The sequence below is a fragment of the Magnolia sinica genome, chromosome 1 (assembly GCF_029962835.1).
Source record: "Magnolia sinica isolate HGM2019 chromosome 1, MsV1, whole genome shotgun sequence".
NCBI lineage: Eukaryota > Viridiplantae > Streptophyta > Magnoliopsida > Magnoliales > Magnoliaceae > Magnolia > Magnolia sinica.
In genome coordinates, this window is record NC_080573.1 from 17,144,948 (window position 1) to 17,289,126 (window position 144,179).

Here is a 144,179-nt window from a genome sequence, read left to right on the forward strand (position 1 = left end):
ATGTTTATATGCCATCCAAACTGTTTATAAGGTCATTCCTACTAGGAAACTGAAAAAACAAATATTAGCATTACAAAATCTTCTGGGCCCCAAATGGTGGCGCATTTGCATCACCACTTGTATTCTTGTCATATGCCCCACTTTTGAGCCTTGGATCTGTCTCATTTTTGGGGTCATGTATTAACGTGAGCTGGTGAAATGGATGGATGGGGTGGATTTCTCATGAACTTAGGCGAGAATACATGTACGAACCAACCTTGAGATTGATTTCCTTGTGATCAATCAACACCTGCACCATGGGTGTGGCCCACCTGATTTGCGGATTGGCTTACTTTTTGTGCTGGGGACGCATCGTGCAGGGTTGTGCAAGTCGGGCCAGCTGAATCTCATGCACACACCATATGGGACACAGTAGCTAGGCAACATCCCTGGTTGTCATGGCACGGAAACCGTGTGGAAGCTTCCTAAATTAATAAACCTAATTAGTCATGTGTGGTCCCACCATCATGGTTATTGAAACCAGACCAACTCTTTGGCTCATTAACAAATCCTCAGACATTAATGGTGATTTTTTTACCTGACTACTTACACCTTGTAGGGCCCACAAAATCGCATGCTTTCACACTTGTGGGAACTATAATGGGCAGATTGGGTTGATTTCATGATCAGGCCCGAGCCCAAACCATGTTCTCATTAACCAAGCTCACTCCTGACTCTTGTCGGGCCTAGTCTGAAAGTCAGATCATCTGGCTCAGTCCCTTGGCATTCCTAAATGTGTGGAGGTTGCAATAGGTACATAGAAGTATAGTAGGTCGGGCTTTTAATAATGGACCCACTTGGCACATCACCCTACGATGCACACCACCTTGTTCTACCATATTCCAGTTATTCTGTCTCTACAATGAAAAGAAAATTCTGGTTTTTTGTGGACTAGAACGATCTATGTTTAATGAACAGTTGAAATGTGAAATAGACATTGACCTGAATTGACCAAACAACCGTCCAATAACTAGAAGTTGGGAATGTTCAACCAATCTGGCTTTTGGTTTATTTTATAATTTGGGACCACAATTTCCTGTTTAACTAGAGTTAACACATGCCATGTGTTCAACTTTCTATTGCCTGTATATTGACCAACACATGCCGACGTATGAAATAACTCCCTTAGAGAGAGAGAGAGAGAGAGAGAGAGAGAGAGAGAGAGAGAGAGAGAGAGAGAGAGAGAGAGAGCACATATCTTGCAACTTGTCCTCAACCAATCTGGACCTAAGTTCATTTGGATTGGATATAGGTTGAGTTGAGCTTGAAGTCTAGCAAATCAGTTTTAGGCTATTAATATAAGCAGTTCCTCTACTGATGGTCCACAGGTGAAAATTTTCATCTGTTAGATATCTTATTGGTCACACCAAGTTACATAAAACCCATCATTCTAACAGAGCATTCTCTACTTCATGTTCACACAGACACTAGGAATCTTTTATCATAATTAACAAATACTTGGATACTATGAATATTATACATGTATCCACCATAATTTACATAAGTCCGGACAGACATACAATTCAAAAAAATCATTTTAATGTATATTTTTAATGCTTTGTGAATAAAACGCGTTCTATACTTATTCCTTGTAATAACTGTGTTTATGATGCAATTGGTTATGTGGTTAAGTTAGACCGTCATTTCAAATTCTATATTAAACCTTTAAAACATGTGTTTTAAAGTTGCAAATTTTTTTTTTTGGTCAAGTTTATATTGCCTCTCAACCTTTTATATAAAACTTTATTAGGGTCATCAATGATCTCAGTCCTAACCTAGCAAAATCAAAATTTTGAATACGCCTTACCTATATGATCAAAACTCCTAGTCTAAGCCAATCTCACGTCTTTCCCGTTGACAACCTAACCCTATATAATCTCCACTCTTTTCAGTAAAAGAACCCAAAATCTACCTTCTCCTATTCTTCCTACCATGTCCTACCTATTAGCTGAAAAACAACGAACAGGGACCAGCCTTGCTGGCAAACCTCTCTTATCTTTGATTTCTATCCATTGAATGTGGATGAAACTTTTATCATCAATTGCTTGGGCAACTGGGCATATATAGCAGAATTTCTGCTTCAGGTCCTGTTCAACAGCTACATGGTTACCCGAGTGTGCATTTGGGAATACCTATTGTTGATCAATTAGGATTAAAAAAGATTCAAGCATATGTAGAAGAAGTGGCCTAAAATTTTTTTTAATTTTTAATTTTTTTGTTGAACATTGACCCATGATGTTTGCTTTTTAGCCACCCATTTGATGGCCGTCAATCAGACGATGGAACACGTACTCTCTCACTAGATGGACGGTTGGATCATCTGCCAATATAACCACATGGTCTCTTCCATGACTTTGAGAAGCATTGGACCTACTAGCCTAGATGAACTAGAGTCACTCATTTTCTTTGTGCATCCCACGTATTAAAGCCTGTGTGTTGTGGGTTGAATGTTTCCAAACACGTGTGCGAGTTCACACTTGGTTTAAGAGTCTGAAAAAATGTTATAATAATTTGGGTAATACACTTGGTTTAAGAGTATTAAAAAAGACAGAGATACACTTGATTTCTGTCCATTGAATGTAGATAACCCCTTGTCGTAAAACCTAGACTCAGTGATATTTGAATCCAACACGCAAAGCAAATGTAGTAGTAGGAGCCACCCTCGACATGTCCTGGCCTAAAAATCAGCCTGCTTCACTCATTAGACGGACCACGTCTGTATGATAAAAGTGACCAGTTAAAAATAAAATGATCCCACATACAGTGCACTTGATGAATGGACCACCCTGATTTTATGCCACCAGTAGGGAGCTGACGCAGGGATGAATGTGATGAGGGAATTCAAGGAGCTTCTTTAGACTCCTGGTAGAAAATTCTTGAATCCACGAGGAAAAAGCAAGGAAAATAGAAAATAAATTCTATAAAATTTGTAATTTAATTGATGAATGAAATAAACGACTTTACAACCCTTTAAACAAGGTGAGAGAAATTTCAGAATCATACTACAACTAAAACTCTTAGAATTCGTAACTTACTATAAATAGTAAACTTATTATTTGTAGATGGTCATGATGTCTACTAGTGGTTAAAAATACCAAGTGTTCTATTTGGCTTCACCAAGCTACTCTCTTGGATCAAGAGTTATTATAAAACCAAAACTTACTATTTGTAGTAAAAATAGAATTAAAATAGGAAAATGACCATCGATCTGATGATATTTCACAAATCTGGCTTGCGCAACCCGGTATAGCGGGGTTGGGTAGTTAAAGTAGCTCATTCTACCCAAAATCATATATTTTACTGTGGATAACTCATTCCGGACTAGGAGATACACTCGATTTAAGGTCCAATGGCCCCGGATCACTTCTGTTGTCGACTGGGCTTTTTCTTATCCATCTTCTCCATGAAACTATCGGTGACCCGCTCTACATCATGAACCCACATTGGGAATTCACGATTTCACACAGGTTCCGGAGAATTCATAGGAAACGGTCCAAACGTACATGGACTAGGTCGTAGCCCGATTAAGGATATGGATCCATCAAAGTATTTTCATTGTGTATGAATCAATTGTAAGAACTCTGTTTAGTGGGCCTTACTAATCAACGGTCTGGATTGTCATTCAGTTGGACTGGATGATTGAGTAGAACAGTGGGCCCCACTTCAGGTGATGCGCTGCGCAGTCTATCTGCGCAGCTTTGCGTACTAGGGCTGGAATGCTATAACTGTCTTACGCAGACAGTAATTTGAGTTGTACTAGGATGCTACAATGTGGAGCATGGGAAAGAGAGTTGTGATGGGTTTCAAACTCCCTCTCCACAGACTCTATAAAAGAGAGTCGGGTCTTCGATCCTACACCACGGAAGAAATTCGAGTCCCATCTTGTGTATTGCAGAAAGGAGAGGAAGATCCTAAGCTCTACAGAAATTCTGGTATTCTGGTATTCTTATCCGGCTTCCATGGCGGCATCCCATCTAGGTAAGCCATCTGAACCCCTGATCGCCATGTCCCTTACACAGACAGATCCGTGGGCCTATTCCGTATATAGATTAAGTCCCACCATTGGTATCAAAGCCACTATGCAAAGGCATGGATGATCAGATTATCTATTTCACAATCAGATTCATCCTCTAGGGATTCTAATCCAAGATCAGATTTCGAATTCCCAAATCAGCTAAATTGGGATTTGGATTTTCGAATCCGATTAGGGATTTTCATCCTCAATACCATAATTAGGGGCTTCGAATTCAAATCTCAAATCTAGATATTAGTTAGGGATTATTCGAAACCCAAATCTAGTTAATTTGGGGATTTCAGTCCTAAACCCCAAATCCAGCCATCCATATTATGGATTTCAGATTCGAATCTCAAATCCAAATTAGGGATTTCAATTCCCAAAATAGCTACGGGGAATTTCAGATCCCCAACCCATATTTCAGATTCTAATTAGGGATTTTCTGAACCCAGATCCCTAAATCCACTCGATTAGGGATTTCAGATTCTAATCCCCAAATCTAGGTGGTGATTAGGGATTTTGAAATCCCTGAATCAAGTAATCTGATTACGGATTCAGCATCCAGAACCAGCAATTAGGAATTCTGAAATCCCTGAGTTGAGGTCTTTCGATACCCTTACTAGCAGTTTGTGGAAGACAGCCATGGATACTTGGATTATCTCACGGATGCTGTCTATAACCCTCGATTCAACTGGATCTAAACCCACCACCTCCATTCATGGCAGATGAATCCTGATGATTGCCACATCGTCTACTAGCGACCATCATCATCGTGTTGACGAACTCCTCATACGGATTCGAGGAAGATTTCATGGTTGTCGGCATCGAGGATGATGGAGGCGTAGAGATTTTCGTCTGGCTGGAGATTCATCTCAGGAAGGGGAGATTTTTCACTCGCACTCTCCTTCGCTGCTGCCCTTAGTCGGTCGAAGACGACTGCTGCTCAGTCGTATACAGTGGCTATTAGGTCGAAATCGACCATAATAGGTTTCGGGTCTTTGGACCTGACTACATGTACTCAGGTCCGACCTCAGTAACCGTGAACGGGACGTATTCATACTCTCTTATGGGCCTGTTGCTGGTAGTGGGCCTGGTATGCTGTTTTGATGGTGGGCCATGATTTCCATCTAGTACATTTAATGCCAAGTTTTGGACCGTTCAAATAATGTTCCATGTTTATTAGATCTGAACTGTCTCATGAGCATATTAACTAACTCATGCACTGGGCATTTGTGAAAACTTTATATGCTAAGTATTAAGCATTAAGACTAATCTATTCATATTATGAACACTTGTGCAAGAACCTACCCATCTAATTATATATAACTCCATGCTATTCAGGGACTGATTCAGTCATGCTCATTAGACACGTTCTGATCATACAGAATTCAGATTTGGCCCTATCGTTGGCCCATCACCCATCCTTAGGAGTTGATATGGACCATTGGAATATATGGTGTGAAACCTTTCAGTTTGTTTCACATTAAGGTTACTATTTTTCCAATGATCAATACCAACCATCTTGTGGGCCGTATCAAATTGATTAAGATATAATCCATTGAAAGGCAGGATTATAATTGTTATCCTAAGTCTGTATTAGTAATATTGGATTTGGTTGTGTTAGCCACCATAGTGACCTCGATCAATGAAAATTCTACAAGTACAGACTTGTAACATTTGGATAAGGAGGATAACATACAGTTGCGTTCACATTTTCATGCTTACGATAACGAAAACGTAGACAATTATCGTTTGCAGACACGTGAACGGGTGAAGTAAATGGTGCTGGTGATGTAAAGCTGAAAGACTCATCTCACCCACAGGTATTGAGTGTCTCAGATTTACATGACTGACATCACTTAGCTTCATGTTCAGGAGAATCACTAGCATATTATTATTACCACCCACAAGAGGAATGATGATGATGTAACAGATTCTCACCAGGATGAAATGGTTGGGCTCATCGTCATCCTGGATGATTCAGTTGATGCCTCCCTTAGCAACTGAATTGATTAACTTTGCCCGATATTTGTTTACATTCACTAAATTGCTTTATGAAATTATGAACTAATGTGAGTATAAATGCATCTCTTTTATTTCAGTCTCAATTCCAACTAACTAGAATCAAGTCCCTGCCCTTAATGGATCTAATTACGCTCAATGGAAGAACGCCATTAAAGTTGTACTGGGCTGTCTTCAATTAGATCTTACCCTGATAACACCAGAACCGCCAAAGCCATATGATAATGCCACTGAAGCTGAATATAATCGATGGGTTGTATGATTTAGATCAAATGATACATGCCTGAAAGTCATTAAGTATTCAATTTCTGAATCGATGAAGGGTGCCATGCCTGAAACAGATAAGGCCAAAGTTTTTCTGACTGAAATGGGAAAACGATTCAAGAAATCTGATAAATCTGAAGTTGGCATTCTTCTGAATAAATTAACTCACTCGTCCTATGATGGAAAAGACAACATCTGTGAATACATTTTAGAGCAGATCGAAGTTATTTCTAAGATCCGTGCTTTAGGGCTTGTACTCACTGATAATCAACTGGTTCATTTGATCATGAACAACCTACCTCCCCAATTCGGCATGTTCCTAGTAAACTATAACACTCTGAAGGACATGTGGACATTGGATGATCTCATCACTCAGTGCGTCCAAGAAGAAGATAGGATCAGGCAGATGGTAAAAGTTCAAAATGTTAATATGGTGACCTTAGGTCAAGGGCATGGGTAAGGGAATAAAGGCAAAAGAAAAAGGAAACAAGGTTCGAATAATGGATTCTCTGGTCCTCCATTTGGAAACTATGAGAATCAATTTGGAAATGGATCAAAACACAAACGGGTTAAAGACAAGCCGTGCTTCTTTTGTAAAAAGATGGGTCATCTAAAGAAAGACTGCGAAGGTTTTCAAAATTGGCTCATAAAGAAAGGTAATCATTCTGTTCTTGTCTGTTTTGAATCTAATCTAACCGATGTGTCAGCGGATTCCTGGTGGATAGATTCAAGGACTACTATTCACATATGCACTTCTATGCAGGAATTACTACAGGCCAGGCCACCAACTGATGCGGAGCGCTCAGTATACGTAGGCAATGGTGTCAAAGTTGACGTGGAGGCAATAGGAGTCTATAGGCTTAAGTTGAAGACTGGTCATTTTTTGAATTTAGTAAATACATTCTGTGTACCGTCTATAAGGCACAATTTAGTTTTAATTTCCTGTTTGGATAAGTTGGGATATTTGTTCCACTTTGAAAATAAAAGTTTTAGTATTTACTTTAATTCGATTAAAGTTGGAACCGACTCTTTAGTAAACAACTTATACCAGTTAGACTTGATTGCCTCTCACGTCTATAATATTAATACCTTGCATGGAAATGTAGTGGGATCCAAGCGAAGATTAGACTATGAGAATTCCTCCATGTTGTGGCACAGGCGGCTATGCCATATATCTCGTGAGAGATTAGACAGGCTTATGCGAGAAGAAATTTTGCATTCTCTATACTTCTCTGACTATAAAGTATGCATTAATTGCATAAAAGGGAAACAGACTAGAATGAGTGCAACCAGGAGTGTAGATCTATTAGAGGTTATACATACAGATATCTGTGGACCATTCCCTACAGCCTCATGGAGTGGCCACAAATATTTCATTACCTTTATAGATGACTACTCTCGCTTTGGGTACCTATACCTTATTAGTGAGAAATCAGATGCCCTGGATGCTTTTAAAATCTATAAAGTCGAGGTTGAAAATCAACTCGATGAGAGAATTAAAGTTGTCAGATTTGACCGTGGTGGTGAATACTATGGCAGATATGACGAATCAGGACGCAATCCAGGGCCATTCGCTAAATACCTGCAGGATTGTGGCATTGTTGCTCAATACACTATGCCTGGTACTCCAGAGCAGAATGGAGTTGCTGAGAGACGTAATCGCACCCTTATGGATATTGTGCGCAGTATGGTCAGCAATTCAACATTACCAGAATCTCTGTGGGGTGATGCGATCAAAACCGCAGTTCATATATTAAACAGAGTTCCCAGCAAAGCAGTAAGCAAAACTCCTTTTGAGTTGTGGAATGGGAGAAAACCAAGTCTCCGATATCTACATGTTTAGGGTTATTCTGCTGAGGCCAAAATTTATAACCCGCATGAAAAGAAGCTTGATCTTAGAACCATAAGTTGTTTCTTCATTGGATACCTAGAAAGATCAAAAGGCTATCGATTCTACTGTCCTTCCACTCCATCAGGATTGTTGAGACTAGGAATGCCAGATTCATTGAGGACACCGAAAACAGTGGGAGCACGAACATAAGAAATTTTGTATTTGAGGAACAAAGGACTGTGACTCCTGTCATAGTCAATCCAGATCATGTAGACATTAATGATGCAGTCGATTTTGTAGTCACTACAGAGCACCACGTAGAACCTCATATACAAACCACTGATGAGAAAAATCAAGATCAAACCCAACAAGCTGAACCATTAAGAAGATCTGAAAGAGAGAGAAGGTCTGTAAATTGAGACGATTACATCGTATACTTACAGGAACATGACTTTAACATTGGGGTGGAAAAGGATCCTGAATCCTTTATACAAGTCAAACAAAGTGATGATCCTTCTCGCTGGTTTAATGCCATGAAAGATAAGTTGAAATCCATGCAAGACAATAAAGTATGGGATCTTGTAGAGTTACCCACTGGAATAAGGCCAATTGGTTGTAAATGGATATTTAAAACCAAACGGGACTCCAAAGGTAATGTCGAACGATATAAAGCCAGACTTGTTGCCAAGGGTTTTAACCAACGTGAGGGCATTGACTTTAAGGAGACTTTCTCACCAGTATCCAAGAAAGACTCATTAAGGATCATAATGGCTCTTGTAGCTCATATGGATTTAGAGTTACATCAGATGGATGTAAAGACTCCATCTCTCAATGGGGATTTGAATGAGAATGTGTACATGTTGCAACCCGAAGGTTTTGTAGCTACTGGCTCAGAACATTTAGTTTGCAAACTTAAGAAATCCATCTATGGGTGAAACAGGCATCACGGCAGTGGTACCTTAAGTTTCATGAAGTAATTTCTTCATATGGCTTTGTAGAAAACACTACAGATGAATGCATCTACATTAAAACCAGTGGGAGTAAGTTCATTATGATGATTTTGTATGTTGATGACATTCTGTTAGCTAGCAGTGATACCAGGATGTTGAGCGACACCAAGAAATTTTTTTCTCAAAGGTTTGAAATGAAAGACCTTAGTGAAGCTTCTTACGTCATTGGCATTGAGATTCGCCGTGACAGAACACTTGGACTGCTCAGCTTGTCATAGAGGGCTTATATTACTAGGGTACTCGAAAGGTATAGCATGCAAAATTGTGCTTCAGGAAAGTCGCTCATTGTGAAGGGCGACAAATTTGGTTTATTTAAGTGTCCAAAGAATGATTTAGAAAAGAATCGAATGAAAGAATTTTCGTACGCATCAGTAGTAGGGAGCATGTATGCTCAAGTCTATACGCGACCGGTGGGAAGATATCTATCTAACCCAGGAATGCAACATTGAATAGCTGCAAAGAAAGTATTACGGTATCTTCAGAGAACGAAAGACTTCGGACTCACATACCGAAGATCTAATCAATTGGAGTTGATCGGATATTCAGACACAGACTTCGCAGGCTGCGTTGACACTAAGAAGTCTACTTCAGGATACATCTTCATGATGGTGGGAGGAGCTGTGTCGTGGAAAAGCGTGAAATAATCTACCATAGCCTCATCCACTATGGAAGCTGAATTTATTGCCTGCCATGAGGCATCTAATCAGGCACTATGGTTATAGAGTTTCTTCTCAGGTTTGCAGGTACTGGAGCATATCCTAAAACCATTGAGAATATTTTGCGATAATTCGGCTGCTATTTCATTCTCTAGTAACAACAAGCATTCGTCAAGATCGAGGCATATCGACATCAAGTACCTTGTTATAAAGGAAAGAGTTCAAAATCATCAAGCGTCCATGGAATTCATCAGCACTAAGCAAATGATTACAGATCCGCTCACTAAAGGCCTCCCTATCACGCCATTTCAGGAGCATGTAACATCCATGGGAGTCATTGATCCCACAGATGTTTTCAGTTAGTAGGAGTTGAGCGTACTTTGATTTTCACAGACACTTAGAGATCTCATTTTATTCAATTTGTTTAGATGATTTTGATATAAAGATTTATTTCTGCTTATTTATATATATGCGCAAATTTTAAGTAAGTAGAACTACAGTTATGTCTCGTTGGAGACATGAAAAAGCTTCAGGACCTCTTAAGGATAGGCACATATTGTCACACTAAAGTGTGTAATCCTTATACCACATTTCTTAGTTCGTGATCTATGTCGTTAAGATTGAAAGTATTTGTGATCGCGCTTAGACTCACTTCGCCTAAATTAAATGTTGTGATGACTACCGCATTTCGATACTGACTGTATTAATGGACCAGATTGAATAACATTACTCATACTGTCCAACTGTTTCATTGGTTAACCATTTAGATATATATTTTTTTTAATGATCAAAACTTATTTTCAAAATTATTTTATATGACTATCATTGACGTTGCTCAATGAGGCCCAAGTGGGAGAATGTAAGAACTCTGTTTAGTGGGCCTTACTGATCAACGGTCTGGATTGTCATTCAGTTGGACTGGATGATTGAGTAGAACAGTGGGCCCCACTTCAGGTGATACGCTGTGCAGTCTATCTGCGCAGCTTTGCGTACTAGGGCTGGAATGCTATAACTGTCTTACCCAGACAATAATTTGAGTTGTACTAGGATGCTACAATGTGGAGCATGGGAGAGAGAGTTGTGATGGGTTTCAAACTTCCTCTCCACAGACTCTATAAAAGAGAGCTGGGTCCCCGATCCTACACCACGGCAGAAATTCGAGTCCCATCTTGTGAATTGCAGAAAGGGTGTGAAGGAAAGGAAGATCCTAAGCTCTACAGGAATTCTGGTATTCTGGTATTCTTATCCGGCTTCCATGGCGGCGTCCCATCTAGGTAAGCCATCTGAACCCCTGATCGCCATGTCCCTTTCACAGACAGATCCGTGGGCCATTCCGCATATAGATCAAGTCCCACATCAATTGCCGTGGCCCGAGTCGACCGTTTGTTTATTGTCTGTTTGTAGGTTACCGATCATATAGCCACGTGTCTTGTGCAGATGCGAATATCCTGGCAGCCACCAAAGTTGAATTGTAAAATGGAATGTTTTTGGATTAACCATATTAATTAAGGATGTTCTCCAGTCCAACTGGTTGACCACTGCTACAATCCACCCAGCCTATAAATTCCAATTTATTAATTGCATTTGACATCCATCCATCCCAATAGGTTGGCCCCACCCTTAAGATCACCTGGTTAAAAAACTAGCCCTGTATACTCATCAGATGGGCTACACCATTAATAAATAGAAAAATTAAAAAAATGGTCCACTGGATAAGTGATATTATTAATTTTTGTGCCAGATGATATTATTCATGATAGGACTAACCTACTGAATGAGTTGGATGTGGCACAAACATAAAAGGTTGAGGTTTATCTGCTGGTGGACATAACTTATAGTCCAACTGGTTAGATTTGACACCTTCTATTATTTAAGTAGAATGTCAGTTTTGTCAGGTCAAGTGGTTCTTATTTAAGTAGAAAGTCCCCAGTCCAACTTGGCTGGATAAACTCCCATCTATCAAGCACAGTAAGATGGGTAGATTACCTGCGTACACCTCACGCGGAATCCCAGCCGATCATCTGGGGTCCCTTTAAAAAGTGCTTTATACATTGGATTGGCTATTTCCAAACTATTTGTGTCTCTGACTGTTGCAAAAGCCATCTTTCTTCTGCCTCTTTTTACAAGATTTCCATTGATTTAGGTACGCTTCTTTCTACGGACGCGGATTGCGTCCTACCCCCGCCCGGACGGTAATGCGTCCGGGCAGGGCTCTGTGGGGCCCACCCTGATGTAAATTTTTTTATCCACTCCGTTCACCGCTCTTATCAGATCATTTTAAGATATGATACTTAAAAATGAGGAAGGTACATAGCTCCATACCGCACTAAAGGAAGCTGCACTGCTGTTGAAACCTTTCTAAGGGCCAAAGTAATATTTTTTTACCATCCAAACTACTCATAAGGTCATGTAGACGTAGATGAAGTGAAAAAACAAATATCATCTTGATCCGAAACTTCTCCGGCTCACAAGAAGTTTTTAATGGTGGACGTTCAATCTCCACTTTGTGGTCCACTTAAGCCTTATAGCTACTTCGTTTTTTGGTTCATACCTTGAAATTATATGAGAAAAATCGTTTAACGGCGTTGATAAAACACTTACGTCACGGTGGGTCCCACAGAGCCCTGCCCGGACGGATTACTGTCCGGGCGGGGGCAGGACGCAATCCGGGTCCTCTTTCTACTGCTTTATTATTACCTGTCAAGGGAAGGGATGGACGCGGATTGCGTCCCGTCCGGGCAGGGATATGTGGGGCCCACCGTGATGTAAGTGTTTTATCCACGCCGTTCATCGAAGGGATATCTCGTACGGGTAACATCTCACGGAAACGGATTGGCTACTCATCCGCCAACACCATGATGTATGTGTTTCATCCATGCCGTCCATCTATTTGTATAGATCATTTTATGAATTAACGAAAAAATGAGGTATATCTCAGTCTCAAATCGACCACATTACAGGAACAGTGTTGAATGAACGTTGACCATTAGAAACGTTCTGGAGGCTATAAAAGTTTTGGATAAAGCTGATATTTATTTTTTTCCTTCATCTGTGTCTTTATGACCTGATCAACCGATTGGATGTCAAATAAACAGTAAAGTAGGCCTTAGGAGGATTTAATGGTGGATATCCCATCATTATTGTTTTCCTGTGGCGTGGTCTACCTAAGATTTATATCCCTGTACATTTTTGTTTCAATCCCTAAAATGATCCGTAAAAATGGATGAACGGAATGGATGAAACACATACATCATGGTGGGGGCCACAGAGCACCGACACATCTCACACGCAACTAGCTGTGTACGAAAATACCGTACAATTAGATGCCTGCGGGGGCTGCCCTGCAGTGCTTAAGGAAATCCAACCCCCACAGAGTTGTCCCACTGTGGAAACGGGATGATTCTAAAATCAGTCAGTCCATTCATCAGGTGGTCCACACCCTGCACTAAAGAAAACAACGGGTACGCTGACCTCTGAGGTGTGTTGACGTGACAAAGTTCCGTAGGCTCCACGGTGATGTATGTGTTATATCCATACCGTCCATCCATTTTCCAGGATCATTTCAAGGCACAAGCTCAAAAAAATGTGGCAGATCCGAATATGGGGTTTGGCTCCATGGCTTAGAGGTAAACATACCCTCTTTCAATACTAAAATGATGGGATCCGGTGGTGTGGGTGTAGGTAGGCGGGTGGGTGTGAGTATGTGGTCGTGTACGAGTGAAAAAGATTTTTTATTTTATTATTATTATTATTATTTTTAAGATCTTGAGCTAATGCGGATCCCGCCCATTGCTCAAACATTCCCAGTGTCCAGTTTGATGTTTATTTCCCTTCCAACCTATTCACAAGGCGACACAAATTGTTATTTTTTAACACACTCACCCACCCTCCCACATCACATGGACCATCGAGCTTTGGTCTCGTTGTTGAAACAAAGTCTATCTACCAATGAGCCATGGAACTGGACTCAGTTCTATGGTCATGTAGACTTAGACAGAAAAAAAAATAAAAAGTTTGATATTGAGTAGTACTCGGGTAAAAATAATTTTAAGTTATAGAAGGTTAAGATGATTAGTCAATTAACTAAGCAAAGCGAAGATAAGGCTCCTGAGGAGTGCTAAGCCATCTATGGATGACAATGATTGGAAGACCCTTGATAAGAAAGTCAAATCTTCTATCTAATTGTGTCAAACGGATAAGGTTCTCTATAATATTTTGAGGGAGAAAACGGTAACAAGTTTGTGGGTGAAGTTAAAGGATATTTATGCGAAAAAGTCTATTGAGAATCGCCTACACTTAAAGCTGCAGTTGTTCAACTTCAGGATGAAAGAGAGTGGAGATGTGGAAACCCACATCAGTAATTTTAATAAGTTAATTTGCAAATTGCTAGACATGGAAAAAGTGGTCAAAGATGAAGATCAGACATGTATTTTGTTAAATTCTCTTCCAACGTCATATGAGTCATTGAAGGACTCATTGTGCACTGGTACATCATCCCTGAGTGTGGACACCCTTATCTCATCCCTTCAGTGGAAGGCTATGAGAAAAATAAACAATAATAGCGTAGGGACTTCTTCTGGTGCACTGCTTACGAGAGGTATGAATACTAAGCAAGATACATGATCTTCAAAGTTTATATTCAAATCCAAGGGTAAGGGCAAAGGCGAGTTAAAGTGCTGGACTTGTGGGATGACATGACATAGAAAGAAGGATTGTACAAATCATAAGTCGAAGAAACAAAGCTCAAAGGCTTCTTCCAAGGAGGCCAATATTGTCACATTTGATGAAGAGACAAATGGAGGTGATGTGTTGTCAGTGTTTATGATCGAACACTTGTATAATGATCGTAGATATGAATAGATCCTTGACATAAGAGCCTCATATCACATGACTTCTCAGCGGAGTTAGTTCGTCAGTTACGAAGAGTGCAATGGTGGACATGTCTTTATGGGCAGTGACAATGCCTGTAATGTTGTGGCTATTGGTAAGGTACGCATCAAGATATTTGATGGGATGAAGCATACCTTGACTGAGTCAGGCACGTTCATGATATGAAGAAGAGTTTAATTTCTCTTGGTGCACTCAAGGTTATAGGATGCAAGTTTACCGGTCTTAATGATGTCCTTAAAGTTTCAAAAGGGGTACTCATAATTATGAGAGCACAGAGGCACGAAAACCTTTATAAATTGATCAGGAACACTTAGTAGGTGGAGCGGCATCGACTGTTATGGATTCCATGCCTACACGTATGTGGCATGCTCGTTTGAGCCACATGAGCAGCGAGGCATAAATGTACTCTTTGACCATTATTTGATTCTAGGTTTTAAGAATTCTAATTTATATATATGCGAGCATTGTATATATAGTAAACAATTTAGATTATCTTTTAAATCTGAAAAACATAAACATAAGGGGGTACTTGATTATGTGTGCTATGATATATAGGGGCCATTGCTAGAGGTTTCCGTTGGAGTGGTTTGTCTCATTCATTGACGACTACTCTTGAAAAGTATGGGTTTTACTTTATGAAAATTTTCACCATATTCAGACAATGGAAGGCAATGATGGAAAAACAGTCAGGCGAAAAATAAATTAAGGTTTTAAGGACTGACAATGGTGATGAGTTTACTTCCACTGAATTTAATGAATATTGTAAAGATAAAGGGATCATCAGGCACAATATAATTCGCCACACGCCCGAACAAAACAATGTAGCTAAACAGATGAATCAGACTCTCTTGGAGAAGGCATGATGCATGCTAAATAATGCTACATTGGGCAAGCACGTATAAACTGAGGCCGTTAACATGACATGCTATTTGATGAACCAGTCCCCTTCTACGACAATTAATTATAAGATCTTAAAGGAAGTATGGAGTGGTCATAAGATGGACTACTCAGATTTGCTCATATTTGATTGTGAGGCTTACTCTCATGTACCGTCCGTTGAGAGAGATAAGCTTAACTAAAGAGTCAAAAAGTACATCTTTGTTGTCTATAGTGTTGGTATGAAAGGTTACAGGTTGTATGACAAAGTCACACACAAGGTCGTCACTAGCCGTGGTGTCAGGTTCATTGAAAGCTCTCTATTCCACAAGAATGTTCAAGAAGAGCAAGAGGAACCAGAGATTGTTAATGTCCAAATTGATACAGATGATACTCAGGTAGGGACAGATGTGCATAAAGAGGTATGGGAGTAGGTGGAGCAGCCACCTATGAGAAGAAACCCACTACGAGATCGCAAGTTACCAGCTAGATACAGAGATGATTCTAATATCGCATATACCCTCATTACAAATTAGGGGGACTCATCTACTATTCGGGAGACTCTTGATGAGCCTGATATAGAAAGATGGCTATAAATGATGAGATGTACTCGTTGCACAAAAACAACACATGAGAGTTGGCAGTGAAGGGTTATGCTCAGAAAGAAGGCATCAACTTCACAAGATATTTGTGCCAGTTATAAAAAAATTATTTATCAAATTCATATTGGTTCTAGTTGCCCAATATGATCTTGAGCTGGAACAGATGAATGCGAAGACTGCATTCCTGCATGTGGAATTGGAAGAACAGATCTATATAAAGCAATCAGATGGCACGAAGTTAAAAGGGCAGAAAATAAAGTTTGCAGGTTAATGAAGTTGTTATACAACTTGAAACAGTCGCCTAGGTAGTGATATAAAAAAAATTAATTCTTTTATGTTGAGTTAGAAATTTACTAGAAGTGAATGCGATTATTGTGTTTATTACAAAACATTGAGTGATTGAATCCTCATACTGTATGTTGATGATATGTTGATCGCCAATCATAACATGTCTGAAATCGATGTACTAAAGACTTACTTATCAAGGACATTCAAGATGAAAGATCTGGGGGCTATAAAGAGAGTTCTCGACATAAATATTCATAAAGACAAGAAGAGGAGTAGACTTTAGTTACTTCGGGAAGAATACCTTGAAAATATGTCGATCAAGTATGGGATGGACCAGTTAAAGCCAGTGAGCATTCCCCATGTGGCTCACTTCAAGCTTTCATTAGAACAATGTCCTAAATCAAATGAGGAAAAGTGAAAAAGCAGGTTGTTGCATATGCCTTATTCGAATGTCATTGACAATTTAATGTATGTTATGGTCAGCACGAGACCAGATATTTTATAGGCAATTGATTTTGTGAGCAGATATATGTTAAACCTCGACAAGCAACATTGGAAAGTGGTGAAATATCTATTTCGAAACATTCGAGGTATAAAAGACTACGTCTTAACTTTTGACAAGACGGGAGCAAAGTTGGTTGGGTATCTGGATTCAGACTATGCTGGTAGTGTGGGTTCCAGAAAGTCAACTTTAGGTTATTCGTTTGTAATAGCGGGTGGAGCAATTAGTTAGATGTCGAAGCTTTAGTCCATGGTGGTTCTTTTCACGATCGAAGCAGAGAATACGGTATTAAAGGAAGCATTTAAGGAATGTGTTTAGTTGAGAGGCATGACAAATCAGTTAAGGTTTCAACAGAAGGCCATGTCGGTTAATTGTGACAGCTAGAGAGATATTAATTTGGCTAAAAATTTTGCACTTTCATACTAAACACGTTGATATTCGTTACCACTTTATTTAACAGGTGCTTGAAGAAAGAGTCATGACTCTGGAGAAGATTCACACTAGCGTAAATCCGGCGGACATGCTCACCAAGGTGGTTCCTACAGAGAAGTTCAAGTTTTGTGTGACTTCTCTGGGCTTGACGATATCGTAAAATGATGATGGAGTGTGCACGAGAAGCGTTGATGGAGCTATGATGCAAAGAAGTAATAATAGAAGAGGACAATAAGCTGCATGATTGAAGATTGAAGACATTGTGAATATTGTTGTAATAGATGTCTTAAATCGAGTCTGTTACATGGTCTATCGATGCTATCGACAGTCTGTTTGATGTCACCTTTGATGGCATTAAACAATGCTCGATCATATCGAGATTTTCTAGATTTTCTTCAGTTGGTCACTGGACTAACTAGGTACTTTTTCGATGTCATTAATAAGTGTTTGATGCCAAAAAAAATATCTGAAAAATCGTGTTTTATCTCTAGACAGTTAAGGTGTTAGTTTGATGCCATCGATGAGTGTTCGATGCCATCGAAGGATTAGTTTTGATGCCATCTATAGTGTTCAATGTCATTAACAGATTCTGAGCAAATTTTTTGCAAAGCTGCGAATTTGCGAGATTTGTTTCCGATTTCATTTGGAATTCTTTCCAAGGCTATATATATGGGTGTAAACGGGATTGGAAGGTATTCTGAGGGGGTGTTTGGCGCATGGCATTGGGAAGGATTAGGTGGGATGGGATTCAAAAAACATAATTATTACACATGGTAGGGATTGTCCCCTATTACCATGGGATAAGCTTAATTCTATGCTATGTTTGTAATACGGTGGTACATTGAATGGATATACCCACCATCATTTGAAACTGTTGAGAATAACACATATGTGTTATATCTAAACTATTCATTTGTTTTATAAACTCATTTTATGGCATGGGCCTAAAAATGAGGCAGATCCAAAACTTATGTGGCCCCAAAGAAGTTTTCAACGGTATGTATTCAATCCTTACTACTTTTTATGGTGGGGTTCACTTGAGCTTTAGATCTACCTGATTTTTTGGCCCATGCTCTAAAATGATCTCGAAAAATGGGTGGACGGTGTGGATATAGCCCACACATCATGGTGGGACCTACACAACTTGCTAACATTGAGTGGAATTGGCACGGGACCCAATGCAATTCCATCTAATCTAATTCAAGGCTTTTCCATTCTTCCCAAACATGGAGTGGAATTGGCATGGGACCAAATGCAATTCCATCACACCTAATCCCATCTAATACCATGCACTAAACGCCCCCTAAGGGTTTCTAATTTGTCCAAGGGTTTCAAAGAGTGTAGCAAGGGTGAGATTTGAGGTTGTTCGAATCAAGTAATCTCTTTCTCTTTGTAATTTTTGTTTTCATAGTGTTCATCTGTCGCTTTGTGCCGTGGTTTTTTCCTACAAGGGTTTTTCCATGTTAAAATCACTGTGTTCTTTTCCGTGTTTATTTAGTGCTATTGGATAGTTATCCTTGATTCATTTCTATGTGCTTCCACGGTCCCCAACATTTCTTCACCGGTGTTCCCTCTCTTGTGGCTCACTTGAATTTTGGATCCACCTCATTTTGTCAATACCTAAAATGAACCTGTAAAAGGGATGGATAGGGCAGATTTATCACAAATATACCTATGGGAGATAAGTAGCTTCCAGCCGAGAACATCCTGCCAAAGCCTTGCTATAGGTAATCCGGGTCCCTAGCTAAGCATTGTATGTTTGCATACTACGTATCATGGGGGAGAATTAGTTGCACCCAATGTTACCGATAGATGGTACAACTCTTTGCGTGGGACCTACCTTGATGTATCTATTTTACATTCATGTCATCCATCTATTTTACCGTATCGTTTTAGGGCATGAGCCAAAAAATCTAGTAGCTCTAAATCTTATTTGGACCATGCTATAAGAAATAATGTTGATTAAATGCCCCATCATTAAGAAATTCCTAGGCCCACCTTATTGTTTCTATAATGCTTATTTGCCTTCCAACCTATTGATAAGGTGACACAAAACTGGATGAAGGAAAAAAAAAAAAACAAAAACAAATGTAAGCCTGATCCAAAACCATTATGGTGAATAGAGCTATACACTAGTTGAGTTAGCTCATTAGCTCACTCAAATCGACTCAAAAAAACTCGACTTGACTCAAATCGAAACTGTGTTTGAGCCGAGTCGAGCAGATTTTTTGAGCTCGAAAAAATTTCTAACTGAGTTTGAGCTTGCCCAAGCTCAACTTGACTCGAATCGAACCCAACTTGAATCGAACTTAGATCAAACCAGTTCGGTGACTGAGTTACTTTGATATTGTTGTTGCTCACGAAGTGTTTGATGAAATTACTCAACCAAGTATGGCTGGTGGCAACTTACAGTTCAGTCTATTATTTTCTAACATTTCCTCTAGTTGTCATCTTTTATAGATAATGTTCATGATGTATTTCTTTTTGTGCTTCTATTGAGTTTGATAGGATATCTGTCTTTTCAGTGAAATCCGAAAATATCAGGAGAGCACTGAACTGCTAATCAGGAAGCTGCCATTCCAGAGGTTGGTCCATGAGATTGCAAAGGACTTCAAGGTAAGTTGGAGATGAAATTATAACGTTGGTCCCTTTTTCCAATGTAAGGTAACGAGCTAACTTGACTCGTGTACATCCCTAATAGCAAGGAAGGTACATATATGAAATCAAATACCCTTTTTCTTTTCTTAATTTTATGTTATTTATAAGGTATTTGATGAAATACCTGTAAATCCATTGCTCCTGTTTTACATATAACAATATTTTGAAAGTGCAGTTCATGTGTTTGTGAAAATGCTGCACAGGCGAACTCGGCTCGATCTTGGCTCGGACTTAGCTCGAACTGGCCCGAGCTGCTAACCGAAATGAGCTGAGCTGGCCAGTTAGGCTCAAGGACCAAGCTGAGCCAAGTCTGAGCTGGGGTCAGTAAGTGGCCGAGCCGAGTCAAGATGTATACACCTCTAGCGGTGAGTAAGAAGTTTTTAATTGTCAATCACTGTTATTTCATATGGTATTGTCCACAGAGATTTGGATTTGCTTCATTTTTAAGTTAATGCCCTAAAGTAATAGGAAAAAATAGATGGATGGCACGGATGTAGAATACATATGTTATGGGAAATTCTAGAGCATGTCCTATCTGGGAGAAACCTCTTAGTAGCGAGACCAGGCTGGATTATACTCAGCTCGACCGCATTCCATCAACTTGAAGTCAGCTTGGACTTAGTTCCGTTGCAAGGTATAAATAGCCATTGAATACAAAGAAATAGGTATGCAAGATCTCACACCCTACACCCAGCTACACTACTTAGACCCAGATTCCTAGCCTAACTTTGGCATCGGAGGGTCCCCTGCTCTAGCCAGGTTCTCCTTTGTCCTTCTCTTGTGCAGGCTTACAGAGCTTGGAGTGAGTGTTCGGAGCTCGGCAAGGGTGAACCAGATTTTTACATCAACATTTTGGCATCGTTTGTGGGAAAGCGAGATGAAAGAGCCTTTATACCTTTACTAGAAAATGGCTAAGGGAAAACGGAGAGCACTTCCAGCACCAATGACGGAGACCGTGCACTGAGCAACGGCACTCGTCCTCGATACTCCATGATGAGTCGACCCCAACCGGACCGTCTCAACGCAATCGGAGCCGCAGAGGCAAGTATCGAGCATTACAAAATCAAGTGCAGGCATTTGTCGATGAGATCAATCAGATGAAGTGGCAACAGGTGGCGGGTCAATATTTGCCCCTCGACTAAGGAGAGGCCGCTCCGCCTGTAGTAGAGTGACCCATCCTCGTAGGTTACCAAGTGGGAGTATCTCAGAGCATGTCGGCCCGGGCTCCGACTCACGTATGAGATGTAGCTGCCTGGGTTCCGACTTATGTGTCTGAGACCTCGGCCTTAGCCCCAAATAACCTCCACCATGAATTAGAAAGGAGAAGAAGGGATAGGATGCTTAAGGTCTATGCTCTTCACGAAGTGGTTGCTAAGAACAGGGATTCGTGGGAAGCTCAAATTGATGAGCTCCGAAACCAGATCAAGAGCATGCAACAAGATCAACAGGTGTAGGCTCCAACTATGGTAGAATTGATGATGGAGGAGACCGAGCCTGCATTTACTAGTGAAATTATGGGCGCAACAATGCCTCTGAGGTTCAGGATGCCCCTTGTCATCCAATACTCAGGTTCTAGGGACCCAACCGAACACATGTAGTCTTATTGCTCCTGGATGCAGATCCAATCATCATCGGAAGCAATGATGTGCAGAGCATTCTCTATAACCCTCAAGGGGGCTATAAGAAACTGGTACCGGCAGTTCAAGCCAAAGTCGATTAGTAGATTCGTCGAACTCAACAAAGCCTTCTTGACGCAATTCATTGTCAAAAAGAAAAGTTGGAAGTCGTCGACTCCCCTGCTTACCCTCAAGCAAAAAAGCAGAGAACCACTTAAGGATTAAATTTCTTGGTTCAACAAGAAGACTTTGCAAGTGGACGATTACTCTGATAAGATGGATTTGACTGCAATGATTAGTGGGCTCAGAGACGGGAGATTCCTCTTCTCGATAGGGAAGAATCCCCTAACCACCCTGAGTGAGCTCATAATCGAGCTTAGAAATATACCAATGCCAAAGAATTCTTTAGCTCACGAAAAAAATGCATAAAGCTCGGAGCACCCTTCCAAGGACAAGAGGCGTAAGGATGTCCCACCTCAACCTAGTAGGAGTAGGAAGAGAGCAGATGAGGATTTGTCTTGCAGCCAAAGGCTAAGGAGAAAGCCTGAAAGTCGATTGAGTTTATGTACTCCTCTCAACACGTCCTTAGAGCAGATCCTTTTGGAGATTTGAGATAGAAGGCTTTTGCATTGGCTTAGTTGCATGAAGACGGAAGCAAGTCAGCGAGACAAACACAAATATTGTCGCTTTCATCGCGAACATGGGCATAATACTAGCGATTGCATCGACTTGAAGGAAGAAATCGAGACCCTCATCTGCAAGGGTCACTTACGTCAGTACATAAAGGAAGAGAAACAAATATAAAGGAAGAAAAGCAGACTCGGAAGACAAACAATTTGGCAGGGCTACGGATGATGGTACTGAAATCCGGATGATATACAGTGGTCTGTCTAGAGGCGGCGACTCGATCTAGGCCCGTAAAGCCCATCCTCGGAGTACCGACCCAGAACACCACAGTCACTTGGCTGACAGGCCGAGAAAGGAGCTCCAGGTAAACCCATGTAGTCTTACATTTATAGAGGATGACGTACGTGGGATTCAGCATCCTCATGATGATGCTTTGTAAGTCGCAATGACGATAGCCAATTATATAAAGTATACCGCATCTTGGTCAATATTGGGAGCTTAGCCGACATTCTATACTCCGATACATTCGATAAAATGGGTATCAATAGGTCATGCCTCTGACCTGTAAAAACCCCATTGCATGGCTTCGTAGGTGACAAAGTTATCTCGGAGGGAGCAATTTCTCTCCCGGTCACTACATGAGAAGGTCAGAACCAAGTTACTCTACTGGTAGACTTCTTGGTTGTAAATGCACCATCGACTCATAACGTTATCATTGGGCAACCATCTCTTAACGCCATGAGGGCGGTAATATCCACGTACCACCTGATGATGAAGTTCCTTGCTATCGAGGGAGTTGGTTATGTCAGAGGTAATCAGCGAGAGGCTCGACGATGATATTCCATAGTAGTTAGAAAGGGCTCAGCAAAGCAAGCCTTTATAATCAATATGCTCGACCCCAGAGAGAGTCCCCCCATGGAGGACCTTTTGACCCTCTCGCTCGATGGCGTCGATCTGACCAGAACAGTCTAGCTCGGATCATCATTGAGTGTCCAACAACAAGACCAGATGCTGAATTTTCTGCGATAGCATAAAGATATCTTCACATGGTCCCACTAGGACATGCCGGGCATCGCCTCAGAAGTCATGGTCCATAGACTGAATGTAGATCTGGACCATAAACCAATCAAGCAAAAAGGAAGGCTTTTGAGCCCGAAAGGTATGCAGCGATTGCTAAGGAGGTTCCAAACTCCTCGACGTTGGCTTCATAGAAGAGGTCCACTACCCTGATTAGATCGCCAACGTTGTACTTGGAAAAAAACTAATATGAAATGGCAAGTCTGCATAGATTATTCCAACCTTTAAAAGGCTTGCCTTAAGGATAGCTTCCCCCTCCTGTGGATCAACCAACCGATTGATAGCACAACCAGGCACGAGCTCCTAACGTTTATGGATACATATTCCAGCTATAATCAGATAACTATGCACTCCTCGGATAAGCAAAAAATGACTTTCATCATGGACAAAGGACTCTACTGCCACTAAGTCATGTCATTCAGGTTGAAGAATGCAGGGGCTACCTATTAGCGACTGGTAAATAAGATGTTCGCTTAGCAAATCGGCAAGACCATGGAGGTTTATGTTGATGACATGTTAATGAGAAGTGTCAGGTTAGCTGACCATATCTCGGATCTGGCCGAGGTTTTCTCCATACTTTGGAAGTATCGGATGAAGCTAAACCCGACCAAATGCATGTTCGGTGTAGGTTAGGGTAAGTTCCTCAGTTTTTAAGTCAGTCAGAGGGGAATTGATGCCAATCCGGAAAAGATAAGACCTCTCCTAGATATGAGCTCGCCCCAGAATTTGAAAGAAATTAAATGCCTTATAGGAAAGTGCTTCCCCTTTTTCCAGTAATTGAAGGGTGATAAGAAGGCAGAGTGGACTCTTAAGTGCGAGCAAGCATTCCAACAACTAAAATAATATTTGGGATCACCCCTGTTGCTATCTAAGTAAGAGAAAGGAGAACCATTGTTCCTTTACTTAGCCGTGTCTTCCACGGCCGTCAGCTCAACGCTCATTGAAGAGTCTGGGAAAAAGCAATACTCGGTCTACTACGTCAATAAGGCGTTGATCCCAGCAGAAACGAGATATCTAGATATGGAAAAACTTGCCTTAGCTCTAATCATTTCGGCTCGACAGCTATGTCCATACTTCTAGACACACCCCATAATTGTCCTCATGGATCAACCCTCCAGCAAGTGCTATAAAAGCCCGAAGTGTCTGAACGGTTGACCAAGTGGACAATTGAGCTCAGCGAGTTCGATATCAAATATCGGCCGAGGACAACCATCAAAGGTTAGGTAGTGGCCAACTTCATAGCAAAATTCACCGCTCAGAATAGTGAGGTAGAGGCATCTAGGTCAGACACACCGGTGAGCTTAGTAGGGAATCTTACGATCACTCTCACTCCTGTCCCTCAGTATGCCGAGGAGATCAAGGCAGAGGACAAGTGGGCATTGTTTATGGATGGTTCATTAAACTCGAAGTGAGGGGGAGCAGCAATCATTCTAGTCGCTCTCGACACAACAAGTTTAGTATGCGATAAGGCTCAGATTCCGAGTCTCCAACAGTGAAGCAGAATATGAAGCCTTAGTGGTCGGACTTAGACTAGTAGCTGCCCTAGGAATCCAAGCTCTGAACGTCAAGTGCGACTCACAACTCGTCGTAAATCAGGTATCATCGGAGTATGAGGCAAAAGAAGCTAGAATGGTAGCTTACTTGAACGAAGCTTGGAGCCTAATGGGGTAATTCCAAGAGTGCTACATCAACCAAATACTGAGGGCTAAGAATTATTGGGTAGACACGCTTACCAAACTTGCTTTGGCGACTGAGGGGAGAATTCCAAGGTTCATCCTGGTGGAGTTCTTGAGTAGGCCAAGTATCGACAATTACAAAGTCATCCAATCCGTGTAAGTAATTCCGAGTTGGATGGACCCGATAGTCGAGTTCCTCGAGGACGGGAAGGTTCCTGAGGACAGGTTAGAGGTCCGATGCCTGAAGGTTAGATCGGCACGATACATTATCATCGGAGATATCTTATAAAAGAAGGAATTTTTCGAACCATATCTGAGGTGCTTGCGACCGGACAAGGCCGAGTATATAATTAGAGAGATTCATGAAGGAATATGCAGAAACTATTCTGGTGCTAGAGCTTTGTCACAGAAGATCATTCGTCAGGGATACTTTTGGTCGATGATTCAGGCTGTCTCCAGAGATTTTACCCAGAAGTGTGACGAGTACCAAAGATTCACAGCCATCCCTAGGTAGCCAATGGAAGAGTTGACCCTCATGAGTGGACCTCGGCCCTTTGCTTAGTGGGGAATCAATATCATCGGCCTCCTACCCCATGATAAGGGTCAGACTAAGTATGCGATCGTGGCAGTAGACTATTTTACTAAGTAGGCCGAAGCTGAGCCTGTTGCTAAGATCACCGAGCAGAAATTAACCAATTTCATCTGGAAGAATATTGTATGCCAATTTGGTATCCTGCATACCATTATCTCAGACAACGGGAAACAGTTCGATAACGATAGGTTCAGGACCATGTGTCAAGGGCTCGGCATCAAGAACGTCTACTCTTCACCTCGGCATTCCCAATCAAATGGCTAGGTGGAGGCAATGAATAAAATAATAAAAGGTCATCTTAAAACGAAGTTGGAAAAGGCGAAAGGCACGTGGGCCGATGTGCTCCCACTCGTGTTGTGGGCATACAGGACCACAACTAGGATGACGATAGGGGAAACACTATTCTTTCATTCCTATGGTGCCGAAATAGTCATTCCAGTCGAGATAGGACTCCTTACCGCCCGAGTACAGTCATATCGCTACAAGGAGAATGTCGACCAAATGGCGATGAGCCTTGACCTAATCGAAGAATTGAGGGATAATGCCAGATTATGGATAGTAGCTTGGCATCAGCAGGTCGCCCGCTTCATAATTCCAAGACCAAAACAAGGCATTTCTGACCAGGTGACCTAGTCTTACATTGCGTGTTCCAAAACACGTTGGAACCTGGGGTAGGGTCTTTAGGACCTAATTGGGAAGGTCCCTACTGAGTTGTCAGTTCAGCTAAACCCGATTCTTACCAACTCGAGAGCTTGGAAGGGCGCCCCCTGCCGCACCCATGGAATGCTGAGCACTTGAAAATCTACTACTCCTAAAGGGAATAATGTAAGGCTCGGCTCACCTTTTCATAAGTCTACTATTTCAATAAAAGTTGCAGCTTTCTATGAAAAACTGTCCAGTTCTACGTAATCTAATTAAAGGGGACTCCCATAAGGAATAAGGTCCTGCAGAAGGGTCATCCGTCTGACCAAACCGGTTGACTTGGATTCCAAATACGCTACGAGGGACTGTCTCTCATGTGCAGAGACGGAATCCTTTGGCGGGCAGATTCTTATAGAAGAGGGTCGCTCATCATTCGATAAATTAATATTCGATAGATCGACAATCATCAATCACCATTCAACTGACTATTTAAAAACATCATTCAATCACAAACATTAAAAAAAATATATCATCCAAAAGCACCCTAAATAACGCCAAGGTATCACAATATCCTTTGAAATTGACCATAAAAAAGAGGGTTAAAAGCTACTTAGCGAGAGGAAGGTCAGTGCCAAGGGGCTAGGAGGCAGGAGGAGCCTCAAAGTCAGGAATCCAGCTAGAAGGAGTGCCTTTAGCTAGTTCCTCCCTGGCATTAATAGCGGTGAGGGCGTCAAGGCCGAGGTCCGGATACATCTCCCGGACGTCGTCTATGCAAGCATTGTAGCCGCAGTAGTAGAACTTGTTAGCCTCAGCGGTTCTTTCCGCTGAAGAGTTGTACTCTTCAGTGGCAGCAGCGATCATTAAGGCAACCGACGCCTCAAACTCAGCGTGTTGGGCCGCCTTAGCTTTTCAAACCTCGAGCTCCAGCTCCGCAGCAGCATTAGTCTTGGCTTGCCTCAACTCGGCCACTAGCCAAGCGTTACCCTCCTCCATCGAGCCGAGATGAGCCTTGATCTTCTCGAGCTCAGACTCGGTAGCATCACAACGGGCTTGGAGCTCGTTGATGTCCCATTGGTATAACAACTCTGTAATGCCCCGTGTTTTCAAGACCCGAGTATATAACCCGTTTTCCAAAAACCCGAGTATTAGCTTATAAAATCCAGTGTAAATTTGAACCGTTCATCATTAATCAGAGTTAATAGCAACAAAACTAGAATAAATCATGCATTAAATAAAAACATTTTGATCATCACCAAATTTCCAAATGTAGCGCCTATGCAGGACTTATACAATTTCAAATACAAAGTTCGTTAAACAAGAAAAAAAATGTATCATTTAACGATGGAGCTCTATATGGGCCGCATGGACCCCTTCTAGCTCCCCAGCTACCCGATCTGCTCTAGCACGCACTGAACAACATCGGCTCGCTCTACACCTACATCAATTGTTACAGTTTGATAGCGTCAATGGTTATCGCAGTGAGAAACACCCTCTAAGATTGCACACTCATAATTCATAATCCAATATAGACCACAAGTCATGAAAATGGATATATTAAATAGGGCACTTCATAAGCACGAAGATATACTTAAAAATTAAGCCAATCAACAGAATCTCATCATAAGCAGAATATAATAGCAATCATGATATAAAGGAATACATCTAGAAAATCAAATAATCAATCATACGACTTTCTATTGCACCTGAAATCACATTATAGGTGAACTCCGTAAGATGGATAGAAAATAAATAAGCGAACTTCAGCTCCACCCAAAAATCATGGTACAAGTGAAATTCTAAAGGTGAATAGAAAATTAACCTTTAAACTTCTACTTCATCCGAGAAGCCTATCGTACATGAACTCCGAAACATGGCTAGAAAATCGATAAGCGAACTTCAGCTCCACCTGAAAATCATGGTACGACTAAATTCCACAAGATGAAGAGACAATCAACATATAAACTCTAGACCACCCAGAAATTATATCGTACATGAATACCGCAAGATGGTTAAGGAATCACTAAGCGAACACCCGCTTCACCCAAAAATCATGGTACGACTGAATATCACAAGATGGCTAGGAAAGCAATAAGATATGCGAATATAACCATCAAGCCACAAAAGGGCACCAACGACCCATCAAACCCACGAAGGGCAAGTAACAATCCAAATCATGTAGGGTGAGTATGTGGTCCAAGCCACAAAGGGAAAGTGTGATATATGGACTGTAAGCTGGTGAGTTTGGGATGGGTTCATTCATTACATCACTCAATCACAACCGACCAACATATAATTAATTAACAATGTACAACTAAAGATAACATATTATCACCAAATCGTTTATGCTTGTTATAATTAAAGAAATATGTTCATTATCTACCATAGAAATTAGGTGTGCAAACGTTATCATATTCACGTATTCACGTAATAGGTTAAGTAACGAAATCAAGTAATTTAGGAGATGCTAAATGAAAAGGATTAAGGCAACATCTATAATTAGATCAATGAATTTAAGAGGGAAGCTCAAAGGGTGAGTCCTCACCTTATGTTTGAACCGCCTGCACCATTGCTAAGAATTGAATGCTTCCTTAGGAATCAATTCCTACCATCAATTGCAAAGTTATACAATTAGACCCAAGCTTACACACCATTTAGGGTTAGGGTCTTAACCTAGCGGTCGGACTACCTAGGTTTAGGGTTTTGTGTAGGGCTTAGGGTTTTCATCATAGGGTTTAGTTATAGGAGTAGAACTAGGATATATGAGCAGCTTAAATACAGTATAATAATAATATGGTTAGTTATACCCTAACGTTAATGATATAACTAATATTTGTGACCATGGTAATAATTAGTATTATAATCGTAATAAATAGTATAACCTATTATTAAAGATAATATTCTCAAGTGATGGACGCCATGCTAATATCATTAATGGCTAATGTTAGCATTACATGTTAATAGTAATCATCCTGATTCATAATTAATAATAGAATTATAATTGCTGATAACAATAACACTAATTGAGACAGTGTAGTATTTATTTATATTTCTAACAACGATATTAATAACAAAAGTATATGACAAGTTTGATTGATGAAAAGAGGTGGAAATCCTCACCAGGCTGACTCGGTTCAAGGTGAGTTGACTCGTCTCAACACACCACCCACCGGTTCTTTCTCCCTCCTTCTTTCTCTCTAGTTCTCTTTCCTTCTTCTCACCCATCTTTTCCCTTTCCTTTGCTGGAATGTCCAGCCATACCTGGACAGGACCCAAGCCCAGCTGGACTCAGTCCCAGCCGAGTCGACTCAGCCTTCTCCCCCCAGTTTCTTTTCTTCCCTCTCTTCTTCTTTTCTCTCTTGTTTTTCTTCATTTACTTCCATGCTTTCCCTCTCCCTTTCCCACCTTCAACATATCCAGCGAGATTGTTGGACCCGAACCCGACCAACCAGCGAGTCAATGGCAAGTTGGCTCATCAACTCGGTTTCCCACCAATGGAAACTTCCCTCTTCTTCTCTTCTCTTTCTCTCTCTTCTCCTTCTATTTTTTTCTTTCTTTCCTGCTGGAGCTCCAACAAGACTCTAGCCCGGACCAAAGTTCAATCAGCAAATCAAGCAGTCGTACTAAGTCACAACAGTGACTCAATTTGGGCTGAGTTGAGGCCGCACACCCGCACGCTCTCCCATTCCTTTTCTGTTTCTTCCTTCTCTCTCACTTCTCCTCTTCCTTTCTCTTTTCCTTATTCTCCCCTCCTGCTACTGGAAACACCCAGCAAAGGCTGGCAACCCGGCCTGACTTAGGCTCGACCCGCTTTGAGTGGGTGCGATGCAACAGCCGCACCTCCTCATTCCCTTATTCTTTCTTCCTCTCTTTTCTCTCCTACTTCTCATCTCTCTCTTTTCTTTCTTCACCTGTTGCAGGAACAACAGAATAGCAATCGAACGTCTGGAACGATCCAACTCATACAGCTCAACTCGGCAGACTCGTCGGAGAAGAAGACGAGCTTCAATGGTGGATTTCGAATGGGGGCTTCTCTTCTCAAAACGAAGCCATAGATCTGCTCTAAGGGGTCTCGCAGTGCTTCCAGACCTTTAATTTCGAAGCTCCATGGAAGTTTAACGGGTGGGTTCAAATGTTGAAGGTGGTGGCTGGTTTTTTAAGGTGCCGCTGCCAGGGATGGAGTAGCGAATCCTTTGCTATTTACTCTCCTTCATTTGAAGCCCTAGACCTTCCAGTACCGTCGGTTGAGGGATGGATGGTCTGGATTGAATCTGTGGCAGGGAGAAACCGTTGGCGCCACGAAATAGGCGTCGGTTTCCACTGACAGCCCTAATCCGTGTGAATGGGAACAGATGGTTGAGATTGCCTGTACCGGACGGTCAGGATTGAAGGAGAAAATCCTCACACGGATCGCCAGTGTGGAGGAAAACTGGATTTTTCAATTTTGGAAAGAAAAGAAACACAAGCGGCTCTCTTGCGCTAGCATTTGTGGTCTCATAAGTGCGACCCATGGCATGATCCAAACATGTTTTGGTCAGATCCCTTCTATATATGCACCAGATGGACGGATCAGATCACCCATTCATGCCATGATGGTGGGCCACAATTAGGGTTGTTCACGAGTCAAGCTAGCTTGAAAAGCTCGCTTGACTCGGCTCGAGTCAGCTCGGATTGACTTAGCTTGAATGGCCAATTTGAGTCGAGCCAAGCTAATTATTTGAAGCTCGAGTTGAGTTCAAGCCAAGTTCAACCAGGGGGCATTTTAACTCGACTCGACTCGAAGCTCGAACTCGAGCTCGACTCGGCTCGATTAATAAATATATTAAATATTATATATTATATTATGTGTGTGTGTGTGTGTATAAAATATAAGTTTTAAGTTTAAACTTAAAAATAAAAAAATAAAAAACAAACCCTAGAGTCTCTACCCGACCGCACGCACCCCCTTCCCTTTCCCTTTCTTCTCTTTCTCTGCCCACTGCCAGCCGCACGCCCGCCCCAACTACCACCATCAGTTTTCATTTCAGCTCCAATAATAGTATGATTTTAATCTCTTGATATCTACTTCTTAGGCGAGAAACCTAAGAAAATCGAGATGGGTTCTTCTCAGATTTGTTAGAGCTTCAAGGGAATCCAATGATCTGATTGGCTAGAGCTCTTTACTTGGATTTCTGATCTGTGTTCTACTCTATTTCTTTTCTAGTACTTGGATTTCTGCTGGTAGAAGAAGATCAAGAACATATCGATTCCTACAGGTTTCCTCATCCGATTTGAAGTTTTGTTTAGTTTTTTCATCGGGTTTTGCTTTGATTCTCTTAAGATTTTTGAATTTTTCATCAATGGAAGAGGATCAAGAACACAATCCATTACTCTCTCACCCAACAAGCTCGAGCTCGACTCGAGGTAAACTCGACTCGACTCGAACCACTAGCTCGACTCGAACTCGACTTGACAGCTTTGGCAAACAAGCCAAGCTTCAATGTTGAGCTTGAGGCCAAGCTCAAGCTCGAACTCGAGTACATCATGGACAAGCCAAGCCAAGCTTGGCCCACCTCGACTCGACTCGGCTCGATGCCCACCTCTAGCCCCAATTGGAATAGAGGGACGGTCCTGCGTCCGTTCAAAAATGCGCCAGGCGCGGGAGAAAGGAAAGAAGGAATTTCCTTCTTTCTTTCCTTCTTTCGGAAGAAATATCGGTCAGACCTGATTTGACTGGACACCTAGGTCCAGTGCACGGCGGGTGCACGACCATGGTGTACACACACCACTAGTGTGGGGCCTTCAGTGAGGATTAGTGAGATCCATACTGTCTCTCATGCTTTATGGGTCCTATTTAGGCCATCAGACTATGAGTAGTGCAAGATCAAAACTCAAGTTGCCCATGCTAATGGGGTACACCCCAAATCTAAAATACAGATAGTTACACGGACGGTTTTCACAGGCAATGCTATAGCGTGCGAGAGAGTTTCTTTTCCAAATCGGTTCTTGAGTTAGCAGGGTCCAATGATGGTAGGGATCATCCCATATGGTGTGGTGAGATCTGTTGATGCTAATCCTAGTTGGGACATGCTTGTTTTAGGAGGAAGAAAGGGAGGTAGTTTGTTTTGAATTTAAACACAAGACTTGTTACGGAAGGGTTGCTAACTTGGAGTATCGTGACTTATTGTATCATTAAGTGTGGTCCACTTTTGATGAGTTATTGGGAAATCCATTCCATTCACCACTTTCTACATGTCGTTCTGGACCATAGCCCCAAGTTTGAGTCAGATCCAATTTTCAGGTGGGCCACACGATCCTTAGATACATGAGGTGTCATTCACCATTTAACCCAATCCTCCTTAGTACGTGGTTGCCATGCACTTGCTATTTACAAATTGGCCCTTTCCCCTTGTCATACCTTCTATCATCCGTTCCTCCCTACTGTGATATTCAAAAGAAGTGAAAATTTACCAATCATCCTTATTTCTTAAGATCTCCCAACTGGTTAAATTTGGGCCCCGATCTGTCAAGGATGGCCGAGATGCTCTTTTATTGGCTAACACTCTCCACACTTAGAAATAGTCTTTATACACCTTTAATTGACAAGTTACCGGGTAGTTTCGACCTATGTCCTAAGATCTTTATGATGGTCTGTTCACCGTGATATTCATGTGGCCCGTTTGGCGGATCCAAACATGATGGATGGTCAGATGACTAGCTAAAAATAGGGGACTTGGTGGTTAGCACTCTGACCATGTATGTAGGTGGATGTATGGTCAATTTCATACACGGATGGTCATAAAGTGTGTTTCTGGAGTAATTAGGGGTAGGACATGTATATCCCTAGGTTCAAGTGACTTTCTCACACATGTAGGTTTCTCATATTATAATTCTAATGGTGGATTAAGCATATTCATATGGTGTGAACAAGATGAACGGATCAGATTCTTGATCTAATAAGTGCACGGACAGATGTAGAGATCAGGTAGCTAATTCAATGTGATCTAAGGGTTGAAATTTGATGTGTACGGTTAATTTATGATAAATAGGCCTGATATAAAATTTCACATGAAATAGATCATGAGAACCATGTGAATTGGAATTCAGGGTATAGGTTGATGGCATTTTCATAATTATTCCTGGTCTAAGAGTTTTATGAAATCTAATGATTTTACTTGGTTTTATGTCCATTTCTAAATAATTCTTAGAAAAGAACTTGCATCTAAATCATTATGGTTAAAGAGTTATTCACTAATTTAATTAAAGGAAGGTATATATATCAGACCACATGATCAATGGTCAAATTACTTGATTTATGGATGGAGATCATTCTTAATTAGTTTGATTCATTTTGGAGGATAGATGTAGGGTTAGGTTGGCTACATAGGTACCGTATATATGTACATAATAGGTTAAATTCATGGTAACACTCAAGTACTGAAAGTGTGGGGTGTTACAAGATCCCTCACCTTCTCCTCAGCCAGTAAGCCGCGAAGTTCTTCCTGCTCTCCCCAAAGTGCTCCGACTTCGCCCTGGAGAGTCTCTATCTTCTTGTCCTTCTAGTAACTTCCTTCAGTCTCTCCCGAGTCGACAGGAACATGGGCAGTGACTGAATCAAGAGCACAAGTTAGGGACAATTCAAAATCAAACAAGAGGGAAATCTCATATGAGAGTTACCTTGTATTAGATAAAGGCAATGTCATTGATGAAAGACTCGTGTCGGTGGGTGAGAAGTTCAACGATCTCTTCTTCAAGGGCGTGCTTCGCCGTCCAATTGACTAAGCTGGACATGTGATAGCCCAGAAGAAGCCTTCCAGCTTCAAGGAGAGGAGCAAACCCTGCCGCCTCTCCAATGCCACTGGCAGTCGAGACTTGAGCTTCGACCATCGTAGCACCTCCATCCCCGAGGGGGGAGCATCCCACTGACAGCTTGAACAACCCCCTCGTGTTGGAGGAAGAAGGGATCACAATGGGAGGATGTTTAGAAGTAGTTGGGGGCACCTCAGGGGCTTGAGGGGAGGTAGCGTTGGGTTGGATGGCTGGGGTAAGAGCGACCTCAACCCCAGATGCAACTGCAGTTTCGACCTCTATAGCGACGTTAGGAACTGCAGTGACAGAAACCTCGGCCGAAGGAGTCTCCTTCCTCTTCCGAGTGGTGATCTTCACTCGGGGCTTGGTAAGCAACATCTCCTTAAGGGGTGGGGGCTTCCTCTTTCTGGATCCAGAAGCTTCGGCCATACCTGCGCAGGCAGCAGAAGATAAGAAAACCTCTGACTATATAAAACTTTAATGTGATGAAGTGATACTGACTTAGAGCAGAATGGAGGGGCTTGAGTTTATAGAGCCCGGATTGGTGAAGATTATCCGGGGTGATTACGTAGTGCTAGATGGGTTGCTCTTCCGTCCACAATGTCGCTCTGGCAACCTGAGCCTTGAGAAGGGAAGAAAGCTGGGGGGGGGGGGCGCTTCGTTTGAGTATTCTACAAAAAAGAATAATGATCAGTCAGAATGGTTCAGGTTAGAAAATTAAGGAAGAGACAAGCATCTATCGGGATTCGACCTATGGTGAAGAATCTGGTGGGCACTCGGACCCACAGAATTCTAAGGTTAGCCATGGGCACTTCCTATTCCTTCGAAGCCCAGAACCACCTGTTCTTCCAATCTTTGTTGGAAGAAGGAAGTTTGAGAACGAGGCCAGAACCTTGATGGCCCTAGGTAGCGAAATAGTACCAACACGACTCGGTACGGTCGTGTTTGGCATGGTAGAGCGACATGAACTCGTCAGGCATTAGCTCCTGCTTCTTAGCTTGGTGCCATATTATATACGACGTCATTAAGATTCTCCAGGCGTTGGGGACGAGTTGACCCGGGGCTAACTTTAGGCGTACTGTCAAGGCATGCAAGAAGGGGTGCAACAGAAGCTGAAGCCTACATTGCAGAGCGCAGATGAAGATGATGATGTCACCCTTAGCAGGGTCGCCAGGGGCATCGTGGGGGGTAGGGGCTTGTATGTGAACGGAGTTAGGGATCAAAAATTCCTCGCGGACCCAAGCCATTTAGGACTCAGCGAGCACTGAGTCCTCAGGGAAGAGCTCCACAGCTCGGCCACCTGAAGGCTTGGCGATAGCCCTCCCTACGAGGTCTCAGGGTATTCTTTTTGTGCCCTTGGGATGAGCACTGGCCTTGGGGCCCTTACCCTTTTTGGGCTGGGGATGGAGAGGTATCGCTTCCAAAGGACCCTCAGAGCTCTCCTGCCCGGAGTCACCTTCATACATGTATCCCTCCTGAATCTCACCCATCCGTTCCACATTGTAGATTGAAAGTAAAAAAGAAAAACTGAAAGAAGGCCGAGAGGAGGAAAGACTTACCGGAAATCACCTGCCCGGGGGAACTTTCACAGCAAGCACCTTAGTAGAAAATTGGGTGAGTGGTGCACCAAATCCGATCTGCTCCCTCCAATCATTACGTGTGAATCCAATCATTTTGAATAGTCAAAATTCATTGATGGCCACAGATTCTAATCCGGTAGTGACCCATTAGTGCTGTGGACCCTACCATGATTGATGTGTTCTATGGACTCAGTTCATCTATTATACCAGCGCATTACACGGCATCAACCTAAAAATGAGGTAGATCAAGTCTCAGGTGGACCACATTACAGGAATAAGAGTAATTGAACGTCTACCATTAAAACTTCTTAAGTCCACGGTAATGTTTATTTTCCATCTAACCTGTGGATTAGGTCACACGGTCCTAAATGAAGAGAAATAAAAAATTATCACTTGATCCAAAACTTTCCGTGGCCTCCAAGAGGTTTTCAACGGTGAACACTGTTTCCTATGGTGTTGACCACCTGAGACGTGGATCTACCTCATTTTTTGTATCGGGTCCTAAAATGAACTGAAAATATGGATGGACGGCATGGATGAAACACATACATTATGGTGGGCTTACAAATCCTTTCAAACACTAACCACCACCTACGTTGTCTGGAGGGGACGCGGATTTGCGTACTACCCCCGCCCGTCCCAAGCTCCGAACGGGCAGTTCTGTGGAAGGGTCCACCGTGATGTATCTGTACATCTAAGCCGTCAATCCCTTTTCTCCGATTATTTTACGGAATGACCACAAAAATGAGACAGATCCAACGCTGAATTGGACCACACCAAATAATAAGCTTAGTTGCATTAAATGCAAGAGTCATCTGTGGTGTGGTCCATTTGACTGTTGGATCTTCTTCATTTTTATTTAGATGGCTTAAAATACTCTGAAAAAATTTATTGACGGCTTGGATGTAAGATAAATCATGATGGTCCCACCCACAGAACTGCCCGTTCGGAGCTAGGGACGGGCGGGGGTAGTACGCAATCCGCGTCCGTCCGGAGGGTAACTACTGAATGCGAATCCAATAGGAGATGCCGACATATCTCAGCCGCCAAAGTTGAATGGGAATAGTAAATGAAGTGGATTGCGTCCGACCTCTCTCGGACAGCAAGCCGTCCGACTAGATCTGTATGTGGGCACGACGATCTATCTGTTTATCTACGCCATCCATCTCTTTACACGGATAATGTTAAGGTATGGACCAGAAAAATGAGGCAGATCCAACGGTCTAGTAGACCACACCAAATAGTGGGCTTGTTTCCATTAAATGCACAAACATTAATTCAAGTTGCATTAAATGCAAGAGTGCTATGTAGCACTGAAGCGTTGGATCGGACTCATTTTTGAGCCCGTATCTTAACATGATGTAAGAGAAAGAGATGGACGGCACGATTAAACGGATACATCACTTTGGCTCACACAGATCTGCTTAGACGGTTTATTGTACGAGCTGGGGTCGGACACAATCAGCTTTCAATAATAAAAGGAAAGCTCCTACCTGTGATCCACTTGAAATATAATATCCAACCCTCGTCCGCAGACCATATCCAACCCTCAGCTTGCGTTTTGCTCATTTCCATTTCTGTCTCCCGATTGATTTCAGAAGCCATTTTCTTTCCCTTGTCTCTCCATTCGTTACGGTACACTTCTTTCTCCCATTTTATTATACAACTGAATAGGGGTGCACATCAAACTAGTAGAACCGTGGAACCAGATCGGAACTGACCAAATGGTCTAGTTTGATCCCGTTCTAGAGGGAATCGGTTCCAAAAATTAAAGAACCATTTAGTTCGGTTCAATTCCAGTTTGGGGGTATGTAGAACCGAACCGAACCATGGAACCAAACTTAGAACCGAACTGTGAATCGAATTTGGAACAGTGAGTTTATAATATATTTTAGTTGTATATTTGACTCATGATTTATGGTTTATAATGAACCATTTGATTGTTTTCATAAATTTATTTTTTCATGCCATATATATTATCTAAATCATTCATCAAACGGATCACAACATGAATGGACATGGGCTAAATTATAAAATTGAACATGCAATTGGACTAGATTATAAATAGGCCAGAATCGTAGAACTGATTCAGAACTGAACTGGTTTTCACGGTCCGATTCTGGTTCAGTTCTAGGGTACTAACGGTTTGATTCCAGTAACGAATATATAACTGATTGAAGTTTCAGGAGAAGCAATGCCATGATTTCTAGATTTATCATTGCATTTACAACTATATATATATATATATATATATATATATATATATATATATATATATATATATATATATATATATATCACAAGTATATTTGAGCTAGCTAGTAAAATAGATGGACTGTGTGGATCAAACACATACATCATGACAAGGCACACGTAGCATCATCAACTACTAGCCAAGTGGCTAGAACAGCCTGTTCCAAGCTTGGGACGGGGGGATGCTCCGAGGGCCACTGAGGGGCAAACGTGATGTATGATTTTTATCCACACTGTCTAATCATGTTTTCATATAATTTCAAAATACGGAACAGAAAATAAAATCGATCCAAGGTTCAAGTGGACCACACCACCGGAAGAAGTGGTGCTAAGGATGCCCACCCTTGAAACATTATTAGGGTCCACTTATTTTCCATCCAACCTGTTAATACGGTCATATAGACCTGTATGAAGTGATATATATATATATATATATATATATATATATATCATCTTGATCCAAAACTTCTGTAGTCCGTACGATTTTTCAATGGTAAGAATTTAATCCCACTGTGTGGTCCATTTTAGCTTTGAATCTGACTTATTTTTAGTCTAATATTTTAAAATTATCTGAAAAAATGGACCGACAGTGTGAATAAAATTAACACATCACTTGGCCCCTTAGTGGCCCTCCGAGCCTCCCCCTTGTCCCCAGCTCGGAAGAGGCGCGGCCAGTACTTAACCCACGCCCCGGATGAGAGCGGATTAGGAAGCGGACTCACTAGGCTCAGCGTACTGAGCGAGCTCTTTGAGGGCTACCATGATTTATGTATTTTATCTGGTCCATTCATCCATTTTCCCAGATAATTTTAGGGCTTCGTGACAAAAACGAAGTATATACAGTGTTCAAATGGACCACACTACAGGAAGCAGTTGAATTGAATTTCTACCGTTGAAAATTTCTTAGGCGCCACAGAAGTTTTGGATCAAGATTATATTTGTTCTTTCCATTCATCCATGTCTGTATGATCTTATGAACAGGTTGAATGACAAATAAACATCACTGCGGGGCCTAGAAAGGTTTCAGCAGTAGAAATCATTATCCCCACCGTTTCTTTTGGTATGATCCCCTTTATCTTTGGATATGCTTTAATTTTGGGCTGAACCCCTTAAATTATATGGAAAACTGGATGGACGGCATGGATAAACCACATGTATTCAAGGTGGGCCCAACTGAGTTTACTTGGTACCATAAGAGCGTACTGATTAGCTCAGTACGCAATCAGATTTTAGCGGATCAGGTGAGACCCGGCATCACGCAAGACGGTCCACCTTAATATATTTATTATGCATCCACCCCGTCCATCCATTTTTTTGATATCATTTTAGGGCAATATCCCAAAAATGAGGCAGATCCAATTATTAGGTAGGCCTTATCATAAGAAACAGGGGTGGTTTGGCGGGAAATCAGGATGCCGGTTTGCGAGAGTGCTTTTTAAAGGAGCTTACCACCACCGGAAATTTGGTGGGTCTCGCTACGATGTTTGTGAGAAATCCAACCGTTCAACAGTTTCGCCCGATCATGTTAGGACAAGGCACAAACATGTTCAAAACTCAGGTGAGCTGCATACAGGAAGAAATGATTTCTGATGTTTATATACCATCCACACCGTTCATAAATTCATTCCTGCCAGGATGAACTTGAAAAATAAAATAAATTTTATTAGCTTTACCCAAAACTTATATGGTCCCAAATGTTTCAATGTGGACGCTCAATACTCACTATTTCCTGTCACGCGGCTTGCTTGAGTTTTGGATCTGGCGTATTTTTTAGCCCTCGTCCTAATATGATCCAGAAAATTAGATAGATGGGGTGGATTTCTCACCTGATGGATATCTCACAAACATCATGGTGGACCCACCTAGCTTGCATTCACAGGGGAAGCTCCCGCAAAAAGATTTTGCAAGCAATCGTGTGGGTCACACAGAAATCCGACCTAGGCAAAACATGGGTGCTTGTTGTGCAGTAGACCAGGCATTCCATACCGGATATATATAAGAAAACAGATTTTGGATGTGGGGAACATCCCTGGGCCCTATATCATAATGCATGTGTTATACCTGTACCATCCATCAACTAACTTTGAGATATGATTTTAGAGCGTGGCACCAAAAAAGGTGCATATCCAAAGCTGAAGTGGACCACACCTAAGGAAATAATGGGAATTGGGAGCCAACTTGTGAACACTTTTCTTGAGCCACAGAAGGCCCAAATCAAGCTGATATTTGTGTTTTCCCATCATGTATCCAAGTTTGTGTGAAATAAACTTTATGGCGGGCCCTAGCTAGGAAGGTTTCAATAGTAGTCATTTAGTTCCCACTGCTTTCTGCGGTGTAGTTCACTTGAGCTTTGGATGTGCCTCATTTTTAGGCTATTGCCTTAAACTAATATGGAAAAAATGAATGGATTGCGTGGATCTGCCGTACGATGATTGCTGTGTATGAAAAAGAAAATAGATATGTTACCACATATATATATATATATATATATCTATATATATATATATATATATATATATATATATATATATATATATATATATATAAATTCTTTATCTTCCATGAGAAGCTTCCACACATGACATATGATCCGCACTCATAAATGGTACATGTGACATTAACTTGGCATTAATCTCAAAATTAAATTGATTAAATTGTGGACAATTGTCTGTAAGCTATAGCGCAAAATCAGATTGGTCCAATAATCCTAACCTCTAATTGGTAATACTTGTTTGTTGAAATAAGACCATTTGAATTTAGTGTTGTTGATGTCTCAAATCATTCATCAATAGGGTCTGTTGATGCCATCGAGAGACCATTCGATGCCATTGAGAGTTGTTCGATGTCGTCGAGAAAATTCGAAATTTCATTGATTGGTTGCTGGGCACTTTAAGTGTCCTGCTCAATGCCATCGAAGTGGGTTTGATGCCATCGATAGGTCGTTGATGCCATTAAAGTGCCATCAATAAAATTCAGAAAATACATGTTTAGTCGTTGGAACGTTTTGGTGTTTGGTTCAATGGCATTGAAGGGGTTTGATGACATCGGTAGTCTGTCGATGCCATCAAAGTCCCATCAGATGATAACGTAGAGTTACGCAGAATTGCGTAAGTGCAGGATTTGTTTCTTATTTCGATTGTGATTCTCATAGAAGCTATATATATGAGTGTAATCAGGAATAGGGTATATCTTAGAGATTTCTAATTCCTTCTAAAGAGTTTCAAGTGCTTGTAAGGGAGATTCGAGGTTTGTTCGGATCAGGTAATCTCTATCTCTTGTAATTTTCTGCTTTCATAGTGCATCACTGTTGCCTGGTGCTGTGGTTTTTTCCCTCAAGGGTTTTTTCACGTTAAATTCAATTTATTTGTGCTTGAATTTGGTTGTTGCGATTGGAGTACTTTGCTTGATTTATTTATGTGTGCTTCCGCGGTCTCCCAACATTTATTTATTTTTATTTTTATTCCTCTAATGAATTCTACCAATCTAATACTCAAATAATCAAATAAGCTTAATATTTTGTTTATCATAATCTAACTAGTACACCTAATTTGGAGGGTAAAGGCAAAAAGCACAACCAATATCAAGTTGGTTCTCAATGGTGGAGATCTTCCATCCTGACTTAAGTAGAACCCTCACATATAATGACCATACATCCCTAAGATCAATGTTCATAGATGTGTTCTAGGCATTTGTGGTGGTCATGACACGTATGGGCATTGACATCCATAAAACACAACTCTCTCCGATCAGTGATCACTTTGTCCAATCTTAAGTTCTAAAGGACAAAAAAAAAAATGTATTGTGTGCTCATACAACTCAATGATATAAGATAAATGTAAAAATAATGTAAAATTAAATATATGGGCATCAGCATCTATAGAACACAACTCTCTTCTTGTCGAACAATCCAAATAGTCGCTTGCATCTGGCCTTTTTCCCCCTCAGGCGCGTTCTCAGTCCATTTAGCTTGGGAGCTCAACAGGGAGCACAAACCACGTAGGGAATAGTCTAAGTGGGTTTGGCAAGCCAAGCTACCCCCTAGGATCTCCCTTTTCATCTGGAGGGTGCTGTAGAAAGCGGTTCTTGTTGACGATGCAATCCAAGGATGCGGAGTTTTGCTTCCTTCCAAATGTGAGTGTTGCTCATTGGATCCATCCAGAGGTCACTTAGTCGAGTCCCTACAGCACCTTCTAATTAACAACTTTATAGCTTTAACCTAGTAGACACACTTTGGCAGAATTTTTGAGATTCCATATAGCGTTAATCAATCGATTGAAACTATGCTGACCTCCTGGTGGAACTCCTCCCTCTTGCATGGTTGTTCCTTCCCCCTCCTTGAGCTCTCTCCCTGTTTTATAATGTGGGAAATCTGGAAAGCAAGAAACTCCACTAGATTTGATGGAAAGTCTGTTCAGGTGGCTAAAATTCTGGCCAATGTTAAAAGGTGGCTCTCCTATCTATCTAATCACTCTCTAAAACTTCTTTTCCCTCTGCCAAGCCCATCGATCGAGTCCAAGCTGGGGCTAATTGCAACAACTCATTTCTGGAATCCTCCCACATTCGTCAAGTGGCAGAAACCTTAGCTAAGTTGGGCTAAAATTAACGTTAACAGCTCGGCTAGAGGTAATCCGGGCCCATCAGGTGGAGGGGGAGTCTGTAGGGGTGATAATGGTGAATTCATTTTTGCATTTGTGGAAGGATATGGAACAACTTCCAACATTTATAAAGAACTACGTGCTATTCATGACGGGCTCTCTATTTGCTTCAATTTTGGCTTAACTAGAGTTGTGGTGGAATCCGACTCCCTGCTCGCGATGAAATTTTTGAACGAGATTTCCAGTCCAAGCTGGAAATGGGCCTATTGGGTTGCTCGAATTAAAAGATTTGGTTCTTTTATGCAGCTGAAATTTGTCCACATCTTCAGAGAAGGAAATGAACCTGTAGATGGTATGGCCCGAATGGGCAGCGACTCTCAAGACTCTGCCTTAATTCGCCAGATTTCTTTGCTCCCTCGACATGTCAGAGGAAGCCTTTTCCTAGATAAGGTGGGCCTGAGGGCGCATAGGATTAGCCCACATAGAGTTGTTCAGCCCCTTCAGTAAACCATATGCTCCTCGGTCTGACAGTTGCTTCTGAGGAGTTGCGGTCCTCTGCTCTCTCCCTCTTATCAGGCTCTGTGTTCGCTCCGACTCAAGGTGTCAGTCTGGAGTCAAGTGTTGCTTCCGGGTGCCGCAGCTTCGCATTGGCTGGGTCTTTTTTGTAGTGGAATAGCCATCTGGGCTTAGGTTCATGCTGTTTCTGCGGGTGCTACTACTATGTTCGAGGTGTCCCAGTCTCATGCATATATCAGATTTGTTTTTCTCTAGTGTTTCCACTCTGTATATGATCTTTCATGGGCTAAAAGATAGGCGAGGTAGCTGATCCTTTTGTAATGCTCACTTAAAATACTTGTATCTTCCCCTTTTTCATCAACAAAGTTGGGTGGTGAGCATTTCTGATCCCACTTATTATTATTATTATTATTATTTAAATGTAACATTAAATATATCTCTAAGGTATGTTGTAAACAAATGTCTTCATATCTGGTTGCATGATTTGATGACATCGAAGTCAGTTCGATGACATCAAAGCTGGTTGATGCCATCGAATTTTTCCGCATTTTTCAGCCTCGGTTGTTGGACTGTTTTCGTCGTTTTTCGATGACATCGACCTAGTTCGACGTCATCGAAGGTTTTACGTAGATTTTCTGTGAAAACGCAGATTTTGCGATTTTTATTTCCTATTCTGATTCTACTTCTTTCTAAACCTATATAAAGGGGTGTATGCAGGATTGAGAGGTATTCTAGGGTTTTCTAAAAGGGTACTAGGGTTTCTAAAAAAGGCTTTAGGGTTTTAGGGGGTGAAAAGAAGGGGAGGTTTGAGGATTGATCAAGCTGTAAGTCCCCCATCTTTGTAATATGTGCTTTCATAGTGAAATTTTCTGTCGCTTTATGTTGTGGTTTTTTCCCGTAAGGGTTTTCCATATTAAATCTTTGTGTACTTTTATACTTGCTTGGTGCTCTTAGATTGCCATCCTAGATCTAGATTTGTGTGATTCCGTAGACCAAATCCCAATAAGTGGTATCAGAGCTATCGTTCAGGCACAAATCTGAATTTGCAAGATTTGCAATAATGGGAAGCACTAGGTATAATATTGAAAAGTACTCAGGAAAAAATAACTTTGAGTTATGGAAGATCAAGATGATCAGTTCCTTAACTAAGCAAGACGGGGATAGTACTCTTAAGGCAAAAAAGTCTACCATGACTAATGATGAATGTGATACTCTAAATAAGAAGGACTTATCTCCAATCTGTTTTGTCTCATGGACGAGGTTCTTTATAATGTTTTGAGGGAGAAAACTGCGGCTAGTTTACAGGCGAAGTTAGAGGATTTCTATGCGAAAAAATTCTCTAAAAATTACCTACACTTGAAGCGACAATGGTATAACTTCAAGATGGCTGAGGGTAAAGATCTGGAAGCTCACGTCAACAACTTTAATAAATTAGTTTGCAAGTTGCTGGATATGGAGAAAGTGATCAAAGATGAAGAACAAGCATGTATGTTCCTGAATTCTCTTCCGGCATTATATAACTCATTCAAGGACACAACGTGCACCATAAATAAAACCCTGAGTATCGACGCTGTTATCTCAGCCCTTCAAAGGAAGGCTATGAGAAAGCTAAAGGGTGACATGGGGATATATTCGGATGCACTGATTACGAGAGGCATGAATTCTAAACGAGATACAGGATCTTCAAGACCTAGATCTAAATCTAAGGGCAAGGGTAAAAAAAAACTAAAGTGCTGGAACTGTGGGATGTCTAAGCACATGAAGAAGGATTGTACCAATCCTAAAGCGAAGAAAGAAAATTCAGCGACTTCCTCCAAGGAGGCCAATGTTGTCACATTTGATGAAAAGGCAAGTGGGGGTGATGTACTGTCTATGTCCATGATCAGACACTTGCATGACAATCGTGGAGATGAGTGGATCCTTGACATAAGAGCGTCATATCACATGATTCCTCATCGGAATTGGTTCACCAATTACAAGGAATGCGACGATGGATAGGTTTTTATGGGCAATGACAATGCCTGTAATGTTGTGGCTATTGGTATGGTGAGCATCAAGATGTTTGATAGGATGGAGCATACCCTGACTAATGTCAGGCATGTTCCTGATATGAAAAAAAGTCTGATTTCTCTTGGTGCACTCGAGGCTATAGGGTGTAAGTTCACTGGTCTTAATGGTGTCCTTAAAGCTTCAAAGGGGCCACTCATGGTTATGAGAGCGTGAATGCACAGAAACCTTTATAGGTTGATTGAAAGCACTTCAGCAGGTGGAGCGGCGGCAGCTATTGCAAATTCCACATCTCTGCATATGTGACATGCTCGTATGAGCCACATGAGCGAGCGGGGCATGAAGGCACTATCTGATCGTTATTTGATTCTAACTTTTCAATATTTTGATTTAGATATTTGTGAGCATTGTATATATGGTAAACAATCTAGAATATTTTTTAATTCTGAAAAACATGTATGTAAGGAAGTGCTTGATTATATGTACTCTGACGTATGGAGGCCATTGCTTGAAATTTCTATTGGAGGGTTGTCATGGTTTGTTTCATTCATTGATAACTACTCCAGGAAAGTTTAGGTTTACTTTATAAAACGTAAATCTAAAGATTTTATCATATTCAAACAATGGAAGGCAATGATAGAAAAATAATTAGGGTGAAAAATAAAGGTTTTAAGGACTAACGGTGGTGGAGAATTTACTTCCACTGAGTTTAATGATTATTGCAAGGATGAAGGGATCATCAGACACAACACAGTGCGCCACACGCTCGAACAAAATGGTGTGGCTGACCGAATGAATCAGACTCTCCTGGAGAGAACCCGATGCATGTTAAGCAATATTACGTTAGACAAGGACTTATGGACCGAGACCGTTAACTTGACTTACTATTTGGTGAACCGATCTCCTTCAATGGTAATTAAATGTAAAATTCCAGAGGAAGTATGGAGTGGTCATAAGATCGACTACTCAGATTTGTGCATATTTGGTTGTGAGGCTAAATCTTATGTACCGTCAGTTGAGAGAGATAATGTAACACCCCGAAAATCGAGGGTCGAGCAGGCGCTCAACTCCTGAGTTTCAATGCATCACTTATGCAACATAGATAATAAGGTTTAAATGTTGTCCATATTAGTGCATTAAACATGAGTGGGATTATACTAAAATAGCATATCATACTCCGGAGATAATTAAGTTAACCAAGTGAAAGACTGAGATATGTATATAATGTATAGAAATGTTTCTCAATCCCCAGAGTATGAACATGTCACCAGGTTAAATAATTACATGTATAGATCCAAAATTTACAAAATGATACAATGTAATAGCATGTAATCCGTATCTCACTAACCCCATCGACGCAACTCCAGGTTTACATAGACCCACCGGAGAGTTGCATGTAGGAGAACTCTTCCTTGTCCTCATAAAAGTCAGGCTCCATTTCGTAAGCCTCGCCATCATCTGCAGCTAAAATAAAGTCTGGTTGGTGTTTTAAAACACCGTCCCAGAGTGGGAGTGTGAGTGATAAACTCAGTGGAGCTATAAGGCAAAGGTTAACATGTTATCAACTCAATCAAGCAGTAATGATAAAGCAGTATAACAATCATGTCCTAAGTACTCTTGTTAATGCAAGAATGGTATGTGATCATAATGCATGCCCTCACTTGTACTCCCACAGCGACATCATCTCACGATCGCGGCATAATGTCACCCCTAACTTAAAATAGTGGACAGGCAAGTTCAGGTCGTTACGTGTTCACTCCCCAAGTATAAGGTTGTGATGTAGTAATAAACTCGGTGAGACCGAGGTCGAATCCCAAGGGACTGATACTTGTACGTAATCTAAAACTAAATAGAACTAGAACTAAATTAAGATGTAATCTAAATCAAATAGAATTTAAGGAATAATTGTGGAATAATTATCTAAAACTTAAACAATTCAGGGAAGGAAAACTGGGGATTCAGAGGATCCACTTGTAGAGATCAGGGAGATCTTATGCCATCACCATGAAAATTAAACTAAACTTATTTTAATATAGTTTTAAAGAGATGAAAGGTATATGAATTAGAATAGATTCCATCATCAAACCATGCCCAGGAGGCAAAGCAACCAACAGAATTAAACTAAATACCAATCAACCAACAATGCATGAAAGTTAGGAAGGGTAACATCATCCGACCATGCCCAGGAGACGATAATGAACAACAGGGCTTCCTGACGTCATAAACATCAAACGGGAAAAGGAGATATTTAAGGCCATTGCAGATCCATTGTAATTTCAGTCACAACAGACCATTAAAGATAAAAAAATATTCCTTTAATAATCAATCAAAATCAAATTCAGTTCATGAATTTAAATTAAAAGCATGAAATAGTATCTCCCATCTCGCTACAGGCTTCACCTCTTAGCCCTAGCTAAGAGGTTTAGCCACACATGAATGGGCTAAACCTTTTAAATAAAGTAAATAAGAAGAAAAAAGAAATATAAAAGAGGAAAACAGCACTCTTGTCTTTTTTTCTCTCTCACGTTCCAATAGCCCACCTCGGTTCCTCCTCCCCCACTTTCTCTCTCTCTTTTTTATAGAACTGTAGTTGGAGCAGAGCAGGAGAAGCCTGGCTGGAGTCAACCTTCCTGGAGTTTACGCACTCAAAAACGCAGCAGAAACAGCCGATCTGCATTTGAAGTTGAAGTTCTGGCAACAGGAGCTCCCTGTACAAAATCCGATCCATCTAGCCTTCATATCTTTGGTCGGTTGGCCCGGGGAAGACTTTTGAACGGCCAGGATCGTCAGACCGATCTTAGCCACGTCTACAAAATGGCCTCCGGCGTCCGGGTCTCGGACGCGCTGTGAACAGAGCATGCGCAAGCCTTGCGCTGTGCCGACGGTGGGACCTACTTCTTTGTCATTTGAGAAATCCAAGCCGTCCATTGGATTCAGGACGAAGAACCGTTCAGGAAGGGATAGTTTCGGTTTGATTTCAGTGTGGCCCACAAGTTGGTTCAGTCCACCGTCCATCTTCCGTTTGGTCGGCTGGATTGTGACCCTTACTGTCATCTGTATTCATGCCACCTAGGTAAGGGTAAAACCCCCTCCCTGAACACCTTGGACAGTCCAGATGGATGATCTGGATGATGAATGGGCCTCACTGCACGAAACCGGCGGACCTCGTGCGTCTGCTGGTCGTCCGTGCTGGAGAAGGAGAAGGAGACGGGTCTCCTTTGTTGACTGGGGGATCCTGGTCCAGTGCACGTCAAGTGCACTTGTGCACTGTGCACTGGCGGTGGGAGTGGGGTCCACTCATGTTGTATATATAAAATTCGCTCCATTCATCCGTTCTGTTACGCGGTTTAAGGGGTTGAGACCAAAATTGAAGTATATCCAGATATCAGGCGGGCTCCACATAACGATTCAAGGGGCTGATCTGTCCGTTGGGCCACTTCCAAAGGGATTTGAGGATTGAAATTTGACATGTACGGTTAATTTATAGTCCTCAGGCCATGTATGAAGTTTTGAGCTGAATGGACGGTGGGAACCCCGTGATCTTGCATTCTGGCCGACTTTTAAGCCACTTGAGTTTCAGTTTCTTGATTTTCGCGGATCCCTGGCGTGTAATTCCGTCGATCTTGGTCCCCTGGAGTCCGTCCCTTGCCTTGGTGCATTCTGAATGTTAAATCCATGCTTTTAGCATCATTTCCCATTCAAGCTCATAAACATACCCTGCATTACAAACACAATTAATTTAGGCCGTTAAGCAATATCATAATCGTAAATCCATGCAAACAATAGGGTCTAATATGCAATATTTGACCCTCAACACAACCCTTAACCAGTATTTTGCTAGTCCCGAGCAAACTATGCGAAAATAAGTTGAGAATTCCAAGACAATTCGTATGAACTCGAATGACTTTTTTAAAATAATTCAGATACGAGACTGTTACGTTGCATGAATGTTGGGCCTTACTCTCTCCTAGACTCAAACACACGGTAAATTTCATAATCAATTTCAAAGTATTAGCCCCTCAATTAGAACAACCCTAAACACTGAGTTCCACAGGTATATAGTGTAATCTCGGCTTTCAACATTAATACGAAACTCTCTGTTTCAGGATATCATTGGCAACCAGTAAGAGGGTCCATGATAACCAAAACTTGCCCCGAAGATCATCTTTTCATTCCTTCAGCTTTTGATTGAATTTTTTCCTTTTTAAGTAATATCAAAACAAATCCTCACCTATAGGGAGCAAACTTATGGTGAAGACTGCGTACTCAAACATTTTTATGTATTATCCTTAGAGAATGAAATCCACACGTATAGGGAGCAAACTTATAGTGAAGAGTCCTTGCCTAACCTCTTTCAACGGTATTTTTTTTCCTTTCAATTGATCATGACGGGCAATTTTTTCAAGATAGTTCCTTCCATGCTTACTGATCACCAAATTAACCCTTCAGTATCAAACTAAAATCTTAATGTGTAAGCAAAATGTGACATGTGAAATTATGACTCAATCAATGTTTAAAACCTCTAACCATAGACTAACAATTTAAATTTAACTGTGAAATCTAATAGATAACTGAATCTAAGAGTCATAAAGTATCAACATCACGCATCTTGAAATTCTAAGTGCCCTAGATGGCCGTTAAAATCACTTCAAATTCATCAGAAATCCTAGAAATTTTGTTTAAAAGACGACCAAGAAAGGTCACCTAATCTCCCACCCCCAACCTAAAATTTACATTGTCCTCAATGTAAAAGATATGAGCATGCAATACACTTAGGACAACAAAAATATAAGAGGAGTGATGGAAAGATAATACTTGAACGAAAGAATCAAGAGGCTTTCCAAAGATATCTACGTAAGAGCGGGTCAGCACAAGAGAGAAACCAACAAAAGTAAAATAAAATAACAAAAATAAAATCCTACCTATACCACTTTCGCAGGTGCTCTCGATTGCATTTAGCATATGTAACAAGCCTTTAAACCCCTAGGTTGCCCCTAGTGGACGAGCTGTAGTCTCGTGAGGGTTTGCAGCAATGTTACCCACAAACATTGAACTAACTAACTAGGAAAATGAAATAGAATGAAAAGCTGGGTTGGCTCCCAGGAGCGCTAAGTTTACCGTCTATCCTAAAACAGAATAAAGGAAACTACCCTAGTCCTATGAAAATAGGAAACCTACCTATACCTCTATTAGACTAGGAGATCAATCCAGGTAAATAGGATCAGTCAGAGGTATGGACATGTCCTCTGAATCAAATTTCTTGACAAATGACTTTAAGCGATGTCCATTTACTTTAAACTCCTTACCATTGTCAGGATCTCTTATCTCAACGGCCCCATGAGGATATGCAGTAACCACAATGTAAGGGCCAGTCCAACGAGATCGAAGCTTACCTGAGAAGAGATGTAATCGAGAATTATACAAAAGGACTTTTTGACCAGGTGTGAATGATTTCCGTAGAATATGTTGGTCATGAAACGCCTTCATTCTGTCTTTGTCAATTCTCGAGTTCTCGTACGCATCATTCCGGATTTCTTCAAGTTAATTTAATTGAAGTTTACGTAGCGAGCCAGCGCTGTCCAGATTGAAATTCAGATTTTTGATCGCCCAGTATGCTTTATGTTCCAACTCCACAGGCAAGTGACAAGCTTTCCCACATACAAGTCTAAAGGGAGACATTCCAATAGGTGTTTTAAACGCAGTACGGTATGCCCATAAGACATCGGTCAATCGGATTGACCAATCCTTACGATCAGGGTTAACCGTTTTCTCTGGGATATGTTTGATCTCCCTATTGGAAATCTCAGCTTGTCCACTTGTCTGTGGATGGTATGGGGTGCTCACCTTATGAGAGATACCGTATTTCTTCATTAAGCTCTCGAATGGTCTATTACAAAAGTGTGAGCCCCCATCACTAATGATGGCTCGAGGCGTCCCGAACCGCGAAAAGATGTTCTCTTTTAAGAATTTAATGACCGTGCGATGGTCATTATTTCGGCACGGAATTGCTTCGACCCATTTAGTGACATAATCTACGGTGAGCAAAATATATAAGTTTCCAAATGATTGGGAGAATGGTCCCATGAAATCAATGCCCCAGCAGTCAAATGCTTCTATGATAAGGATGGGATTCAAAGGCATCATATTTCGACGGGACAATGCTCCCAATTTCTGACAACGTTCCCAAGCCTTGCAAAACTCATGAGTGTCCTTGAACATAGTGGGCCAATAAAAGCCACACTGTAAAATCTTGGCCGTGGTCTTTTTAGCAGAAAAGTGACCACCACAGGCCTGTGAATGACAGAAGAAAATGACACTCTGATGCTCATCGTCTAACACACATCTCCTTAGGATCTGGTCTGGGAAATATTTAAACAAATATGGATCGTCCCAGAAAAAGTTGCGCACCTTGGTGAAAAATTTCTTCTTATCTTGCGCAGTCCAATGTGTCGGTATGGAACCTGTGGCAAGATAATTAGCAATATCAGCGAACCAAGGTGAATGGGAGACTTTGAACAGTTGTTCATCAGGGAACATATCATTGATATGGGTCGCCTCAAGGGAATCAGAGGTATTAAGGCGAGACAGATGATCGGCCACTACGTTCTCTACTCCCTTTTTATCTTTAATTTTCAAATCAAATTCTTGGAGTAGAAGGATCCATCGTATCAGGCGGGGCTTAGAATCATTCTTAGAAATAAGGTACTTAAGTGCCGCATGATCTGTGCAGATAATGATCTTAGATCCGATCAAGTAGGACCTAAATTTGTCCAAAGCGAACACTATGGCTAGGAGTTCCTTTTCCGTAGTCGAGTAGTTCACTTAGGCAGAATTTAAAGTTCTACTTACGTAATGAATGACGTATGGCCTCTTATCTTTTCTCTGACCTAGAACAGTTCCAAGAGTCTAATCAGAAGCGTCGCACATAAGCTCAAAAGGAAGGCTCCAATCGGGTGGTTGCATGATAGGTGCAGTGGTTAACATGCCCTTAAGCTTGGTGAAAGCTTCCTGACATTGCTCAGTCCACTCGTATAGTGCATCCTTTTAGAGAAGATTACATAAGGGACGAGAGAGGAGACTAAAGTCCTTTATGAATCGTCTATAAAATCCTGCATGTCCTAAGAAGGATCACACGTCTCTGATGTTCTTGGGTGGAGGTAGGTTAGAGATAAGATCGATTTTTGCCTTATCTACCTCGATTCCCTTGGATGAGATGATATGCCTAAGGACAATTCCCTTCTGAACCATGAAATAACACTTCTCCCAATTAAGTACCAAGTTCTTCTCTTCACATCTTTTCAGCATACATTTAAGACTCTCTAAGCACTTGCTGAAAGATGGACCGTAAACAGAGAAATCGTCCATGAAGACCTCTAGATATTGCCCCACCATATCAGAAAAGATACTAAGCATACATCGCTAAAAGGTGGTAGGGGCATTACATAGTCCGAATGGCATCCTTCGGTAGGCAAAGGTGCCGTAGGGACATGTAAATGTGGTCTTTTCCTGGTCTTCAGGGGCTATCTCTATCTGGTTGTAGCCCGAATACCCGTCAAGGAAACTGTAATAGGAATGACTAGCTAACCTTTCCAGGATCTGATCAATAAATGGTAAAGGAAAGTGGTCTTTCCTCGTGAGGGTATTCAACTTCCTATAGTCAATGCACATTCTCCAACCAGTAGTGACTCTAGTTGGCATGAGTTCATTATTAGCATTGGCTACGATGGTGATTCCGGACTTCTTAGGGACCACTTGAGTTGGACTCACCCATTGACTATCAGATATAGGGTATATGATACCCACGTCCAATAGTTTAAGAACCTTGGCCTTAACCATTTCCTTCATGTTTGGATTTAGTCTACGTTGTGGTTGCCGAGCGGTTTTTACATTATCCTTAAGATATATGCGGTGAGTACAAATCGAGGGATCGATTCCCTTGAGGTCCGCTATCGTCCATCCCAGGGCTCCTTTATGCTCAATGAGAGTAGATATGAGCATACTCTCCTGTTCTTTCTCCAGGTGGGTAGAGATCACCACCGGGTATATCTCATCTTGACCTAAATAGGCATATTTCAAATTGTGGCCTCCACCGGTTAACTTCAAGTACCAGTGCATTATCAAGCAAGGCACACGTCTCCCTAATCATGTCATCATCAAAATCATGGGAGTGGGCCATGCACGTCTCTAGAGAGTTAGAGGATAAGGTTAGAGGTGTCGTGTCTTCCACTAAAGAGTCAATCATGTTAATGTCGTAGAAATCGTCGTCCTCCTCTAAGTTTCTGCCGTTATTGAAAAAGATGTTTGACTCAATGTCATATTCCCAAAAGACATAGTCATGACACCATTCTTACAATTGATAATTGCATTTGAAGTGGCAAGGAATGGGCGGCCAAGAATGACGGGGATCTGAGTGCTTATGTTATTGATGGGTTGGTGTCCAGGATGATAAAATCTACAGGGTAGTAAAATCTATCAACTTGGACCAACACATCCTCAATTATCCCTCTTGGTACACGAACAGAGCGATCAGCAAGTTGTAGTGTGGTGAGGGTGGGTTTTAATTCACCCAAACCTAACTGTTTGTATACCGCGTAGGGAATCAGATTGACGCTCGCTCCTAAGTCAAGAAGTGCATGATCAATTCGATGGTCTCCGATTACACATGATATGGTTGGGCTACCGGGATACTTGAATTTCTGTGGCATGTCTTGCTTTAGGATGACACTCACTTTTTCGGTCAAGAAGATCTTCTTTTGAATACTCTGCCATCGTTTGGTCGTGCATAAGTCTTTCAGGAATTTGGCATATGAAGGTATCTGTTTCACGACATCAAGTAGAGGAATGTTGACTTTCACTTGTTTCAACACCTCTAGGATATCCTGAGAGTTAGAGAGAGGTTTTGGTGAAACCAACTGTTGGGGGAACGAAGCAACTGGCTTCTTTAGAAGTTCCGGTTCTAATTTTTGTGGGGCATCACTAGATCCATCATTGTTGTCCTCTTTTAGTTCTTGAGGCTTTTCAGGTCTAACCGGAAGAGTTTTATCAATGATCTTTCCACTCCTAAGAGTGGTGATGGATTTAGTGTGCCCCATCTGATTTGAAGAGCTGGGATCATTAATCTCATACTGCAGTTTAGGATTAGAGAGAGGTTGTGCAGGAAGCATTGTCACGCCCCAAACTCGGAGACCGGGCTCACAAAATTCCCGATCGCCGAATCTGGCGCCGACAGCCTCCGTAGAACCCCATTCTCGGCTCCCAGCGCCCATTCGCCAGATTTCGATCCTGGGATGCTATAAGGAGGATTTTCAACATCAGTTTAATTCGTAATAAGCATAACCAAAGGCATAACCCACACACAACAACCAAAAACTCCATCACATTTTCACTATAATAAAAAACTTTACAAGTATAATGAGCATAAGGGAAATACAATGATGATAGACCAAAAGCTCCACAAAGATTAGCTACGCGCCCAAGCCTCAGCGCTGCTGCGATCCTACGTCACCTGCACGCAACGGTCGTGCATAAGCTTATAGAAAGCTTAGAGGGTGGTGAAAGTGTATGCTCAAGATGGTAATGAAGTTATGCAGTGTCAGAGTAATGCGGAACATACTGATGAATGCCAAGAATACCATTAGCCGTACCAAGGCCATGCGGTGCAGAGAATGATGTCGGCCATACCAAGGCCATGCAATGCAGAATGCAACTCAAGCATGCAAATCCTCATCTAAGTCCACATATCAATATAGCTCAAAATCTGAAATATCACCGGGGTCTAGTACACTCCAAGCCAGATTGCCGCCCCATCGCGTGCAATAAGGTGAGTGGAAAAGACCTCACTATCCGCCTGCCAAAATCGGGCTCGGCTCGTTAATAGCGGACCCATTCCTCGAGCTGGTCAGACTCAGCCTAGCATTGCCCCCTACTCTCGGGCGGGTAAGGCCGCACCCCCTTCCAACAGACCACGACACAATGGAAAGCCCAACCGTCTGGTAATCGGCACTCAGCGCTCATGCATCCACTCGGTCTAGACGTTGGAGCAACCTCCTGGTACCATAAGGGTTTAGGGACTTTCACCCAGGGATATCTATCGCACCCCATGTAGAACAGTATTTCCGGTATCCAATCCGAACCACGATACGCCCATGGAGGCTACGGCCCTGATGTCGCTAGGGCGTATAGTAACCATATCACTCAATGCGAATGCATGAATCACACTATCCAGTCATGCAGCAATCCTGCGCGTATCGTGCGCTCATGTAGGGCAACACCCCTGTACGGGGCCCCTAGACAATCTGTCCGAAGACATATGCTATGATCAGTCATTTCTCATATCAAGCATACGTATGATGCATATGATCATGAATCATGGAACTAAGCATGTTATATAGGATGGATGATAATCCAAAGATGGGCCTAGACGGCCTACACATCAGACGTACGAGCCTAACAATGGGCCCTAGGGAAAGTCATAATGCGGACATTTAACCACACTATATTTGCAATGTGGACGTCAAACCACCATTGCTCCCAAGGCATAGCCCGACGTGAACATCATTACATAAATCATGTTGGGACTGCACATTGCAATGAACTTTAGGTATATCCCATTGGGCCTTCAATACATCAAATGGGCCGTATCATATGGGCCTCATGTTCACCAAGTGAGCCACATCAATGGGCCACACCAATGGGCCTTATGTGCATTGCAATGGGCCATAACCCGTGGGCCTTAGAATGCATCAAATGGGCCTACTTACATGGGCCTTATGTATATCAAATGGGCCTCGCCAATCGGGCCCCCATATGTACATCAAATGGGCCTCAACTCATAGGTCCTAATACATCTTAACGGGCCTTAACCCATGGGCCCCTAACACATCAAATGGGCCTCGACCCATGGGCCCATAACACATCAAATAGACCTCGACCCATGGGCCTATAACACATCAAATGGGCCTCGACCCATGGGCCTTACATGTAAATCAAAGTGGGCCTCAATCACGGGCCAAAAATAATTGAGATGGGCCTCCCTCCATCATTATATTAAATATGATATAATATATAATATATATGTAGTACATATAATATTATATATAATATAATCTTTTATATACATATAAATATACATATATATATATATACACACGCACGCACGCACACAGCACGCACGCACCCAGCACGTACGCACCCACACCCATCACAGTGGGCTCCACCGTCCAGGCGGACGGTGGAGATAAAACACTTACATCACTGTGGGCTCCATGTGGGGCCCACCATAATGTTTAGATGCCATCCAACCCGCTGATAAGGTCACATGGGCCCAGTTGAAGGGTGAGAACAAATCTCACCCTGATCCAAAACTTCTGTGGACCCCAAAAGGGTTTCAAAGGTAGAAGTCTAACCCCACTGTTTCCTATGGTGTGGGCCACCTGAGTCTTGGATCAAGCTGATTTTTGGGGAGTGATCCACTGAAGTTAGGGCCCACTGTATGGATGGATTAGATGACAAATAAACATCAATGTGGGGCCCACAGCTACAGCCGTGATTGGCTGTACGACGGCCAAGCCGTCCGCCCGCTGGAATGCGCAGGCAGCGCTGCTGCGTTACTGACACAGCAGCAGCTGCTGCTGCTGCAGTTTATTTTTTTTTTCTATTTTCTTGCGGTTTTCACAGGTGGGGTCCATATTTTGACGATCCACACCATCCAATAGGCTTCCATGGCTCAACACGAGCAAAACAAGTCCAATATTGGACATATTTCAATGTATAAACAATCGGGAAAAGTTTCAATGGTGAAAACTACCATTTGCTAGGGTATGGCCCGCCCGAAGGTCTGATTGATCCCATCTTTCGGGTCAACGCCTAAAAATGGCTTGGGAAAGGAATGGGTGGTGTGGATTTAATACATACATCAAGGTGGGGCCTACATAAGTGGACCACCCCAAGACTTTGGAAAAAGCTGATATTTGTGTTTTCTTTCCAGCAACGTCCAGCGTCCCTGGACGCTGGACTTTTCATAGACGTAGGAGGTGGGCCCTGCTTAGGTGGGCCACCAGGGGATGGATGGCAGGGTACTACACATATAAAGTGGGCCCCACTTTTAATTGGTTTGGATAAAATACCTACCTCATGGTGGGGTCCATTCAAGTGGGCCACATAACCTCATTATTACAAAAATAAAATAAATAAAATAAATAAGATAAAAGGGAGAGAGATAGAGAGTGAGACCCGCGTAATGGAGGGACCCCGACACTATGGGCCCTCCCTTGCACTAAATCATACATCAAGTGGGTCCCATTACATGTGGGTCCATGAAATCGAAACCAACGGTGGAGATCCCTTCTCCACTAAAAGAGACGGTCCAGATGACCCTAAGCATGCAAAGAAATAAACATCATGATGGGGTCCATGGAGAATGGCCCCATCATGGAATGATCATGATGATCCAAGTGGGCCATTGGCCACATCTTGGGGTCCAAAGTGAGATCCAAACCATTGATCGGTTGGTCTCACTTGGCCCATCATAAAAATATCAAAATCTACCCTATCAAAACACCCACCACTTGATCTTCTTGCTCCCTTGGCTTCCTTAGCTCCTAGTGCTCCTCTTTGATGGAGGAAGATGAGAAATGGATGGTTGAGATGAGAGATGAAGGGGTGGGAAAGGTGGGCCTCACAAATGCAAATTTCTCACCATGGGAGGGCTTGGAGAAGTTCATACGTATGGCATTTTTTTTACTATGGGAGAGTTTGAATGAGAGAGAGACTTGTAAGGGAGAGAGAGAGAGAGGGAGTGATGGGTGATGGAGTGATGGATGGGAGAGAGAGGGATGGGTGTGTAAGAACTTTTGGACTTTTTTGGCTAAAGGTGTAAGAAAAGCATGGGTTGTGTAAGAGCTTTTTGACTTTGGGGGTTGCTTGGGAAAGGGTGAAAGTTGATGTGTACTTGACATGATGGGATTGATGGGATTGACTGATTGATATGATACCTTGTAGAGATTCTCTCAGGATTCGCACGCGCGGCGTTTCCTCGCACTGAACGCTGGCCCACAACTCCCGACCAGAGCATCGCATCAGCGGGCGAGTCGCGGCATCGGAACCGCAGCGACGATGCGGTTGCTAAGGTATAAGTCCTAGGTTGAGTCGACTCGGGTTGACGGCACGAGAATCCAGGTCGCGCACAAATACCGGTTAAGGGTCGAAGGTTGCCGGAATTCGACCGGGAAGACCGCGGAAGCCTATGGAAAGGTACGGTCTAGGATACGGGGCTTACAAGCATCCCCTTTTCTATAACCGTCATACGAGAATCTATCTTTTGCATAAAATCTGTAATTCCCCGCATTGCCTGAGCCAGCTCTTGTATGGAATTTTGAACCGGTTCCTCTTGAGGTTTCACTTGGTTTGGATTTTGATTGAAGAAACCTTGACGGGTAGCCGTTTGTCCATTCCTCCAACTAAAGTTTGGATGATTTTTCTAACCAGGATTGTATGTATTGGAGTTATGTCCAGTAAAAGGTCTTTGATAGTTGTTTACGGCATTAGCTTGTTCATTCAACACTTCTCGAAAGGCAGGTATTGTAGGACAATTTTCAGTTGTATGAATGTTACAATCACAGATGCCACAAACAATTTCATTAACCTTATCCTTCTTTCCTTTCATGGCCACAACTTTCCTTATGAGCGTAGTCACTTTACACTTGAGATCATCCTCTTCTTTCAAGAGATATAATCCACCTTTCTCCTTTAATTGAGTTGGCCTAGACGTGGTGTTCAACTTTGGGTAATAGTCCCATGATTGCGTTTTTTCAGCAAGACTATAGAGGTAATCCCATACCTCGTCAACATTTTTATTAATGAATTCTCCATTACACATTGTCTTGACCATTTGGCGCATGGAAGATGTCAGTCCATTATAGAAAAAATTTGTAATGCGCCACGTTTCAAATCCGTATTGTGGGCATGAACTGACCAAATCTTTGAACCTTTCCCAACATTGGAAGAATATTTCATTTTCCTTTTGGGCAAAGTTCATGATTGCTTTTCTGAGGGTAATCGTTTTACGATGTGGGAAGAATTTTTTTATGAATTCCCTCTGCATGTCGTTCCATGTGCCAATGGATCTAGGACGCAGTGAATGTAACCACGTCTTAGCTTTCTCTTTTAAGGAAAAAAGAAAGAGTTTTAGCCTGATTGTATCCTCAGATACATTAGGAAAATATAATGTAGCTATAATCTCATCGAACTCTTTCAAATGTAAATATGGACTTTCTGATTCAAGTCCATGAAATTTGGGAAGGAGTTGGATAACTCCTGGCTTAATGTCCATTTGTCCTGTGTTTTCAGAAAAAATCATGCATGAGGGCGTACTCTCTCCAGCCGGTTGTAGATAATCTCGTAAAGTACGAGGCGGGGGTGCCTGATGCACCTCATTCTCATCTTGGGTATCCTCCACCCTGAGTGGAAGTAGAGGAGGTTGGTCTTCAGCCATAACTTCAATTAACTCAGGGAATTTCGAGTGGTGTCTAGTCCTGTGATGGATTGTCAACCCCTCAACCAATCCTCCTTCAGTCAAGAGACGTCGAGTGTTGTCACGGGCCCACTTGGGCATGAAACACTCGCAGCCCTTAATCAAATTTGAAACCTAATCCTAAGAAAAGAAAATATAAAAAGAAAGAGAGGGTTGGAAAGAAGTTACCAAATTGGAGTCCCTAAGTTAAAAACCTACAAAATAAAACAAAATAAGTTAGATTCTAAAAATGAGAAGAACAATCCTTTAAAAGAAAGATAGCAGTAAACTGATTTCTAAAAGAAAGAATTCCTAAAAGAAAGTTGAAATTTCTAAAATAAATTAGGAAAGTCCTAAACTAGAAAGTAAATTACTAAAAGAGAACTGAAAAATAGAAAGTAGAGAAGGAGCTTACCGAATTAGAAATTTCTATCTTAAAGGCCTATAAAATAGGAAGGTTAGTTTCTAAACAAAAATTCTACAAGTAGACAATTTCTAAAAATAAATTAGGAAACAAAGTTAGATTCTAAAAGAGTTAAAATTAGAAAGTTACTAAAAACAAAAATAGAAAGTTAATTTCTAAAAAGGGAAATAACTAACCTAGTTTCTAAAAAGAAAAGAGGAAAATTTCTAAAAATAAACTACTTCCTACAAATAGGAAAATACTAGAATTAGAAGATTTCTAAAATTTAAACCCTAATTTTAAAAGTAGAAAAAGTAGAGAAATTAGGAAGGAATTACCAATTTAGGAACTTATGTCAGGATCCTACAAAACATGGAAACAAGTTAGTTCTAGAAATCAAAAAGTCTACAACTAAAGTTAGTCAAATTCTAATCTTAAATTAATTCTAAACCTAATTAATTCCAGAGAATCGCAACCGTCAGTCTCCGGCAACGGCGCCAAAAACTTGTTCACTCCCCAAGTATAGGGTTGTGATGTAGTAATAAACTCGGTAAGACCGAGGTCGAATCCCAAGGGACTGATACTTATACGTAATCTGAAACTAAATAGAACTAGAACTAAATTAAGATGTAATCTAAATCAAATAGAATTTAAGGAATAATTGTGGAATAATTATCTAAAACTTAAACAATTCAGGGAAGGGAAACTGGGGATTCAGAGGATCCACTTGTAGAGATCAGGGAGATCTTTTGCCATCACCATGAAAATTAAACTGAACTATTTTAATATAGTTTTAAAGAGATGAAAGGTATATGACTTAGAATGGATTTCATCATCAAACCATGCCCAGGAGGCAAAGCAACCAACAGAATTAAACTAATTACCAATCAACCAACAATGCATGAAAGTTAGGAAGGGTACCATCATCCGACCATGCCCAGGAGACGATGATGAACAACAGGGCTTCCTGACGTCATAAACATCAAACGGGAAAAGGAGATATTCAAGGCCATTGCAGATCCATTGTAATTTCAGTCACAACAGACCATTAAAGATAAAAGAAACATTCCTTTAATAATCAATCAAAATCAAATTCAGTTCATGAATTTAGATTAAAAGCATGAAATAGTATCTCCCATCTCGCTATAGGCTTCACCTCTTAGCCCTAGCTAAGTGGTTTAGCCACATATGAATGGGCTGAACCTTTTAAACAAAGTAAATAAGAAGAAAAAAAGAAATATAAAAGAGGAAAACAACACTCTTGTCTTTTTCTCTCTCATGTTCTAGCAGCCCACCTCGGTTCCTCCTCCCCCACTTTCTCTCTCTCTTTTTTATAGAACTGTAGTCGGAGCAGAGCAGGAGAGGCCTGGATGGAGTCGACCTTCCTGGAGTTTACGCACTCAAAAACGCAGCAGAAATAGCCGATCAGCGTTTGAAGTTGAAGTTCTAGCAACAGGAACTCCCCGTGCAAAATCCGATCCATCTAGCCTTCATATCTCTGGTCGGTTGGCCCAGGGAAGACTTTTGAACGGCCAGGATCGTCGGACCGATCCTAACCACGTCTGCAAAATGGCCTGCGATGTCCGGGTCTCGGACGCGCTGTGAACAGAGCATGCGCAAGCCTTGCGCTGTGCCGATGGTGGGACCTACTTCTTTGTCATTTGAGAAATCCAAGCCGTCCATTGGATTCAGGATGAAGAACCGTTCGGGAAGGGACAGTTTCGGTTTGATTTCGGTGTAGCCCACAAGCTGGTTCAGTCCACCGTCCATCTTCCATTTGGTCGGCTGGATTGTGACCCTTACTATCATCTGTATTCATGCCACCTAGGCAAGGGTAATACCCCCTCCCTGAACACCTTGGACGGTCCAGATGGATGATCTGGATGATGAATGGGCCCCACTGCACGAAACCGGCAGACCTCGTGCGTCCGCTAGTCATCCGTGCTGGAGAGGGAGAAGGAGACGGGTCTCCTTTGTTGACTAGGGGATCCTGGTCCAGTGCACTGTGCACTGGCGGTGGGAGTGGGGTCCACTCATGTTGTATATATAAAATCCGCTCCGTCCATCTGTTCTGTTACGCGGTTTAAGGGGTTGAGACCAAAATTGAAGTATATCTAGATATCAGGTGGGCTCCACATAACGATTCAAGGGGCTGATCTGTCCATTGGGCCACTTCCAGAGGGATCTGAGGATTGAAATTTGACGTGTACGGTTAATTTATGGTCCTCAGGCCATATATGAAGTTTTGAGTTGAACGGATGGTGGGAACCCCGTGATCTTGCATTCTGGCCGACTTTTAGGCCGCTTGAGTTTCAGTTTCTCGATTTTCGCGGATCCCTGGCGTGTAATTTCGTCGATCTTGGTCCCCTGGAGTCCGTCCCTTGCCTTGGTGCATTCTGAACGTTAAATCCGTACTTTTAGTATCATTTCCCATTCAAGCTCGTAAACACACCCTGCATTACAAACATGATTAATTCAGGCCGTTAAGCAATATTATAATCGTAAATCCATGCAAACAATGGGGTCTAATATGCAATATTTGACCCTCAACATTACGAGAGACTCGTCACTTTGGCGTAGGCCTAGTTTATACTCGAGGTCACTACGGGAAAGGCTCGTCACCTTAGTGTAGGCCGACAGTTCGAATACAATGTCTCATACCACTGTATTCGGCTTACGAATTTGGGTTGCTCAATGGACACAATGGGGAGGCTTGTCACCCTAGCGTAGGCCAATAGCTTAACCACGGTGTCCCTACCACCATACCCGGTTCAGGAGTCCTAGCGGATCGTAGTACCAAGGTTAAACGAGCTTTTCATTGATAAGTGGTACTTTAAATTCAAGTAGTAGCGTCCATACATGGTGAACATACATTAAGCCAATCAGTTTACTTGACAAGCTCGAATGGTATGAGCGCATGTTAAATTAAGTGACATAGAGCGCATATGCACTCCTTGTGGCCGAACCACTGTCGATAATCACCGTACAACTCAGATTCATCGAACGTGTCTGTTGTGGTGAAACTAGTTCATCCATTGATTGTAAATCGTTATCAATTGCCTGGACTACGTATTAGTCCCAGTCATACTCAAACACAATAGGCATTCATATGTGATAGTTAAACAACATGTGCAACCAATTCAAATATAAATCTCATTTGAGCATTTTAACAAGCACAGTACACATGTTGTCATACATAGGTATTGTATCCATAAATCATGTAGTAGTAAGATAGGTTACACGAAGGAAACTATAACTATAGATAAGGCAATTAAGAACCCTATCTCAACACCCTCATTAAATGCATTTCAACAGGCATTTTCTTATTCAGGCATTTTATTAAACACTTAGACTACACATATCAAAATATATATAATAAATTTATTATAACATATATTATAGTAAATCAATTTGCAAGGAGTTGCCACACATACAACAATAATATATTCTCAATCAAAAATCATGACAAGCACAAATCATGATTGCATATTCATTCAAACATTTCAACAAACACATGAAATACATTATATTCAACATAGTTCATATATATGTGTAATATATGGAAAACCTCACATCTAAATCCATGTGACAACAACCAAGTCAGTCGTAAATCATCAACTGACATTGAAAGCCTTGAAAACTATAACCTAAACATTTATAGTCCACGCCTTTCGTCGGTTTACTCGTTATGAACTCAGTTCGTACACTACGCCTTTGTCTACGGCACAACGGCTACCTAAATTATGAAATAAGTTAGCTATTTCACTGATTCCTCTATTTGGATTTCCAAAACGAGATTAGGGTTATGATTTCTTACTCAAATTGAAGCTAGAATTGATGGTGTAGTGACGGTGGGGTGGTGATTCAACACGAGGAGTAGTGGGAATGAATCCCTGCAATGATCTCTCACTCACTCTCTCTTCTCCTCACTCTTTTCTCCTCTTCTCTCTTATCTCTCCAAGGGTTTTAGAAAATTCGTATGAAATGAGAGAGGGGTGGGGTTTAGGGCTTTAAATAGGCCTAGAAGTGATGTCAATGGCTGCATGGCCATGGTATACTTAGGATATAGCCAAAAGACGTCTGTTTCGGGCCAACGGAGCTCATCTGGAGGTCCATACCTTGCATACGGTCTAAAGAAAGCTCCTTGACAATGGATCTATGTTAGGTTAAGATTTCGGTCGATCGAATTTGCAGATCGACCTCGGAGGACCAGTTTCAGTTCAACGGCTATCGTCACTCGATTAGGGCCACAAGTACACTGACATGTATAGAAAAATTTTCCTGATCCAAGGGTGTAGTTGGGTCAGAATCTGACGGTCTGAAACCTTAAATTTGGCATGTAAGCGAACGACCCAAATCACTTAAGTTTGAGTTCATTTTCTAAAGATATTTGCGTTTCCCACACACTTCGCTCCGGGCTCAAGTTGTGTATTTTTGGATACTATTTGGACTTGAACTCTCGTCATTTGGTACGTAAATGGATGCCCTACATCCAAACACCTTGAGATGACTGTACGATGGATCCTGTCCAGTCTACACCTTCTCGGGTATTTCTCCATTCAATGGGGCTGATGGAAACTTGTTTATCAAATATACTGCCATGTACATTGATTTTCCCCAGAACATCTTGGGCAACTTTGCATGAGATAACATGCATCTGATTCTCTCTACAATTGTGAGATTCATTCGCTCAGCCACACCATTATGCTGGGGGGGGGGGGGGTCTTGGGAACCGTCCGTTCATGCCGTATACATAGAGACTTACAATACTCATGAAAGTCACCAATGTATTCACCAACATTGTCAGTGCAGATGCACTTCAATGATCTACCTATCTCTCTCGACCATAGCATGAAACAATTTAAACACACCAAAGACCTCGTCCTTGGATTTCAAAGCATAAACCCAAACCCTTCTATATGCATTATCTATAAAAGTGACAAAATACAATGCCCCACCTAAATTTTTGTCATCATAGGACCACAAATATTAGAATAAACTAAATCTAATGCATGCACTTTATTAACATGAGAAGCAGATTTAACAAATGAAACTTTATGTTATTTCCCTGATAAACAATCAATACAAGTTTTGAGAGGTATACTTGTCACGTCTAGAAGGAGCCGCTTCCTCACTAGTACTTGAAGCCCCTTTTCACTCTGTGGCCTAGACGCTTGTGGCACATGTCAATAACTGAATCTTCCGCTACGTTCAACCTACCCTTGTACACACTGACACTTGCCTTATAAAGGATGCAACACTTCTTTCCTCTGGCCGCGATCAATAAACCCTTGATGAGCTTCCAGTGCCCACCAAAAAATTGGCTTTCATAGCCATCATCACATCTAACCTTCCTGTCGACATCAAGTTGAGGCAAAGGTCTGGAATGTGCCTCATATCCCTGAGAACCAATGTGCAGCCTACATCGGTCTTCACACAAATATCACCGACCCCTTATGATCTTTGATACGCAAGAATTTCCCATCTTCATGATCCCAAAGTCACCTGACTTGTAGCTTGTGAAGAAGTCTCTGCGTAGAGTCGCATGAAACAAGGCTCCCGAGTCTATCACTCAGTCGGTGTCTTGACTCGTAGCCGTAAGACAAACATCATGATCTGCAGAAAGAATAACTATAACGTTGCCATATGAAGTGACCGCAGTAAAATCTGATTCATTTTCCTTCTCCTTTCCTTTTCCTTTCTTATCATTCTTATTCTTATGATATTCATGCTTATAGTGACCATTCTTGCCACAATTTTAGTATTCAACATCCTTTCTAGTGCTCGACTTGCCTCTTAATTTATCTCGAGCCTTCCTGCACTTTCCGTTCTTTCCTCTCCTCCGTTCTTGTGTCACAAGGGCCTCTAGCTGAGTAGACCCCTGAGACTTCCTCCTTGTCTCTTCATTAAAGAGACAGCTAATTACCTGTTCTATGGATACATTTCCATCTGGCGCAGAGTTACTTAGAGACACCACTAATGTCTCACAACTATCAGACAATGAGCTAAGCGATAGTAAAGCCTGTAATTCATTATCCAAGACCATCTTCATAGCTGTGAGTTGGTTCCAAATATTGCTGACTTCATTCATGTGCTCAGCCACAAAACCACCATCTTTGAACTTGAGATTCGCAAGTCATCGTATCAGGAAAATCTTATTGTCGGTTGTCTTCCTCTCATACAGCCCTTGCAGTTTCATCTATAGGTTAGCGGGTGAAGTCTCCGTAGACACATGGTGGAATACGGAATCATCCAACCATTGTCTAATAAACCCCACCGCCATTTGGTCTAATTTCTTCCAATCATCATCTGTTATATCCTTTGACTTTGTTGATATGCCTTAAATTAGAGAATATAAGTCCTTACAATAAAGCAAGTCCACCATCTGAGCCTCCATATGGTCCAGTTAGAACCATTGGGATTGATCATCCTTGATGAGCCACCTTCCATAATTCAGAACCGATCCCACCATGTTCAACCAACCTGAACTCTCTGATACCACTTTGTTAGGGGTCGTTGCACAAAACCTTAGGATCTAGCCTCCCAAAAGTACCAGAATTATGGGATAATAAAGCAATGAAATAAATTAAATCACAAACCACATGAGACAAGAGTTTTTTTACGTGAAAAACCCTTAAAGAGGTAAAAACCATAGGACCTCGTCCAGATCAACAATCCACTATGAAGTAAAATGTTACAACCGATCACAAGCACACACCGCTTGGATCAAACCTTCTTCACTCATGTAGGAGTGGATAAACAATAAGAGAATAAAAAAAAATAGAGAGATCTCACCGATTACAAGGATGTAGAAGCGCTGAGATATCGAGTGCACAATAGATCACCTATATGAGCATAACCTCCCTTCCACAAGCTTCCTCTCTCTCTTTCTCTCTCTCTCTCTCTCTCTCTCACACACACACACACCTTTGATAGCCCTAAACCTTTTAGCAATCTCTTGTAAAGCTTTAGGAAATCCTCTTGCATTACCTAGAAAGCCCTAAGTACCTCCTATTTATAGTTTAGGAAACTCCCTTTCGCATGGGTGCGAAAACTGCCTTAAAATTCCATAATCCGCACAAAATCGCGGAACGAATCTGCATAAGCTCAACTGGTCGATCAGAGTCCTCGACTGGTCGAGCACCACGGAAAAATTCCAACCAAGCTCACTGGAGTTTGAGTCGAGCCAGTCCTCGACTGGTCGACCAGCACCCTCGACCGGTCGAGCCTGGGAGGAAAGATCCCATCATTTAATTCTAACACACCAATACCTCATGACCCACGGAGGGGATAAGTTGTTGGTGATAGAGTCTCCAACGGATTTGGAATCACTCTCTAATTCCACTTTGTTAAAGCGAATGGCTTTGCAATGACATAGGGCCTCTTAGATCACCTTGGTCTCGCCCGACCATTAGAGCCAAATCCGTATCCAGAATGGAAGGCAAAGACAAAAACTCCAAAACTGTCCCTAGCGACTCCTCCACCCCCAGATGCACCTGGATTACCCAAAGAGGAACCATTCACTTTCATTTTTATCCAGCCTGGGCGGGGCCGAACCTAGTGGATCATCTGGGTCTTGGAATAACGTATCTTCAATCCATCCAAACCCAAACCAGAGAGGGTAACAACTGCGTAACGACTGACTGTTTTGGGGAGGGGAAGAAAAAAGGCTAGAGATTTAATCCAGTGCAAAATGTTGGAGAAAGAACGGTATGCACTTATCTGAATTCCTTTCATGCGAGCTGCATTTCTGGCGACCTAGATGTAAGACCCGTAACCTAGCCTGTACCATTCCATAAACTTCTACGGTTCCCTCTAGTCAAGTTTCGGCGAACCGGGACGAGTAGATAGCATTGACGCATGCTCTTGAGTCACATCCTGTAAACCCGAGCCGACTCAAAATGAGACCTATGTCATTTTGACCGTGCCGTCGCCGCGGTTCCGACGATGCGTCTTGTGCGTCAATACGATGCTCAGATTATAAGATCCGGCCCGTGCATTATCTAGGCCGTTGATCGCTTGATTATGGGACCCACCTATCCCTATTGTTGTACTTCCCTAAAAACATTAATTACTATGATGTCACCCTAGGGGTGACATCACCCTACCATACCACCTTACCTTCCCTTTTCCCCATAAGTCAACTCATTAATTCCCATTACCTCACCATCCCTCTCTCCCATCACTCCCTTACATCATTTCTCTCTTTCACTTCTCTCCATTCCAAGCAATCCCTCCATGGAGCAACCCACGTCCATGGCTCCCATGAGAGAGCTAGTGTGGCCCACCTCCCTATCTCCCATCTCCACCATCCAATGATCATCTCCCCCATTGAAATTGTTTCTTTGGGGCTATATCTTGCATTGGAGGATGAAGGAAGTAGAGATCTGGAGGTGGGTGCTCTTTTCTTTTCCTCTCATTTTTTTGTGACGTGTGGCCCACTTGGATGAATCCCATCTTGAGGTATGTTTTATCCCAACCGTACAAGTCATGTGGACCCTACTTTATAGTGATGGAAACACACAAATATCAAGTTGATTTAAATATGGTGGGCCACGTTCATGTGGGACCCACCTTGGTGACACGTGGACCACCTACACGTAGGACCCACTATGATGATTGTGTTATACCTATGCTGTCCAACGTCCAAGGGACGCTGGACAGAGAGTGGCTAAAGTGGTGTGCGTGCACTGAAATGGTGGTGTACTAATAAGGAAGAAGAATAGTATTTGGAGGTGGGCGCTCATGCAGGCCCCACCTTGATGTATGTATAAAATCCACGCCGCCCATTTCACTTCTCATCTCATTTTAGGCGTTGAGCCAAAAGATGAGGCTAATCTGACAATCACGCAGGCCATACTGTAGGAAATGGAAATTTTTACCGTTGAAAACTCACCCAACGATTCTACATATTGAAAAATACTCAATATTGGTCTTGTTTGGTCAATATTGAGGTGAGATGCAATGGTCGGGATAGATTTTCGATGAGGGCCCCAAAGAAATTCCTAAAAATTGGATTTAGAAAAAAAAAAAAACACAGAATCATAAGGCAGCAACTCTGAAGACTGCATGGGCGGGCGGAAGGCTTGGCTGGACCTCACGGCCAGTGGGCCCCACGTGATGCATTTTGAACATCGAAACCGTGCATTTGATGGGTCCCCATGGACCAGTCGTCCATCCCAAAAATTAGTATACGGAACTCAGGTGGGCCATACCATCTAAAATCATGTGATAACATGCCTAAAAATATAAAATCATCTGGTGGGGCCTCCTTGAGTTTTGGATGTGATTGAAACTTGGTTTGGACCCCTAACTTTATGGGACAGATATAATGGACGGAGTAGATCTGGTTAATGTGGGTCCCACCTAGGATTAAAAAAATATATAAATATATATGCATGCATGTACATTGACGTCCAGACTCTCTGGACGTCCAACGTTAAGTAGGGAGGATCCCATTAGCCCCAATGGTGGACCCTACCATGATGTATGTTCTACATCTACGCCATTCATTTGATAGGTCCCTTTATTTGATACGTTGGTTCTAAAAATCAGTTATAAAACGTTCTCGTATGCCCCACACCATCATCTTTCATGTGGTGGTATGTCAAGCCACATGGAATCAACTGTTGGGGTCCACATGCAGCTTGGATCCACCTGAAACTCTGTTTGGACCCTTAAATTGGTGGGACACACACAATGAATGGGTTGGATTTGTGAACTACATCATGGTGGACCCCAAGATCACATAATCGTACCAAAAGTTTGGTGGACAAATAAATATTACAGTGGCTTAGTCCACGTGACTTTATAAAGAGGTTGTATGGCAAGTAAACATTGCGGTGGGCCCTTGGCCCATGTGACTTTATCAACCCATTGGATGCAAGTAAATGTTGTAGTGGGTCCAATGTCGTGTGACCCTATCAACAGGTTAAAATAATAATAATAATAATAATAAATAAATAAATAAATAAATATTGTAGTGGGCCCCAGGTCTATATGACCTTATCAACAGGTTGGATGCAAATAAATATTACAGTGGGCCCAAGGTCCACGGGACCTTATGAAGAGATTGAATTGCAAATAAATATTATGGTGGGCCCTAGGCCCATGTGACCCTATGACCAGTTTGGATGGAAAATAAACATCATGTTGGCCCCTAAGAATGGACAGGATGTTGGGCCCTAGGATGGGTGGAAAATAAACATTTTGGTGGGTCTTACTTAAGACCCATTTATGCATGTGTTGTGTCCACAATTGTGGACCTCCATAGCGGGATATGTGACTTATCTATGCCTTCCATCCCAATGGGACGCACCACGATGCATGTGTTTCATCCAACCGTCCAACCATTTTTGAAAAAAAATGATTTTAAGGTTTAGGATGAAAATAATACAGATTTATTTATCAAGTGGACCATAGTGCACGGTGAGGATTGAACGGCTATCTTTGAAATCTTGAGACCTTATGATTAGATTAGATGGGAAATAAATGTTATGGCGGGCCTTGAAAATTTTAGTAGTGAAAATCATTATCACCACTTATATTTGAGTGTGGCCCATTTGATATATATGGGGCCCATTGGTGTGGCCCATTTGATGTATGTATGACCATGTTATGAGGCCTACTTTGATGTATGTTGTGGCCCATTTGTGGCCCACTTTGATGTATTTTTATCCACGCCATCCAGGGTAGGCACCCCATTATGATATATATCAGGGGTCAAGGGTCGAGGCCCATTAGTGCTGCCTATTTGATACAACCCACTTGATGTGTACGAGGCCCATTAGTGCGGCCCATTGATGCAAGGCCTATTGTGACATGTATTGGGCCCATGACGCGTGACCCATTTGGTGTGTATAAGACCCATGGGTAGGGCCCACATATTATGTATTTAAAGCCCAGAGCCCAACTGAGGTTTATATATGGGCCCCATTAATGTGGCCCACTTGTATTTGAGGCCCACGGGTTGCGGCCCATGGGTCGTGGCCCATTGTGATATATACTCGGCCCATACGTCGTGGCCCATTGAGATGTGTTTCCGACCCATTTAGTGAGGCCATTGTGAAATATTCCTACTCTTGTGATGAGGCCCATTGAGATGTATTTTTGGCTCATTGATGCGGCCCACTTGTTGAATTGAGGCCCATTGGTGTGGCGTGCGGCCCAATGTATCGACCCACCGTGATGTGTAGGTCCACGTGCTGTATGTGTAAGGCCCACCTGTGATGACTATTTGAGGCCCACTTGTTGGATATTTGGGCCCATCTTATGTTTGACTCTATGTGGACCACTCCTTGGGAGCAATGTTGGTTAAATGTCCACATTGCTGGGCAGTGATGGTTGGATGTCCACATTGTGACCCTTCTTTAGGCCTTATCGGGCCCATTCTCATCATTCTCTTAGTGGGTTAACCCAAATAAGTGGGCCCCATTTACCATGGACGGATGGCTCCATGCTACCAGATTTGATAAAACCATGGTCGAGGGCTGATCTTTATATTATGATTGATCAGATGTTCATCTATGGACCCAGGCTTGTCTATGTGACCGGTCGTCGGTGGTGATTGGGATTGTTGGTGCTAATTATCGATGTAGATTATCGGTGTTGATTTGTCGAGGTCGATTGTATTGGCCGGTTCCGATTGTCGAGGCCGATTCTGAGTATCGAATTCGATTGCCATGGCCGATTGTCGAGACCTGCATGATGTATATGTGACCCGTAGTTGAGGGCCATTGTGATATGTATTAAGCCTATGATGCATGGTCCATTTAATGAATTCAAGACCCATGTGTAGGGCCCACATGTCCCGTGTTTGAGGCCTATGGGCAAGGCCCATTGTGATGTATTCATGGCCCATGGGCAAGGCCCATTGTGATATGTATTAGACCCATGAGCAGGGTCCACCTGTTGTGTATATGTGGCCTTTAAGTAAGACTCATTGTGTTGTATATTAGGCCCTTGTGTGAGGCCGTGGGCCCATTATATGTTTGACTCTATGTAGGCCATTCCTTGGGGGCAATGTTGGTTAAGTGTCCACATGGTCGAGGTCGATTATCGATGCTGGTTGTGGATACCAGTTATGAGTATGTGACAGCATAGCATCATGATACATGCCCATACGCATCATCTGCATGTTTGTTATGAGAGGTGGTTGATCATTGCATATGTCATTGAGCATGTTGTTATGAGACTCCTTGGTAGGTGGAGGTTATCTCACATGAGCACACGGTATGTGCAGGATCGATGCATGATGGATTGTATGACTCATGCATCTCGCATTATGATTACTATACGCCCTAGCGACATCGGGTCGTAGCCTCCACAGCATATCGTGGATGGCCAAAAGAGACACTTGTTTGGTTTCAGCATACGGGCGCCATAGATGTCCCCGGGTGAAAATCCCTAAACCTCCGTGGCCGGGAGACCCCAACGCCGAGACCGAGTGGATACATGAGCGCCCGAGTGCCAAATACCAGGAGGCCGCGTCTCCCACCGTGTCGTGGTCGGTTGGGAGGGGTGTGGCCTTACTCGCCCGAGGGTAGGGGGCAATACTAGGGAGTTTGACCGCTCGTGAATGGGTCCGCTATCGACGTGCCGGATAGGTATTGGCGTACTATTGGCAAGGCGGATAGTGAGGTTTCTTATGCTCACTTGGGCTGTGCGGGAGAGCGGCCGTGCCATTTGGAGTGTACTAAACCCCTGTGATGATCCCAATGAACCGTACCGATATGTGGATTTAGTGAGCCGGGAGTTGCATACTCATTCATGCATTCATTCATTCACTATCTACTCGGGTTGGTGGTATGCAACTAGTTGTTACGTGTGCCTTCGCAATGGCCAGGATTTCGGTTGGGGCGCGCGACTAACCCGAGATCGGGAGTTTACCACATAATCGACTATCCAAATTTGGTTTGGGGATAGAAGTCCTTGTGATAGACCCCATAGCCCGTGATACTACGCACTACCATCCCAACTTCACACTCCAAAGATGGTCATTCCATTCGCACCGCATATTGCATTACATCCGCGACATACGACATCTTGGGTTCCTGTGCTTCTGCATTTATATGGTCTAGATATGGATGACGTATTTGTGAACAAATAAGGAATTCTATACCCCATTGCATTCTCGCCATTTGATATTTGGCTCTTTATGACTCCTCGTTTGCGTAGCATTCTCGGCATTTGATATTGATTGGCTCATGGACTTGCTCGTATTTCCGCTTACTCTGTTATCGTATGATCTATGATCCTGTGAGTATTTCTGTTTACTCCTATTCTTGTCAGTATTTCTGCTTACTCGGATAATTCATGATCTTGCTAGTATCTTTGCTTATTCCGATATTTTACGATTTATGGGTACTTTCAGTTTTTATGATAATGACATTGTATTAATACTTGGCACTTACCTTGTGCACACACTTACACCACCTCCTAAGCTTTATAAGCTTATGCACGATAGATGCGTGCGGGTGATATTATGTAGCCGCGTTGAGCTTGGAGCGTGCGGTTGTATTTTGGAGCTTTGATTTCGATATATGTATTTTCCCTTTCGTTGTACTCAAATGATTATATTAGTGGATATGTGATGATGATGTTGCCTTTGTCAATTGGGTAATCTTGTGGTTATGCTTATTACGAGTTAAATATATAACAAAAAAAAAAATCCTCCTTGTAGGATCTCGGGATCAGATGGCATATGGACGCTAGGACTCGAGAATGGGGTACCGGATTCGATGATCGGGATTCCTGCGAATCCGATTTCTGGTTTGCGTGACAGAAGTTGGTATCGAGCATAACTTGGGAATACCCGAAAATAACATCACTACTGATAACTACCCTACACTTTATGATTGTTGAGAACTTAGAATGGTTAGATCCCCAAGTTCGGATAACCTAGAAAATTTTCTAATATAGCGCCCTACCATTGGGATTGTGAGGCGCATAGTATTCAAGTCTCGATCGTCTCTGATCCGTCGAAGATTAATGGGTCACCATAGTGTTGATGATGCACCTTGGGGGCGAGGTTGCGATTAGAGAACGTTATCTTCATCCTTTTGTAGATTGATTGAGCCTTAACATATATACTTGATGATGTTTCATCTTCCCTTGTTTTACGTAAATTTCGAGGACGAAATTTTTATTTGGTGGGGAGAGCTCGTAACCTAGCCTGTACCATTCCATAAACTTCTACTTCCCTCTAGTCAAGTTTCGGCGACCGGACGAGTAGATAGCATTGACGCATGCTCTTGAGTCACATCCTGAAACCCGAGCCGACTCAAAATGAGACCTATGTCATTTTGACGGCGCCGCGGTTCCGACGATGCGTCTTGTGCCAATACGATGCTTATGAGAACCGGCCCCTGCATTATCTAGGCCGTTGATCGCTGATTATGGGACCCACCTATCCCTATTGTTGTACTTCCCTAAAAACATTAATTACTATGATGTCACCCTAGGGTGACATCACCCTACCATACCACCTTACCTTCCCTTTTCCCCATAAGTCAACTCATTAATTCCCATTACCTCACCATCCCTCTCTCCCATCACTCCCTTACATCATTTCTCTCTTTCACTTCTCTCCATTCCAAGCAATCCCTCCATGGAGCAACCCACGTCCATGGCTCCCATGAGAGAGCTAGTGTGGCCCACCTCCCTATCTCCCATCTCCACCATCCACTGATCATCTCCCCCCTTGACATGGTTTCTTTGGGGCTCTATCATGCATTGGCGGAAGAAGGAAGAAGAGATCTCGAGGTGGGTGCTCCTTTCTTTTCCTCTCATTTTTTTTGTGATGTGTGGCCCACTTGGATGAATCCCATCTTGAGGTATGTTTTATCCCAACCGTACAAGTCATGTGGACCCTACTTTATAGTGATGGAAACACACAAATATCAAGTTGATTTAAATATGGTGGGCCACGTTCATGTGGGACCCACCTTGGTGACACGTGGACCACCTACACGTAGGACCCACTATGATGATTGTGTTATACCTATGCTGTCCAACGTCCAAGGGACGCTGGACAGAGAGTGGCTAAAGTGGTGTGCGTGCACTGAAATGGTGGTGTACTAATAAGGAAGAAGAATAGTATTTGGAGGTGGGCTGCTCATGCAGGCCCCACCTTGATGTATGTATAAAATCCACGCCGCCCATTTCACTTCTCATCTCATTTTAGGCGTTGAGCCAAAAGATGAGGCTAATCTGACAATCAAGCGGGCCATACTGTAGGAAATGGAAATTTTTACCGTTGAAAACTCACCCAACGATTCTACATGCTGAAAAATACTCAATATTGGTCTTGTTTGGTCAATATTGAGCTGTGAGATGCAATGGTCAGGATAGATTTTCCTGATGAGGGCCCCACCTAAGAAATTCCCTAGAAAATTGGATTTAGAAAAAAAAAAGCAACGCTGCTGCTGTCAGAAGACTGCATGGGCGGGCGGAAGGCTTGGCTGGACCTCACGGCTCCAGCCGTGGGCCCCACGTGATGGATTTTGAACATCGAAACCGTGCATTTGATGGGTCCCCATGGACCAGCCGTCCATCCCAAAAATTAGCTGTATACGGAACTCAGGTGGGCCATACCATCTAAAATCATGTGATAACATGCCTAAAAATATAAAATCATCTGGTGGGGCCTCCTTGAGTTTTGGATGTGATTGAAACTTGGTTTGGACCCCTAACTTTATGGGACAGATATAATGGACGGAGTAGATCTGGTTAATGTGGGTCCCACCTAGGATTAAAAAAAAATATAAATATATATGCATGCATGTACATTGACGTCCAGACTCTCTGGACGTCCAACGTTAAGTAGGGAGGATCCCATTGGCCCCAATGGTGGACCCTACCATGATGTATGTTCTACATCCACGCCATTCATTTGATAGGTCCCTTTATTTGATACGTTGGTTCTAAAAATCAGTTATAAAACGTTCTCGTATGGCCCACACCATCATCTTTCATGCGGTGGTATGTCAAGCCACATGGAATCAACTGTTGGGGTCCACATGCAGCTTGGATCCACCTGAAACTCTGTTTGGACCCTTAAATTGGTGGGACACACACAATGAATGGGTTGGATTTGTGAACTACATCATGGTGGACCCCAAGATCACATAATCGTACCAAAAGTTTGGTGGACAAATAACTATTACGGCTTAGTCCACGTGACTTTATAAAGAGGTTGTATGGCAAGTAAACATTGCGGTGGGCCCTTGGCCCATGTGACTTTATCAACCCATTGGATGCAAGTAAATGTTGTAGTGGGTCCAATGTCGTGTGACCCTATCAACAGGTTAAAATAATAATAATAATAATAATAAATAAATAAATAAATAAATATTGTAGTGGGCCCCAGGTCTATATGACCTTATTAACAGGTTGGATGCAAATAAATATCAACAGGTTGGATGCAAATAAATATTACAATGGTCTAGGTTGGATGCAAATAAATATTATAGCGGGCCCTAGGCCCATGTGACCCTATCACCAGATTAGTTTGGATGGAAAATAAACATCATGTTGGCCCCAGTTTGGATGGACAGTATGTTGGGCCCTAGGATGGGTGGAAAATAAACATTTTGGTGGGTCTTACTTAAGACCCATTTATGCATGTGTTGTGTCCACAATTGTGGACCTCCATGGCGGGATATGTGACTTATCTATGCCTTCCATCCCAATGGGACGCACCACGATGCATGTGTTTCATCCAACCGCCCAACCATTTTTGGAAAAATGATTTTAAGGTTTAGGATGAAAATAATACAGATTTATTTATCAAGTGGACCATAGTGCACGGTGAGGATTGAACGGCTATCTTTGAAATCTTGAGACCTTATGATTAGATTAGATGGGAAATAAATGTTATGGCGGGCCTTGAAAATTTTAGTAGTGAAAATCATTATCACCACTTATATTTGAGTGTGGCCCATTTGATATATATGGGGCCCATTGGTGTGGCCCATTTGATGTATGTATGACCATGTTATGAGGCCTACTTTGATGTATGTTGTGGCCCATTTGTCAGGCCCACTTTGATGTATTTTTATCCACGCCATCCAGGGTAGGCACCCCATTATGATATATATCAGGGGTCAAGGGTCGAGGCCCATTAGTGCTGCCTATTTGATACAACCCACTTGATGTGTACGAGGCCCATTAGTGCGGCCCATTGATGCAAGGCCTATTGTGACATGTATTGGGCCCATGACGCGTGACCCATTTGAAGCGTATAAGACCCATGGGTAGGGCCCACATATTATGTATTTGAAGCTCATGAGCAGGGCCCACCTGAGGTTTATATATGGGCCCCATTAATGTGGCCCACTTGTATTTGAGGCCCACGGGTTGCGGCCCATGGGTCGTGGCCCATTGTGATATATACTCGGCCCATACGTCGTGGCCCATTGAGATGTGTTTCCGACCCATTTAGTGAGGCCATTGTGAAATATTCCTACTCTTGTGATGAGGCCCATTGAGATGTATTTCTGGCTCATTGATGCGGCCCACTTGTTGAATTGAGGCCCATTGGTGTGGCGTGCGGCCCAATGTATCGACCCACCGTGATGTGTAGGTCCACGTGCTGGATGTGTAAGGCCCACCTGTGATGACTATTTGAGGCCCACTTGTTGGATATTTGGGCCCATCTTATGTTTGACTCTATGTGGACCACTCCTTGGGAGCAATGTTGGTTAAATGTCCACATTGCTGGGTAGTGATGGTTGGATGTCACATTGTGACCCTTCTTTAGGCCTTATCGGGCCCATTCTCATCATTCTCTTAGTGGGTTAACCCAAATAAGTGGGCCCCATTTACCATGGACGGATGGCTCCATGCTACCAGATTTGATATAACCATGGTCGAGGGCTGATCTTTATATTATGATTGATCAGATGTTCATCTATGGACCCAGTCTTGTCTATGTGACCGGTCGTCGGTGTTGATTATCGAAGCTGATTGTTGGTGTTAATTATCGATGTAGATTATCGGTGTTGATTTGTCGAGGTCGATTGTATTGGCCGGTTCCGATTGTCGAGGCCGATTCTGAGTATCGAATTCGATTGCCATGGACGATTGTCGAGACCTGCATGATGTATATGTGACCCGTAGTTGAGGGCCATTGTGATATGTATTAAGCCTATGATGCATGGTCCATTTAATGAATTCAAGACCCATGTGTAGGGCCCACATGTCCCGTGTTTGAGAGGCCCTTGGGCAAGGCCCATTGTGATGTATTCATGGCCCATGGGCAAGGCCCATTGTGATATGTATTAGACCCATGAGCGGGGTCCACTGTTGTGTATATGTGGCCTTTAAGTAAGACTCATTGTGTTGTATATTAGGCCCTTGTGTGAGGCCGTGGGCCCATTATATGTTTGACTCTATGTAGGCCATTCCTTGGGGGCAATGTTGGTTAAGTGTCCACATGGTCGAGGTCGATTATCGATGCTGGTTATTGATTTCGATTATGAGTATGTGACAAAATAGCATCATGATACATGCCCATACGCATCATCTGCATGTTTGTTATGAGAGGTGGTTGATCATTGCATATGTCATTGAGCATGTTGTTATGAGACTCCTTGGTAGGTGGAGGTTATCTCACATGAGCACACGGTATGTGCAGGTTGATGCATGACTGGATTGTATGACTCATGCATCTCGCATTATGATTACTATACGCCCTAGCGACATCGGGTCGTAGCCCCACAGGCATATCGTGGATGGCCAAATAGGACAGGAAATGTTTGGTTCTAGCATACGGGCGCCATAGATGTCCCCGGGTGAAAATCCCTAAACCTCCGTGGCCGGGAGACGTCCCAACGTCGAGCCGAGTGGATACATGAGCGCCCGAGTGCCAAATACCGGGAGGCCGCGTCTCCCACCGTGTCGTGGTCGGTTGGGAGGGTGTGGCCTTACTCGCCCGAGGGTAGGGGGCAATACTAGGGAGTTTGACCGGCTCGTGAATGGGTCCGCTATCGACGTGCCGGATAGGTATTGGCACTTTCCGGCGGATAGTGAGGTTTCTTATGCTCACTTGCACTGTGCGAGAGCGGTCGGGCCATTTGGAGTGTACTAAACCCCGGTGATGATCCAGAGATGAACCGTACGGATATGTGGATTTAGTGAGCGGGAGTTGCATACTCATTCATGCATTCATTCATTCACTATCTACTCGGGTTGGTGGTATGCAACTAGTTGTTACGTGTGCCTTCGCAATGGCCAGGATTTCGGTTGGGGCGCGACTAACGAGATCGGGAGTTTACCACATTGAATCGACTATCCAAATTTAGGTATGGGATGGTTTGGATAGAAGTCCCTTGTGATAGACCCCATACTGTGATACTACGCACTACCATCCCAACTTCACACTCCGGATGGTCATTCCATTCGCACCGCATATTGCATTACATCCGCGACATACGACATCTTGGGTTACTGTGCTTCTGCATTTATATGGTCTAGATATGGATGACGTATTTGTGAACAAATAAGGAATTCTATACCCCATTGCATTCTCGCCATTTGATATTTGGCTCTTTATGACTCCTCGTTTGCGTAGCTGTTATAGCGTATTCCGATATTGATTGGCTCATGGACTTGCTCGTATTTCCGCTTACTCTTTATCGTATGATCTATGATCCTGTGAGTATTTCTGTTTACTCCGATAATTCCTGCTCTTGTAATTCTGCTTACTCAGATAATTCATGATCTTGCTAGTATCTTTGCTTATTCCGATATTGTACGATTTATGGATTACCAGTACTTCCAGTTTTTATGATAATGACATTGTATTGAATACTTGGCACTTACCTTGTGCACACACTTACACCACCTCCTAAGCTTTCTATAAGCTTATGCACGATAGATGCGTGCAGGTGTTATTAGGTTGCAGCAGCGTTGAGCTTGGAGCGTGCAGTTGTATTTTGGAGCTTTGATTTCGATATATGTATTTTCCCTTTCAGCATTGTACTCAAATGATTATATTAGTGGATATGTGATGATGATGTTGCCTTTGTCAATTGGGTAATCTTGTGGTTATGCTTATTACGAGTTAAATATATATACAAAAAAAAAAAATCCTCCTTGTAGGATCTCAGGATCGGAATCTGGCATATGGACGCTAGGACTCGAGAATGGGGTACTACGGAGGCTGTCGGCACCGGATTCAGTAATCGGGATTCCTGCGAATCCGATTTCTGGGTTTGGGGCGTGACACTAGATTTCCCACAAGATCAGTGATGGCATGAGACCCCTAAGGGTGCATAAACGATCGGCCAAGGCTACTGACGTCCACCAAATCGAAGCCCTGCCAATCGCCGAGTGATTGGACGCAGATAGGGGGATGTGGAAGAAAGATCCACATCTTTCCCAAATCTTTGAAGCCAGGGCGCCTGAGGAGAAGATGTGATTTATAGATTCAGTAGCAGGTTGCGCTAGGGCTGGGCAGCAGTTGCATTTCGATGCCAGGGATATACCTTTGGCTTGCGTTCTTGAATCCACAGGGAGAGCACGATGGAGAATTTTCCATATTTGAGAGTGATTTTTGGCGGCAGATTGGAGAGCGATTTTTTCGAGGGTGGTTGTCATTGATGCCGATACTTCTTGTGGTGTGGTCCATTGAGGCCTAGATATGCTTCATTTTTGAGCTAGTGCCCAAAAATGACGTGGAAAAATGGATGGACAGTGGATAAAACCTATCCATCGTGGTCACCCCTAAGAGCCAGTTCCAAGGAAAGCACGGGCATATTGCGTAATACCCCATCAAGACTAGAGACCAACGGTCCTATCAAAGGCTTTGTGGGGCCACATGATATATGAGTTTTATCCAAGCTGTCCATGCATTTTGGAAGATTTTTTTCAGGCATGATCATCTAAAAAGGATGCAGATTGAAGGCTTGAGCGGACTACACCACATAATTTAAAGTAATGGCAAGAATGAACCCCACCCACGAAACCTTCCTAGATCCCACCGGAAGTTTATTTTCCATCCATCCTATATATTGATAAGGTCTCACAGAACTTGATGAAGGGAAAATATAAATATTAACTTGATCCAAAACTTCTATGACCCTCCAAAGGTTTTTAGTAGTAGGCAATCAATCCTTACTATTTCCTTTGGTGTGTTCCACTTGAGCATTCAATCTGCCTCATTTTTGGGCGCATAACCTAAAATGGATCATATACAGCGTTGATAAAACACATATATCATGGTGGGCTCCACATAGCTCCTGACAGGACAGTTTGTCTCCAGCTAGGCCTTGCAGGGAGTAGTAACCAATCCCTAATACCTGTGCCTAAGGACCGGCTGGGTATTACTATCAACTTGATCCAAAACTTCTAGATAGGTTTCAATAGTAGGCAATCAATCCTCACTATGTCCGGCAGTGTGGTCCACTTGAGCATTCCATCTGCCTCATTTTTGGGCTCATGGATCATAGACAACATGGATAAAACACAGATAATGGTATCCCCTGATAGGATTGTTTGTCTTTAGCTAGGCCCTCTTAGGAGCAGTACCTAATCCCCACTCCTGAGGATGGGGGTATTACCCAATCCATATATTGAGTAAATTCTAAGGGACCAATATGATCTGTATGTTTTATCCACACCGTACTCCCTCATTTTAAGGCATGAACCCAAACTTGAAGCATATTCCAAAGTCGAGTGGACCACACCACAGGAATTGTAGGAATTGAAGGCTCACCATTGGAAACATCTTCAGGCCAGAAGCCTCGGATCAAGCTGATATTTGTGTTTTTCCATTCGTCCATGTCCTTTTGTTACCACAACAGTCTGTACTTGTACTCAGGACATTCAAGCTAGTATCTGTGTCCCCTGACTAATAAACATTATTATGGGCCTATGAAGGTTTCAACGGCGGACATCATTATCCCCATTCCTACAGTGAGGTCCACTTAAGCTTTTGATATGCCTCAATTTTGATCTCTTCCATAAAATGAGTTGGTAAAACAGATTTATGGCATGGACAAGACATATGGGGCTTTTAAGAGTTTACCCTAAGCTAGCTGAGTGACTCAGTAGGCAATCCACTTCCCACACCAACAACTAGCTGTATATAGAGCTGGGCATCGTGTCAAGTCGGACCGAGTTGGGGCTGACTCGACTTGATCCGGTTTTGAAATAGGCCTGATCGGAACTTGATCGGACTTGAAACGGAGTCCAACATGCCTGACTCGATCTAAGTCCAGTATGGCCTGGACTGATCCTAACTGAGTCTGATCCAGTCAAAAGTACCGAGTCAGGTCAAGTTGGCACCAAGTCGGATTAAGAGATGAGGGAGGGAGAGACCGAGAGAGGAGAGAGAGGAGGAGGGTGATGGTGGTGGGTAGTTGCCGGGCTTGGAAGATAAGGAGGATGAGAGAGAGAGAGAGAGAGAGAGAGAGAGAGAGAGAGAGGCCAAACTTGGAAGATGAGGAGGATGAGGGTTTGGAGAGAGAGAATTTGGGAGTCATGTAATTATTACTTATTTATAAATAACGTACACGGTATTTGAAAAATCAAACAGACCCTAAGTGAATTTTTACAAAATAGCTAACTTAATTACTTAATGTAAATACTGACTTCCGGAATACACACCATTGTATAATGTGTTGACATGGCAAAGTTCTGTGGGCCTCAACATGATTATATCCACACCGTCCATCCATCTTGGCCGATAATTTTAGGGCATGAGCCTAAAAAGGAGGCAAATCCAATGCTCAAGTAGACCACACTCAGAAAATAGTGGGGACAATGATGCCCACCGTTGAAACATTCCTAGGGCTACCCTGATGTTAATTTGCCATCCAACCAGTTCATAATATCACACAAAGCTGGATTATGAAAAAACAAGAATATCAGCTTGATCCAAAACTTTTTGCCCCGCGAGAAGTTTCGAATGGTAGACGTTCATTTTTAACTAAAACAACCTTGTAGCCCACCTAATGAAAGGTCTTTCTAAGTTTTGGGCTTAGGCTAGCACAGGCCAAGTGGGGTCAACATGATGACCGGCCCACATCTATCATACAAATGAGCCAAACCTGATCTCTTTGAGAGAGAGAGCTTGGTGGACGGAGACAGAGGGACGGGATATGGTGGCGAGAAGGAAACATTGAGAGCAGATTTGGTGTTCCCAGCCTCACCCAAGACGATTCACCCTTATGGTGGGGTGCACCTCGATGTATGTACTGTACATCTACTCTGCGCATCCATTTTGTTGGATCAATATACGGCATGAGCCCAAAAATGAACCAGATCCAAATCTCAGATGGACCACACCATAGGAAATAATGGTGATTGACCATTAACACCTTGTGGGTCACAAGAGTTTTGGATCAAGCTGATATTCGTTTTTTTCCATTTATCCTAGTTGTATGACCTTATCAACACTTGGATGGAAAATAAACATGACGGGAACATTACAGCAGGCCGAAGGATGTTTTTAATGGTGGAGTATTTTAACCACTACTGTTTCTTGTAGTATGGTCCACCCAGGATTTGGATATCTTTTATTTTTGAGATCATGTCCTAAAATGAGTTGACAAATGATGTAGAACGGCCGCAGACTCATACATGGCTAAGATGGACCGAATAAAAGAAGCCAAGAAGGATCGACACACTCAGTATAATTCGACCGGTTGACAAATCTAGTTGACAGGTCGAAATTCCTCCAAAAATTCTACATTGCTTACTAGCTAATTTCTACCGGTTTAGATAAGTTCAAATATTGTTCAAAAGATCGAAATATTGTTTCAAATTGCTTGTTGGCAGAGCTAATTTATGCCTGTTTAGACAAGTTGGCAGATCTTGTCGGCAGGTTGAAATCTATTTCGACAGATCGAGTCGATGGGTCGAAAATCATAGAATTTTCAATTTAAATCTCTGGACGCTTTTTTTGTTATTTCGACAGGTCAACGGATGCGAAAAATTTATGCGATTTTTTAAATTTATTTCCTAGTTTAGAACTCTTTGATTATGTTTTTGGAATTTGTTTACGGTTATTTAAAGGGCTTAAACTCACTTTTATTATGGATTCATTCAATAAACTTTTAAGAATTTTCTTATTTTCTCTCGTCGATTCGAGAAATCTCTCGTGGATTCAAGAGTACCATGTGGATTTGAGGTATTTATCAATCGAGGAAGACGGTGATCAACTCATCACGTCCTTCCCTACGTCAATTGGTATCAGAGTGAGGCATTCTCCTCAGATATATGGCTTCCAACGACGAGTCTGGCAACATTCTCATAGACGGTGCTCCAGGAAATTTTTCCTTAATAGTGGCGGGTTTCAAAGCGACGAGTGAGAGAATTAGCAAGGGTTGCAAGCTGTCATCGATCGCTCTATGTTTGTGGTGGTGATCCACCCCCGGTAGATGCGGAAATTCGTAATCGTGCCAATTGTAGGGAGATGCCGACAGTAAACCATAAGATCATACCTGAGGAGGTGGGATCCAGTGATGAGGTGATCGATGACATGATCCTCCAATATTACGAACAAGGCAGTGATCAAGTAGATCGGGCAGTTCCAGAATTCAGGATGAAAGTCGATCTTCCTAACTTCATATTGAGGATTTCCTCGATTGGCTTTCTAAAGTTGAGCAATTCTTTGACTATATGGAAATTCTTGAAGTGAAGAAGGTTAAGCGTGTAGTTTAAAAGTGGAAGGGTGGAGCTTTAGCTTGGCGGGAGCAACTTCATCTCGCACAGATGAGATAGATGAAAGTACCAATCTGCACGTTACAATAGATGAAGTAGCTGCTACGTGCGTGATTCCTCCTTAACGACTACGATTGAGTATTGTTACAATAATACCAAAATTGTTAGCAGAGTAGTTGGTCGGTAAGAGAATATTATATAGAAGAATTCTACTACTTGGCGGCATGAAACGATTTGGTCGAAACTGAATCACTGCAAGTTGTCTGATTCAATGATGGGTTGCGTATTGCAATCCAAGATCGAGTTCAGATGCAGCCCATGTGGACGATAAATGAAGCGATTAAGTTAGCCACACCTAAGCGGAAGCGCAACTTGAGTGTCCCAACACACAGACTTATCTTACCACTAGGGTCACCGTAGTGAATCCATCCCAGAGAGCTTCACAGGCGAAATGGAAAGAACCTGTAAGGGTGTACTCAACCCCCTTCACCCGTGAACTGAGATTTGGGAAGCAAGTAAGTTAGACCCCAAAGGTGTGTAACCACTGTTGTTGGTCTGGGTAGGATCTCAAACTCTTATGGTTGGCCAAGGTCCAACCATTGTTATCGTTGTGACTAATCAGATCACTTATCAAACACTTACCCTAACGACAAGTTTCTAACGTCACCATCAATGATGGTAGTATTGGAAACACCGATGAAGACTTGGATGTTGATGAAATGGAGCACATCACAGAGGATGAAGAGGATGAGGCAGATTGGGTTATGCATGATCATGGTGAGTCGCTCGTCATGAGGTGACTATTGTATGCACTAAGGAAGAACGTAGATCTATAGCAGCACCACATCTTCCGAACTAGGTGTACGGTGAATCGAAAGGTCTTCGATGTGATTATTAATAGTGGGAGCAACGAGAACATCATTTCCAAGTTCATGATGGAGAAATTACAGCTGAAAACGGAGCGTCATCCCTTCCTATACACGATCAACTAGATTAAGAAGGTCACTGAAATGAAGGTAACTGAACAATGCATGATAACTTCTTCAATTGACAAACATTATAAAGGCTAAGTTGTTAGTGACATTGTTGACATGGATGCCTGTCACATTTTACTCAGTACTCCAACTGAGGATTATATGAAGAAGAAGAGGAATAGGAAGGTTTTCGGGTTTGACACTCAAGGGTTTTCTGTTTCCCTCTCTCTCACTCTATAAAAGTTGGGAATAGGTTACCTACACTTGCTAACATTTTAGTGAGTGTTACCCTTACCATGTGGGGTCCACCTTGATCATTTTTTCTATATCCACACCATTTGTCCGTTTCTCAGCTCATTATAGGACCTAACCCTAAAACTTAAGCAGATCCAAATCTCAGGTGGAGCTCACCATTGGAAACAGTGGTGAATGACCAATATTAAAAAACTTTTGGGGGCCACAAAAAGCTTTCTACTAAGGGTATGGATGGAAAATAAATGTAATTATGGGCATTATGGTTTGATGGACCTTATCAACGAGTTAGATGGCAAAAAAACATTACCGTGGGCATTACGGTAGGCCTTAGGAAGTTTTTAATGATAAGCATTCAGTCCCCACTGTTTTATATGATGTGGTCCACCTGAGATTTAGATATCCCTAATTTTTTATAACACATCTTAAAATGGACTGGAAAAATGGATGGACGGCTTGGATATTCATGAAATTATCAATGTGGGCCCCAAAGCAAGGGTAACACCCAAAATAAGGGTTAAATAACCCTTGATTTACCCGATGGTTTATTGTGATTCATGTTTGAAGACTCCAATGGCTAAAATCCATTAGGGAAACCACCATACGATCGTTAACTTTGGTTTTTTTTTTTTTTTTTTTGTAGTGAATGATCATAAACTTTCAGGGGTTTGTATGCTATCAACTCTGGCAGAGGGTATAAAGGACACAATTGTTACCATAATAAAGGGTTTAGATGCCATTAGGATAAGGTTGAGTGATCCCATCTTCGGATAACTCAAGGCTATGAATGCGATGAAATACAATGATACGCATAGATGCAAGTGCGAAAGGCAACATGTTATACATGATGATGCATAGATGTGGCTTGTAAATCCATATAAGAGACGAGAGTCGTCTAAATGATCTACGATGGTGTCCTCACGTAGCCCGAAATGTTGCCTCGAGATGGTAGCTTTTAATTTTCAAGGTCGCTCATAGGGAAGTTCAGCTTCTTGAGTGACCTGAGAGAGAGAGAGAGAGAGAGAGAGAGAGAGAGAGAGAGAGAGAGAGATGCCTATTCAGTCCAAGAGTCATAAGACTTAGTGTGGGTTAACGAGCTCGGATGGTATGAGAACCCAGAGAAGCAAGTTAAAGGCCTTGTGGGTATCATCAGGACTTGTGGAAGGCCACAATCGATCAGTACATGATAGGCCTGAGAAGCCTTCAAGTTTGGACAACATATAGGCTCGGATCTTTAGGACACTGGCAACAAAGGTGATAATGTAAATGTCCTTAGCCATTACAATTGAAGTCAGGCTCAATCCTTATCACGTGCACACCATGTTTGATCATGAAATGTAGAACAAAGTATCTTGTGATTGTATGCAGTAACTTTTATAAGAATTCTGGATGAAAATTTTGGAAGCATTTCCCATATATCGAGGAGAATTAAAAGTAAATCGAGCCTGAATGGCAATTTGGGGGTGCCATCCATGCGCACAAGGGAATGTACACAGGGTGCCTCTGCTTTTCAAGTGGGCGTTGGCATTCCCAGCAGGGTGCACACTGGTGGCTTGTTGAACTCATGCACTAGTGATAGTCGATCAACACTCTATGTGGGCGATGGCAAAGGTGCACAAGCAGGGTATCGACACTCCAAGGTGGGCGTCGGTAGGGATGCACCAACACGAGCCACCACTCTTCCAGGATCCCTTGATTTTCTCTTGGATTTTACCTTTTTAGGAAAATTAGAGAAAAAAAAAAAATCCTTTTTTCCTTAATAATACAATTAGTGGTATATTTATAGTAAAAATTGGTGGGAAAACCTAGTCATGTGGGAGCTTATGATTGGTGCACAAGGTGTGAAGTAACAATTCTAGTGTACTTTGTAGTGGCCGAGTTAAAGCTAAGTTGATTCGAAATTGGCTTGGAATTAGCATTTGGGCATAAATGCGTGACTTTTGTAGAATTGATGTATCTACTTTGGTATAGTTTTAATTTGGCTTATTCTAGAGTCATTGGAAAGATAACTCTGTTAGTGCCCTGAATTTTGCACCATGTTTGTCAATCACGTGAGTCCTTGTGTCAAGTAATCGGTTGAGCTCCTGGAAGCTAAAGACCGAATATACAAGTGAAGATGTAAAATCAAGGAGCAATAAATAGGTAAATGAGGTGCCTTGGTGACCCTAACCCTTGACCCAAAATAACACATGTACCTCTAAATGATCTTGACCTAACAAGTATACATAATTGATCATCCCTTAACTTTAAAAGCCTAATTGGAACATGGTTAATAAGAATAGACGAGGTGCAAAGATGCTATGAAATCATTTGCCCAAAAAAAGGCAGTTTTCAATGGCTACTTGATCGCATAGAGTTTCCATCAAAGGGCCTTCAATGGCATCGTAGAGCCCCTCGATGACATCGATCGAGAATAGGAAATGTCTAATAAGAAATTATCTAATTTCTGGCCTTCTCGATGGCATGAAGGCCACCTTCGATGGCATTAAAGGTCCGTCGATGACATCGAATGAGTGAGTCAGATATGTCAAGAAGAATATCTGATTTTCTCGATGGCACTGAAGTCTCCTTCAACAGCATCGATAGAGCCATTTTTTACCCATTTTTTTACCATTGGAACTCAAACTTCTTTTAAAGGACATTCAGAGGCATTTTGAGGGGTTTTTGGTGCAATAAAAGCTTAAGATATTCCATTTTCATATCCATATCTCAAGCCTTTAAACAAATGAGTTCTAAGTCATCTTTTATGAGATTAACACTCTAATGAGGATTCCAACCTCCACCTTAAAGATGTGCTTGAACTCATCAACTTTCTATAGATTAGACTTAACCTTTATAGGTAAAACCTTGTCCAAATTTGCTGATAGACACATCTGTGTGAATCCCTTAAGAATTACAACTTCACATTAGTTATAGGAGATTCAACCATACAGTCATATGACCGTACTCACCATACAGTCATATTAAGGCAAGATGTTTGATCTTAGAGCTAAAGCCTTGGCAAAGTCACAACATCATGATGGAGGGAGCGAGCTAAATGAAGCACGAGAGAGCAATGATTAAGCCACCTCAGATGGAGCTACAAAAGGGATTCAATCTGACAAGTAAGTTATTATTAGTAAGAGTCCGTTTACATCCATTCCTTGTGTAAGATTGAGTGTAAGAGTTTGAATTGACAAACTCGAGTTAAGTTCTTGTGTAGGAGCTTGACTCTTGTGTAAGGCCTAAATCACAGGTCCTTGTGTAGGACATTGGCTCTTGTGTAAGGCCTAAATCAAATCCTTGTGTAGATCATCAAACACAAGTGTGTACATGTAAGTCTCTATGTGAGCCCCCAATGGGAGTAAATGTAAGTCCTTGAATTAGGACAAAGATTGTTGGTTAGCCTGAGGAAAATCAACTAAAGTCTCTTGTGGGAGCCTCCAACGGGAGTGTACGTAACTAGGTTCTTGTGTAGGACCTTGGCTCTTGTATAGGGCCTAAATGTTAAAGTCCTCGTGTAGGGTTGTAAAGGTTAGAGGTTAACCTGAATTAAAATCTCTGATAGTGAATCTTGGTACACTTATGAGTTGAGTATATCCGCCAGGAGTGGAGTAAGCAAGTAGCTAAACCACTATACATAATTATGTATGGGATTTTTATTTGCATATCTGCTTAATTATGCTTGCGTGTTGAATGTTTAATTATTTGCATGCATGATTAGATGAATGTTAAGACTTGATAGTAAGTACATCCCACACACATTTATACTATCATATTATAGATTAGTTGCTTAATTGGCATATTATTTTTAATCTATGTGATTGGACCCTCTATTGGCTTGGAAGCCTTAGAGTTAATTGTCTTTCTTGTCTTAACTTGCATATTAGATTAAGTAGACAATTGGGGTTTTAAAAAAGAAGAAAATTTTAATTGGTCCTAATTCCCCCACCCCTAGGACATATACTTTATTTGATAGCCCCTAATAACTTCTACAACGCCAACCATGGTAAACCCATTCACCTTGTGTTGTGAAATTTTAAACTCAAATGGCTAAATGATCATATTAAAAGAGGGCCATTAGATCCTAAATGACCCACCAAAAGTGGCCGGAAAGTGATCACAAGCTACAAATCTCCCCAACTTTCCAACTATGTTTGTAGGCTCGCAAAGGGAAAGCCATAACTTTACCATCCTCGCTTGTATTAAGTCGGTCTTGGACTTTCTAAAAATGTATCAAAATGACCTTCAAACCCTTAGAATAATATTTTGGGTCCTGGAACTATAATTCAGAGTTTCAGGTTCATTTCTCCTTATCACGTGATGGAGTCTCCGAGTAATCTCCAGGATCGGCTTGGAAAAAAAAAGAGTAATCTTTGTGATCATGTAATCCCAGGGATTTTTCCTGCATCTTGCTCAAATGGCCAATTATAAATTCCATAAAAGGTAACCTTAATGAGCTTTTCAATAGATCCTAGTTTGCTTTGTTTAATGTTTGTTTGACCTTTCATCCATAAACTTAAATTCGGGTATGATCCGTAGGGGATTTTTTATTTTTTATTTTGTTAACAAGAGTTTAAACGTAGTAAAAACTTAGTTTTCTTCTAAATATCTATATATACCTTTCCTATAGAAACTTGCTTGTGATAACATTAGATTTCTATAAAGATTAAAAAAAATCCAAGGAATAGTTGAGATCTTACATTTTACAATTGAATCACTGGCTGATTTTAGTGATGCAAAAATCCTCCAACTGAAGTGTTCCCTCCTTGGTCTATCACAAATGGAAGGAGCTTAGAGAATGATCATCTACTTTTTGGTAGGTGTTAAGAGAGACACTAACCATCCGTTTAGTGGAACATACACACTACATGTGTGAGGTAGAGATGAAGAAGGTGATTAATGGTGGGAGAATGATTTCTCTTTCTTTCTCCACAAGGTGGCACCCGAGAGGGGACATTTAAAGGCTCTCTCCTCTTTTTAAACTCATTTCTACAACAAGATCTTAAATAAGGAGGAATGAAGGTTACATATGTGCACCCAACTTCGGTTTACCCTACTATGAAGGAAGTTTGTTGATACATCTCATACAATGATTTAATCCATCCACTATTTAGGTAATCAACTAGAGATATAGATCGGATGTTCATTTAGTAATTGACCATACAATTTGGGACATTAGGTCATCATCAAGTCCAACAAAATAACTTTTAATGGTTAAATTGAAACTTTAATAGTTTAAAGAGTTTATAAAGCTTATTAAAATCTTTTAATTTCAGGGCCCTATAGTAAAATTATTGGTTTTTTTTTTTTTCAAACACAATGAAAACTCAACATAATCTAAATATTAATTTAACATTCATCCCAAGAATCCACATTTGTGATAACATCATATTTCTAAAAGATTAGACACCATGAAGAAATGTTAAGTTCTAACATTACACGATTAAATGGGATGCTTTTTCCAGGATGTTTTTATCGAGGTGAGAGAGGTGAGAAAGCCACCATCTACACCTCCATTAGGGATCGAGGGTTATGCACACACCACACACACACACACACAAATATATATATATATATATATATATATATATATATATATATATATATATATATATATATATATATATATATATATATATATATATATATATATATACATCACACATGGGTAGAAAAAGAAGAGATGGAAGGATGATGGAAGGATCATGCATACACATTCTCTCTCTAAGTGACACCCCAAGGTGTAAGCATCCCGAGCTTTCCTCGGGTCGTCTCTCCTTTGACACACGCGCGCTCACACACACAAACATACATGCATACATATAGGTGGTGATGCAGGGATGAACGTGATGAGGTCGAGCACCGTCTCCCTCAAGAGGATAACTATTCCGAATCCACAAAACTTCTCTGGACACCTCACAGAGGCTTCTCGAATCCACGAAAAAGAAAGCAAGCAAAATAGAAAATAAATTCTATAAAATTTGAAATTAATTAATGAATGAAATAAATGAGTTCACAACCCTTCAAATCGGGATACCAAGCAATGAGAGAGAAATTAGAAGTAAACTACAAATAAAACTCCTAGAATTCGCAACTTACTATAAATAGTAAACTTACTATTTATAGACGGTCGTGATGTCTACTAGTGTGCAAGGTTTTTGGCCAAAAATAGTAAGTGTCCTATTTGGCTTCACCAAGCTGTTCTCCTAATTTTTCTAAGCTCTTTTAGCGTTGGGCACAACTCCTAAAGCCCAACAAATAAAGAGTTATAATCAAACTAAAACTTACTATTTATAGTTAAAATGGAATTAAAATAAGGAAACGACTGTCGATCAAGGGGTATTTTGTAAATCTGGCTGCGCGACCCAGCGTAGCGGGGTTGGTTGGCTAAAGTAGCTCGTTCTACCCCAAAATCATATATTTTACGCCCAATAACTCATTCCGGATTGTGAGATACGCCCGATCTAAGGTTCGACGGTCCGGATTACTTCTGTCGTCGACCAGGTCTTTTCTGATCCATCTTGGCCATGAGACTATCCATGACCCGCTTTGCATCAGGTGGTTAGAATTTTAGGGGTGTATACAGGTATGCTACCACCACTCTGCTGACTTTTTTAATACCCTACTATGAAGAAAACCCATAAAAATACCTTATCCATGCTTATACTCATGGTTTAATCCTTCCACTATCTACAAAATCTACCATAAATCTAGATCTGATCAAATGCTTGACCATTAGAATCGATGTATAGTTCCTTTAGCTTTCTATAAAATTTGAGGCCCACTCTCCTTTCATTTAAAAAAAAAAAAAAAGTGCGATCAAGTAGTTTTAACGATTAAAAATCACTTCATGGGTATCTCATCTAATCATATCTAAGCCATAAATAAGTTCCTAGTTAAACTTAATGAATCTCATGTTGGCTCGTGCAAGAACCAATGAACCTTGATGGATGTATCTATCATCACCCACACTTTCAGTAACGTCTAGAAAGCATTGTAAATTGAGCCAAAGCCACTTAGGTAAGATGATGACCCTTACGCATCCTCAAATCTAAGGATTAATCATCTTTAGTACCATATCAAGTCCCCAATCACATTAGTAATAGTTTAAGCTAATGGGCAAGTCTTGTTACGAAACTCAAGCAAGGTCTTTGTTTATGTTAAAGGTGGTGGGTTCAAACCCCTACATTTTCATCAAACCTTTTAACTCTATAAACTCGGCTAATTAATACAAAATTTGGTGGGTCCACATAGTGCAAAACTCGGGCAAGTTTCGGAAAACCCAACAAGCTTTGCAACACTTTCTTTTTTTCTTTTTCCTTTTTTTTTTTTTTTTTCTTTTTTTGAGGTTAGCTTATTAGTACACACCCATGTCAGTACACACACTCCATGTTAGCCACCCCCGCCAGGGATCGATACCAAGACCTCAAGTGTAGAAACGAGGTATCTCCACTCCGTCGGCCAGTTGAGCTATGGATCTGTTGCAACACTTAAGTCATATAGGAACTTGGCACATTTTCATGCTGATTTGATTCACATAGTTGAGTTTTGAGTTGACTTGCGAGTTTCTAAACAATACATTAGGCTTAAGGAAAAATTATATAAATAAAGTGAATATATGTTTGTTGTATGAATATTTGTGCAATTACTTTCTTGTAGCTAATCCATTTGCAATATTTTCTACCAAGTTTTAATTCCTTCCACTTTCCCTGCACCTAGTTTTGAATTCCATTTCATAAAGTTAAGGTATTATTTCACAGGGAAATGGCAGATGCTGTTATCAGTGTTCTCGTAAATAAATTGGTGGCATTACTTGTAAGCGAAGGTTGTCAACTACTTGAGTTTGATAACCAGTTCGATGAAACTACAAAGGAGCTTCAATACATGCAGAGCTTTCTCAAGGAAGCCGATCGGGTGAAGAGAAAAGATCGGAAAGAGATTCTCAAAACAATAATGGGCGACTTAAGAGAGTTGGTGTACAATGCTGAGGATGTAATATCAGATTACCAGCTTCTATTCCAGAAAAAACACCAAGGTTGCACACCCAATTTTATGAGTTATTGCTCTCCTACCCTTTTTAGATCCCGCCGTGAGATGGGAAAGCAGTTGAGGAACACAAATAAAAAAATAAGAGAGATGAAGGAGAGGATGAAGTCCTACTTGCATACGACTCCTGGCCAAACAAGCAAAGATGAAGATGGTGAGAATATTGCAATGACCTACCCAATCCTAATGGATGAAGCAGAAATGGTAGGACTAGAAGATGACTCAGCGAATATTAGGAATTGGATCTTAGAAGCTAATGGCCCATTAACTGTGATTGGAATAGTTGGAATGGGCGGAATCGGTAAAACCACACTAGCTCAAATGACATGTAACAGTGAGAAGGTGAAACACTCTTTTAAGCACTTAGTTTCTGTCACCGTTTCTCAAAGTTTCAAATTTGACGAATTGTTGAAGAAGATGTTGAAGAAACTAAATGTAGAAGACAAATCTCTAAGGGAAAAGGACGTCACTGATCTATTGGAAAAGCTTAAGAAAGAGTTAAATGAGAAATACTTGGTAGTTTTGGATGACGTTTGGGGAACGGATGAAGGGATGTGGTGGGATAGCTTGAAATCCGCATTGCCCAGAGTGATGGGTAGTTGTGTTATTGTTACAACAAGGAATGAAGAGGTTGCTAAATCAATGGGGGCTACTAACAAGCTCCTACATCGTCCACAAATTCTTTCAGATGAAGATAGTTGGTCGTTATTCAGCAAAGTAGCTTTTGGAAGAACGGGAGGTAAGTGCACAAATCCGGACATGGAGGACTTGGGAAAGGACATCGTTGCAAGGTGCGGGGGGCTTCCTTTAACAATCAAGGTTGTGGCAGGAATGATGTTTGGGAAAGGTGATTCCATCCATGAATGGCGACAAATTTCGGAGCACCTAAAGGAGGAGTTGGCAATCAAAAAGAAAGATGAGCTAGTCATTTCGAGGCTAGAATTAAGCTACGAAGAGCTCCCAACACATTTAAAACCATGCTTATTGTGCTTTGCCATGGTTCCTGAAGATTTTATTGTATCAGTTAACGAAATGATTTACTGGTGGATTGGTGAGGGTTTTGTTTGGGGAAGAGACGGGAAAACAGCATTTGAGAATGGAGAAGAATGCATTGCAGAATTATTTAATCGATGTTTGATTCTTGGAGTGGATAAAGATGTCTTTGGAAGATTCTTTCGCGCATGCCAAATGCATGATATGGTTCGAGCTATGGTTATAAAAATTGCAAGAGAGGAGAGTCTTGTGAGCTTAGACTGTGGAGGTACATCTGGGTTTAGTATGCAGCCTCGCCACCTGGGAATCTCGATGAACACAACAGTGGAGAGCATCCGAAACAGTTCCACCAAGTTGCGGACGTTGGTTGGGATGGAGATTAAGAGCAAAGATATCATCCCAAGTGTAAAAGCAAAACTCTGCGAATTAAGGTGGTTGAGGGTGTTATCTCTTTCATTGTCAAGCATGCAAATCGGGGAAGATGTCGTGGCCAAGGATTGGTTGAGTGGGATAGGGTCATTACAGCACCTCGTATATCTTAACATAAATACGATTGCTTCCTTAGTAACACTCCCCGATTCAATTGGAAATCTTCGTAATCTTCAGATTGTACGTTTATATGACTGCCCCAATTTGAAAAGGCTTCCAACGTCAATCACAGCATTGGAGAAGCTGACTGTCATTGAAATATTTGGTTGTGAATCTTTAGAATGCATGCCAAAAGGGCTTGGAAAGCTTTCAAATCTTGAAATTTTAACAGTGTTTAGGCCTGTGAATTCAGTTCATAAAAATGGATCCGAAATTTTGCAGTTGAAGAACTTGATAAGACTCAGAGAACTTGAAATTGAGATAAAGTCAGAGAAACAAATTGAAGAAGGGGAATGGGATGTGTTATCAATACTCCAGCATTTGCAAATTCTAGGAATAAACTTTGAAGGTAGTTCTCTTGAAAGTCATAGACTTGTAAGGAAGATAAACCGTCAGCTTTCTCCACCCCTAAAGTTCCTCAGAGTGTTGCGGCTTGGGTACTACCCAGGAGAAAGCACACCTATATGGCTCGATCCTAATTCCCTTCCCAATCTTCAGTTTCTTTTCATTTATGGGGGAAGGATTAGTCAGATGAGTCGCAGATTTTGGAACAGAAAGAGTGGGGTATGGAAAGTGGAGGTCTTGGTGCTAGACGACTTGGAAGAGATGGATGAGGAGTGGCCAAGGATAAAAAAGGGAATGCCATCTTTAATACTCTTCAAGGTTCGTGGGTGTCTGAAGCTTCAGTCATTCCCAGTTGGGATTGATGATCGGAAATGGAGCATATGGAAGAAAGAAGGAGAAGAAGAGAAAAGTAATCTATTGTAATTCCTTTTGTTTATTCTGCCATTTTTGCTAACAAATGCTGATGCATTGAGACATTGAAGAGGCGATTCGCAAACCGTGCAAATGCCACAGCACATTTCTCCATTGGGGCATGAAAAATCAAGGGTCCACTCATCAAGTAGTTAACTTGGTCTTTTTCTCATGCTTGTGTGACCTACTTGAGCTGTGGACTACAACTTTTTGAGTCAGTGACTCCTTACGGTGTGCCTCACCTGATTAATAGCCTGAATCTCTTTCACATATGTGCGGTGCTAAGCGCTCTGCGAAATACCTATTCAATCTCCTCTCATAAATCACCTGCTTTTTTTCTTTTTTTTTGCCACTTTTTATTCTCAAATCACGTAATGAGACACTGGCATTAACTCAATGTTCTTGTTGAAATAAGAACAATGACTTCTTTTTTTTTTTTTTCTGATCATCCAAATAAATTTGGACCAATCTGATAGTCAGATAATCTAATAAGCTAAATGCCTGATTATCATCCATGACACTCTGCTAGATTCTCTAAGTTTTTCAAAAAGTATTTTCTTTTGGGATTGGAATTTAATTCTAGAGCTAATTTTCTAGAATTTGACCCAAATTCAATTCTAAGCTATTTATGATTCTTTCTGAAAAGTTATCAAATTCTTAGGAATAGAATTCAAATTCCAGATTGCCAAACATAACTGAAATTCTCTAGAATCCAATTACTAAAAGTGAATTCTGAAGTAATTTTCAAATTCTTAGATGCCAAACCACTCCAAAATTCCTTTGAAAACATCTCTAACCTCTCTTCCATCTCTCTATCTACCTCGTAAGCCTTTGTAGTCTCTCCCTCCTCCTCCTCCAATGATGACGACGATGACGAAGAAGAAACCGAAGAAGAAATCGAAGAAGAAACCGAAGAAGAAGAAAGAATTCGAAGAAGAAGAAGAAATCGAAGAAGAGGAGTAAGGTATTTTTTTATATTTTTTTTCAATCATCTGTCACATGCTCTTTGCACAACATTTTTTGCTCAAATATATTCACTTAATCTTGGTTGGTGAACATCACACATCATATGTAGGGAATCCCCATTTTTGGGTCAAAATTGTCATTCTCTTGACGAAGAAGAAACCGAAGAAGAAATCGAAGAAGAAACCGAAGAAGAAGAAGAAAGAAATCGAAGCAGAAGAAGAGTTAGGTATTTTTTTTTTTTCAATCATCTGTCACATGCTCTTTGCACAACATTTTTTGCTCAAATATATTCACTTAATTTTGATTGGTGAACATCACACATCATATGTAGGGAATCCCCATTTTTGGGTCAAAATTGTCATTCTCTTGACGAAGAAGAAACCGAAGAAGAAATCGAAGAAGAAACCGAAGAAGAAGAAGAAAGAAATCGAAGCAGAAGAAGAGTTAGGTATTTTTTTTTTCAATCATCTGTCACATGCTCTTTGCACAACATTTTTAGCTCAAATATATTCACTTAATCTTGGTTGGTGAACATCACACATCATATGTAGGGAATCCCCATTTTTGGGTCAAAATTGTCATTCTCTTGACGAAGAAGAAACCGAAGAAGAAGAAGAAGAAAGAAATCAAAGAAGAAGAAGAGTAAGGTATTTTTTTTTTTCAATCATCTGTCACATGCTCTTTGCACAACATTTTTTGCTCAAATATATTCACTTAATCTTGGTTGGTGAACATCACACATCATATGTAGGGAACCCGCATTTTTGGGTCAAAATTGTCATTCTCTTGACGAAGAAGAAACTGAAGAACAAGAAGAAAGAAATCGAAGAAGAAGAAGAAGAAATCGAAGAAGAGTAAGGTATTTTTTTTTTTTGCAATCATTTGTCACATGCTCTTTGCACAACATTTTTTGCTCAAATATATTCACTTAATCTTGGTTGGTGAACATCACACATCATATATAGGGAATCCCCATTTTTGGGTCAAAATTGTCATTCTCTTGACGAAGAAGAAACCGAAGAAGAAATTGAAGAAGAAGAAGAAAGAAATCGAAGAAGAAGAAGAGAAAGGTATTTTTTTTTTTAATTTTTTTTTTCAATCATCTGTCACATGCTCTTTGCATAACATTTTTTGCTCAAATATATTCACTTAATCTTAGTTGGTGAACATCACACATCATATGTAGGGAATCCCCATTTTTGAGTCAAAATTGTCATTCTCTTGACGAAGAAGTAACCGAAGAAGAAATCGAAGAAGAAGAAAGAAATCGAAGAAGAAGAAGAGAAAGGTTTATTTTTTATTTTTTTTTCAATCATCTGTCACATGCTCTTTGCACAACATTTTTTGCTCAAATATATTCACTTAATCTTGGTTGGTGAACATCACACATCATATGTAGGGAATCCCCATTTTTGGGTCAAAATTGTCATTCTCTTGACGAAGAAGATATCGAAGAAGAAGAAGAAAGAAATCGAAGAAGAAGAAGAAATAGAAGAAGAAGAAGAGTAAGGTATATTTTTTTTCAATCATTTGTCACATGCTCTTTGCTTTTGCTCAAATATATTCACTTAATCTTAGTTGGTTGGTGAACATCACACATCATATGTAGGGAATCCCCATTTTTGGGTCAAAATTGTCATTATTTTCCATTAGGTTTTATAATATTGTTGGAACCTTTACACCTACTGATTTAATAACTACCTTCATCCGTTATGCTTTTTGTCATATACAAATACAAAGTAAACATGATGGGTTTATTTTTATTAGGGGTGGCAACATTCAGGATATAATTCATGTTACTCTTATCAGTTATGCCTATTCAAAATTTCAATCTTAATTGACTAAAAGCATCGAGCGGAGCACATGTAGAGCCGTACATATCTACACGAAGCACATGCAAAAACATGAAACACATGAGTCCTAAGCTTTCCATAAGGTTGGAAATAATTATTAGATTTGTGCATAAAAATAGGCAATCTCACTTTATAAGTGGGCCACAACATTCAATAAATTCATGGTTATTTTTATTTTTATTTTTTCTAGCCCAAACGTATGGTATTAGCATACCTCTAGAAATCTCTGATGCTTGATATGCAAGCATTTGGAAATGGCAGACGTGGCATTAATTAAGTTAAACTGACTAAATTATGGAACCAATGTGTCTAAGTTATAGCCCCAAGATTTTGATTGGTCCATCAATCCTGGCCTTTAATTTGGTAACAGTAGTTTATATCTTTCTTTCTTTTTCTAACCAGAAAAGTGGGAGCACACTATTTATAACTTTGTTAATTCCTAGTAAGAATATATATACATGCATACACAGAGCAGAGGGTCGGGTCGGGAGGGCCCCATCATGATGTATATCTGAAATCCACTCCTTGCATCAGCCAACGATGGGCCGAAATCCTAATGCCATGTCTATGATTCAGGTGGACCACACGAGTGGAAATAGCTATAGGGGACACCTACCTTCCAAATTGTTTCCCTTGGTGTAGCCCAAATAAATTATAGATGCAGCTAATCATGGGGCCCTAGACAAATTTTTGCAAGGCAGCTGGTGGTTGGAGTGGATTTCAGGTAATCATCACAATAGGCATCCTAAAAAATAAAATAAAATTCAAAGGTAGACGTCCCTCTCACATTTCTTTCCTTTGGTGTGGGCACCTAAATCATCAGTCAGCTTAACTTTATGGCCTGAACCTAATGATGGATAATGCAACCGATGATGGAATCAATTATACATACACACCATTGTGGGCCCTGCAAAAAATCAAGGTAGACATTCCCTCCCAATTGATTCCCTTGGTGAATCTGCCAGAACTTTTATCCCTAGACCTAAGATGCAGTCCTGCCCTTGATTGTTGGAGTGGATTTTGGAAACATCCTCACAGTGGGGCCCACCTGATCCATGCACATTTGCTCCCACCTAACCTTATTTACTGTACGCTTAGCAGGAGACCCGGTGCAAGTGTGCATCTGTGTATATATACGCATACACAAACATACTTTTATTCATCTAATAAATGTCTACCAATCTAAGATAATCAAATAAATTTAACAAATTTTTTATCCTAATATAACTACTGCATCTAATTTGGATGTTATAATTTGAAAAACTTATATGCTATATATGCTAGCGGATGGTGGAGATGAAAATAATTAACCACTAGTCCAAATTCAACAAACAAATGTTTATAAATCAATGCCTGTAATCATTAGAGTGATGATCTATCGATAGTGCTACCTGCAATTGGAGGTGTTGATTTGAGTCAGTATATTCTAACCGTCGCGCTGTCTTCCTACTATTCATTGCAGGGGTTGAATGGGGTACGTTTCCCCTGCTACAATACGGTATGGTGCTTCTTTTCCACCCGTAACTCATCCTTAGATTCATCTGAACCGTTCATGCTCTTATTACTACTGTATTGAAGCTCTCTCCGCTTAATCATGCATTATTGATAATCCTAACCTTTGAATCATGGAGATTATATGAGAGGAGAAGAAACTTTGGCTTGGATTGTCTAACAAAACTACTTTGGAACATGATCAGTGATGAGTCTTCCTAAACGAACGGTCTCAATTGACACATGATCATAACCAATGTACGGTAGAGAGGTGGCGAGGCGATGCCACGTTCCTGTTCTAATGGCTGTACCTTATCTGCTTTCTTGTTTTGCAACCATTTCTTTTGGAAGTGGTATATGCCCACAAAGAACTCCCACTTTATGTATGGCACAAATTAGTGATCCATCTGATGGTTCCAATGCATATATAACCAGAACAAAAAACAGATGGGGAAGTTTATCAGGTGGGCCACACATTTAGGAAAAGAATAAATAAATGATTTTTAAAAAAGCATAGAAATGCTCACATTCCTACTTGTCGGGGGGTTTCTTACCGTAAATCACTATCTTTGAAGTGTTCATGGCAAAATAAGTGCATGCTTTTTAGGCATTGAGGTCCATGGCCCCATGAAAATGGCAATTGGTCTTGATCCTTATTTTGCAGGATTACCTGCCCAAACAGATTCTTGGTTCTTAGGCAACCAAACTATTGTTAATAGATTTCTCTTCTCTCATGGTTATTGTGCACACGAGAACACCAGTTCTAGGTGAAAAGTACAGCAAAACTAGTTTCATGCAGGGCCTATTTTAGTATGTGTATGATATTCCATCCTCCAACAGGGTTGCCCCACCATGAAAGCAGGAAGTACACCTTTAAAAATCTGGCTAGTTTAACTATAGAGTGGTTTTACATGAATTTGAAGGTTTTTGGGCAGTTGTCCATTTTCCACCTCGTGGTTTGATTGGTCCACCTTTTAAGGCATCTTCTTTTCATGGTGGGGTATGACCCTGCAGGATGTTTTTAATGTCATACACAAGCCATGGTACGCCCCATATGTAGATACACAAACCATTCATCTACTGCTAATTGGGTCCTTTGATGCCTGTCTTAGTACAGTGTGGATAGTGTTGCTTAGGTCTGTCTATTTTACGATGGTGATTACAGTTGCTTCATGATGATGAATACAATTACGCTGAAAATGGATATTTATTGTTTGGCACAGCAACTAATTGGTGTTTGCTTCACTTTTGAGTTTAATCCAACCGTTTTCTCTTTGAAGGTACATCAATATGGGAGATTCGTATCATGTAGGGGCAACCCTGTACACGATTTACTGTGCTTTTCATCCAACAACGCGTACGATTCATATCAGTGTTTTCTCGGTTTTAAGTTGCTGTCTCCATTAATAAATCTGCGAACTCTTGTTCCTTCTGTCAGATGGGCAGAAGTCTTAAATTTCCCTTTTATGATAGGTTTGTAACCAATAAACATTCGTAATTTACTGTGCTTATCATGGTCTGCGAGGATTTTACTGTTTAGATACATTTCAATGATGATGTCAGTAGATACATTTCATTGACTACCAGTTTGTATAGTTCGTGTGTGTGTTCTTCACAGTTTATTAGCCAGGGTGACTATCCACTGCATATAGATGGCATACATGACCATCAATTCAGACCATCGAAGTGTGTGTATGTGTTTTGAATGAAGCACAACTCAAAGACCACGCAGTTAATAAATCTAACCGTCCAATTAGTGGCCATAAAATGGGTGCAAATAAACGATGGCAATGTTTTCTGGGACGGCTCGAGATCTTCGTTGCATGCAACGCGAAGTATAAATGCAGAAACAGTCCGATGAATGCAACCATGTTAATTTGAGTGGGCCATGGTCCAATGTTCATGGCCCAAGTACGTCCATAGGCCATTGATTTGTACAATTGAACGTGAGCCATGGATTGTTTTGTTTTTCTTCAGCCTATATTCAGCTATGTGTATCAACTGTCAGGATCATCCATGCGTCAAAAGTATCTCCCTGCGAACACGATTTGGGTGCGACCCCAGATATATCCAGCGGGTGGGACCCTGACTATGCGTTGTATATCTACACCCTCTATCTGTTTTTCCAGATCATCACTTGAACTTTTACGTTAAAGCATGTAAACGCTTGAAGTTCAAGCTAACATTCCCTTAGACCAACAGATATGACTTGTAATTTCATAATGTCCGAACTTTGAAATAGCATATATTCGTAGCGTATCGGACCACCGATACGGAGATGATGGCCTTAAGATGAGTGATTTGGTAGTCCGCAGTACTACCATTTTGGGCGGTTCTTTGCAGTATCCACCATGCACGTTGCACCAGGTGATTGGAACTGTTCATCAACTGGGCCATGCCATGAACAGGCGAGGACCCACCTTCTCAGTAATGGATTGGACTCTGCCAGTTGAATACAGTTGTTGGACATTTTTCTAATCTAAACATCAGATTGTAAGCCAAATCTCTAGTGGTTAAGATCAAATGATCAGCTTGAGGAAAATCACGTAACCCTATCCCATCAATGGTTGGACCAGCTCATCTACCTTTCCAATGGCTATATCAGGACTTGTACGGTGATGATTAGAGAGAACCACCCAAATTGGTGATGCGGCAGTTCAAAGAAAAACTCCCCTATCATCGTAACCCCACTTGTTATGACATGTTTTGCCATTTTAATGAACTAAAAACAAGAAAAACAGAAGTCAAATACTACGTAGCACGTGGACTGTACGAGGAATGTTCATAAGAGATGTGCTTAAGGCGAATCATGAGAGGAGATATTGAAGAGCTGATCAACACCATACGTGCCAACTTATCTCAGCTGTGTGAAATCCAGACTGTTTATCAGGCGGGGTACGCTGTGAATGTAATCTGACCTTAAAATCAGATTAGTCCGCTCATCAGGTGGGCCACGTGTGATAATAGATCTTTCAATAATTTGTTGCAACTGTTCATTTTGCGACGTACGCAAGTGGCCACTGAATAAGTAGGCAGCTTGATTTTTGAACAGTGGCATGTTTGGTAGAACCCCACAATACAAATGGTACGGATCTTGACTTTATATTTTGATTTGAGAAAATCTAATTCAAGGCTTTAGATTAAAAAGAATTGGGTTTCCCATATACTTGCGAATGAAAATTGGATTTGAGAAAATCTAATTGAAGGCTTTAGAAGATTAGAAATAAGGAATCTTCCTTTGTTTGTCAAAGAAGAAAGCATCTATTCCCTTGTGGAATTGAGTAAATGATATGCATTTTCCTCTACCCTTTTCTTTTATAGCCATAAGATTGGACATTCCTGTTGAGAAATTGACGCAGAGATGAACGTGATGAGGATAACTACTCCGAATCCACGGAGCTTCTCTGGACTCCTCACAGAGACTTCTCGAATCCATGAGGAAAGAAAGCAGAAAATAGAAATAAATTCTAATAAATTCGAAATTGATTAATTGATCATTGATAATTGTCCAATGTGTCTCCTTACACCATTAATATAGAAAAAAATAAACTAAAATTCGTAATTACCAAAAATAGCAAAATTCTAACTCTAATAAAAATCTTAATTCTAATAAAACTCTTCTAAGGCCTAATTTCTAAAAATAAAAATTGCAAATAAACTTTCTCTAGAAGAGTCCTAGTATAACTAAAAGTTATTTCTAAAAGGAAAGAAAATCTAAAACTCTAAAAATATTAAAAAAATCAGAATTACTAAAAATAGTAAAATTTTTCTAAAAATTCATTTTTGAGCTGAAAGCGCACGTTTTCTGACAAAACGGAGAGATGCGACCCACTTTATGGGTCGGTTCACCTCGGATGGCCCGTTTCAGTAAAGATTGATAGGTTGTACACCCCATAACGATACCCGGATCAAATTTATGGTCAATTCACGGTCTATCTTCTTTTGACTCAATCATGTTGGGAACGTATCTGTGACACGTTCTACATCAGACCCCTTCACTTGAAAAATAACTCGTCCTCGAGTTACGCAAGGGACTTGGCACATGAGTCTGAGATAACTTCTGACGCCAATGTTCATTAGCCCTTTTTTTGTACTTGGCATTAAGCTCTTGAGCTGACACAATACATGTACTCATGTTTTTCTTGACTTGACTAATATTGATCAGTTCCTTCACATTTGTCTTCAAAATCTCATATTTTTTCTGATAATGTGGGTAATTGGGCGGACTTGCCCCTGAGACGGGATCAACGTGATTTTGTATATCTCCGATGAGAGGCAATTTATCGGGGGGGTTCATCGAGCACAATCTCCTTGAACTCCTACAAAATTGGCTTTAAATCTTCTGGGATATTCACAGGCTCCATATATTCTTTCTTTTCAACTAATGGATATGTCTTATTTCCTCAGATTGTTTGACAAAAGCCTGTTCAGTTGTGAGAGACTATTCCTCAACTTTAGAAGTCTTGGGTTGGTTCTCCCTTCCCATAGGGCCGAGGATAATCTTTTCACTACACCAAAACTGTGAAAAAAGGACGGTCCAAAACCGTCTCAAATGACCAAAAAGGACGGTCATGGACCGACGCAAGGGCCGTCAAATTTTGACGTGTCGTATTACTTAAAGGACGGTCGAAAACCGTCATTCTTATTTACGAAAAAAGGACGGTCATGGACCGTCTCTTATGAGCTTTTAAAGGACAGCTATCGACAATCCTTTTTAAGGACAGTCATGGACCATCCTTAAAAAGGACTATTATAGACCGTCTCTAATTAACCTTCAAAGGACGGCTATGGACCGTCCTTTAAAAGGACAGTCATGGACTGTCCTTAAAAAGGACTGTCATAGACCATCTCTTATCGTCATTCAAAGGACGACTATGGACTGTCCTTTAAAAGGACGCTCATAGACCGTCCTTAAAAAGGACTGTCATGGACCGTCTCTTATGTGCCTTCAAAGGACGGCCACAAACCGTCCTTAAAAAGGACTGTCATGGACCGTCCCTTATGAGCTTTTAAAGCACATTTTTAAATTTGAGAGGATCAATATACACCTGTTACAATATATTTCATCGTATTCTTCCTGATATACACCTGTTATATAATATATTTCATCATATTCACATTTATATCCATCTAAACCCAAACTACGTAAATCCAACATAAACTACATTCATCCAAACATAAACTACATCCATCCAAACACAAATAATCTTATCCACATTACATTCATCCACGCATAAAATACATATAAGTTTAACATCATAAATAAAAAAAGGAAAAAAATCAACAACAATTTTATGTGTCTTTCATCTGAAAAAAAAAATATTAAACCAACAAAACATTATAATTCAGAATCATGAAGAATTGCATAAACTTCTTCCAAAAAAGTGGGCACTTTTTTAAAATAAAACTGATCATTAAAATAAAACTAATGCAAGCAAATAATGCAAAAAAGTATTTCAATTCAAGTTAATAGAAACAACAACAAAAATTAAAGCTTTATAAAAAAGGGCATGTGTTAAAAGGGATACATTCTTGTTTCTTGCCATGTGATTGGGCTACATTATTACAGCAATTGGGTTTGGGTTCGGGATCGGGTTTAAGTTTGGGTTTTCAAGTTTAGGTTTAGGTTTAAATTAGGGAGTTGAGATTAGGATTAGGTGTAGGTCTTGGTTTAAGGATTTGATAATACATTTAGGTTATAGGTTTAGGTTATAGGTTTAGTTTTAGGTTTAGGTTATAGGTTTAGGTTTAGGATTAGGTTTTAAGTTATAGGTTATAAGTTCAAGTTATAGGTTATAGGTTATAGGTTAAGGTTTAGGTTATAGGTTTTGGTTTAGGTTAAGGTTTAGGTTTAGGTTTAGGTTATAGGATTAGGTTTTAGTTATAGGTTATAGTATATAGGTTATAGCTTTAGGGAATTGAGAATAGGTTAAGGTTAAGGTTTAAGTTTAGGAAATCGGGTCCGGGTTCGGGATCGGGTTTAGGTTTGGGTTTTCAAGTTTATGTTTAAGTTTAGGTTAGGGAGTTGAGATTAGGATTAGGTGTAGGTTTAGGTTTAAGGATTTGAGAATACATTTTGATTTTAGGTTTAGGTTTAAGGATTTGAGAATACATTTTGATTTTAGGTTTAGGTTTAAGTTTTAGGCTTAGGTTTAAGTTATAGGTTTAGGTTATAAGTGCAGGTAATAGGTTTAGGTTTAGGTTAGGTTATAGGTTAAGGTTTAGGGAATTGAGAATAGGTTAAGGTTTAGGTTTAGGAAATCAGGTTCGGGTTCGGCATCGGGTTTAGGTTTGGGTTTTCAAGTTTAGGTTTAGGTTTAGGTTTAGGAAATCGGGTTCGGGTTCGGCATCGGGTTTAGGTTTGGGTTTTCAAGTTTAGGTTTAGGTTTAGGTTAAGGAGTTGAGATTAGGATTAGGTGCAGGTTTAGGTTTAGGGATTTGAGAATACATTTAGGTTATAGGTTTAGGTTTAGGTTTAGATTAAGGTTTAGGTTTAGGTTTAGCTTATAAGCTACAGGTTTAGGGAATTGAGAATAGGTTAATGTTTAGGTTAAGGAAATCGGGTTCGGGTTCGGGATCGAGTTTAGGTTTTGGTTTTCAAGTTTAGGTTTAGGTTTAGATTAGGGAGTTGAGATTAGGATTAGGCGTAGGTTTAGGTTTAGGGATTCGAGAATACATTTAGGTTTTAGGTTTAGGTTTAGGTTTAGGTTATAAGCTATAGGTTTAGGGAATTGAGAATAGGTTAAGGTTTAGGTTTAGAAAATCGGGTTCGGGTTCGGGATCGGGTTTAGGTTTGGGTTTTCAAGTTTAGGTTTAGGTTTAGGTTAGGGAGTTGAGATTAGGATTAGGTGTAGGTTTAGGTTTAGGGATTTGAGAATACATTTAGGTTTTAAGTTTAAGTTTAGGTTATAGGTTATAGGTTATAGGTTTAGGTTTAGGTTAAGGTATAGGTTTAGGTTTCGGTTTAGATTATAAGCAATAGGTTTAGGGAATTGAGAATAGGTTAAGGTTTAGTTTTAGGAAATCGGGTTCGGGTTCGGGATCGGGTTTAGGTTTGGATTTTCAAGTTTAGGTTTAGGTTTAGGTATTAGGGAGTTGAGATTAGGATTAGGTGTAGGCTTAGGTTTAGGGATTTGAGAATACATTTAGGTTTTAGGTTTAGGTTACAGGTTTAGGTTTAGGTTTAGGTTAAGGCTATAGGTTATAGGTTTAGGATAAGGTTTAGGTTAAGGTTTAGGTTTAGGTTTAAGTTTAGGTTATAAGATATAAGTTTAGGGAATTGAGAATAGGTTAAGGTTTAGGTTTAGGAAATCGGGTTCGGGTTCGGGATCGGGTTTAGGTTTTGATTTTCAAGTTTAGGTTTAGGTTTAGGCTAGGGAGTTGAGATTAGGATTAGGTGTAGGTTTAGGTTTAGGGATTTAAGAATACATTTAGGTTTTAGGTTTAGGTTTAGGTTTAGGTTTAGGTTAAGGTTTAGGTTTAGACTTATGTTTAGGTTATAAGCAATAGGTTTAGGGAATTAAGAATAGGTTAAGGTTTAGGTTTAGGAAATCAGTTCGGGTTCGGGATCGGGTTTAGGTTTGGGTTTTCAAGTTTAGGTTTAGGTTTAGGTTAGGGAGTTGAGATTAGGATTTGGTGTAGGTTTAGGTTTAAGGATTTGAGAATACATTAGGTTTTAGGTTTAGGTTTAGGTTTAGGTTTAGGTTATAAGCTATAGGTTTAGGGAATTGAGAATAGGTTAAGGTTGAGGTTTAGGAAATCGGGTTCGGGTTCGTGATCGGGTTTAGGTTTGGGTTTTCAAGTTTAGGTTTAGGTTTAGGTTAGGGAGTTGAGAATAGGATTAGGTGTAGGTTTAGGTTTAGGGATTCGAGAATACTTTTAGGTTTTAGGTTTAGGCTTAGGTTATAGGTTTAGGTTTAGGTTTAAGCTTAGGTTTAAGTTATAAGATATAGGTTTAGGGAATTGAGAATAAGTTAAGGTTTAGGTTTAGAAAATCGGGTTCGGGTTTGAGATCGGGTTTAGGTTTGGGTTTTCAAGTTTAGGTTTAGGTTTAGGTTAGGGAGTTGAGATTAGGATTAGGTGTAGGTTTAGGTTTAGGGATTTGAGAATACATTAAGGTTTAGGTTTAGGAAATCGGGTTCGGGTTCGGGATCGGGTTTAGGTTTGAGTTTTCAAGTTTAGGTTTAGGTTTAGGTTAGGGAGTTGAGATTAGGATTAGGTGTGGGTTTAGGTTTAGGGATTTGAGAATACATTTAGGTTTTAGGTTTTTGTTTATGTTATAGGATATAGGTTTAGGTTAAGGTATAGGTTTAGGTTTCGGTTTAGGTTATAAGCAATAGGTTTAGGGAATTGAGAATAGGTTAAGGTTTAGGTTTAGAAAATCGGGTTCGGGTTCGAGATCGGGTTTAGGTTTTGGTTTTCAAGTTAAAGTTTAGGTTTAGGTTAGGGAGTTGAGATTAGGATTAGCTGTAGGTTTAGGTTTAGGGATTTAAGAATACATTTAGGTTTTAGGTTTAGGTTTTTGTTACAGGTTACAGGTTTAGGTTTAGGTTTAGGTTAAGGTTTAAGTTTAGACTTAGGTTTAGGTTATAAGCTATAGGTTTAGGGAATTGAGAATAGGTTAAGGTTAAGGTTTAGGTTTAGGAAATCGGGTTCGGGTTCGGGATCGGGTTTAGGTTATTGTTTTCAAGTTTAGGTTAAGGTTTAGGTTAGGGAGTTGAGATTAGGATTATGTTTAGGTTTAGGTTTAGGGATTTGAGAATACATTTAGATTATAGGTTTAGGTTTAGGTTTAGGTTAAGGTTTAAGTTTAGGTTTAGGTTTAGCTTATAAGCTATAGGTTTAAGGAATTGAGAATAGGTTAATATTTAGGTTAAGGAAATCGGGTTCGGGTTCGGGATCGGGTTTAGGTTTGGATTTTCAAGTTTAGGTTTAGGTTTGGGTTTGGGAGTTAAGATTAGGATTAGGTGTAGGTTTAGGTTTAGGGATTCGAGAATACATTTAGGTTTTAGGTTTAGGTTTAGGTTAAGGTTTAGGTTTAGGTTATAAGCTATAGGTTTAGGGAATTGAAAATAGGTTAAGGTTTAGGTTTAGGAAATCGGGTTCGGGTTCGGGATCGGGTTTGGGTTTGGGTTTTCAAGTTTAGGTTTAGGTTTAGGTTAGGGAGTTGAGATTAGGATTAGGTGTAGGTTTAGGTTTAGGGATTTGAGAATACATTTAGGTTTTAGGTTTATGTTTAGGTTATAGGTTATAGGTTTAGGTTTAGGTTTAGGTTAAGGTATAGGTTTAGGTTTTGGTTTAGGTTATAAGCAATAGGTTTAGGGAATTGAGAATAGGTTAAGGTTTAAGTTTAGGAAATCGGGTTCGGATTCGAGATTGGGTTTAGGTTTGGGTTTTCAAGTTTAAGTTTAGATTTAGGTTAGGGAGTTGACATTAAGATTAGGTGTAGGTTTAGGTTTAAGGATTTGAGAATACATTTGGATTTTAGGTTTAGGTTTAGGTTATAGGTTACAGGTTTAGGTTTAGGTTTATGTTATGGGTATAGGTTTAGGAAATAGGATTTGAGAATACATTTAGGTTCTAGGTTTAGGTTTAGGTTATCGGTTACATGTTTAGGTTTAGGTTTAGGTTAAGGCTATAGGTTAGAGGTTTAGGTTAAGGTTTAGGTTAAGGTTTAGGTTTAGGTTTAAGTTTAGGTGATAAGCTATAGGTTTAGGGAATTGAGAATAGGTTACGGTTTAGGTTTAGGAAATCGGGTTCGGGTTCGGGATCGGGTTTAGGTTATGGTTTTCAAGTTTAGGTTTAGGTTTAGGTTAGGGAGTTGAGATTAGGATTAGGTGTAGGTTTAGGTTTAGGGATTTGAGAATACATTTAGGTTATAGGTTATAGGTTATAGGTTTAGGTTTAGGTTTAGGTTTAGGTTAAGGTTTAGGTTTAGGCATAGGTTTAGGTTATAAGCAATAGATTTAGGGAATTGAGAATAGGTTAAGGTTTAGGTTTAGGAAATCGGGTTTGGGTTCGGGATCGGGTTTAGGTTTGGGTTTTCAGGTTTAAGTTTAGGTTTAGGTTAGGGAGTTGAGATTAGGATTAGGTGTAGGTTTAGGGTTAAGGATTTGAGAATACATTTAGGTTTTAGGTTTAGGTTTAGGTTATATGTTACAGGTTTAGGTTTAGGTTTAGGTTAAGGCTATAGGTTATAGTTTTAGGTTAAGGTTTAGGTTTAGGTTTTAGGATTTGAGAATGCATTTAGGTTTTAGGTTTAGGTTTAGGTTATAGGTTACAGGTTTAGGTTTAGGTTTAGGTTAAGGCTATAGGTTATAGGTTTAGGTTAAGGTTTAGGTTTAGGTTTAAGTTAAGGTTATAAGCTATAGGTTTAGGGAATTGAGAATAGGTTAAGGTTTAGGTTTAGGAAATCGGGTTCGGGTTCGGGATCGGGTTTAAGTTTTGGTTTTCAAGTTTAGGTTTAGGTTTAGGTTAGGGAGTTGAGATTAGGATTAGGTGTAGGTTTAGGTTTAGGGATTTGATAATACATTTAGGTTATAGGTTATAGGTTTAGGTTATAGGTTATAGGTTTAGGTTTAGGTTTAGGTTTAGGCTTAGGTTTAGGTTATAAGCAATAGGTTTAGGGAATTGAGAATAGGTTAAGGTTTAGGTTTAGGAAATCGGGTTCGGGTTTGGGATCGGGTTTAGGTTTGGGTTTTTAAGTTTAAGTTTAGGTTTAGGTTAGGGAGTTGAGATTAGGATTAGGTGTAGGTTTAGGTTTAAGGATTTGAGAATACATTTCGGTTTTAGGTTTAGGTTTAGGTTATAAGTTACAGGTTTAGGTTTAGGTTTAGGTTAAGGCAATAGGTTATATGTTTAGGTTAAGGTTTAGGTTAAGGTTTAGGTTTAGGTTTTAGGATTTGAGAATACATTTAGGTTTTCGGTTTAGGTTTAGGTTATAGGTTACAGGTTTAGGTTTAGGTTTAGGTTAAGGATATAGGTTATAGGTTTAGGTTATGGTTTAGGTTTAGGTTTAAGTTTAGGTTATAAGTTATAGGTTTAGGGAATTGAGAATAGGTTAAGGTTTAGGTTTAAGAAATCGGGTTCGGGTTCGGGATCGGGTTTAGGTTTTGGTTTTCAAGTTTAGGTTTAGGTTTAGGTTAGGGAGTTGAGATTAGGATTATGTGTAGGTTTAGGTTTAGGGATTTGAGAATATATTTAGGTTATAGGTTATAGGTTTAGGTTTAGGTTTAGGCTTAGGTTTAGGTTATAAGCTATAGGTTTAGGGAATAGAGTATAGGTTAAAGTTTAGGTTTAGGAAATCGGGTTCGGGTTCAGGATCGGGTGTAGGTTTGGGTTTTCAAGTTTAAGTTTAGGTTTAGGTTAGGGAGTTGAGATTAGAATTAGGTGTAGGTTTAGGTTTAAGGATTTGAGAATACATTTAGGTTTTAGGTTTAGGTTTAGGTTATAGGTTACAGGTTTAGGTTTAGGTTTAGGTTAAGGCTATAGGTTATAGGTTTAGGTTAAGGTTTAGGTTTAGGTTTAAGGATTTGAGAATACATTTGGGTTTTAGGTTTAGGTTTAGGTTATAGGTTACAGGTTTAGGTTTAGGTTTAGGTTAAGGCTATAGGTTATAGGTTTAGGTTAAGGTTTAGATTAAGGTTTAGGTTTAGGTTTAAGGATTTGAGAATACATTTAGGTTTAGGTTTAGGTTTAGGTTATAGGTTACAGGTTTAGGTTTAGGTTTAGGTTAAGGCTATAGGTTATAGGTTTAGGTTAAGGTTTAGGTTTAGGTTTAAGGATTTGAGAATACATTTAGGTTTTAGGTTTAGGTTTAGGTTATAGGTTACAGGTTTAGGTTTAGGTTTAGGTTAAGGCTATAGGTTATAGGTTTAGGTTAAGGTTTAGATTAAGGTTTAGGTTTAGGTTTAAGGATTTGAGAATACATTTAGGTTTAGGTTTAGGTTTAGGTTATAGGTTACAGGTTTAGGTTTAGGTTTAGGTTAAGGCTATAGGTTATAGGTTTAGGTTAAGGTTTAGGTTAAGGTTTAGGTTTAGGTTTAAGGATTTGAGAATACATTTAGGTTTTGGGTTTAGGTTTAGGTTATAGGTTACAAGTTTAGGTTTAGGTTTAGGTTAAGGCTATAGGTTATAGGTTTAGGTTACGGTTTAGGTTAAGGTTTAGGTTTAGGTTATAAGCTATAGGTTTAAGGAATTGAGAATAGGTTAAGGTTTAGGTTTAGGAAATCGGGTTCGGGTTCGGGATCGGGTTTAGGTTTTGGTTTTCAAGTTTAGGTTTAGGTTTAGGTTAGGGAGTTGAGATTAGGATTAGGTGTAGGTTTAGGTTTAGGGATTTGAGAATACATTTAGGTTATAGGTTATAGGTTTAGGTTATAGGTTTAGGTTTAGGTTTAGGTTTAGGTTTAGGCTTAGGTTTAGGTTATAGGTTTAGGTTTAGGTTTAGGTTTAGGCTAAGGGTTTAGGGATTCAAATTCGGGTTCGGGTTCGGGATCGGGTTTAGGTTTTGGTTTTCAAGTTTAGGTTTAGGTTTAGGTTAGGGAGTTGAGATTAGGATTAGGTGTAGGTTTAGGTTTAGGTATTTGAGAATACATTTAGGTTTTATGTTTATGTTTAGGTTATAGGTTATAGGTTTAGGTTTAGGTTAAGATATAGGTTTAGATTTCAGTTTAGGTTATAAGCAATAGGTTTTTGGAATTGAGAATAGGTTAAGGTTTATATTTTGGAAATCGGGTTTGGGTTCGGGATCGGGTTTAGGTTTGGGTTTTCAAGTTTAAGTTTAGGTTTAGGTTATGGAGTTAAATTAGGATTAGGTGTAGGTTTAGGTTTAAGGATTTGAGAATACATTTAGGTTTTAGGTTTAGGTTTAGGTTATAGGTTACCGGTTTAGGTTTAAGTTTAGGTTAAGGTATAGGTGTAGGTTTCGGTTTAGGTTATAAGCAATAGGTTTAGGAAATTGAGAATCGGTTAAGGTTTAGGTTTAGGAAATCGGGTTCGGGTTCGGGATTGGGTTTAGGTTTGGGTTATCAAGTTTAGGTTTAGGTTTAGGTTAGGGAGTTTAAATTAAGATAAGGTGTAGGTTTAGGTTTAGGGATTTGAGAATACATTTAGGTTTTAGGTTTATGTTTAGGTTATAGGTTATAGGTTTAGGTTTAGGTTAAGGTATAGGTTTAGATTTCGGTTTAGGTTATAAGCAATAGGTTTAGGGAATTGAGAATAGGTTAAGGTTTAGGTTTAGGAAATCGGGTTTGGGTTCGGGATCGGGTTTAGGTTTGGGTTATCAAGTTTAGGTTTAGGTTTAGGTTGGGGAGTTTCGATTAGGATTAGGTGTAGGTTTAGGTTTAGGGATTTGAGAATACATTAAGGTTTAGGTTTAGATTTTGGGATTTGTGAATAGGTTTAGGTTTAGCTTTACATTTAGGTTGAGGTTATATGTTAAGGTTAAGGTTATAGGTATAGGTTATAGGTTTTTGGTTAAGGTTTAGGTTATAGTTATAGGTTTTGGGATTTGAGAATAGGTTTTGGTTATAAGTATAGGTTTAGGTTAGGTTATAGGTTAAGGTTTAAGGAATTGAATTTAGGTTATAGGTTCAGGTTATAGGTTATAGGTTATAGGTTTAGGTTATAGGTTTTTGGATTTGAGAATAGGTTTAGGTTATAAGTATAGGCTTAGGTTAGGTTATAAATTAAGGTTTAGGGAATTGAGTTTAGGTTATAGGTTCAGGTTATAGGTTATAGGTTTAGGGTATGGTTTAGGTTATAGGTTTTGGGATTTGAGAATAGGTTTAGGGAATAAGTATAGGTTTAGGTTAGGTTGTAGGTTAAAGTTTAGGGAATTGAGTTTAGGTTATAAGTTTAGGTTATAGTTTATAGGTTTAGGTTATAGGTTTAGGTTGTAGTTATACTTTTGGGGATTTGAGAATAGGTTTAGGTTATAGGTTAAGGGTGTGGTCCTTGCAAATACAGATATAAACACGGTCTGCTCCAATTGGCCAGGCCTTTCCAATACTATCCATAGGAAATGGACAGCTTCATCGTAATCACAACAGCGGTTCCCATCTTTCAGGGACCCCACTCAACATCCGGATAGCTCCGACGCACATTCGGGTCTGCTCCATCAATTTCGAATAAATACATAAACATGGCCTATCCAAATGGTCAGGCCCTTCCAATGCTGTCCATAGGAAATGGATAGCTTCATCATGGTCATAACAACGATTCCCACCTTTCAAGGACCCCCGCTCAACATCCGGATAGCTCTGACGCACATCCAGGTCTGCTCCATAAATTTTGAGTAAATACATAAACATGTCTTGTCCAAATGGTCAGGCCACTCCAATGTTGTCCAAAGGAAATGGACAGCTTCATCATGGTTATAACAGCGGTTCCCACCTTCCAGGGACCCCCGCTCAACATCCGAATAGCTCCGACGCACATCCGAGTCTGCTCGATCAATTTCGATCTAATACATTTAAAAACAACATAATTATATCTAAAAGCATATAGATACCTGGGGAAGGCCTCCCATATTCGTATTGTTGGTTACTCATCCCTTTGTTTATAAGCCACAATCAACCAAGACTTTCTATTGCTACCTGTACTCTAAAACCAACACAAATATAACTGGGAAATAATATAAGGAATAAGAAAAAATGAATTTACTTGTGCACATCATTAAATGTTTCCCTATAAGGAGGTGATATTATATCTTTGATAGCCACAACCTGTATGACAGAGAAAAATGCAACTGATACAGTCTGTTATAATTCAAAGGAGAAAAAAGATTTGTGGCTGCACCGATATTCTAGTACATTACGATCGGCTGCCTACGTACCCAAAAAGTCAGATTGGGATCAAGCCATTACGTAGTTCTTTTTAATTAACCAAGTAACTAAATGTCATAAATTTCATATTTAACAAAGTATCATTGAACGTCGTCTCAAATCGTTTCTGGTTAGTGCATTTAAAAAAATTCAAATACATAATCAATGTATATTCTTGTTACATCTCGTACTGCAACAAGAGACAACGTTCTGTCAATACTTCGGTTACATTTGAAATTGAAATCCTTTAGTGACTTGGTTAATAAAAAAATAAATGACAACAAGCCATAATTAATAAAAAGGATGTTAAAGATTAAATAAATAAAAAAGGTAACTTGATCAAAAAAGGATTTCAGTGAATAATCAATTTTTCTTCATACAATATGTCCTAGAGTTCAAAAAGTTAAACAAAACTACTGAATATTCAAATTCTCATCAGGAATTTGGGCTAGACAACAATTTCACCTAATTGAATATCTTCATATGTCCTGTCATCATTAAACAACTCTGCTGTGCGAACATTGATATCATCTATTGCAACTCTGATGCATTCTGGAGGGATGCCTGTAGTATCTGACACCATCCGCCCACTAGCAACAGTCCGACCACGGATATCTCTCAATTGGCAAATTTGTTCCATCGATGGAGTTGTTGTAGAGTCTTCTCGAATACTTGAGGGCTCACCAGATCGACGGTGGGCCTATAAATAAAATAATAGTTTCATGTAAATAATAATGCTACTTTTATCTTTAAAAATAATAATTATATCATTTGATCATGGCAAATGCAGTACCTGAGATGCAGCTATATCAGGGGAGCGGTGAAGTAGTTGGCTTTGATAAGTAATTTGTTGCCTAAGTTCAGCAAATTGTTGCTCAACAATCGTACGAAATTCTTGCATTTGAGTCATTAATGCTTCAAATTTAGCCTCAATGGACATACGTGCATTTCTCTCCGACCGAGCTTCTATGATGTAGGGGGTGGCAACCTTCATAGTAGTCTTAGAAATACCCAAACCCATGCCCCTAACCCGGCCTCTGCTATCACGACCACAAACCTAAACAATAATTTTTAAGTTTAGTGATGTGTGTATATTATTATTAAAAAAAATCAACAACAATGTATGTAAAGTGAGTAGAATTGATGGAAAACCTATGAAACTGGGTCGTGGTCTAAATCCTTGTGCTTACTGGAAGGATCACTGCCAGCTATCGATAATATTCTTTCCTATTAGAAGATAATTGTTACAATAAATCCTTCATTGTACTTAAATAAAAAAATGATTAAAAACTAAAAAATTATTCTCACCGCTGTTTCAAGATGTGTTTGTGTTGGGTAAGACCCATCAGATCTGCTATGAGTGGCGACAAACAAATCGGTCCTAGTGATGATAGTATTTGGATTTTCTTTTCGCTGTAATTATATAAGAAAATTAGTCAACAAGAATTTATATTCATCAATTGAATTGTCAAAAAATGTAGTACAAATTACCATTTTCTCTAATGTCCTAGCAGCACCTCGTCTTCCAGTCGTGTGAGGGCATTTTACCTATGCTCTGGAAGTCTTTCCCTTCTTACGAAGATTAATTAATAATTCTGTGGATTATAGATTAATGAAAATGTCCTAATCCTCTTGCTTCACACCAATGGGACAATTTCTTCTTCTTTCTACATCATTATCAAATTTATCATATTCCTTTCACAGATTGTATTTCCATACCTTCTAAGCTTTACTTACTTTTGAAAATGTATATTCTTTTAACTCATTATTGATGTCGTACGTGGCCTATTTCATTAAATTAATAATCAAACAATCTTATTGAGTAAGAATTAGAAATAAAATCAAGAACAAACATGCTCACCAAAACCATAGACTAGATATCATCCTTAATTGCACCAGGCACTTTGCGCCAATCAGCAAATGAAATTGGACAATGTGTCCTGCCAAGTTACCATAAAAATGTGTTGAAAGGCGCTGATGTTTCTCCGACTGGTTGTTTATATTCATTTAATTCAAGTCTCTTCCTTGTATTGCTTCCTTGGGCTGAAGCTGATGAACCACCAAAATCTGACATAATTCCTGCAATTTTATAAAACAAAACAATATCTCATTATTATGTAATTGGCATTCTATTAATATTTTAATAGCTAAAAAAATATAACAATCATTACTAAATAGAATTCAACTCACTTTCAAACTGATTTGAATCTTATTAGTTTCTTTTCCGTTTCCTATGACGTGAGGTACTCGGCTCACTCTCTACCCATGATTTGTCCTGTACATCCTCATCTTCTTCATTTAAATCATCGATTAATGAAAGTGCTGAAGAACCTACATTCTTTCTGGCCTCAAACTCAAGTGGATCTTCAAATGCATATGCATCTTTCGTCAATCTCTTAGGAGCATCCAGTACAACATGTTAGTCATCTCTAGTTGGATCCTTACAGTAGAAGACCTGAGCTCCCTGAGATGCAAGAATAAACGTTTCATCGTCTTCCTTTAAGTTCCATCTAAACCTTCCTAGATTGACAAATATCAAATTTGTTTCGGGATTTATGAAATATCCATTCAATTTATCTTCAATATGCACCCAATCACAGTAGAAGAGTGCTACTCTGAAGTCGAAGTAGTTCAATTCAAGAATTTGTCTAATGATGCCATAATAAGTGACTTCTTCTTCTATAGGATTCCTATCCCTGGCACTTGCCCTGAAGTTAGTTAGCACTTTCATTGAGACTCCACTGTTCTGTGTTGTTCTGTTCATTTCAGAATTCGCAGTGCTAAAAACATATCCATTTACTGAGTAAGTATTATATGATATGCATTTGAAGTCAGGACCATCGGCAATTCTCTTAAATGGAGACATTTCTTGATTATGTAGTTGATTTCTTAACCAAAGAATGTATTCCATTGGTTTTCCTGCTGACAGATTACCCTTTCGGTTTTGTCTCATACGTGTTTGGCCCTGGATGTATGTTTGGTACTTCCTACAAATTCCACATCTTAGCAATTAATTTTATATATACATATATAACAATGTTTATTACCATAAGCCATTTAAAAATATAAAAAAAGAATAATATACTTCATTAACTTACTCCTCCCATTGATGATTTTCAACGTGATGTTGCAAAAACCATCTACGTGCTTGTTGGTATTGCATTATAGTAAGATCATAAACTTTTCCTTTCTTATCATTCTGGGCATCACCAGCATTTTCATCATCATTGAATATTTTTAGTCCTTGCTTATGACCTCCTATTGTATTATCAGGATAGTATTCCATGCAGTATATCATAGATTCCTCTATAATGTAGCGTTTCACAATACAGCCCTCTGGGTAAGCTTAATTCATCACATACTTCTTGTATGTTCTCATCATCCTGCTAAATATTAAAATCAGGTATTGATGAAAAAATATAAGCTATTTTGAAAAGGTTAATAAATTAAAACAGTTAAAGTTACCTCTCAAAAGGATGCATCCATCGATATCTGACAGGTTCACAAACTTGTGCCTCCTCCGCCAAGTGCACAACAAGGTGTGTCATAGAAACAAAAAACGATGGTGGAAAATACTTTTCGAAAACACATAATGTTTCCACTATTTTATTTTTCGTTTCTTGAAGCTCCATACGATGAATTTCTTTAGAACATATGACGTTAAATAATCTTGACAATTGTATAATAGCGGCGCGCAATGACTTTTCTTTCTTGAATGAATGCATCAATAATACGGGTAGTAACTGCTGCATTAGAATGTGATAATCATGTGACTTAAGGCCCTTGAGATGATAGTCATCCATACTGATATGATGTTTCCAGTTTGCACTATACCCTCTCGGAACTTTTAAATCACTCAAGGTTCGATAAATGAGTTCTCTTTCAGATCTGGATAATGTGAATAGGCAATAATAACTTACCATTTTTTCCTCTGGCCAATATTTTGATCTTATCTTCATAGCCATAAGATCCTGACGGGCTTGTAAACCATCCTTAAACTTGTCCTTCATGTCCATGATTATTGCAATAAGGTTCTCGGTAACATTTTTCTCGACATGCATCACATCCAAATTATGGCGAATGGGCATATGCTCCCAATACGACAATGTAAAGAAGATTGATCTCTTCGACCAAGTAATAAGGTTAGAATCCTCATCTGTGGTCTTCTTCCTCTTATTTTCTATATACTTTCCAAACTTGGTTTGTATATTATTCATTTTAACCAATACCTGTTCTCCAGACAAACGCTTTGGAGCCTACTGATTTTCATCATTCCCATTGAATCGAGATCTTTGGCTCCTAAAGATATGAGCTCTTGGGAGGAATCTTCTGTGCCCCATATAAGCAAACTTCTTTCCATGTTTTAGCCAAACAGAGTCAGTCTCCTCACTACAAACAGGACATGCATACTTTCCTCCTGTCTTACACCCAGAAAGATGTCCATAGGCTGAAAAATCATGTATTGCCTATAATAAAATCGCCTTCATTGTAAACTTGTTCTTCCCGAATGAGTCATATGTTATCGACCCTTTCCATAATTCATTTAATTCTTCAATTAATAGTTGTAAATATACGTCAATGTCATGCCCTGGACCATTTTTTTTGGAAATTAAAAGTGCTAACATAATAAATTCCTTCTGCATGCATAAATGAGGTGAAAGATTGTATGGAACAACCATAACAGGCCAGCAAGTATATGAGATGCTCATATGCCCAAAGGGGTTGAATCTGTCTGTTGCAAGTCCCAACCGAACATTACGTGGATCCACAGCAAAATCACTAAATTTTCTATCTACAAACTTCCACACAGAAGAATCCACAGGATGATGCATGTATGAGTCATTTTTAGCCCCCTTTGAATGCCACGACATATTCTCTGCAATCCATGATATGTTATAAAGTCTTTTTAACCTTGGTGTTAATGGGAAGTATCTTAACACCCTCCATGGTACATGTGAGACTCTTGATCTTACAACACCATTCACTTTCCATCTGCTTGCTTTACATGTAGGACAACTTTCCTTATTAGCATGCTCCTTCCAGTACAAAATACAATCATTACGACATGCATGTATCACCTCATAGTTCATACCCAACGAACTGATCAATCTCTTTGCATTATAGGTACTATCTGGCAAAGAGTTCTCGCTTGGCAAAATCTTCTTGAGCAGTTGCAGCAAACTCGTAAAGCTATTATCTGACCACTGATATCTAGCCTTCATGTTTATCAACTCAACTGTCACTGACAACTTTGTATACTCACGTTTACACGATAGATATAGGGGTTGTACCGCATCCTCCCTTAATTTATTGTACTGAGTATCATTGTCTATGTCATCTTGAGGCTAACTACCATATTCCCTATTAACCTCATTCATACATGCATCTAAGTCATCGGGTTGAACACGACCAAAAGTATCATTAACCAAATCAACCATTCTGGGCAATAGCTCTTCATTACAATCAGTGGCAGATGTACTAAGAGCCTTCACATTGACACCCATATTGGGAAGTTGTTCTCCATAAAAAACCAAGTTGTGTATGTCTAATCTATACCATTCATAATTAAATGCTCAGAAACTGTACTTAGTATTTTCTTCCCACGCACATTACGAGACAACTATACCAATCAATACCTCTCGAATTCCTTTTCGTAAAAATAATAAACAATTCAACGCCTTTAATGTATTCATCACTGAATATATCTTTCGTAATCCAATTCTTCCTCGGGGGCGTCAAATCCATTTCTGATATCACGTGCATGTAGCATATAAAAAGTGAGATATAATAAAAAGAGGCTTTTCATAAACTGTCAAAACATGTCACACATGTGGTCACCAATCACAAAAAAAATATAGATCTATATATATCCGCAAATATATGCACATGATTAGGTGTAGATTTTAGGTTATAGGTTATAGCTTTAGGGAATTGAGGATGAGTTAAGGTTTAGGTTTAGGAAATCGGGTTCAGGTTTGGGGTCGGGTTTAGGTTTGGGATCATGCATACATACATACATGCATACAAACATGCATGATGATACATCCATCCATCCATGCATGCATACATACATAAACACATGCATGATGATCCATCCATCCATGATCTAACAATCCATCCATCTATCCATGCATGCATACACACATACACACACATACGTGATGATCCATCCATCCAGTCTTCCATCCATGCATGCATACATACATACATATACACACACATAAATCCATCCATGCATGCATGTATGCATGCATACACACATGCATAATCTGTCCATCCATGCCTGCATGCATACGTTTCATCCATCCATGTGTGCATGCATACATATACACACATACATACATGTGTTTTATCATAAAACCATGCATGATGCATCCATACAAAAAAAATCAAATGAAATTATTTTTTTACAAATAGATTTTTTTAATATTATTATAAACAAAAACAGATTTTTTTCATATTATTATAAACAACTATAAATGATTTACAGTTAACCCCAACAAAGAGTTTGAATTTCATTTGATAATACAATTGATAGCAAAGATGTAAATGATTTATAAAATGATCTATAAAAATGTTTAAGATGCAATAAATTGCAGTCCAACTAGTTGGACTTGAGACTTCTTAATTCTAAATATTTAAGATGCATTAGATACTTTAGTATCTTTGGTTTTTCTCAATCCTTCTGTCATCCTCTGTTTTTCAACTTGAAAGTATTTGGCTCATTCATCAGGTGTAACCTGCTGAGAACATGCCTTGGAAAAAAAAAATGAAGAACGCTAGTCTCCTATCAGGTGGGACCCGCATGTACGAGAAAAATATATGTGAGTAAGATGGTTCATTTAGTGCTATCCTTTCTAAAGTGGACCACATGCATACTTTGCTTACTTTGGCGGGAAAGGAAATTTCACGATTCAAGCCCCACTAATGCAAGACATGGAAAATTAAATATGATATGCAAGATTTCAGGCTTAGATCCTACCAATTCAGAAACAATCATACAAATTCCATGTCCCACATGAAAATCCAAACATACAACCCACATGTGTTCTTTTGGTGCCTTCTTTTATTATCCTCGATGAAGCAATCTTTTTGTGGTGCTCGTTTGGATGAACCACCAATTTCAATCCATTGGCCTTATCGTGGGAATGGATTTTTTTTCTCCCAATGTGCTTTTGGTTGGAGCGACGCGTAGTAGAAACGAAATTCCATGGATTATGATTTTCTATCAATTTTGATCAAAAACGACTATAAAACGTAGATAACCCAGCAGTTGTACTTCTGATTTTTTGTAAATGCTAACATCCTGTTTAGCATCTTAGATTTGGTAGTAAATGGGTATATTTCAAATGCAAGTAACTGTGTCATATGTGTAACAAAAGTGACTCTATGCTTCTAATATATTAGACATATGACATGCTAATGATACTTCAATTCTATTCAATTATTCAAACTCTTTGTTGGGGTTAACTGCAAATCATTTATAACTTAAAGCCAAACAAGACATGCTGTAAAGATGTAAATCATTTATAACTTAAACCATTAACATGCATCCAAAGCTCAGCAATCTCATGTGTCATAGTAATAAATTATTGGTCATTGTATTATTGGTTAAAATAAAATTGTTCATCTCCATTCTTTGTTCATATGGTTCTTGCTCAGTGGTGAGTAGTAATAGTCATGTGTAGAATAAACTTGCTCTCCTGAAGCTTGATGATCTGAAATTGTTTCTCTGATATTCCATGATTCATCTCACTACTAGGATTCCCTATTATTATATATCATGTGGAAATGCATCCCTGATATTGATTGCTGCAATACCATGGATGATATTACTAATATTACATTTGTTCTACATGATAGAAAAGAAAACCGAAAAACAATCAGCACTAAAAATGAAAATATGAAGAAAAATTGTGTTTTGATTTATATAACATGTTAAATTCATTGGCATTTTGGTTTCCCTAGTGGTTTAAAAGAATTTATTTTGTACCATCAACAAGTCTTTTCTTGAATCAGTTCACCCTGATCATAACTAGCGGAAGGAATATACCTAATTCACATTCTACATTGGCAAGCTCAACAAAAAGAATTTATTTTGTACAGACCAGCAGAGACCAGCAATCCTCATTTTATCCAAAGCTCAGCTGGACCACACACAGGAAAGAGTGGGGATTATGACATCCACCGTTGAGACTTTCGTAGGGCCCACAGCGATGTTTATTTATCACCCAACTTGTTCATAAGCTAACACAAACATAGGGAAAACACAAATATCAACTTGATTTGAAACTTCTGCTGCCCTAAGAAGTTTTCAACAGTGGGTCTTCGATTCCCACTGTTTCCTGTGGTGGGCCCACTTGAGCACTGGATATGCTTCCATTTAGGCTCATGCCATAAAATGAGTTGAAAAATAGATGGCCTGCATGGATAAGACACACACATCGCAGTGGCCCCATAGAGTTTACTCGCATGCTTGAGTTGCAATGTATGTAATCCACCTTCTTCCGCAGAGACATTTCATCAAACACATGTTGTGCACACCTTAAACATTCACAACAAATGATGAATGGCAAGACTATTCTATGTCTGCATCTATTGTATACATGGTATACATCTATAGCAACCCAGGCCATCTAGATCATTGGTCCCATTGTTTACCAAACATGGCCAACGAACTCCCACTGCAGATTTACAAATCTAAAAATTAAAAACCTAAATAGAGAAATGAGTACCTGGCCGGGGAAGAGATGAAGGGCAGGGGCTGCTGGCTGCACCAGATCTGGAGATGATGAAAGTGATGAAGAGAGAGAGAGAGAGGGGTGGGAAGAAGCTGGGAGTCGCGCGGGTCTGGGACCGGGACAGAGAGAGAGAGAGAGTGGCGCGGGTCTGGGAGAGAGATCGGGACGGCGAGAGAGAGAGAGATACCATGATGGTGAGAGAGAGAGAGAGAGAGAGAGAGGTCGGGCAGGCGGCCTATTGAAATGGGGAGGGGTGGTCATTGGGCGCGCGGCTCTGTTTTGAGCACGCGCCCAAATTTGGGGTGAGGGGACCGTGGCTGGTGGTCGATGCTTTGTGGGCCCCACCATGATGTAAATGTTTCATCCATTTGGTTCATCCATTTTTACAGATCATTTTAGTGCTTGATGCAAAAAACGATAGGGATATAAATCCTAGGTGGGCCACACTACAAGACAAAATTAATGAATGGATATTCACAATTAAAAACCTCCTAAGGCCCACTGTACTGTTTATTTGACATCCAATCTGTTTATTTGGTCATAAAGACCTAGATGAAGGGAAAAAAATATCAGCTTGATCCAAAACTGTTATGGCCCCCAAAACATTTTTAATGGTCAAAATTCATTCAACACTATTTCCTGTAATGTGGTCCACTTGAGATTGAGATATAACTCATTTTTTTATCATCTCATAAAATGATATATATAAAAATAGATGGACGGCATGGATGATACACATACATCATGGTGGGCCCCACAGAGCACCGACCACCAGCCATTGGCCGGTGTCAGGGGGAGTAGCCAATCTGTTCCCCACCATAGCAAATACATGTGATTTAATCTCCATGTTTCCTACCGTATGGTCCACTTTTAGCCTTCGATCTAGATGATTTTTGGTTTCATGCCCTATAATAATATTTTAAAATATATAGACGGCTTAGATAAGACATATTTTTAGGCCCTATAGGGTCCCTTAATTATACCCTAAGCATCCTGTGGGGCCCACTATGATTTATTCAATTTATCCACTCCATCGATCCATTTTAACATATACTTTTATTACGTAAGGTCAAAATTGAAGCCTATAAAAATCTGAAGTGGAACACATCATAGGAAATAGTATAAATTGAACGTCTACCATTGAAAATTTTTGGGAGGCCACTGAAGTTTTGGATCAAGTTGATATTTTAGTTTTCCCTTCATCCATGTATTTGTGATCTATTGAACAGGTTGGATGACAAATCAAAATCACTGTAGGCCATAGGAAGATTTCAACGGTGGAAATCATTATTCCCACTATTTTTGTGGTATGGTCCACTTGAGCTTTAGATATACTTTAATTGTGGACCCACTAAGGGATTGAATGGTTTTAGGGTGGATATTGGCATGGATTTCAAGGTAATGATGGCGTTGTCAATGGATTGTCTTAAGATCCATGGAATTGCTATATTCCCCCGGATTGCTATATCAAGTCTGTTTGGCACACTCGGCCAATCCCAGGATTAAACCTTCCCATCCCTTCCAATCCCTCGAACCAAACATGTCCCAGGAAAATTTGACCGGATTAGGGTGGATTGGATGGGATTTAAAGGTAATGATGGTGTTGTCAATAGATTGTCTTAAGATCCATGGGATTGCTATATATCCCAGGATCAGATCACCCAGTTTGTTTGGCACGTCCGGCCAATCTATAGGGATTTAACTTCCAATCCCTTCCAATCTACCTGTCCAAACGGGCCCTAAAATGATCTGGAAAAATGGATTGACGATGTGGATATCATAAACCGTGACTTTGGGCCACGAGCTTAAAAATAAAGTCAATCCATGACTTGGGTGGGCCACACCACATACTATAGTTGAGAGGGTCACCCTCCCATTAAAACATTCATAATCATTTATTGGGCCCACCTAGATGTGGTTCATAGATCCTGCCCATTCATTATATATGTGTGTCCCACTTGGAAGAGGAGTCAGCCCAAGTTTCACACACATCCAAAACTCATGTGGGCCCTACCAATTGAATGCTTTTATATGTTTTAGGGATGCCTTCACATAATTTTAGATGCTATGGCTCACCTGAGTTTTGTATACGACTGATTTTTGGACTTAAATGGGACACATCAAATGCATGGTGTTGATGTTCTACATACATCATGGTGGGGCGCACACAAATTAACCTCATGGGAAGTTCCCAAGAGGTGACCTTATAGTATCATTTCACTATTTAGATAACTCCTTCATGGGTGTTACTCTAACCGTGTATGGCCCACCTTGATATATTTTATGTATATCGACATCGTCCATATATTTTTCCATCATATATTTAGGATGTGATTTCGAATCATAAGAACTCAATAATCTCAAGTGGGTCATGAAATCGCTCTTATGATGATTTTTTCACCTTTGGATTTTGCTGTTTTGATGAGGCTGTATGTTGAATTCTAGAGGTTGTAGGGTTTGATTTTGTTTTCTTATTAAAGATTGTTCGATTCTACTAATGGTGTTTGGAAACTAACCTCTGATATTAATTTAATTCCATTTGGAAAAAATTCTGTCTGTGTCAATGTCTTGTGTTTCTGCAAGTTCTAGGGTTTCTAGTGAGACTTATGTATTGTGTTTTACTGTTTTGGAGTCCTTGGAGCTAATATGTGGGGGCCGACTGTGGATGGGTGGAGAGCTGGGAATGCCTTTCATGGAACAATCTCTGCCACCTGATTGGTGGACTTAGTACGATTGGATGGATGTCGGTCATTTTTTTTTTTTTTGAGATTCCATTTGGCTTAAACTATATTCCAGTTCCTTTTTAATTAACAAGCAGCTTAAACTATATCTAAGCTGTGCAAGTTCACATCTCATTGCTTTGAAGACGAGTTAATAGCCGAAAAATGATAACATGAGAATGGCCTATACTAATGTATGCATTTGGTACCAATTCTTAATGTTGGCAACACCTGGCATACCTGTACCTCTCCAAAGGTCACACTGATTGGATGATCTTAACTGTCTGAAATTGCCATTGGATTAACTTGGACCATTTTCTTTTTGACTATCCTGAGGAACATTGACTTGTACTATTCTTTTTAAACATCTATATGCTTCAATCTCCTTTGGTCTGCACTTGTGTTGAAGGGCACATCTATTCTGTTGGGTAGAACACATATTTTAATATCACAATGATTAGATAATCTTAACCATCTGATATTACCGTTGAATTTAGACCATTTTCTTTTTTACCAAGGTATTGAGGAACTTTGATTTGCACTCCTCTTTCTTAAACGTGTATATTTTTTTTTTAACCTCGAGTTAACACTCTTCTTCTTCTTCTTCTTTTTCTTTTTTCTTTTCACGTTTACATGTTTTTAATCCCACCTTGTGTATTGTAGGCCACATCCATTCAATTTGGTATAGATCCCTTTTTTTTTTCAATTTTTCTTGTCAAAATACAAAATCTAGTTTTCTTTTTTAAAATATAAATTTTTTTACATTTGTTCAATTTTTTGCATGATAATCTTTTTTTTTTTTAATCTAAGCTCTATGGGTGCTGAGTGGAATATATATATATATATATTACCCTTATCTTATTTTATTTTCCTCTAAATCATTGTTGTGGTATATATATGTATGTATATATATATGTGTATATATATATATATTTTTAGTATATATATATATATATGTATATATATATATATATGTATGTATATATATATATATATATATATATGTATATATATATATATATTACCCTTATCTTATTTTATTTTCCTCTAAATCATTGTTGTGGGTCATGCCCATTAATTCATCCACTCAGCCCCCATAGAGCTTAGATTAAAAATAAAAATAAAAAATAAAAAATAAGAAGATTATTTTAGTTTCTAAGTGGGCCATCGTTTAAATTAACGGTTAGATTTAAGAATTCAATGTACTGAGTATTGGAACTAAGTGGTGGGTTACCCTACGGGAAATTGGGAACCTAATGGATGGTTTGATCCATCTATCAAAGTGATTGAAATTCTAAAACACGATTTATTTGATGGTGTAACGGTCTTTTACGTTCAGATTTAGGCTAGGACATGTGGACGTTCAATTTAATTAGACTGGTGTTTAATTATACTAAGTTAGGTTATAGGGCAATACCCAAGTATTGAAAAGTATGGGGTGTTACAGCAAGGGTGCCCAATCTCATCAATGGCTAATGTGATTGATCAACCCTAAGTAATTAATGCTTGAACTTCTTTGTGGTCACCGACTTTGTCAACATATCCACGACATTCTGATATATGTGAATCTTTTAAATTTGAATTTCTACTGAAGTAATAAGTTTTCATATCTTATGGAACCTAATGTCGATGTACTTGGTTCTTGCATGATACACTTGATTCACTGCTAGATGGATAGCACTTTGACTATCGCAATGCAACTAAATCGCATCTTGCTTTACCTCGAGTTCTCAGATCAGACCTTTCAACTATAATGCCCCTTTTGACGCCTCTATTGTAGCCATATATTCTACCTTGGTTGTAGATAACACTATCGTAGACTATAACATAGATTTTTTATACCGGTCTACTTGCTAATATGAAAACATATCCCGTAGTCTACAACTCCACCTGAAGCTTCATGTCCCCAAAACATGATTCCAGTGTCGATTGTGCTCCTAAGATACGTTAGAATCCACTTGACAATATTCCAATGCTACTTTCTTAGATTCATCATTATCAATTGACCATGCTAACTGCCCGTGAGATATCCAACCTTGTGCAAACCATTGTATACATGAGACTCCCCACTACATTCGCATACGACACTTGTGACATATCTGAAATCTCATCTTCTATACGTGGACATGACTTAGCTGAAAACTTAAAGTGACCTGAATGAAAACCTAAAGTAATTTGTTAAATGTGTACTAACTGGCTTAGCGCATCTTTCATGTGGAACCCCTCTAGCACCTTTTGTAGATAACCCATTTCAGATAGCCACAACTTCCTAGACTCTTTGTCTCTCTCTCTCTCCATGAATCTCTATTCCTAGGATCTTCTTCACAACGCCAATATCCTTCATGTCAAACTCATTTCTTAACAGAGACTTAAGCATGAGTATCTCTTTCTTATCCTTTACAGCAATCTACACACCTTACACCCTATAGTTGCCTGACCCTTTGGAAGTTCCACCAACTCCCATATCTAATCCCTGTGTAAATTCTATCTCCTCTACCATGGACGGCATTCACTAGTCACCATCCGTTCCAGATTTTGCTTTTTGAAAGGTGAAGGGATCTCCACTCACTGTAAACATGTCCTCAAACCCATATTGAACCAGGGCTTTAATAGTTATTTTCTCTCTGTTTTTTTATTATATTTTCCTGAGTATCCTGCAATTATTTCTGAGTATCCTGCTGATTATTTTGCTCGGTTTCTTACTCATGTTGAATTTCAGTAACTTGCTCAACTTACTCCACCTACACCGGCAATTTTTTAGTCTCACTATATGTTTCCAAATTCCCTACAACATCCTTATTGCTTTTCAACATTGATGCCTCATCAAAGATAACATCTTTGCTAACGACCACCTTTTGTGAATCTGCATCCCAAAGCTTGTAGCGTTTATCACCTTTCTCATACCTAATAAAGATGCACTTCTTATATTTGCCTTTGTCCACTCTTCATGTGGACATAAGTTAGACACTTGAAAATCTTCATCCATGAGTAATAAAAATCCTTGCCTGTCCAGACTTCCTCTACAACCTTGAAATTTAGCGCTATAGATGGTGACCGATTTACAATATAGCATACCATGTGTTGACAACCCCAAGTGCAGGGTTGCACTACAGTAATAACTCAGTGAGACTGAGGTCGAATCTACAGGGACTTACCTTATACGTATTCTGAAAATAATTAGATCTAGAACTAGAATATGGAATAAGAGAGAGATTAATTGTGAAAGAATTATCAATAAAAAGGAAACTAGAGCGCCAAGGATCCACTTGTAGCTATTAACATGGCACCTCACTTGATTCATTAAACACAATTGGAATTGGAGTGCAATCCTATCCAATTGGATGATAAAGCAGTTAAACCATAATATGAACTTTCCATTGAATTAGTTCCCACATGAAGTAGCAATGTGATGATTGCGGGAAATTCAACCATCCATCATGCCTAAGAGACAATGGTGAATTATGAATTTTATAAATCACATAATTATAAAACAAGTAAGAAAGTATTAAAAGCCTTCCAAGCATCTATTGTAATTGGAGTCACAATAAAGCATGGAAAAACTGAAAATATTCCTTAATTCAAACTAAGAATCAATAAAAGTTCAATATAAATATGAATCAAAGCAAGATAAACATCCAAACAAATTACAAGCTTCACCTCTTAGCTCTAGCTAAGAGATTAGTCAATCATAGACATGACTGAAACAAAAACTCTTGAAGAAAACATAAAAACTAATTAAAATAAGAAGAAGGGACTCCTTGAAGTTCTCTAACACCTTGCTTCAGTCTTCTAACCCTAATTCGTGTTTAAAACTCCTTGAAGAACCCAAATATATAGGCTTTGTTCAACCAACTTTGGAAACCGCTTCAAATTTACATACTCTATGTAACGCCTTCGATGTCATCGAACAACTTTCAATGACATCGAAGGTAGGATATCAAGTTTGAATCGAATTCGGAAGTCGTGCCCTTTCACATTGCCTAATCTTCGATGTTATTGAAAGGATTTTAATTAATCGAAAAAGTGTCCAGAATGTTCTAGCGAGTTTCTCCAAAATCTTCAGAATTCCCGATGCCATTAAACAGGTTTCGATGTCATTGAGAGGGTCTTCGATCACTCGAATAGGTCTTCGATGTCATCGAGAAAAATGCCTAATTAGTTGACCAAGAAAATTCAAAAATCCTTTAAATTCTCGATGTCATCAAACTGGGTTTCAATGCCATCGAGGGGTCTTCAATCACTCGAACAGGTCTTCGATGTCATCAAGATATGCGCTCATTTAGATCAGCAACCAAACTTGAATTTCACTTAAAATCTCAATGCAATCAAACTGCCTTTGATGTCATCGAACACTTACTTCGATGTTATCGAATGGTGTTCGTGTCAACAGTGAACTTCAGCTTTTCTGAATTTCTGCACTTTGCACTTTTAACTTCCTTCCTCCTCCACTTAGTTTCTTTGAATCTTGAGCCCTTGAAATCTTCAATCTTGGTCTCGTAAGATACCTTGATGATTCTTGAGCATCAAATCCATACTTTTAACATTGTTTTCAATCCAAGCTCTTAGACTTATCTCACAATACAAACATGTATAAAATATACCAATTAAGCATTATCATATTCATAAAACCAAGATGTAAAAAGGGAAAAATATGCAATATTTGATACTCAACACACCTCCCAACCAGCATTTTGCTAGTCCTAAGCAAAACACATGTGAAGAAATCCTCAATTCTCAATGTTCAAATTACTTTTAGAAAATAATCGTTTGTACAATCAAGTATGAATGAGTAGAATCAAGACGAGAAAGTGAAAATTTGAAAAGCTAGAGCTGAATCTCATGAAAAAATGTTCAAGTTAAGTTTCCAATACCAATGACGAAGAGAATAAGTTCATATATCTAATTTCTAATGTGCCTAGTGAATCTCAACTTATCCTCCATATAAAACAACTATAATAATGTTAGCCATGCTCATCACTTCAAGGAAAAATATATTACTCAAGCATTGATTCCGAATTTATCCCTTTTTTCTTCTTTTCCATTTTTTGATTTTATCTTGACAACCTTTTTAACATTCTTTCAGTCTTCTTCTTAAACAGTCTTTTCGAGTGAGAGTTTCTTTAAAGTACATAGCCTTTTGTCGAATTACTGTTTTTTAACTGGTTTCTTTCATCTTTTTAGGTAAATAAAATTCTCTAACTTGATCCTCGATACCTATCAGTGATTTGCATACTGATATTATAAGTTCTACTGCCCTCCTTAGAAAATATGTCAAGAATGAATTGTGAATCAGAAAAGTTGTCACGCCCCAAACTCAGAAACCGGGCTCACAAAAATTCTCGATCGCCGAATCTGGTGCTGACAGCCTCCTTAGTACCCCATTCTCGGCTCCCAGCGTATATACGCCAGATTCCGATCCTGGGATCCTACAAGGAGGATTTTTCAACGTACATTTATCTCGTAATGAGCATAACCACAAGATTACCCAAATCACAAAAGCAACATCATCATCACATATCCACTAATAAAATCATTTAAGTACAATGCTGAAAGGGAAATACATAAATCGAAATCAAAGCTCCAGAAGACAACTGCACGCTCCAAGCTCAACGTTGCTGCAACCTAATAACACCTGCACGCATCTATCGTGCATAAGCTTATAAAAAGCTTAGAGGGTGGTGAAAGTGTGTGCACAAGGTAAGTGCCAAGTAAGCAATATTAGAGTAATCAGAGTAAGCGAAAATACTGATAAACCCATAATGATACACTATCAGAAACACTAGCAAAATCATAAATCATACGAAATCAGATTAAACAGGATTATACTGGTATGCCCATGAGTCACACGATATCAGAGTACGCAATTTAGATCAGCCATATAAATGAGGAGTTAAAGAGAGCCAAATATCAGATACCGAGGGTACAAAGCAAGATGTAAATCCTGCTAAGTCCGTCTAGGCCATATAAATGCAGAAACATAGTAACCCAAAATGCTAAGTACTGCGGATGCAATGTAATATACGGTGCGAATGTAATGACCATGCTGGAGTGTGAAGTCGGGATGATAGTACGTAGTATCGCAGACTACGGGGTCCACCACAAAGGACTTCTATCCAAACCAGTCCCATACCTAAATTTGGATAGTCAGACTCAATGTGGTAAACTCCTAATCTCAGGTTAGTCGCGCGCCCAACCGAAATCCTGGTCATGCGAAGGTACACGTAACAAATAGTTACGCACCACCAGCCCGAGTGGATAGTGAAGGAATGAATGAATGAATATGCAATTCCTACTCAATAAGTCCACATATCAGTACGATTACTCTTTGGGATCATCACCGGGGTCTATTACACTCCAAACCAGATTGCCGCCCCATCGCGCGCAATAAGGTGAGTGGAAGAGACCTCACTATCCGCCTGCCCATATCGGGCCCGGCTCGTCGATAGCGGACCCATTCCTCGAGCTGGTCAGACTCAGCCTAGCATTGCCCCCTCCTCTCGGGCAGGTAAGGCCGCACCCCCTTCCAACCGACCACGACACAGTGGGAGACGCGGCCTAATGGTATATGGCCCTCATGCGCTCATGCATCCACTCAGTCTAGACGTTGGAGCAACCTCTGGAACCAAGAGGGTTTAGGGACTTTCACCCAGGGATATCTATAGCACCCCATGTAGAATAGATTTTCGGTGTCCCATCTGACCATCCACGAAATACCTGTGGAGGCTACGACCCTGATGTCGCTAGGGCGTATAGTAATCACAACACACAATGCAAGATGCATGATATATACAATCCAGTCATGCATCAATCCTGCGCATACCGCGTACTCATGTGAGAAAATCTCCGCCTACCAGGGAGTCTCATAACAACATGTCCAATGTCATATGCAATGGTCAACCACATCTCATAACAAACATACAGATGATGCGTATGGGCATGTATCATGATGTTATGCTGTCACATACTCATAATCAGTATCAATAACTAGTATCGACAATCGACCTCTACAATGTGGACATTTAACCAACATTGCCCCCAAGGAATGGCCCACATAGAGCCTAACATATAGTGGACCCATGGCCTCTCACAAGGGTTAAATATACAACACTATGAGCCTCACTCAAGAGCCACATATACACAACAGGTGGGCCCTGCTCATGGGCTTCAAATACATGACATGTGGGCCCTACACATGGGTCACGAATACATCAAATGCGCCATACATCCTGAGCCTAATACATATAACAATGGCCTTGCCCATAGGCCACGAATACACCACAATGGGCCTTGCCCATGGGCCATGAACACATCACATTAGGCCTCAACTACGATTTGCATATACATCATAAAGGTCTCGACAATCGGAATCGACCTTAACAATCGGGGTCGGCCTATACAATCGACCTCGATAATCGGAATCGGCTTGATACTCGGCCTCAACGATCGGGATCGATCGATAATCAGAATCGGCAACTCGGTCACGACAATCGGGATCGATCGATAACCCAAATCGGCAAATCAATCACGACAATCGAATCAATCGATAATCAGAGTCGGCAAATCGGTCACGACAATCGGATCAATCGATCGATAATCAGAATCGGTAAATCGGTCACGACAATCGGATCAATCGATCGATAATCAGAATCGGCAAATCGGTCACGACAATCGGGATCGATCGATAATCCAAATCGACAAATCGGTCACGACAATCGGATCAATCGATAATCAGAATTGGTAAGTCGGTCACGACAATCGGATCAATCGATCGATAATCAGAATCAGTAAATCGATCACGACGATCGGATCAATCAATCAATAATCAAAATCGGTAAATCGATTACATCAATCGAAATCGACAATCGGTAATGACGATTAGAATCAATCGATAATCAGAATCGGTAAATCGGTCACGACAATCGAATCAATCGATCGATAATCAGAATCGGTAAATCGATCACGTCAATCGAAATCGGCAATCGGTCATGACGATTAGAATCAATCGATAATCAGAATCGGTAAATCGGTCACGACAATCGGATCAATCAATCGATAATCAGAATCGGTAAATCGGTCACAACAATCGGATCAATCAATCGATAATCAAAATCGGCAAATCGGTCACGGCAATCGGATCAATCAATCGATAATCAAAATTGACAAATCGGTCACGACAATCGGGATCGATCGATAATCCAAATCGGCAAATTGGTCACGATAATCGGATCAATCGATAATCAGAATCGGTAAATCAGTCATGTCAATCGAGATCAGTAATCAGTCATGATGATTGGAATCGATAAAACAAAATAGGCTTAACAAGGCTTAAGGGAAGGTCACAATGAGGACATCTAACCATCATTGCCCATCAATGTAGACATCTATCCAACATTGCTCCCAAGGAGTGGCCCACATAAGGGATTCTTACGCAATGTAACAACCACACATACATCACATCGGGCCTCGCCCATGGGCCTCAAATACATCACAATGGACCACAACCCATGGGCCTCGAATACGCAATAGGTGGGCCCTACACATGGGTCTCGTATGTATCAAATGGGTCACGTATCTGGGTATCGAATACATTAAATGGGCCACGACATATGGGCCGAAAACACATCTCAATGGGCCACAGCCCATGGGCCTCAGTACATCATAATGGGCCGCAACCCATAGGCCTCAAATACGACAAGTGGGCTATATCAATGGGCTTATATACACTTCAAGTGGGTCGCATCAATGGGTCTGCTACACAACATAATGGGCCTCATACTTGAGCCACAAATACACAACAGGGGGGCCCTACATATAGGCCCAATATGCATAACAGGTGGGCCCTGCACCTAGGCCTCAAGTACATAACAGGTGAGCCCTGCACATGGGCCTCAAGTACATAACAGGTGAGCCCTGCACATGGGCCTCAAGTACATAACAGGTGAGCCCTGTACATGGGCCTCATATATATATCAAGTGAACAACGTGGATATGAAACGCATACATCAGGTGAGTCACACAGCCCACGGACGGTGTGGATAAAACATACATCGTGTGGAGTCCATGTCTGTGGACGGCATAGATGGAATACATACAACATGGTGGGCCTTGCGATTACACAACAGGTGGGCCCTGCACGGTTAGCAGGCGGGCCACATGTGCCATCGAGGTAGGGCCCACCATAACATTATTTTCTATCCAACCTGCTCAAACGGTGACAAAGACCTAAATAACAAAACAAATATCATATTGATCCAAAGCTTCTGCACTTTCAAAAAGGGTTTCAATGGTAGACGTTCGATCCCTCACTAGTTGCAATGTGGTCCACTTGATTGACCGCGCGGATATAGAATAAATACATCAGGGTTGGGTCACACGTCCATCAAAATGGACAGACAGTGTGAATACAACACTTGCATCAAGGTGGAGTCCACGTCCAGCGGACTGGGCTGGACGGTACTATTATACAACCCCTCATTAGGGTGGGCCCCAACAAAATAGATGGACGACGTGGCTATACAATACATGTAGCCAAGGTGGATGGACGGTTGGATTAACACTTACTGCATGATCAAGCCAACACAGTTGCTGCCCAAGCAGATGTGCGGTTAGATTAACACATACATCATACAGGGACGGTGTGATAAAACACACATATTGTATGGGTCCCACCGTCCATACCTGGACGGTGGACTGCAGGGATGGAACGCATACAGTTAGTGGGCCTCACCTCCACACGTGCAGCACGTGTGGAGTGGGTCCCACACGGACGGTGAAGGATATATAATACAAACCTCATACAGACCCACGGAACTTGATGACGTTGCACAACAGCAGCTGCTGCTGCTCGTACAACAGATGGACGGTCGAACGCAACACATGCCATGTGGGCCATGTGGACAGCAAAATGAGTATGTACATCACGGTTGGGCTCTCCAGCATCAACACTGGAGATGGATGGATGGTGGAGAAACACGTACATCGTGTGGGCCCAAAGAGCTTCTGACGTCAGCAGCAACCACAGCTGTTGGGTGGGCTGTTGGCCCACCAGCAGATGGACGGCATAGATGGGATACCTACCTCATGTGGGATCCACGTCCCACGTGACCTGGGCAGTCTGGATGGGTATCAGATGGCCGACACCATCACGCAAGCCCCACAGAACTTGGTGACGTCACTGCAGGTGGGAGCCAGCGTCTGAAGGCATGGATGAAATACACACCTTAAAGGTGAGTCCACACGTGTGGGACTCACCGCGCTCTCCTTTAAACGGTCCAGCAGCAGTTGCTGCTGGACGTCCCAAGATTGAACGACCATGATCTATCGCCTGCTTACGGTGGGGCCCACCGAACTTGGTGACGTCATACAATTACTAGGTACGGTGGTCCCCAGCGAATGAACGGTTTGGATATCTCATGATCAGACCTACAGTACTGGCTAATGTCAGTACAGCAGCTATATAGCTGTGTAAATACACCAACCATTCTGCCAGCAAGGTGGGTCCCACGTGGGGGCCACCATGTAATATAATATAATACGATATATTATATTTATTATGATTATTAAATTGCTGGAGTCCAGCGTCCAGTTGGATGGGTTGGATGTAAACCACATACATAACGGTGGGCTCCACCGTCCCACCTGGACGGCTGGATGAATCACATACATCGAGTGGGTCCATGCGACTGCACGGCATGGATCAAGTGGGCCACACCCATCACAAGAGAGAAAAAGAGAGAAAAAAAAAGAGGGAGATCAGATGAGGTGGGAGGAGCTCCACCACTATGAGCTCCTCCATACAAGATTTAATGCATACATCATGTGGGTCCCACCATGTGGGCCCTAAATCAAAACCAAAAGAAAAAAAAAAGAAACAAGAAAGAGATAATGATCACCCACCTTAGATCTCTTCTTCATTCCTCCGCCAATGCATGCTAGAGCTCCAAATGAACAACTTCAACGGTCGGGATCAAACTTAGATGGTGGAGATGGGAGATAGAAGTGGGTCACACAAAGCTTCTCCCATGGAGAGCCATGGACGTGGGTTGCTTGGGGGGAGAATGAGAGAGAGAGAGAGAGATGGGTGTGATGGGTGAAAAGGTGAGTGATGGGTGTACTTTGTGTAAGAGGGTGTTGACTTTAGGGGTTGCTTGGGGATGGGGTGATGTGTACTTGACATGAGGTGTGATTGATGGGATTGATGGGACATGATTTGAAATCTTTCTTGGGTTTATAAATGCGCGATATTTTCTCAAACTGAACGCGAGCCCACATCTCGCGGCCTGGGTATCGCCTCAACGCGCAAGACGCGGCATCGGAACCACGGCGACGGCGCGGTCGCAAGGATACAAGTCTCGGTTCGAGTCAACTCAAATATAAAGGACACGACTCAGGACCACGGGCAAATGCCGATAACAGGTTGAGGGTTGCAGAAATTTGATCGGGAGTACCGCGGGAGCCTACAGAACGGTATAGTCAAAAATAGGGTCTTACAAAAGTGATATTCAACCATCCTTTTAACCAGTCAATTGGAAGAATTTATTAGTAGTTTACTCATTTGATCAAACTCCAACAATTCAAAGTTTAATTCTCTATCATATCATCATACTTAAAACATTCTTAAATACACAAACTTTAGTTTTCCAAATAGTTTTTTTTAGTTGAAAATTTAAAAATTTTCAAAATTGTTTGCTTGAGAATTAAGAAAACACTGATCTAATCCACATAGCCCAACCTAAAATTTACATTGTCCCCAATGTAAAAGATATAATCATGCAATGCATATGAGACAACAAAAAGAAATGGGAAGTGATGGTTAGATAATACTTGAAGAAGGAGAATTGAAACTTTTCCAAAGCTTTTCAACATGTAAATGGGTTAGCACAAAAGCTAAACAAAACTAAAAACAAGCTATCCTAATCCTATTCCTGTGAAAGTGATAAACCTAACCACACCTCCGTCAAACTAGGAGGTCAATCCTGATACACAGGATAAATCAAAGACATGGACATATCCTCTGAATCAAACTTCTCAATGAATGGCTTGAGACGATGACTGTTTACTTTGAAAATGTTGTCATTCATTAGATTCTTTATCTCGACAGCCCTATGAGGATAAACAGTAGTAACAATAAAAAGACCGGTCCAACAAGACGAAGCTTACTCGGAAAAATGTGTAATCGAGAATTATACAAAATGACTTTTTGACTTGTTATGAATGATTTTCGAAGAATGTTTCGGTCATGGAACACCTCATCATGTCCTTGTAAATTCTTGAATTCTCATAAGTGTTATGCCGAATTTCTTCAAGTTCATTCAACTGAAGTTTGCGTAGTGAGCCGGCATTCTCTAGATTAAAGTTTATATTTTTAATTACCCAGTAGGTTTTATGCTCCAACTCCACAGGCAAGTGACAAACCTTCCCATAGACAAGTCTGAAGGGAGACATTCCAATGGGGCTCTTGTAAGATGTATGGTAAGCCCATAAAACATCCAACAGTTTGATTAACCAATCTTTGCGATCGAGATTAACTTTTTTTCCAGAATTTGTTTAATTTTCCTATTGGAAATTTCAGCTTGACTGCTTTTCTGCTAGTGATAGGGGGTATGGAATTTGTGAGAGATGTCATATTTCTTTATTAAGTTCTCGAATGGCCTATTGCAATAGTGTGGACCTCTATCACTTATGATAGCTCGAGGTGTTACGAACCGGGAAATGATATTTTCTTTTAAGAATCGAATATTTGATGATCATTGTTCTAGCACAGGATCGCCTCGACCCACTTTTTAACATAGTTTACTGGTAACAAGATGTATATATTTCCAAAAGATTGGAGGAATGGTTACATGAAATCAATGCCCCAGCAATCAAATGCTTCAATAATTAGAATGAGGTTCAATGGCATCATGTTTTGACAGGACATTCTCCCAATTTTTGACAGCGCTCACAAGTTTTGCAAAACTCATGAGTATCTTTAAACATAGTGGGCCAATAAAAGTCGCACTGCAAAATTTTGGTTGTGGTCTTTTTAACAGAAAAATGACCACCACAAGCTTGAGAGTGACAAAAGGAGATTACGCTTTGATGTTCGTTGTCAGGCACTCATCTCCTTAAAATTTAGTCTGGGCAATATTTGAATAGGTATGGATCATCCCAGATAAATTTGCGTACCTCGGTCTAGAATTTCTTCTTATCTTGCGCAGTCCAATGTATCGACATAAAACCTGCAGCTAGATAATTCGCAATATTAGCAAACCAAGGTAAATAGGAAATTAGTTTAAACAATTTTTCATCAGGGAACATGTCATTTATAGGTGTCGTCTTAAGGGAATCGGGTAGATCAAGTCTTGAGAGATGGTCAACCACTACATTTTCTACTCCTTTTTTATCACGTGTTTCAATGTTGAATTTGTGGAGTAGGAGGATCTATCTTATCAAACGAGGCTTGACATCCTTCTTAGAAAGAAGGTACTTCAACACCACTTGATCAGTGTAGATGATGATCTTGGATCCGATCAAGTAGGACATTGTCCAAAGTGAACAATACGACTAAGAGTTCCTTCTCCATGGTAGAGTAGTTCACTCGGGCAGAATTTAAAGTTTTACTCGCATAGTAAATCACATAGGATTTCTTCTTCTTTCTTTAGCCTAACATCGCCCTAAGAACATAATCAGACGCATCGCACATAATTTCAAAAGGAATGTTCCAATCGGGTGGTCTCATGATAGGAGCGGTAGTCAATATATAGCCTTGAGCTTAGAGAAAGCTCCTTGGCATTCTTCACTCCACTCATATAGAACATCCTTTTGTAGGAGATTGCATACAGGACAAGAAAGATGACTAAAGTCCTTAATGAATCTCCTATAGAACCTAGCGTGTCCTAGAAAGGATCGCACGTCGCGTATGCTTTTAGGTGGAGGTAGGTTAGAGATTAAATCAATTTTAGCCTTATCCACCTCAATTCCCTTGAATGAAATTATGTGTCCAAGAACTATTCACATAGGAACTATGAAATGACATTTTTCTCAATTTAGCACAAGATTTTTCTCTTCACATCTTCTCAACACAAGTTTAAGATGTTCAAGGCATTCGTTGAATGATGGACTGAAGACAAAATCACTACAAGAAAGAGGGTTTTTAGTGACGAAACTTTTAGCGACGAAATTTTTTTTCGTTGCTAAAAGTGACTTTCAGCGACGAAATAAATTTTCGTCGCTAAAAGAGTACCTTTAGCAATGAGACTTTTAGCGACGAAAGTTTTCGTAGCTAAAAATCGTGGACGAGACTTTTAGCGACGAAAATATTCGTCGCTACAGGCTCAAAACATTTTTTGGACGATTACTTTTAGCTACGAAACTTTGTAGCTAAAAATCGTGTATGGGACTTTTAGCAACGAAACAGTTCGTCGCTAAAAGTAATTTCCCGCTTTTTTAAAAAAATTTCAGCTAAAACTTTTAGCTACAAATATTTTCGTCTCTAAAACTTTCGTCGTTAAAAGTGTTGTGTATTCCAGGTTGAAAAAGGTGGCCCTAACTTTTAGCGACGAACCAAAACCGTCGCTAATAATTTTTTTAGCGATGAACATTTTCATTACTAAAAGTAATTTCCAGAAGAGTTTTAGCGACGAATATTTTCGTCGCTAAAACATCTATCTCAATTTGAAAATTTTGGCCCTGACTTTTAGCGACGAACCAAGACCGTCGCTAATAATATTTTGAGTGTCGGAAAGTTTCACTGCTAAAAGTAATTTCCATAAGAGTTTTAGCGACGGATATTTTCGTTGCTAAAAAACAAAAATTTTGGCCCTCACTTTTAACGACGAACCAAGACCGTCGCTAATAATTTTCCTTCTTTTTAAAAAATTTTCCTGCTAAGAGTTTTAGCAACGAATATTTTCGTCGCTAAAAGAGTTGTGAAAATCTTGGCCCCAACTACTAGCGACGAAAAGTTGTTGCTAAAAAATTTCCCTTTAGGAGCGTTAGAAATTTACTTTTAGCGACGAAACTTTTCGTCGCTAAAAGTGTTTTGCATTTCGGTTCACTTACTTTTTTAGCGACAAACTAAAACCGTCGCTAATAATACTTTTAGCGACGAAAATGTTTGTCGCCAAAAGTAATGTTGCTTTTGAAGAAAAAATAGGAAATTTGAAACTTTTGAGAAAAAATTTATAATATAAGATGTTTTTTGAGATTTTGAAAATAAAAATTCTAATTTGTATTTTAATTTTTTTGAAATATTTTATAATAAAAATGATATTTTATTAAAGAGAAAAAATATACATTTTGGAAAAAATGTTATTTTTAAATGTAAATTGAAATTTATCTGTGAAAAATAAAATTACTAAATTATTAGGGAGATCCACTAATTGAACCTTTAATCAACTCTTTTTGGACAATTTAATCAGTTCAAATTGAACAGTAAATAACTTCAGATGTTTAAATCAAATTCACCAATTTCTCCTAAATTGGATCACCTGCCCTCAAATTTTGAAATCTAACGTTCAAATCCTTGAATTTGGTGGAAAAAAAAATGAAGAATCAAGCATTTCTCATCTATTGGCACTAATTTGGTACGATTTGAACAAAAAAATGGAGCACAATGCAAAAATATGACATTGAGAAAAACTTTGACAATGTTTGAGAAAAAACTTTGAAAACAAAATGATGCTCTTGGAAAAAAAAAATCAACATTTTGAAATTTTTGAGGAAAAAAATTAAAATATAAGAAATTTTTTGAGATTTTGAAAATAAAAATTCAGAATTTGTATTTTTATTTTTATTTTTTGAAATATATTATAATAAAACATCATGGTGATCCATTGGTTTGCCATATCCCGGGACAAATTCATTGGGTTTGTTTGGCTCGTTTTGCATATCATGGGATTTTACCATCCCATCCCTCCTAATCTCTCTTAATCTGCTTGGCCAAACAGGCCCTGAATGTATTTGGTCTATCCATGTCATCCATTTGTTTTTCTGTCTAATTTAAGGAATTGAGCCCAAAAGATCAAGTGGCTCATATCATTGGAAACAATGGGGATAATAATTTCCACCGTAAAAACCTTTCTAGGCCCCACAGTGATGTTTATTTGTCATCCAACCTGTTCATAAGATCATACAGACATAGATGAAGTTAAAACACAAATATAAGCTTGATCCAAAACTTCCAGGGCTCCCAAGAATTTTTCAACTGTAGATGTTCAATTCAATTGTATCCTGTTGTGTGGTCCTTATGAACATTGGATATGCCTCATTTTTAGTCTCAGTCCGAAAATTTATCTGTTAAAATTAACGGATGGAGAGGATAAAATACATAAATTATGGTGGACCTCACAGAGTTTACTCGTAGTGAGTTACTCACTACGCAATCCGCTTCAATGGTAATAAGCTATATGGGCCCATAGAAGAGTTCAAAAATCAGGCAAATCTAAAATTCAAGTGGGCCACACGTCAGACAAAACGGGCAGGATGGAACATCCACCATTGGAAACTTGGCAGGACATCGGGATGATATTTGTGCCCATGGTTTTTATTTGTGTGGTGATAACCTTATTAACGGTTGAGATGGTGTGTAAATATCATAATGGGTTCTAGGAAGTCTCAATGGTGGACGTTTCCATTCTCAGTATTTCACTCGGAGTGGCCTAGCATAGTTTTGAACCTGCCCGATTTTTAGACCCTGGCCGATTACGAGCTTGAGAAAATCATGAACAAAGTGGTTTTGTTACTGCATTTCTGTGGGCCCACATAGCTTCTGGTCACAAGAACTTCCCATGATGCATTTCGTCATCCATCCCTTGGCATGCATTTTGCAGTGAGGATTTTGACAACTCACGGTGCCCCTTATCAGCATACATTGCTGGGGTGGGTTTTCAATATGTTTTGCTACCTAAACTATGATCTCCTCTGTTTTTGTTATAATCATGCCATAGATGCTATGGTAGCAATGCTTCATTGTTGATCCTAACCTATCATGCTTGGATTCGAATATGAGCCATTTGATCTTTAGTTCTCAATGTTCTAAATTTTCTGTCCTAGACAATCATTAGTTCAACGAATGCTTCTTAGTATACACTAGAATATGAACAGTTTATTTCATCATCTAAGATGTATTTCGAGTTCTAAACCCATCCTCGATGGCTATGGTATGGTGGGCACCATTCTCTATCTAACCCTTATAGCAACTGGCGCAGGTATGGACGTGATGAGGTCGATCACTGTCTTCCTCAAAGTGGATAATTATTCCAATTCCACGGAGCTTTTCTATATTCTTCATAAAGATTCCTTGAATCCACGAGAAAAAATAGAAATTATAATATTCCTGAGGCCAGAAAACGTTTTTCTGTACCCAAAGCTCTAGTGGACCC

The 144,179-nt window shown here is 40.3% G+C and overlaps 1 protein-coding gene, 1 long non-coding RNA gene and 1 other non-coding gene across 4 annotated transcripts; all 3 read left to right on the forward strand.

The window, feature by feature from the left end:
* The first annotated feature begins 37,211 nt into the window (after nucleotides 1–37,211).
* LOC131244353 (disease resistance RPP13-like protein 4) lies at nucleotides 37,212–98,047 on the forward strand. Its single transcript, XM_058243978.1, has 7 exons — nucleotides 37,212–37,315; nucleotides 41,110–41,194; nucleotides 93,601–96,221; nucleotides 97,052–97,182; nucleotides 97,343–97,415; nucleotides 97,521–97,637; nucleotides 97,941–98,047. Exons 3-7 carry the CDS (start codon nucleotides 93,605–93,607, stop codon nucleotides 98,045–98,047), a joined length of 3,045 nt encoding a protein of 1,014 aa, XP_058099961.1. The 5' UTR covers nucleotides 37,212–37,315; nucleotides 41,110–41,194; nucleotides 93,601–93,604.
* LOC131222601 (small nucleolar RNA R71) lies at nucleotides 58,998–59,104 on the forward strand. The gene has a single exon (XR_009160126.1). It is a non-coding gene; the product is annotated as a small nucleolar RNA R71 (small nucleolar RNA).
* A 111-nt stretch (nucleotides 98,048–98,158) lies between the features above and the next one.
* LOC131234602 (uncharacterized) lies at nucleotides 98,159–102,064 on the forward strand. Of its 2 annotated transcripts, none has more exons than XR_009165812.1 (4): nucleotides 98,159–98,259; nucleotides 98,589–98,699; nucleotides 100,505–100,540; nucleotides 101,814–102,064. It is a non-coding gene; the product is annotated as an uncharacterized LOC131234602 (long non-coding RNA). The 2 variants fall into 2 exon arrangements; XR_009165935.1 differs by lacking the exon at nucleotides 98,159–98,259 and adding an exon at nucleotides 98,374–98,477.
* The last annotated feature ends 42,115 nt before the right edge of the window (nucleotides 102,065–144,179 follow it).

Coding starts and splice junctions, on each gene's coding strand:
- LOC131244353 (XM_058243978.1), top strand. CDS start 93,605: ATGGCAGATGCTGTTATCAGTGTTCTCGTAAATAAATTGGTGGCATTA. Junction 96,222..97,051: donor AGAAGGAGAAGAAGAGAAAA/GTAATCTATTGT, acceptor CTACCTCGTAAG/CCTTTGTAGTCTCTCCCTCC. Junction 97,416..97,520: donor CGAAGCAGAAGAAGAGTTAG/GTATTTTTTTTT, acceptor CATCATATGTAG/GGAATCCCCATTTTTGGGTC.